Raw genomic sequence first — 143,473 nt, 5'->3', positions numbered from 1 at the left:
TGCATCAGTGTCCCTACTGGCAGGGTAGAGCCAAAGATGGAAAAGGGTGGATCCTCGTGTAGGTCTAGGCACCTCTTAGAGCAGTCAGCCAGAGGAATTGTAAAGGAACAAGATTTCAGGGGGCAGTCATGAGCAGGCTAGGGGAGGGGAAAGAGATCCAGTTCCCAGGGAATGGGTACTGATGCCCTGGAAAGGAGGAAGAAGCATGAGTGCTTCTCAACAGAGGTTGCAAGGTGACAGAATAGATCCAGCCCAACGCTAGCATGATATTGGAATCCAAACTGAACAGCCTTTGCTTCCTCAAGACCAAAAGGCCCATGGTCAAGACTCTTGCCAGCCTATAGGAAAGAGAAAGCAATATTAATTTATTTTTTTAATGGCGATAAGGTCTCACTGTGTAGCCCAGAATAGCCTTGAGCCTTGTATTCATGAGTCTCCTGCCTCAGCCTCTGGAATGCTGGAATCACAGGCAGAAATCTGAGTGAGATGATGTTTTCAATGGAAACAGAAACAGAGACTTGATGTATTAGTCTGTTTCTAGCTGGACTCTTAAAACATCAGACGAATAACTACTTATATCCTGAAAACTGGTGTCCTAGAGCTTACAAGGTGAATACTGTGGCTAATGGTGTGTATGAACCACTGTTGACTTGAGGTCGGGAGCAGTGGGAGAATATAGAAATGAGAGAAAAGGTCCTGGTTTGCAAGCCGGAATCCTTGAGGACATTTTCACCATGAAGCGAAGAATAACTGCAATGTGGCTAGTGTGGGGGTCCTAGAGTTCAAACTGAAAATAGTACCACAGAGCTACATAGGATGTAATCATTTTTCTTATGCTAAAATTTTGCCTTCATGCCTGGCAGTGGTGGCGCACGCCTTTAATCCCAGCACTTGGGAGGCAGAGGCAGGCGGATCTCTGTGAGTTCGAGGCCATCCTGGTCTACAAGAGCTAGTTCCAGGACAGGCTCCAAAGCTACAGAGAAACCCTGTCTCAAAAAAAAAAATTGCCTTTATGCCTTCATCCAAGCGGTACTCTATTAAGATGAGTAAAAAGTTGCCTCTGCCCTGGAGTACCATGATCCAAATCCAATGCCAAGCACAAGAGGATGAGGGACTTGGACAGATTCCTTCACCCCTCCGTGTTACAACTTCCCCACTGGTAAGGTCCCCCACGGCTGTGGCCTGGAGCTGCTGCAACGTCACATGACTTAGTCCTCTAGCAGAGAAAGGGTTTGTGTGCGCAGACAGGGCACAGGTGTTGTGACAGCATATGATCCCACAAGCCACAGAAAACCATGGTTTGGTATCACAGCTTTCTCCTTCCTGTGTTAGCCAGACTAACTCCTCTGTTCAGCCGCTCTGGCCTCAGAGGACTGCAAATGGAGGACCCTGATTTGGCTTGTGCAGCTCGTGACATGAAGGATGCTTTCTCACTGAATCTTCATTAGATGCTCACCCAAAGTCACTTTCCTGCATCGCAGTGCATGTTTTTATTTTATTACTACATCCAGATCAAATTTCAAAACCTTTTTATGTGCAAAAGCCTTGCTTAGCTTCAAAGGAAGACCTGGCACTTCCGTCTCTTTTCAGGAGACAAATGCCCCTACAACCGAGGAGGAGGACATTGGACATCTTTCCTGTGTAAGGAGCTCATTTGTGTCCCTCGTCACCGTTAGTCCTCCCATGGTTCTCTGCAAACCCAGGAAGCAATGTCTCTTCTTTGGGCTCTCTTAGTCATTAGAGATGAATTACCAAGGTCCTTTCAGCCTTTAGTTTCTCGTTTTGTGATCCTAGGATTCGCTGTACCTTCCTCTAACCTCCCTTCTGCTCAATGCTGGATTTCAAATTCCCTGAGGAAAAAAATCATGTGATCATTGCCCCTGGATCCTACCCACACCTGGCACTGTGCCTGTGCCCACATGGACACACCTGCACAGCAACCAGTGAAGGCTGGCTTCCCAGTGCCTGGACATTCTGGTGGAATTCAAGCCATGGACTACTTTGAGCTTCCTCAGGTGTCTACCATGACCGTAGTCTTCCCCTCCTTGGGCTGGGATTATGTCTGTGCACACCATCACACCCAGCTTTTTCACGTGGACTCTGAGGATTAGAGTCAGGTCCCCATGCTTCTCAGGCAAGTGGTTTACAAATTAAGCCATCCTCCCAGCCCCTAACATTTCTTTCTTTTTGATTATATCCAAAGACACAAACCTAAAACTCTTGACAACCTTCTACCATCTTTCTATTCCTGGCATGCAGAAGCTCTGCATATCCTCCTGGACTTTGTGTTTCTCACAATCACACACACACACACACACACACACACACACACACACACACTCCCTACTCATATGCCCGTCCCCAGTCCCTGGCATGCCCAGGAGTCTTATTCCTTCCATCATCTATACTCTGTTCCTCTCGCCTTGAGACCTCTTTCCCAAGGCTGTCTTGATGGTCTTTCTTCTTCTGTTTTTCTATTTGTGTTTCTCTTCTAACTTCTGTTGTAGTTTTCTACCTATGTGGCCTCCACTTACTTCTTAGTCTACCATTATGAAAGTTCACAAATTCCTTTCTCCACAGAACACACACACATGCACACACACATACACACATACATGCACACACATGCATACACACACACACACACACACCACTTTCTCCCCCTCCTTTCCATTTTTCTTAGACTCCAGTACCCAGCCTGCATTTGGCACGTAGCCTCAAACTCTCTCTTTTCCTTTTCTTCCACCTCCATCAGCAGCTGAGCTGTTCTTATTACTGATAGGCTAAAACTTTAATGCCATTGTGAGTTTTAAAAATAACTTTACTGAGGGGTTGGTATAATATGCCATACAAATGTAAGGACCTGAGTTCAGATCCCTAGCACCCATATAGATTCAAACCAGGCACAGCAAGCAGTGTGCTGATAATTCCAGTGCCAGAAGACAGAAACAGGAGCATCCCAGGAGGCACCCTGGTCCACGAGTCTAACCATATCAATGAGTTCCACATTCAATGAGAGGTCCTGACCACTGAAATAAAACAGAGAGGGATTTTTAAAAAGAAAACCAACCTCTGACTTCTACACACATGTGAGCATACATATGAATACATACCATACTCCTCTCAACCCAAAAAAAAACTTTATTAAGATATAAGTAAATGCTACATAACTTTTTCTGGGAAGATTTAAAAACAAAACAAAACAAACAAACAAACAAACAAAAACCCAACTATTCCCGCTGGCTAGAAGAGGCACCAACAGACCAAAGAAAAGTTTCTGTCTAAGTGCGGGTTCCTGAAGCAGTAAGTTTAATAGAGCTGCTTACCAGCGCCTGGGTGAACTGAAGGCCACTATACCTCTGGGAGGTCCTGTGGGTTGCTTACTTATGGACAGTTATAATAAGCCCTCAATGGGAACTTTCAGAAGACAGTTGAGATTTAAGCCATAATATGTTCCATTCAGTGTCTCTTGTATATATTCAGATTTGTGATTATCCACATAATTAACTTGAGAACATTTTCCTCTCCATCACAAAGGATATATCAATAATCCCCTAATCCTCCCATGCCCAGTTCCTAGTGACCATTAAGGTGATTTTTCTCTATAGATTTTTCTATTCTGGGCATGTTATGTAAAGAAAAACACACAGTATGTGATCATTGGTGGTTTCTTCACTCAGCATAATATTTACAAGGTTCACCTATGCTGTGACATATATCAGTATTGTTACTCTCTATAAATATTCCATTACACAAATAAACCACATTTTGTCATTCAGCAGAAGATAGATTAGAGTTGTTTCCAATTGGGGCATTGTGAATGAGGTTTATGTGAACATACACATAGAAGTTCTTAGGCAAACATGGTTTCAGTTATATATATAGGAGTCAATTATAATTCTGTCATGTCCTGCATCCAGGCAACATCTACCGGATCCTGCCTAGCTTATTCACCCATGCTTGTAGGCAAGCATGAGATTGAGAAAGAAATAGACAAGGGACAACTGTTAGAGTCAGAAGGGCATCTAGTAAATACTGAGGTTTGCCTCGAGTTTATTTCTCATAGGCTTTATGCAAAGAAGAGGGATACGGTGAGAGGCTTCTTTACCAAGATACAAGGAACAAACAAAGTTAGTTACCTTCACAAAAACCCAAAGCATCAATAACCACACCCTAGGTGAAAACATCCTGTTAGTAACCACGTGGGTCAAACCTCCTGTCATAGAAACTTGAAGGAGCAAGAATAGGTCGGAACTCTCTAACTTTTAGTCAAGGTGGCTTCTGTGGCTCCCACATAATTCCCTGTTTACTTTCTGAGGAACTGGCAAATTACCTTCCAAAGAGGCTGAACCATTTTTCACCGTCCCCATATTGAATAAGGGTCCCAGTTGCTGCACGTCATATACAATAGTCTTATTATCTTTGTTGCAGGCTAGTCAACTTAGTGTGAGAGGGTTTCTAACTGTGCGCTCCAGTGACGGCTAACGATTGCTAACAATGTCCTCATGGAAGCCATCAGATTTGCACAGCAGATGTCCCCACCAGATGAGCAAGCGATCTCATCAGCCCTATCTTTGAGTTGCAAACATTCTTCATACACTATAAATTCAAATTTCTTATTAGGTACAGACTTCACAAACAGTTCTATCCTGTTGTGTGAGCTGTCTCTTCCACTTTCTTCAGGAAATTTTTAGAATTCGTTTTTCTTTACATGTATGAGTGGTTAGCTTGCATGTATGTGTGTATGCCACACACACACACACACACACACACACACACACACATTAACACATATATAGTGCCTTCAGGATCTAGAAGATGATGTCAGATTCCCCAGAACCTGGATTTACAGATGGTTTCAAACCGCCATGTGGGTGCTGGGAACTGAACTTGGGTCCTCTGCAAAATCAACAAGTGCTTTTAACATCTGGTGAGCCGCCTCTCTAGCCTGTCTTCCACTTTCTTAATGCAAGCCTTTGAAACACAAAGGTTTGATATTTTGATGAAATTCAATCTCTTTTTTCACTTGTCCCTTTGGTATCATATCCATCTACGACATCTTTGCCTAATCTAGGTGAAGAAAATGTAGCTCTGTGCTTTTATGTAAGAATTTTAGAATTTAGCTTTAACACTTAAGTAGTACTAGGATCAATTTGGAGATTTTTTGCGTATGTCATAAAGAAAGATGACCTTTTGTAACTCATACACAATAGTTTATTCAAATTTTAATTGATATATGTATATATGGGTTACAGTGTACTATTTTAACATATAGTATATAATGGTTAAATATGTAGATAATTTGCATATGCATTGTCACAAATATTATTTATTTGCATTATGAATATCCAAAGTCCTCTCTTCCAACTACTTAGAGATGCATAATAAATTATTGTTGATTATAGTCACCCCTCTATGCCATAGAGCACCAGGACCGATTCCTTCTAACTATAATTTTATGCCCCCTAAGCCACCTCTATTCCCTGTTCCCAGTCCTTCCTAGACTCTAGTAACCACCTATCTGTACATGTCTGAGATCAACTTATAACTGCTACATAGGAGAACATGAAGTATTTGCCTAAGTTTTCTTTGTTTACTGCAATGTCCTTCTACATTTGAATGTCCAATTGTTTTAGCATCGTTGCTTCAAAATAGGAGTCTTCTTTTTCTCTGTTGTTGTTTTTTTTTTCTTATTCTAACCTATTACCAAATTTTGGAGTTTCTCTTAAAATGCTGAGTCATTCTTTCACCAGTTTGCCCATCAAACCTTCCTTCCCTAACTAACTGTCAAGCCACACAATGCCAATAACTAACTGCATCTGCACCTAATTCTTCCAGGCTCTCTACCAAGCCTGGCCTCCTAGAGAGGAAACCTTCAGACATGGAGCTGTATTGGAGCACAGAAGAAATTTCCAATATACAAAGCCAGGGAGAAGAACTTCTCTGACTTCTTTAATCAGTCCCCCTCCTCATCTACACCCCAGCTTCTTAAACTCAGACTTGCAACTCCATATGGCAGCAGTAGAAAGGTTTGGAAGTGCAGCGATCCAAAACTAATTCAAAATCAAATGTGTGATGTACTGAGGGGTTTCTGGAAGACTGCAGGCAGGGGCTCCTCCATGCTTGCAACTGCAGCCTTGCTTGGGAGCACACAACACGCACACTCTGAGTTGAGCATTTTGCCACACCACACAACGCCACTGAATGCTGCTTGAAATGTAGGTCAAATTTGAGACCGTTGTATGTGATGAACTACCATGTTTTCACTGCACAGTTTCCTAATCTCATAGAAACATAATGGCATAATTAGGAAAAGCAGAGACCTTCTTAATATTGTCATTCCATGGCATTTGTACCAGATTTGTATCTCTATGCTTATCTATTGTATTAAAAACTCTGATCTTTAAAATTGTTGAATTATAAGCTTGAATTTCATTATATATATATATATATATGAATTTTGCCTTAGGATTAGGATGGAATTTCCAACAACTTTTGAAATAGCCCCAACACATTTCTTTAATTTTGCATTATATATTTATTTGAAGTAGTAATCTCAGTGTTGACAGTTATAGTATCAAAATATTATTCAACTCTGAAAAATATTGAGGATGCTCTCTGCCCTGCGGTATCAAATAGACAGCAAAAAATTTATTCCTTATGTAAACATAAAAACAAAGCCAAGCACGGTGGTGTACAATTTAATCGCAGTACTTGGAAGACAGAAGCAGGGGAACCTCGGTAAGTTTGAGGCCAGCCTGGTCTAGTTTGAGGTCAGCCTGGTCTATAGTATGCATTCTAGGCCAGCCAGGGCTGCAAGGTAAACACCAGTCTGTGAAACAAACCCCCAAAACCACAGTTCTTCTATTTCATTAGAATGCAAGTCAGACTTCATCTTTAATAAATGGCAAAATAAATGGGAACTGTCTTAAAATAACTTTATGGTTAGTATCAGTGTTTTGTTTGTATGCCTGTTTTTATAGACATATATACCTGGGACCACGTGGCAGTTTCTTGGGAGTTGGGAGTGGAAGGTCTAATTCCCTGGTCTCCCTCGAGCACATCCAAAGTTCCCCTTACTCTCTCCTCTGGGCTCCTTTTGCACGTGTGTATTCTGAAGCAGGAGGCAATCACTCACTCTATAGATGGCATCTGCCTCAGGGTTCCAGCCTGCCTCCCTACAACGCACAGCAGTTAATAAACATCTCTGGAATTCCCAGCACTTTGAATGAAGGACATGGTCACACAAATGCTAACAGACTTGGGTGAGATTTTTCAAACATCTCTCCTGTTTTTCTGCCTGTTAACATCTTGACTCTATTTAGAAGCTTCAAATCCAGGTTAATGTGAAGTCCTCAGCAGAGGAAGGGGAAATCTCAAGGGAAAGGTTTGGTTCCCAAGTCAAGTTTCCAGCATGTCAGCCGCTTGCGACTGACCCCACCAACTGAGGAGGAAGAGCCTTTCAGTCCAGGACAGGCTTTAGGGCATCTGGGATTTGGTTTGCACCTTAAACAGTACCACCGCTTGCTCCAAACTCTGAAGGTTAATTTGTAGAGTATCCGACTGCAACCCCTCCCCACCACAAACACTTTTTTTTTTTTTTTTTTTTTTTTATGTTCCAATTGAAGACGCAAAGTTTGCTCTCTTCCATGTTGAGATCTGAGAACAATAGCAGCTTTCTGAGGCCTCGAGACTTCAAAAGGCCGCTGAGGGACCGCTCAGAAAATGCTTGGTCCTAATGACTGGAGCAATGCGCGGGCATCCTCCTGAGGCTCGGTACCCATTAGCACAGGAAAATCCATCATCCCCTTTCCTTCCTGGGTCCTTTGCTATCCAGGCAAGATGAAGCAACCGGAAGGTGAAGCCTTGAAGAGACAAGGCCAGACCCAGTTGGGAAACATAGAAGACTATTTTAAAAAGCCAATGAGATAAGAAAGTATTGAGATGAACCAAATAGTATATGGATTTTTCTTTTTAATTCGTAAGAGAGGAAGAAAAAGAAAAGGAAGAACTACAGAGGGGAGACTGGTGCGTTTATGCTGTAGGAAGAGCTCTGGGAAAGTATCAGGTCGGACCTGAAACAGCCACACCCCACAGTTGATGAGGGAAAACCAGAGCAGACCCGTCCCTCTGTGCCAGTGCGGGTGTGGGTTCAGCTCCCCTTTGCGGGCCCCGCAGTTTGCACCCGGATGACTCCTGCTGCCCGCCCGCCCGCCAGCCTGCGAAGAAACCGGGCGGCAAACTTCCCAGTCTCGGAACCCTGCTGTTCCAGGAGCAGTTTGGATTACCGCTCAGCCCGGCCAGCCGCCCGCCTGGAGAGAATAGTATTCAAACTCCCCCGCCCCCTGCTGCGGTGAAAGTTTGCTCCCACTTCGCTGCTCCCCCACCTCCACCCCGAGGCGTTAGGAACGAGTAGGAGTTCCCGGGTCCGCGCCGCACAAATACACTCATCAACAAAGGAAAGCCCATTAAACCTTCCCTCCTGTGAACTCACCCCCGCGGATACCTCTTTGAACTGACCCCCGCCCGGCAGCCCCAGAGTCGTTTGGGGGCGCGCTGGCCCTCCCGGGTTCTCTCCTTCCCTCCCGGAGGCTCACTTTTGCTGCGCGCCTTGTCTTTGAAGTCTCTTTACATTACGCTACGGCAGCCACGCGCTCTTGGCCCGCGCGGGGGCTTTGTGTAGCGGAACTGACATTCGGCCTTGATACCTGTATCTCTTGGTGATTGCAACAAATTTCCAAAATAAATATTGTGCTTTGATCTCCCTGCACTGCATTTTTAATGGACGCTCCCAACATTACTCCATTAGGAAGATTTTTTTCTTTCTTTTCGAATCTCCATGCGAAGGGAGGAGAGTTAAAGCGCAGTTATTCGAAGTCTCTCTCCAAACTCTTGCTTGGCCCTGGGAGGGCTAGAACTGTTAACAAAAAGCGGCTATGGCGCTCCAGAGTGTCCGGTGCACCTAGAGCAAGCAGTTCTACAGGCTTTGCACTGAAACTTTTGAGCCCACAAGCACTGTTACCGAGGCAGCACATTTTACAGATGGGCAAACAGAGGCATACTTACCAGGATTCTCAGTAACAAGGCAGGGAAACCTGGCTTCAAAGTTTGAGCACTTAACCGCTCTGCTTGGCGCCCATGGAAGCTTAATAGCATAAAAAGTTAGCGGGAAAAGTTAACTCTTATAACTATTGAAGGGTATGTAAATTGACTCGTTTTGCCTTTTGGGTAAAATAGCTAACACTTTTGGCCAAAAAGGATGCTTCCAGCTTGCTTTACCGCCTTCCGGGAGAGGCAGGATGGGAAGGCTCAGAAAGGGAGAGGAACCAGAGGGACAGCCTTCTAGGTTGTCCTGGCCAAACTCCCTGGCTTCAGATGCGTACGTGAGAAATGTCTCCTTTTGGTCCCAGGTTTCTCCAGGGCTGGGTCCTTGCAATTGGACCAAGAGGCAGCAGGTCGGCCAGGTCCCAGGGCAAACCTCTGAGTCATCTCCCCTTCCCGCTTGCACAGCACCTTAAACTCGTGTTCAGGGAGGAGTGAGGTCGCGTGGGTTGAGTTGTGAGGTGGCTGTTCACTGGTCCACGAGTGATAACTCGTTGGGGAGAAGGACCGGATGCTAGTATGGGGTGTGTGAAGCATGTTAGTCATTTCCATTTCGAAGGCGCGTCCGGAGCGTGGGAGAATATGGGCCTTCTTAATGGCATGGTGTCAGGACTCTTCTTGATGAACCTGTGAAGGGCACCGATCTTCAGTACAGAGTCTGGGTTCCGCTAACCTCTGGGTGCTAATTTGGGAGTTAGGTCAGTCCTGATCGTCTGGTGGTCCCTGGACGGCGCATAAACACCCTACGCGAGCTGAACTGGTACCGGGCTTCAGAGACCGAAGATCCCAGGGGCGGAGAGGCCGGAGAAGAATCAGGCTAAGTCCACCTCAGGCGAACCACTTCTCTGTGCAGTCACCCAAGTTGCCGCTGCTGGGTCTCTGATGGGACTCCAGGCCGCCAAAGCGACGAAGGCCCCGTCTCACCCTGCCAGCCTCTAGTCTATCCCTTTCAGCTCCCGGAACTAGTAGGGACGGGTCCTGGACCAAAGGCAGGCAGGAGGCCTACTGACCCTGCAGGACGGGTTGACGAAGTTTTGAAGGGGAGGAAACACCCTGGAGAAGACTCCAGTGTCCGAGACAAAGCACTCCTGTGGATGAACTTCCAACGATGACAGGAACAAGTGTTTGCTTTGATTTTTATCCCCCCCCCCCCAGGAACCTCTTCCCAGTGATCTGTGGGTTCTTAAAGCACCGGGATGGGGTGAGATGGGGTCGCGGGGTAAGGGGACTGCGGAGGAGTTCCCAAGCCTTGCTGTCCAGCTTGTGACATCGCTGTGCTTGATGGGTACTGAGAGGTTACTAGCATCTCTGGCAAGTCTCGATGGAGCCTAACAAGTGGGAGGCTTGCCCGGTCCTGCTTAACACACGGAACTGCTTGTCTGGAAAGTACAATCCAACTTCCCTCCCCCGAAATCCCCGGCGCCCACCGCCCCAAGTGACTGTTCTGGGTTGTTCTGGTGTCCTGCCAAGTTCGGCTGTGGGAGGAAGCAGTATGCGCCGGGCGGGTTTTTTCCTAGATTCACTCTGCAAAAGTTGTAGCCCCAGGAAAACTTCCAGGTCACCAGTGGGAGCCTCAAGAGGACTCTGCAGCTTGTCAAGCGGGAGGGCCTGGAGTGTGTGCGCCACCCACTGCCGCCCTGGGAGGCCGCCCAGCCCTGCCCAGGGTCACAGAGCTGCCTGTGCCTCCGCGGGCGGCCAAGGGGTGGGACACGCGGCCGACAGGGTTTGGTCAGTCCCACGCCCCGCCCCGCCCCAGGAGCTCGCTCTGGTCCGCGACGTGAGGGTGCGGAGTAAGTACGATGAAGTTACCCTCATCCCAGTCTCAAAAGTACCGCTCCCGAAAGCTAAAGGCAGATTTTTTTTTTTAGAGATAACAAAGACACTTTGTCACTTTGCGCGCTGCCTTGGTGCAAATCTTTAATTGCAAGTGGGGGTGGGGGATCGAGTGTCCCGAGCAACCCAAGCGCGAGTCTCCAGGCGGCAAGGCCCCCTTTGATCAGGAAAATCCAATTATTTGTGTATATACATTTCCCACATAGTGATTACTTCATTAATTGTCCCGCCTTTATCTCCTCCCTTCCCATCCCCCCTAATAATCAGTTCTTTTATCCAGACCAACAAACACACCATAGGAGCTTTGTGGATTCAAAGGATTTGCTTTCGCTTCTGAAAGAGCCGCTATTCTTTGATGATTGGGTAGCGGCAAACTTCAAAGCCATAAATCTTTCCTCTGACTGGCTGGCGGCCCAGCAAAGCCCTTATCAAATTCTTGGAGGTGATCCTGAAGCGCTCAGAACGCGCGCGGGGCGAGCGAGCGGGGCGCGGGCGGGCGGGGAGGACTCGGAGGCACGCTGGGCGGCCGATCGTCCTCGCCTTCGGGTGTCCATGCCTCGGCGGCCGCGTCCCACTCCACAACGAGCGGCCTTCAAGCAGTAGCTATGGCCGCTGTGGCCGTCCTCCGGAACGACTCTCTGCAGGCCTTCCTCCAGGTCAGGGCCGGGCCCGGAGAGGGCGGGAGCAGGTGGGAATCTGTAATCTGGATCTGTGCGGGTACTCTGAGCACCTTGAATCTCAAAAGGACCTCCCCCTTAAAGGTGCGACTGGAGTCAGACCTAGGCGCGCCCATGCCAACGTGACAACTAAGCTGGTGTGTGCATATGTGGCCTATGGGGAGAGATGCATGGATTTGGGGAGGAGGGTATGTGGATGTCAAAGTGGCAGAAAAACTGGGCCTGAGTTCACCTTGCCGGGCACTTCTGCTGACTTCAGCCTAGAACAGGCCAAAGAGGAACATAGTGGCTACAAGGAAAAGAGCTCATAAAATGCTAGAACAGATGGCCCCACAGCCCGGCTGTGGGTGTTTCCAGGCTCTTCCTGACCGGTCCGGTCCCTCTGCCTCTTTATTTGCACCTACCTTAAAGGCTGATTGGCGTGTCTTTGAGCCCAGTAGTTTAGCAAAAAGCTACCGCGCATCGGGGGTTCAGGTAGCACAGGCGCTGAAAGTTTCCCGGGACAGCTGGGTGCGCGCGTGCGGTGCGGTGAGGTCTGGGGGAGGGATGGCCCGGCGGAGGAGGGGCAGGGGTATAATAGTGGGGGTGGCGGGCCTGCCCAGAGTTGGAGTTTGAAACGCTAACCTTTTGTCTCTTCCGCCTCCCTTGCCGCCGCCTATGCAGGACCGCACCCCCAGCGCCTCTCCGGACCTAGGCAAGCACTCGCCCCTGGCTCTGCTGGCCGCCACCTGTAGCCGGATCGGCCAGCCTGGCACGGCTGCAGCCCCCGACTTCCTGCAGGTGCCCTACGACCCAGCTCTGGGCTCACCCTCCAGGCTTTTCCACCCTTGGACCGCCGCCGATATGCCCGCTCACTCGCCAGGCGCCCTGCCTCCCCCGCACCCCAGCCTGGGGCTGACGCCACAAAAAACACACCTGCAGCCGTCCTTCGGGGCAGCTCACGAGCTCCCGCTCACGCCCCCCGCGGATCCCTCGTACCCTTACGAGTTCTCGCCGGTCAAGATGCTGCCCTCGAGCATGGCGGCACTGCCTGCCAGCTGCGCGCCCGCCTACGTGTCCTACGCCACCCAGGCCGCTCTGCCTCCGGGCTACTCCAACCTGCTGCCCCCGCCACCACCTCCGCCTCCACCGCCCACTTGCCGCCAGCTATCCCCTGCCCCAGCCCCGGACGACCTCCCCTGGTGGAGCATCCCGCAATCGGGTGCGGGGCCGGGAGGCTCCGGGGTTCCTGGGACTAGCCTCTCCAGCGCCTGTGCCGGGACCCCCCACGCTCCCCGCTTCCCTGCCTCAGCTGCGGCTGCTGCAGCGGCTGCAGCTGCCCTGCAACGGGGCCTAGTGTTGGGTCCGTCGGACTTCGCGCAGTATCAGAGCCAGATCGCCGCGCTACTGCAGACCAAGGCCCCCCTGGCGGCCACGGCCAGGAGGTGCCGCCGCTGCCGCTGCCCCAACTGCCAGGCGGCGGGCGGCGCCCCCGAGGCGGAGCCGGGCAAAAAGAAGCAACACGTGTGCCACGTGCCAGGCTGCGGCAAGGTGTATGGCAAGACGTCGCACCTGAAGGCGCACCTGCGCTGGCACACGGGCGAGCGACCCTTCGTGTGCAACTGGCTCTTCTGCGGCAAGAGCTTCACGCGCTCAGACGAGCTGCAGCGGCATCTGCGGACTCACACGGGCGAGAAACGCTTCGCCTGTCCCGAATGCGGCAAACGCTTCATGCGCAGCGACCACCTCGCTAAGCACGTGAAGACGCACCAAAATAAGAAGCTCAAAGTTGCTGAGGCTGGGGTGAAGCGGGAGAACCCGCGGGACCTATAAGCTCACTTGGGCACCTCGGAAGCCACTCCTGCTCAGGACATCCTACCCCGCACCTTTGCCGGCATGCCCGGAGCAGACCATCAAGGCAGCTGGCAGAGTGGAAACTTTAAAAAGGAACTTTTTATTGTCCTCCTCCCAAAGCGTAGCCCTGCTGCTGTCCGGTCCTGCGCGGACAGGACAGGCAAAAATGGGAACTAGATCATGGTTGAGAACCCTAAGTTACCCCCGGACAATTCCAAAGTCCGAGCCATCGCCTGCCTAGAAGACCTACAGGCAGGGATTCCACCCCGGCCTGGCCTTGCTTGTAGGATTCTCTGCTGATGGAAAAAGGAAGGGCCTTAGGAGGTTCAAAACAGGGCTTGAGTTTTCACTAGGCCCGATTCGGGCTTTGTACAGGTTATTTAATAATAGCTTTGTTAAAGAGTAATTATAATTATAACATTAATAAATGTTTCTGTTGTTCTCAGCTCCACCCAGAGCTACAGCATGGTGTTTCTGTAAAGCGCTCAGCAGTTGCAGCGTGAAAATAAATACGTTCATTCCAGGGTCTCCTCAGGAAGACCCCCGCAGAGCTGGTCTCCTCTGATCTTTTCTTCTTCCTGGAGTCCTCACTGAGCGGTCAGGTTTCACCAGGGATTTGATGGTTCCTGTGTGCTGCTTGTGTCTAGGGAAGTCTTTGGTTTCTAAAGTTTGGGGAAAGTATGTACTGGGTGCATGGGCAGGCGTAGGGCAGTCGATTTTCAGGTAAAGAGCCTAGGGCAAGATTTGCCCCTCCCAGCTTAGGTTTCTGTGCAACTCCAGGACTTGATGTGGGGTTAGCTTTATAAGTTTGATAACCGCTGCACATAGAACGAGGCGATTTCCCTGCTGAATTGTTGCTACTTTGGGGACCGGTGGAAGGAGCTAAGCGTTCTCAGGGCCTTCTCCCAGGTGAGAGTTTTAGAGTTAAATTGGCAGTTCTTACTTGGATTGGGCAGTGTCAAGATAACACCGAAAATGTAACTGTCACTCTTGCAACAAGTCAGCCTGACCGCACAACTTGTTTGCTAACTCACAAGGAACAGCTAGACAGACAGCTAGGTAGGCCAGGAAGTTTAATTCTTCTTGCAGCTCGGACTTTTCCTTTTAATCACCTGACCAGACAGATTTTCTCAGGGAAGAGCCAGAAATTCTCGCTCATAGCCTAAAATGTAGGAACAAGGCTCCCCCCGCCCCCCCGCAAGATCTACGTTCCTCACCTTTCTCTAACTTTAAAGCTTGAAGTCTTTTTCCCAAGTGTCTCAACTCATCTGTATTGCACTATTTGGGGTTTCAACCCCAAAACTTAACAAGCAATCAAACTCATTCAGAATCAGCAAACCTCAAATCAAGCTTTAAATCCCCTTGATGTTTTAAGGCGATGTCAGTGTGGTGACTGATCTTTGATAGTCATGATAGATGGGTGTCCGTGTATTTATAATTCACAGCCTATAAACTTGCCATGAATTTTTGGCTGAAGTCAAACTAAAGCGCAAATTTTCAAAAGCTCTTATGGGTAGTTCTTGAAATTTATGTAAATAAAACACAGGCATCAACATCATTGAGAGGGGAATAACTTTTATAATCATAAGAAAATGCTTTATTGTGTAATGTGAGACAAGACAGCAAGGGTATGTTAGATTCCTTGGCAAGGCACGCCTCAGAGCTACTTGTCCTCTTAAGAGACCTTGAACTATTTAATAAACTTGAATGCCAGCCGTCCTGGTCCCTCGCTTCAGCAGAGTGAGCTAAGTGTGTAAGGGTGCGGCTGGTAGACAGTGCGATCAGTGCACACCTAAATGTGCGTTCTTAATCTAAATCTACTGTAATTAGTCAGGAACATCCTGATTAGACCTGTTCATGTTACATGGATTAGACCTAGTACATGTGACACCGATTAGACCTGTACATGTTACATGAATAAGTAGAAAAGCTGCATGAAGTTTTCAGTCATTTCCTCTTGAGCCACTGCCTCAGATGTACTTCAGACTCAAAGGTTTCTAGGCAGGTGATGGAGACTAGGACTCAGGATATTTGAAGTGATTTTGTCATGTGTGGGTAAGAAGAGTAGCTTTGATTTTTTAAAAACAGGAAAGTGGCGGTTTTGAAACACACTTGTGATTACAGACAGGCACAATCCTTTAGGATTTAAAGAGAATGAGAGGGAAACAAACCTTTCTCATGGGGAAGAAAAAGCAGACGAAATTTATGAGATTGAAAATTAAACTTGAGAAATAGAGAAGGCTGTTTTCTTAGTACTTTGTAATTAAGGGAAGAACTAGGTCAGCTCCGTGGAATTTGCCAAAATGAGGTATATATAACTTTAAAAACCAAACTAAGCGTTGTGATGACAAAACTAACCTTTTTAGGATTGTGTTTAATTGAACCTGCCAAATTCAAAAGCAGCCTTTAGCTTAATTTGATACACAGTATTTATTGATCATTCATTGTATCACTGAAGCTCTGTCATTTACTGTAGAAAAAGAATGCCATTATTGAAGAAGTCAGGAAGCCACAGTGATAATAATATCCAAGTATAAGAAGACATTCCATGGGTATACTGAAAAAAATATGCTAATGTAATGTAGAAATGCATTCAAGTTTACAAGCTGTGGAAATTTGATTTTTGCATATTATTTATAAGTTACAACCAGAGTACCAATTTAAGGACATTGAAACTTATTCTGGAACACATGCCAAAACAATATGTATGGCTTAGGCACAAATTGAATATATTACTTTCAGTAGAAAACTTAATGGAATTAAAATTAAAATTTTAGAAACAAATTATTGTTAAGTGTAAACTACATGTTATTTTAAATTGGAGTTTGCCAGCCCCAAAAAGTGAGTTTAGTCTGCTAACTTTTATCAAGGTTTTTAAAAAGACTTTGGTACACAATTATTTAAAAGCTGAAATGGGTATGTTAATGATTTTCTCAAATAATACTACGCTCGAGTTTTCAGAAGCTGGTTTGGGCAGAATAGAAACAGAGTGTATATGAAATTCCAAACTGGAGACATTTTAAAGTATACTCTCAGTGAATAAATCAACCATCAGGGTCAAGAGTTAGAAACAAAAAAATTGAATAATATATAAATTGGCTAATTTGGAATTTTGCGTTTCTGAATTTAACAATATGATTTTCTGCTTTTCTCAAGATAACATTGGGAAGAAATTTCCATAGTTGGTCACTTGTTTTTAATGGGTCTGGTAAACATGCCAAAGGAAATACAAGTGTTGCTAACCTCAATTCTAGTCGCTTCTACATGCATGAGAATTAAACTCTTATCCCGTGAGATATATATATATATATATATATATATATATATATATTTGCCTTAATCCAGTCAAATAAGACTTGCCACTAAAAAAGTAATCTTGCTGAGGGTGCTTCCAGGAAAAACTTGTTTTGATGACATCATAAAAAGGCAGGTTTTTAGCCCAACGTTTGCTATGTTTTATTCTAGTACCGTAGGCTTTGAAGCAATCAGTTTAAAGTGGTGTCTTTGCATTGTTCCTTGGGTCTGCTGGGAGAATGTGACAAAGGCTGTTACAGAAGTAGCTACTAGTTCCTATCTTTCACAGTGTGGCTGACACCTTTTATATAGGACTGTAGAATTGCAAGACATTTTTACTTACTTTAACTTATTGCATTACACAACAGAGTCAATTAGAAGGTTTTTTTTGGGGGGGGTTCTTTTTGGTTTTTGGTAGGGAATGAGCTATGTTGAAGAATCAGACTTAGATTTTGGTGTCTGGTAAACAACTGCAATTCACTACTGTCCCCAATTTACTGCCCCTACTTTCCTCCTGTTTGCACGACAGAGGGAGGACTTTTAAAAGAATTTGAGACCTGGGACACCTATAAAATGCTAGTGGCACACACCTTGAATCCAGTACGAAGGAGGATAAAGCAGGATTGCCCAGTGTTCAAGGCCAATACAGCTTACAAAGTTAGTTTGAGGCCAGCCTGAACTACCAAGCAAGACCATTTCAGTTGCAAAACCCCCTCCAAAACCAGAGAAAAGTATGCTAGCATAGTTTGATAGAGTAGGGAAAACATAAGGGAAATATCTAGGTAGACCGGTGTTTACAATGAGATATGTTTAGGTTAATATGCCAAAATGACATGCACTATAGTCATAACCTGATTTGTGTAACAATCTATATAGGTAACTTAGCTTTTTCTCTGGTATTAGTAAGATTCCACATTTTTGCATAAATATCTTTATGTCAATTGTTTTTAAAGAACGTGTTGATACTAGATTCAGCAGTAGTTCAATTTAATTTATAGACACTATACAATAGCCTTCATAATGTCCCTGACTGCTACATGTAAGTGATTCTAGTTTAACAATGCTGTAGCCCAATAGCTTCAGACCATTACTACTTTCCTGAACGCTTCCCTGGATGTTTCAGTGCTACAGTTTCTTATGTGAAGATGAGCATGTGTATGACATTGAACCATTTCAGCTGACATTGTAATGTCTTTCCGGACTATACGCTTGCTCTCCTTCCTCGTCCTTAGCAATTCTCTAAAGCAGTTCACAATGGGAAGGTCGCTATCTAGTCCATAATTTAGTCCACACTCCTGGACTTCAGCAGTTTTTATACAACATATAATAACTAAAGTGCGGGTTAGTTTTCTGTGTAATACAAAAGTCATTCAGGGAAATCATAGCGAGTTCTTAGTTTGATAGAACATGGTAAGTCTACAGCTTTCACCTTCCAAAAGGTCGATTCGGCCCCGAGAAGACAGAGGCTGCAAACTATGAAATGTAAGTTTGAGATACAATAAAATATTTACTAGTCACACTTCTGACATCAAAAATACAGGAAAATAGTGTAATACCCAGCAAGGTGTCTCTATGCCTTCTGAGTTCTTTAAATGTGAAGGTAAACCCTTCTGGAATGCAGGCACGAGTCATTTCTTAGTCAATACTGTCTAAAACTCAGTGGAAAACATCTAGCCCTCAGCTCTGTTTTATACCATCCCCCGGGTAAGCACTGGGCCCACCTCATCGTTTATGCTTAAGACCTGGAACTGTGTCCTCATTTTGAACATATTTGGAGACATCATCCTATAAATCTATACAAAGCTTATTCATATGGATTTTATTCTTATGTTTTGTGTACTTTTTATTCTGTGTCTAGAAGAAAGCAAATGTCTATCCATCCATGTTCATCTCTGTGATAAAGCTTTATGTAAGGTGTCTCCTCCTTAAAAGTACACCCCACTGGGTGGTGGTGGTGCACACCTTTAATCCTGGCACTCAGGAGGCAGAACTAGGAATCTCTGAGTTTGTGGCCAGCCTGGTCTACAGAGTGAGTTCCAGGACAGCCAGAGTTTCACAGGGAAACCCTGTCTTGAAAACAAAACAAAACAAAACAAAAAAGTGTACCCACTATTTGACTTAACTTCCTATAGCACAGACTCAACTGGTTTCTAAACTATAATGATTTCAAATTGTATTTTGTTTGTGTTTTCAGTAATGGAAATTGAACCTAGTACCCATTCAACTAAGGAAGACTCTACCACTGATCTTCATTCCCCAGTCCTGGGCGGGAACCTTCAACCCTCTGCCTGAGTTGCTAGTTTTACAATCCTGGACCACCATGTCTTGTTAAATCTGTTCACTATATTTTTAATAGATATTTGTATCCCTTGGGGTCAGGTTTGCAGACAGGAGACAAATCACTTTACTTCAAGTCATATTTTATTTACATAGAGTCTGCTGATGTTTTTAAGTTTATGGTGTCAATGAGAATACACACATAGCAAACTGTAAGATAGGATAGAGGATGCTGGCTTGACATAATCTCAGTCTGGATGGATTTTTCACTGCTTAGAAAACATACGAAAAAGCAGAGGCTGTAGGTTAAGTCAATAGAGTGCTTGCCTTGCCTATCTTGGGCTTGGGGTTCAACTCTAGGACCACAAGAAGCTGGGAGTTGTGGTTCACATTCCAGCAGTCAGAAAACAGGCCAGAGGCTTAGGCTATCAAACTCATCCTCAGCTACAGAGCGAGCTGGCTAGAGGCCAGCCTGGACTACACAAGATCCTGTCCAAAAAAAAAAATCTTATTCAGGTTGTATCTGGAGACTTTCTCACTTCCATCCTTGACAGAGTCCATGCCATCTCTTAACTCGACATGGGTGAAAAGAAAGCCACTGTGAAAACAGTCTGGCCTTGAGGTACAAAGTCACCAGTCTGTTTCCCGTGGAGGGAACACCTCTTCAGAGGGAGCACCTCTTCAGTCATGACTCAGATTTACCAAGAGTGAGCCTGTGTGTGTCCTGAACCCCCCTTAACTAGAACCCCCTTGCTAGGGCACGCACCTTTACCTGCCGAGCCATCTTGATGTCCAAACTGGGTTTGGTTTTGTCAGAAAAATGTTCATAAGTTTGCTCAAAATGTATTGGCAACCAAACAAAACTGATAGCTGAGACATAGGGACCGTGCTTACGTTGAGATGAAAGTTCAGTCTAGACTACCTCTGGTGAAAGAAATTGGTTACTTTCCTTTTTGTTTGTTTGTTTGGTTTGGTTTGCTTTTTGGTTTTTTGAGACAGGATTTCTCTGTGTAACAGCCCTGGCTGTCCTTGGAACTAGCTCTATAGACTAGGCTGGCCTCAAACTCACAGAGATCCACCTGCCTCTGCCTCCTGAGTGCTGGGATTAAAGGTGTGCACCTGTAAGGGTCATGGGAAGAGATCGTCCAGAGATTAAGAGCACTTGTTGATCTTCCAGAAGACCCTGGTTTGTTTTCCAGCACCTACATGGTGGCTAACAGCCATCTGTAAGTCCAGTTCCAGGAGATCCAGTAGGTGCTGGGAACTGGACTTGGGTCCTGGGAAAGACAGTCTGTACTCTTATCTGCTGAGTCAGCTCTTTAAACAATTGTCCAACCTAAAGAAGTAATAAAGCAAACTATAACATCACCTTCCCAGACGGGTGACCTCACACTGTCAGAAAAAGACAGCGGGTAGAAAACAGGACAGGCCCGCAGCGACCGGCAGCTTCAGTGCCACAGCTTCAAGCCCAAACCCTCCCGTTGCTTGCATCACAAGAGCTGGAGAAGGTACCGTCCCACTCACAGTATCGGTTCTTGGGGCTACCATCCCAGCATGACAGCTTCGCCCACACCTGTCCACTGGGAGCTGGGAATATGGAATATGGCTAATGACCCCAGCACCATCTCTACTTCCCTGGTGACAAATAAAGGTTTCCTTCTTAGCCTGTAAGTGGGGGGGCGGGGGTAGCTACCCGCTGCAGCTACAAAGTGCCGGCATCACCTGTCCTGTGCCCTGGGAACCGGAAAAGGTCCGATTAGGGTCATACCTCTCCAAGGATGCAGCTACCAGCAGCTCTAGCCTCAGCACCACCAGCACTAACATGGCAGAATTAGGCACAGTCTCCTTCCCAACCATGGTCTTCTGATCACACCTGCTAACATCACACAGGCTTGCCCTGGGGAACCAGCGCAAGGTCCATAAATGTTTTCAGCTCCAATACTGTAGCTATCTATGCCACAATGCTCCTCTCAGTGAGAACCACCCTCCTGTGACCGGGGAACAATCCCACCCATGCCCAGCAACACCCAGAACCACAAACACCAAACACACGACCCAGAGCTAAAACGTCCAAGGGAACGATGACAGTCTATAAATACTATATGCGCAAGAAAGCGACACTACCTTGTTCTCTACACACACACACACATGTGCGCATGCCAGCTCAAATAAATCAAGGACATAAATGTGACGCTCTAAATTATGCAATTACCACAAGACAACATGGGGACAAGTACTCCAAGGGGTTGGTGTCAGACAATGTTTTTTTTAAACCAGGACCCCCAAATACACAAACTTTGTACAAAACTAAAAACAGACAAATGGGATTATATCAAACTAAGAAGTATATACACAGCAAAAGAAATAACAGAATTAAGAGGTAAGGTACAGTGGGCTGGAGAGATGGCTCTGTGTGGTTACAACACTGGATACTCTTCCAGAGAAGATTCTGGCTTGCTTCCTAGCACACACACCATAGAGCGGCTTACACACATCTGTAACTGCAGTCCCAGGGAATGCTCTTTGGGCCTCCCCCAGCATCAGGTACACAAGTGGCCCACAGACATACATGCAAGCAAAACATACAACATAAAGTCAATAAATATTTTTTTAAAAAAGAGATAAGCCACAGATTGAGAATAAATATTTGCAAACTCATCATTTGAAAGAGGATTAATGCCCAGCCTGCACGAAGAACTCAAAAAGCTGAGCACCCACAGAAACAAACAAAAAGAAATGGACTAAAGAAGTAGACACTTTCACAAGAAGACACAAATGGCCAGCAGGCACATGTAGGAGGGGGAATCAATGTCACTGACGTTGAATAATGCAATCAAAACCACAATGGGATGTCACCTTCACTTCCCAATCTCCACCCCTGCCCTGGTCAGAATGGTTATTATCAAAAAGACAAAAGGCAGAAACACTGGCAAAGATGTGGAGGAACAAGAACTCACTGTTGGTAGGGATATGAATCAGTACAGAGACTATGGAAAACAGGGTGGATATTATATTTTAAAAATATATTTATTTTTATTTCATTTGCATTTGGTGTTTTGCCTGCATGTATGTCGGTGTGAGGGTGTTGGATCTCCTGGAACTGGAGTTACAGACAGTTGTAAGCGGCCATGTGGGTGCTAGGAATTGAACCTGAGTCCTTTGGAAGAGCAGTCAGTGTTCTTAACTGCTGAGCCATCTTTCCCAGCACATAGTATGTATATTTCTAAAAGAAAGGAAGGAAGGGAGGGAGGGAGGGAAAGAAGGAGGGAAGGAGGGAGGGAGGGAGGGAGGGAGGGAGGGAGGAAGGGTGGGATGGAGGGAGGCCACCCAACTCATCAGGTGTTTCATCACTAAGAACCTATCCAACAGAGGTAAAATTACAACAAGCAGACACCTTCACTCCCTACTTTACTGGAGCATCATTCAGAGAAGCTGTGATCAACCCAGACACCCAGCAGTGAACTGAGGGACAGAGAAAAGATGACAGGACACACAATGAACTGTTGTTATTCAGTCATAAACAGAAGGAAATCCTGTCTTTTGCAGCAATGTGGACGGAAATGGAGGTCACTGTGCTAAGCGAAATAAGCCAAGCATGACAAGTATCACAGCTCTCATTGGTTCCTAGAAACTAGTAAGTCTCATAGAAAGAAGAAATGGTACTCCCTAGACCCTTGGAAGAGCAAGGGGTAAGGAGCTAGAAAGAAATCCTTTAGGACAGGGGTTCTCAACCTTGCTAAGTAGGTGCAACCCTTTAATACAGCTCCTCATGTCATGGTGACCCCCAACCATAAAATTATTTTTGTTGCTACTTTATAGCTGTAATTTTGCTACTGTTATGAATCACAATGTAAATACCTGTGTTTTCTGATGGTCTTAGGCGACCCCCATGAAAGGGTCACCAACCCCAAAGGGATCATGACTCATGGGTCGAGATCCCCTGTAAAGTGTGCCAACACAGAGAAGGAATTTGTTCAGTTTTGTTGTTGTTGTTTTGTTATTGTTTTTTTTTCATAGCATGTAGCACTAGTATTGGTTTAAAGAATTTATGGTATGTTACAAAATGACAAAATTTGAGCACATAAAAATGATTAATGTTTAAGGAAATGCTCATTGCTCTGATGTGATTATTGCCCATAAAGACATACAGAAACCTGTCTCAATAAATGTCTCAATAAAATGTAAGTGGGTATAATTAGATTTGAAAGTTCTGGCCCTCGTTTAAGGAAACTATCCTTTCCCAAACCCTCAAAGTTAGGCAAGTTGGTGTGTTCAATTACAATATGTGAACTGTATGCTTAATTTAATTCTGTATTTGTAGCCTTCAATTTTTAGACTTAGAAAACTGGGCCTAAAACAAACTCAAAGCTTATAAACATAGCTAAATTCAATTTATCAAATAATAATATAATGTCTGCAACTTTGCAAATAATGAGATCATGTCTGCAATGGGATGGATGTAAGATACAGTGAGGGTTCAAAGGTGAAGCAAATCCTTCAAACAACACCGTGTCCCAAAAGAGAGAAATCGCAAGCACAGATAGACAGAACCCAAGGCTAAAGCCTGCTAAAAGCTGCCACCAGATATAAACAAAATTCCTCAGCCAGAACAAAAGGAAGTGAAATGGCTTCAGGCACTAACAATGCACTGCTCTAGTTGACATGTGGGTATCCTGCTTGGAAGAACTGTCCACAAACCACACCCTGAGAATTCAGAATATAATTCAGCTATTACCCAAAGACGACAGTTCAAGACAGACTGGTTCCCAAACCGCAACAAGGACACCGATGGGATCCCCTGTTAGACATGCAAATCCAGGGACTGAGAGCAGGGTACATGTCCAGCACGGACAAGACTCTGAGCTCTACTCCCTTCCCAGGGCCACAGAAAGCCAGGTGCCATGGAACATGCCTAAATCCTAGCACTTTGGGGTGGAAGCAGGAGATTCAGAAGTTCAAATCATCCTCTGCTACGTGGTGAGTTTGAGGACAGCTGGAGATTTTGAAGCTACAGGAGATCTTATCTCAAAGGAGAGAAAGGCAGGGAAAGGCAAATCCATAGGTCCAACCCTCAAGACCCCCTAAATCAGAAATCCAAGAGACTAACAGCCTGTCTCTTAATAAATCTCCCAAGCATGCTAATGCACTTAAGCTTTGGAAATTGCTTATTTCGACCAGTGTAATGGTTGGTCCATGAAGAGTAAGCCCAACACATTTCTCACAAGTTACTTTGGGAATGGAAAATGGAGAACCCACTTGGCTGAAATGTCCTCCTAAGTAAGAAAATAGGGATGGCTGCCACTAAGAAGACATTAATAATAATCTTAATCAAATAATGATTTCTACGAGCACATATGCAGTCACAGACAGTCCTTTTATAGTCTTTAATGCCAATCAAGGCTAGATTTTTGAATCCTAAATCACGTATTTCATTTCTTGCTATTTCTCCTTTCCCTTCGCTCTAAACATATAAAGTCACGTATTTGACATGTTAGTGGTCCTTTCTTCGTAAACTTTGGAACGATGGCTTTGTAGCAACATCTGTTTTCTTTGAAGGAGTTCTCAGCCAATTCATCTAACTCAGTGACACTGGATAATTAATAGCTCAGACTCACGGGGCACACATGAACTCCACCACTAAGAGTGGAAACCAGACGCGTGGTCCGTGCTGCAGAACTGTGGTGGCATGTGACAAGACCAGCACCCCTGGGGGCCTCCAGTTTGCTCAATGGCTTTCAAAAGCCACCCAAGGGAGCTCAGAAGCCAGGGCTTCGCTTCATCTGGTGTCACCCGGGCCCACATTAGTCTCCCTTTTCAGTGAACTCCTTCTTGTCCATAAGCTCTGTTTTCTAGATCAATGCACAGTTGGGTAGATCTGCTTTGAGACATAGCTTATTTCTGAGCTTGGGAATAGCAGAAAGCCTCGGGGAATTACCAGAATCAGGTTTTGGGGGGTTATTTGTTTTTCTTCTCCCTTGAATGGCCCCTTTCTCTACCCTTAGGCTAAACTACTCAATCAGCACTGACTAGAAGTTCTTAAGAAGAACCCCAGGAAATGACAAAAGGGTGTTGAGGCTGTCTAGGCCATAACACACAGCCCCTCCACAAGGTCCCAGAATCCTGGGAGACCAACAGAACTGTCTGTGACTTAGATAAGCCATAGCCACCGATTCTGGTTGGTAAATTTAACATGTCAGGATTAGAGATCTCAAGAACCATTAGTCATGGAGCTGAAACCAACATGCTAGACCAAAGAAGAGCAAGCATCCTAACAGAAACCCAGCAGCCAAGAAAAGAAGCTGAGGTCAACAGAGACGAAGAGCAGGAAAGACTCAAGAAGTCACATCAGAGGTCTGGCCTGACATTACCAAGGAACTGCAAGCAGTGACTCTCAGCTTCTTGTGTGAAGGAAAATTGCCAACCGTACTTATTCGAGTTATCATTACAGCTGCTCACTGAGTTCAGGGATGAGGCCAGGGCTAGCTTCATCATAACCATACACTTTAACAGATACAGAGGGGAAGTCTACCCAGTGGGGAAATCTCTGGGCTGCTAATGGCAGGTGCTCAGGAAATCATCGACAATAGAATTTTCCTCTCTTTAAAGTCCACAGTCCGGGGCTGGAGAAATGGCTCAGCAGTTAATAGTGCTTGCTGCTCTTGCAGAGGACCTGGATCCCATTCCTGCTACCTTCTTCTGACCTCCGTAGGGACCAGGCACGCATGTGGGGCACATATACATATACTCATACACTTGAAGTTAAAAAATAAAAGTCCACAGCTGATGTGCTGAGACACAAGATTAAAACATCCCATGCTACTGAAGGGGGGCAAATGCCAGAGGCTCTCGCTCATCAGCAGTACCCCAGTGCCAAGCGCTGTGGAGTCAGGATCCTTTCTCTACTAGAATGGAAGAATAAAGACACCAAGTGGCCACTTCTGTGGCTAAGCGCTCAACCCAAACCCAATAAATTCTCAACAGAAGTCAGAAAAGTTGATTAAATACATGTGCTCTGGCCATAAATCTTTCTGACTAGTCAAATCAAGAAGTTATTAAGATTTATGACTCAAGTGATGTCAGAGTTCACCAAACTGAAACCCTTTATTGTACAGACAAAGCAACTAGAGCTGGTCAGGGAAGCAGGAGTACTGTCAGCCTTAGGTTATGAAAGCCAGTGCTCCCAAAGGTACTTCTGCCTCTGTGTCCCATTGGTCACATAGCTCGTGATGCTTTACAACCAAGTTGCCTTATGTCCACATCGAGAACAGTTTTTGTTATCACTTATATAGGAGATTAACTAGCAAAGCAAATGTTTCCAAAGGTTATCAAACAGCATATATATATATATATATATATATATATATATATATATATATTGAAGGGATCTGCAACATGAGCATTTAAAATTATCTCTAGAAACCTCAACTCCATTTAAAAGTTATTTACTTTCTTCAATAAGCACATTTGGATGGTCTGGGAAGGTGGATCAGGGGTTAAGAGCGCTCATGCAAATCTGAGAACATGAGTTCCAAGTTCAGAAACCAGGTGAAAGGGTGTGGATGCCCATGCCTGTAACCCAAGCTGTGGGGAAGTTAAACCAACATTTAGAACTCACAGGTTTGGTGCAGCTGAAGTCCAGTTTGGCCTCAGCTCATGAGGTACTCCTAAGTTAGTCTAAAATCAGTATGCTAGTTGTATAAACTGGCAATGTGACTGCTCCATGGTGTGGTTAAGGGGAAGGTTTTCATTGTAGAGATGAGGGAGAGAAGAGCCAGAGGCACCTGGAAGAGTTGGGGGCAGGGAGAGGAGGTAGCAGACTGACCAGGACAAGCAGACTGGACTTGGCCATGAGAAAAGCAGGCTCAAAGCAGAGAGGCAGAGAGATGGACATAGAGAGAGAGGGGAGACCTGGAGGATATGGTAAAAGGGGAAGCATAGTCGAAATAGTATAATAAGGAGAATGTAGAGCTGATGGGGAGAGGAGGAAGCCCATGAGCTAGAGAAGTTCAGGGTAGGGGAGGCAGTGAGAAGAGCTAGGTATTTGTGATACTGATGGAGCCTAGGGGCCAACATGCACTGCACATAGCCAACTGTCCCTTCTGCCACTGATAGGGAAATGGTTCCTTTTGGTAGAGGAGAACCTGCTTCACAAGTTCAGGGGCTTACTTTTGCTACAAAGAAAGTAAACTTCATATGGAGTTTCTTTGATGCCCATCATCTTCTCTGAAGTAGATTGGTGCTGCCAGGAGCAGATGTCTCATTGTCATAAGAAAGGACCTATGATATTAAAACATCTTACATGCCATATTTTGTAGATCTCTGAAGTGTTTGAAGATGACCTGTCTATCTAAAATATATCTGGCCTTTGTTGGGCTTGACCTTGGCCAAGGGAGCTGGAGAGACGGTCCAGTGGTTTCTCTTGCAGAAGACCCATGTTTTATTCCCAGTACTCAGATGGTAGATCAAAACTACCTGTGATTTCAGTTCCAGAGGCTTCAACCCCTTTCTCTGGCCTCTTGGCACTGAGCACACGTGCTCATATATACATGAATGTAAGGAAACACTCATACACATAAAACAATAAACAAAAATAAACCTTGAAAGAAAAAAAGATGTTGGCCCGAGCAGAGCTCTGGTCCAAAGGCTTGACTGTTTCCAAACTCGTGTGGTTGTTGGACTGAGGATCTCAGTTCTCTGCTGCTGTTGCATGGAGACTGACCAGTTCCTTGCCATATAGGCCTCTCCACCAGGACTACTTCACCGCAGTATACAAGCTGGGAAGACAGTAGCGTCCGCGAACAAGACAGAAGAACATTATGAATAATCGAATTACAAGGTGATAGCCTATAACATTTAATTCAGTTACTATTTGGAGAAAAGAGAATTGTACAGGGCTTGAATACCAGAAGGCAGGAATAACTGAAGGTTTTTATAATAACTCACTGGGTAAAGCACCTGCCATGCAAGCCCAGCAGCCTCAGAATCCACACAAGGTGGGAGGAGAGACCGATTCCACAAAGTTGGCCTCTGACCCACTGTCCTAGTGACTTGCTTCTTTGTCTGTCTGATCTTTCAGCCTTTACCCCAATATCTGGTTCCAGGTTTTTTTTTTTTTTTTTTTTTTTTTGTTGTTGTTTTGGTTTTTTTTTTGTTTTTCGAGACAGGGTTTCTCTGTGGTTTTGGAGCCTGTCCTGGAACTAGCTCTTGTAGACCAGGCTGGTCTCGAACTCACAGAGATCCACCTGCCTCTGCCTCCCGAGTGCTGGGATTAAAGGCGTGCGCCACCACCGCCTGGCTGGTTCCAGGTTTTTATTATTAGGACCAATTAGAACTCATGCAGCAATTGGTGCTCAAATTTACAGGATGAATTCACACAAAAAAGCAACTTGCCATAGAAACCGGGTGGTGCATGTCTTTAACCCCAGTGATGTTTGCCTTTAATTCCAGAACTAGAGACCATTCCACCAGGACTAAGATAACACCATTAAGCTGACAAACACCACCTAAAAGTCATCTTTGGACTACAAACTGCTCAGGACAATTTTGAGGTGGGTAGCTGCGATGGTCCAGCCTCTCAGACTACTGTAGCAGGACTGAGACAAGCCGTGCACTTTCCCATTACACAGAGACCGGACAACAGATGACACAGCTGCCTCTCCCAGGACTTGACAGTTAACACAAATTTTTCTCTTCAGGATCTCCTAAAGATAACATCGCCCCTAGACAGCAGGAAGTAATTTTAAGAAAATGATGCCCACATTCCCAAGAGGTGGAGGGTTTTAAGTTGTTCAGTGGGTTATGGATGTTTGTCATTGTTTAGGGTTGTTATTGGTAATGGTCAGGAAAAAAGTTGAGCAAAGATTAAGTTCAGAGTTCTTGTTTTGAAAAGAAAGAAGAGGGATATAGATATGATAGGAGATAAGGGTAGATTATTGAATCTACTCTAAAAAGAAAAGGGGGGATATAGAAATAGGATTTTAAAAGGTAGATTATTGAATCTACTTTTAAACCAAAAAAAAACAATTCTTAGTTTTTAATATTTTACATTGATATACATCTTTGTATATTGACACAAATTTGAGATTAATTGTAATGTTCTAGTCCTTGAAAGTTATTATTACCAACAATTTAGGATAATAAGGAAATGCATGTTAGTAATTAGGAACCTATTACAACTGAACTTGTACTCATGTTTTCATGACTTCATTAAGTATGTTTTCTTTTTTTTTAAATATTTATTTATTATGTGTACAGTATTCTGCTTGCAGCACCAGAAGAGGGCCCCAGATCTCACTACAAATGGTTGGGGGTCCCCATGTGGTTGCTGGGAATTGAACTCAGGACCTTTAGAAGAGCAGTCAGTGCTCTTAACCTCTGAGCCATCTCTCCAGCCCATTAGGTATGTTTTCAAGGTCAAACGGAGATATATTTTAGATAGACAGGTCATTTTCAAACACTTCAGAGATCTACAAAATATGGCATGTAAGATGTTTTAATATCATAGGTCCTTTTTTATGACAATGAGACAAGTCTGCTCCTGGCAGCACCAATCTACTTCAGAGAAGATGATGGGCATCAAAGAAACTCCATATGAAGTTTACTTTCTTTGTAGCAAAAGTAAGCCCCTGAGCAAGAAAGTACACTTGCCTCAACTACTGACAGTATGCTTCCAAATTGGACAAGCAGGACACACAGAAAAAGGACTGCCAAATTTTGTCAAAACAAGGAGAGACAGCCCTTCAGAATATCCTGCGTCACAGAAAAGTCTGTCAGATATACTAGGCCTGTAGGCTGAAGATGGATGCCCCAACATTGCAGAGGAACTGAGTTACTGTCCAGGCAGCCAGCTCTTTCTGTCATTTCTCACATTTTTTGGAAGTTGCTTGCTTGCACTTCCTGTTTACTCAGACAATATTATTTCCTTCTCAAGTCTCACAAAGAGGTTGGGGAGGAAAGGGTTTATTTAGTTTACACTTCCATATCACTGTTCATCATCCAAGGAAGTGAAGACAGGAATTCAACAGGGAAAGAACTTGGAGGCAGGAGCTGATGCAGAGGCCATGGAGGGCTATTACTTACGGTATTGCTTCCCATAGTTTTCTCAGCCTGCTTGCTTCCTTCCTTTCTTCCTCTTTCTTTTCTCTTTCTTTCTTTCTTTCTTTCTTTCTTTCTTTCTTTCTTTCTTTCTTTCTTTCTTTCTTTCTTTCTTTGTTTTTTCAAGACAGGGTTTCTCTGTGTAGCTTTCTTATAAAACCCAGGACCACCAGTCCAGGGATGGCACATGCCTTTAATCCCAATACTTGGGAGGCAGAGCAGGCAGATCTGAGTTCGAGGCAAGCCTGATCTACTGCATGAGTTCCAGGACAGCCAGGCCTACACAAAGAAACCTTGTCTCAAAAAAACAAAAAGCAGGAGGCTGGAGAGGTGCTCAGAGGTTAAGAGCATTGCCTGCTCTTCCAAAGGTCCTGAGTTCAATTCCCAGCAACCCAGGGTCTGGTGCCCTCTTCTGGCCTGCAGGCATACACACAGACAGAATATTGTATACAAAATAAATAAATAAATAAATAAATATTTTTTTTAAAAAAACAGAACAAAGATAGTCATTCTATAACACACTTTCTAAATACATTGGAGGATACATCAGGTAGGTAATTGCAGCAAAATGAGGGGAATTCTGATGTAAGTCTTAGATGCTGACAGCCTTCTATGATTGGTGGAGACTAGAGGTCTGTTCACACATTCCCAAGGACTTACCTAGTGGTTACAAAAGATGTTAGGTCATGCACAGAGGATGGCAACAGATTATTCCTAAGGGGGAGGGCGTGAAGATGCTGGAAGATACTTTGACTCTGGGCTTGCAACATTCCGACCTATTCATATCCGAGTTCTACTCTGTCAATCAGACCTATTAGACCTAGCTTCTTTCTGGGACTTTTTTTTTCATTTGCCATAGACCAGCTCTCTAGAACATCCCTAGCCTTAGCTAGGCTTTTAAAAATGAGAGCTGTACCCTCTTGCTGAGCCATTGTTAAGTGGTGTCACTTACAGTAACTAACCGAACACTGGTGGATCCCACAGCATTGCTAGGGCAGCTATTAGCAGGGTTCCTGCTGAGTCTCCTGGGGAAGCTGTAAATTACATCCTTTTAGCAAGCTGGTTTGATAGCACATCCTACCTCCGGTTAACTAGGCTTGCTGTGTCCTCAACATGAGTTCTCCCTTCCCCAGGCGTGTCCTTTTAGGATATGGTTGTACAAAACTCAGCATGCCTTTAAGCTTTGCTTGTGCCCGTGTGTCCAAGTGACCTCATTCAATTCTTCATTCACACCACATATTAGGGCTCTTCTCATGAGTTAGTTGCTATGGGCGTCACTAGGGAAAGAAACAACAGGGAAGGAGAGATAGCAGGAACAAACAATGAAACAAGACACTTTCTAGGCACTGGAACTACAAAAGGACAGCCTGGAATTCCTATTTTTGTGCCCAGCAAGATCAGACAGGCAGACCTGGGTGTCGTTTATATTCCTAAGTATCTGAGGGACTCACTGGTAGTGAGCCACAGAAATGGCTTCCCAAACACCTGGTTTTATGCATAACTACCTTTAAATGAGAGAGATACGTCATTTCTGCTGACATGCCTTTGGTGGAAACCCATCCCAGGGATGCTCCTGCAAGCTCAGAAGATGGGAAGTACAGAGGTGGCTATGTCTTAAGACTGACAGTGGTCTCTGAGCATGGCTGTCCTAAAATCCAAATGAACACACAGCCTCAGGAAAAACAGCTACTTTAGGCTCACCCCTCATAAAGAACTCTGTGAACATTTAGTACATTCGTACAAAAAACTGGGGCATTTTTTCACTCCCCATAGTGTGCCGAGGCCTGCCCCGGAAGCTAGATAAGCTTAGGATGTACTAAGGTTGGTTTCAATGTGCCACTCCCCAAACCTCAAGGTCAGAAACCCAGTCTCCAAAGCTGCAGTGTAAGTGATAGAACTCTGAAGAAGTCACCTGGCAAGCAGGATGTGGTGCCTGCTCTAATCCCAGCACTTGCAAAGCTGAGACAAGAGAACTGTGTTTGAAGCTAACCAGAGCTACGTAGTGGGTTGTAAATTCGCCTGTCTGAATTAATAGGACCCCATCTTAAAGAGAAAGAGAGAAAGGTTATTAGATAATGAGAGATCTTGTCTAACAAGGATTAATGCCATATCAGAAACAAGCTTGTTCTTGTCAAAGATTTGTTATAAAAGTGAGTTTGCTCTGGTTTTCTCTCTCTCTCTCTCTCTCTCTCTCTCTCTCTCTCTCTCTCTCTCTCTCTCTCTCTCTCTCTCGTGTTCTAGCCCTTCTGCCTTCTGCTATGGGATGGGGCAGCAAGAATTTTTCTTGACGGATGCCAGCTCCCTGATCTTGGATGTTCCAACCACTAGAACTATAAGAAATAAATACCTTTTCATTATAAATTGCCCAGGCTGCGGTCCTCTGATATCTCACTAGGTGACTTCAGGTACCTTACCTCTAGAGACTTAGTCTCCTTAGTTTCAAAATGGGTATAATAATAGTATCCAACTTATAAGGGGGGTTGTTGTAGGAATTAAAGAAAATAATTAAACCAAAATTAGAAAGGTGACATATAGTAAGTACTCAGTAAGAATTGAGTACTGGTAGTAACCATTTTTTTCTTTTCTTTTCCTTTTTTAAAAAAAATTCATTTTGCATACCAGCCACAGTTCCCCCTCCCCTCCTTCTTCTTCCTTCACCTCTCCCCCAACCTACCCCATCCACTTCTCAGAGAGGGTAAGGTCTCCCATGGGGAGTCAACTAAGCCTGGCATATGAAGTTGATGCAGGATCAAGTCCCTCCTCACTGCATCAAGGCTAAGCAAGGTATCCCACCACAGGAAATGGGCTCCAAAAAGCCAGTTCATGCACCAGGGATAAATCCTGGTCCCACTGCCAAGGATCCCACAAACAAACCAAGTCACACAATTGTTACCCACATACACGATAAGTAAGACAAAATGGCAGCCTACAGAATGGAAAAAGATCTTTACCAACCCCACATCTGAAAGAGGGCTGATCTCCAAAATATATAAAGAACTCAAGAAACTAGACATTGAAATATCAAATAAGCCAATTAAAAATAGGGTACAGATCTAAATAGAGAATTGTCAACAGAAGAATCTCAAATGGCTGAGACACTTAAAAGAAACGCTCAACATCTTAAATCATCAGGGAAAAGCAACTCAAAACAACTCCAAGATACCATCTTACACATGTCAAATGGCTAAGACCAAAAGCACCAATGACAGCTTATGTTGGAGAGGATGTGGAGTAAGGGGAACACTCCTCCACTGCTGGTGGGAGTGCAAACTTGTATAACCATTTTGGAAATCAGTATAACAGTTTCTCAGACACTGGGAATCAATCTACCTCAATACCCAGCAATAACACTCTTAGGCATATACCAAAGAATGCTTAGTCATACCACAAGGACACTTGCTCAACTATGTTCATAGCATCATTATTCATAATATCCATAACCTGGAAATAATCTAGATGCCCCTCAATCAAAGAATAGATGAAGAAAATGTGGTACCTTTCCACTATGTAGTATTACTCAACTCGGCCTACAGGATCTGAGCTGGGCAAGCGAGGTATCTGCACACTGGATTGGCTGAGAGTCTGGCAGCTCCTCAACCCACAAGGCTGATACCTCAGCCGGCTCAATCGAGTGCAAAGACCTGGCAGATTCCTGAGGAGCCACTGATCCTTAGTGTTGTCCTTTTTTTAACTGTTGCTGCCTTTTAAGCTATGGCAATCCTCCTTAGCAACTGCAACTCTGCCGCTATCGTCAGTGGCTCAGGCAGCAAGGGCCACAGCCTGAGAAAATTCTTTCAAAGCTACTAAGGAAATGTGTCTAAATCTCTGCCCCTCTAAAGAACTCAAAACTGAAAAGTTGAGGTAGAAGCCTACTCCCCAGAGAGGCTGAATAGCAAGCAGCTCGCCTATCTTACCACCTCATTTCCTAAGAAGTCCTTGTGCTGATCCTCGGCCCCTCCTTATAAACCCTCCTCCACCTGGCTCCTCCCTACAACTTCCATCAGCTAGTTGCTGACGCAGCCTCCTGACCTCAGGTGAATTTTATTTACTCAAACATCTATTTGCACTATTAACCAAATGTTCTAGAGCATAAACCAAAGTAACACACCTTAAAATAATATTCTACAACACTTCAGCCCACTTGGAAGGCTAAAGAGGCTTCGTTCTGGTGTCCATAAAGTGCTATAGTGGGTGGGGCCACACAGTAGCAACAGGGTGAATGTAGTCCCCAGCAAGACACAAAAGCCAGGAGGCAAAAGAAAAGCTTTTTGCTTGGATCTCCTTTCATTCTGGGCTGCCACCCCACCTACCTCCAGAACTGTAGGGACATTTCCGTCTATAGCAGTTTGGAATGGCTAGCACATGTGCAAACTTTTTCATTATTATAATGTGAACTTTTTAAAGAGGGTAAACTAATTGAATCCTAAGAATCAACAATCCCAAAGTGGTTAAGAACTCTGATTGAAACAAACCTTCCCCCTGACCTTAGGTAATTTAAAAGCGTTTTCCATCTGTATGTTAAATCATTTCTATGCCTTAAATATGAAAAAAAAATGCAGTCAAAAAACAGAAACAGCCAGGTGGTGGTGCCTTTAATCCCAGCATTGGGGAGGCAGAGGCAGGAGGATCTCTGTGAGTTCGAAGCCAACCTGGTCTATGAGAGCTAGTTTCAGGACAGGCTCTGAAAACTACAGAGAAACCTTGTCTTGGGGGTGGGGAGAACAGAAACAGAGCCCAAACCCTAGTCCTGGTTTGAAATGCCAACAAAGACTCAGGTGTCAAGTGTCGGGTTAAAAAAACTGATAGATCAGAGAAGCTGAGAAGCAACCAGCTGACCTTCGTTTTTGACCAGAGATTCATCTATCAAGAGAAGCATCTCTCTTACCATCTCAAACCAAAAAAATCCCAAGAATCTCTAAGTCCCTCCCTATTCCTTCCTGTGCAGCTCTCTATTCACATTCCTGGCTCCTCCACACCCTCTGTGGCTAATTCCTTTCAACTAGTCTTTGGCTCTGCCCAGATCCAAGGTTAATTTTATTAACACAGTCTCAGAGTTTAGCAGTGCAATCAAATATCCCACAACAATCCTGATTTCTTTGAAAACCCACCAGCCCACTGGATGATCCTTTTCACTTCTGTTAGAACCCTGTTCACAGTAACACACATAGCTAGTCATGACGCCCATGCTTTTAATCCCCAGCACTTGAGAGGCAGAGGCAGGCTGATATCTGTGTGTTTGAGATCAACCTGGTCTACATGGGTAGTTCCAAGACAGCTGGAGCTATGCAGAGAGACCTTCTCTCAAAAAACAAAAACAAAGACACAGATAATTTCTGTTACGCAGCTGGGTCCTAACAAGGCAGTCTGAAGACTAAAAGTCCAGCATAGGTAGAGCTTTGCTGCCTTTTCACACCCAACCATTGTTTGACATGCAATATTTTGATACACAATGTTGAGAAGGGAAAACAGAAAGAGACAGCAGAGAGGGGACAGCCACAGGGAAGTAAAATTTATAGCCAGCAAAAATGAAAACAAAAAACATTAATTTGAAGCTGGAAGCCACTTTTTAATAGGAGGTAGACAATATTTAACTCTGTTTTATTCTGAGACAGATTCTCTCTGTGTAGCCCTGGAGAATTTAACATTTTCTAAAATGAGAGTTGACTTATTGAAATACATATCTCATGAATGTAGGCAATGTTTTCCCATCTCATGAGCCTCTTCCAAATTAACACACAGAGATTTATATTAATTGTAAATGCTCAGGCCAATAACTCAGGCTTATTACTAACTGGCTAAGTTAGTTAGTTAAGTTAACCCATGTTTCCTATTTACACTCTGCCACATGGCGGTAACTTTACTAGCATGGCACGTTCATCTCCTGCTCCTTATGTGTCTGGCTGGCAACTCTGACTCTGTCCCTCCTCATCCCATTATTCTGATTGGTTTTCCAACTTAACTTTATCCCGTTCAGCTATTGGCCAGTCAGCATGTTTACCAGCCCAATTGTAGCGACATATATTCACACAGTGTACAGAAGGATTATTTCATAGCACATGATATTAATAAAATGGGTACTGATTACATTAGCTAATAATGTATATCTAGCCTGCAAGATGTCACTGGGAGGCTTGTTTGGTAACACAAAGACAAGCAGTCCCAGAAATCCCAAGTACATTAAAGAATCAATGTCACAGCCCAGCAGTGGTGGCACGTGCCTTGAATTCCAGCACTCAGGAGGCAGAAGCAGGCAGATCTCTGAGTTCAAGGCCAGCCTGATCTACAAAGCGACTTCCAGGACAGTCAAGGCTACACAGAGAAACCCTGTCTTGAAAAAAACAAAACCAACCAAACAAATAAACAACAACAACAACAAAAATAGTGTCACAAACTGGAGAGACGGCTCAGAGGTTAAGAACACTGGCAGGCCGGGCGGTGGTGGCGCACGCCTTTAATCCCAGCACTTGGGAGGCAGAGGCAGGCGGATCTCTGTGAGTTCAAGACCAGCCTGGTCTACAAGAGCTAGTTCCAGGACAGGCTCCAAAACCACAGAGAAACCCTGTCTCAAAAAAAAAAAAAAACAAAAAACAAAAGACAAAACAAAACAAAAAAAACACTGGCAGTTCTTCCAGAGGACCTGGGTTTGATTCCCAGTACCCACACGGTGTAACCACTCGTAGCTCCAGTTCTAGAGGACCCAGCACCTTCTTTTGACCTCTGTGGGCACCAGGCACACCCACAGCGCACAGACACTCTACCAGGAGTTCTGGTAACCCTTCCCCACGAGGAGAGCCAGGTGCTAAAGCCTGTGTGAAAAGCAACACACTCAGACACAAAACAAAATAGATGTAAAATTTTTCAGTAAGTGATATTAAGCTGAATTGCTGCCCAGATAGGTTTCATTCTAGCTACTGACATAGCTTTAAGAATAAGTTCTGAGAAAAACAACAACAAAACCCTGCTGTGTAAGTACATCCCAAAAGCTAGTTTTGTTACCAATATTCCCTATCTTGCTCACCAATACGCTCACTCAGATTTCTCACTGATCTTCCATTTCTTCTCCTGGATCCTCCAAGGAGAATGCTAAGTTCCTGACAGAGAGAGAGAGAGAGAGAGAGAGAGAGAGAGAGAGAGAGCGAGAGAGAGCGCATATCTTTCAACACGAATTATCATTTCTCCTTTCATCCCATGCTGCCATGTCTGAGGACTGAAACCATCTCAGTGTGACCGACATATCCAGTCCTTGGTGTCCCTTTAAGGGAAGTGTACTTAGACAGAAGGGGACAGTGAATGTTCATGCTGTTTTGATGAATCCCGAAAAGGAAGTGTGTTTTGGCCAGCCCTGGAAGTGCTTAAACCTAATACCACTTGTGCAATTAGAGATGGTCACCCCTCCTCTGCACAGTGAATACCAGAACAGTGTCAGGTAGGGAAAAAGAATTTAAAATCCATACAGACGCGGAAGGTAGGTAGCCGGTTCCATGAACTGATTTCCTTCAGAGAGAAACACTAGGGTGGGGTGGTTATAGCGGAGCAGCTGAACGTGAGCAGCGCGAAGCAGGGCCTTGGACAAAACCCAAAATTTTTTTTTTGGTTTTTCGAGACAGGGTTTCTCTGTGGTTTTGGAGCAAAATGTTTTGTTTATAGAAGACTGCTAGAGTCTCCTATAATCTCGTCTTGCACAGACTTTAGATCCCGCCTCTCACTCTTGGGGAAGGGGTTTTCATAACCCCTGATGGATTCCTTACCTGTGCAGAGAGGTAAGGGAGCCGAAGGGCTAAGGCACAGAGTACATGGAAGGAAGGAGATGGACCCTGGGGGGCCTGGGAGAGGTTGGGGCCCTCAAAGGAAAGGTGACTGCATGGATGGGTTAGAAATCTGATAGGGCTGGAAATTTGTGAGACGTGAATCCCCTCAGGGAGTGAGCTGAGAGCATGCTGCTCAGATGACAACATGATGGAAATGGTGATCACTGGACACTGGCTGCTCCTATCACGCTCAATTGTGACCATCTCCAGGGCACTGTTAGAGAGAAGCACAAACTAAGTCGCCAGAAAGATGGCTCAGTGGGTTAAGGGCTTGCAGCTAAGCTGAAGAACCTGAGTTCAGTCCCTGGAAACAGCATGATGGAAACAAATGACCAATGACATAACTTCTACATTTCGATCATAGCAAGCTCACTTCCACACATGTAGACATACACATAGTAAGTAAATATAATTTTCTTAAAAAAACAATTATTTGGTAGCACAAAGGACTGTCTTCTAGAAGGATGCAGACATGTCACGTGTGAGGAGCAGCCACTGCCTTGGGCTGAGGAAGGTCCTGAGTGAGGAACCAATGTATATAGGTACTCTCCATTGAGCTGTAACGTGGCCTAGGGGCATCTTTAACATTAAAGAAAATCCCTAGTCTATGAATGCTGTGGGAATGTGCTAGGGGTCTTCCTAGAAGGCTGTGAGATTTCTGTAGGGTGAGAGAGCTTCCCTTTGTGTCCGGGGGAGACAACTGACCACGCTGCTGTGACTACATCAAGACAGAATTAGAAGTGACATATTCTAAAGTTCTAACAAAGCGAAGAGTCTTGACAGTGTGTCCACAGAAATGTAAGGGTAACCTACACTGTGCTCTGAAAAAGGAGGAAGCATTGCATACAACTGACCTCAGCAGCGTGTTAGCACTGGAATTACTTGCTGAAAAGTCAAGAATATCAGAATTCTGTTTAGCCCCACTGAGAACACTTAAGACACCCAACTTGCACTGGCAGCCAGTCTCTTTCTGGTCTTTTGAAAAGAGATTAAACAAATCAACTTTAAAAATCATTGCTGTTTTACATACATACCAGTGTTTAAATTCATCCACATATCAAGAACTGGAAGACAATCATGATTTGCATGCCCTCAATAGTAATCTTTTGGCTCCAGGCTCCCTCTACTGACTCCACAAAATAATAAATAACCATTTTATGGGCAACCTCCTGACCAGCTTCAACCATAGATGAAAGCCAAGGCAAACCCTCTTGTGCAATCACAAAGGGCATCCTTACTAAGAGGAGAAGAAAGTTGAACATTTGGGGAAAGGTGAAAATTATAAACTAATTTACAAACTATTTGTAAAAATAGAACGACATGCAGTGGCCACCAGTTTGTATCCACAAATGACAAAGTCTTGTGGCTTGACCCAATATTTTAATTTTTAATGGTCGGAGAGAGCAAGGTGTCACGAAGACACAAGGATATACAAATGTGCTGGCAGCAGTGGTTGCTGTATTTAGTTTAAAACTCTCTATAAGGAAACTCCCTACATACAATAATCAATTTACATATCTTCTGACTAAAGCTAACCACAGGATATGTTAAGTCGAGTGCCTTACAGGAATGTGTATATGATAATTTTTGTTTAGAAGAACTATGCCTTGAGGTCAGTGTAAAGATACCAAGTGCTTCCCATGAGGAGATAAACGGAGGAAATGCACGACAGCCCTGTGTTTACAAGAGGGGAGCTGGAAACTAAACACCATCCTTAACAATTTAACTGTGAGAGGAGGAAGTGGGGTAATTTGCATAGACTTCAAACAATCTCACACTATTGAGCAAACCAGCAAATCCTGGAAAGAATTAGAGGCGAAAGCCCAAGTCAATATACTTCAAACACCCTTGGTGTTTCCCAGCAACTGGCGAGAAAGCATCTTCTGGGGAAGTTCACACTTTGCACAAAGTAAATATTAAGTCTGCTGTTGGTACTTTTCCAAAAAGTTAATATTTTACAGTTCAGAATTTTAGTTTAAGCCGGCCTCTGAAGCTCCAAGAATGCCTTTTGAAGTTACGTTTTCATAGAGGGAGGAATTTGGTCTGGGAATGAAAGATGTCATCAAAGATTTATTTACAAAGATGGTCATCAAAACCTTATTGCTCATAGTTCTTCTTTGGTGCTCACGTCTCACGCCAGGCATACAGCCTCTAGACAGCTCCCAACAAAGGTTTTCCGAAACAATGAGTTAGCAGGAGAAAAGTTAGAATTTTTCCAATTAGGGACTCTCTGAAAAAAATTACAAATGAGTTGTAATACATATCATATATATGCTACTAAAACATTTCGAAGACTAAAGACATTGGGAAAATATTCAAGAGAAAATGTTAAATAAAAAAGAATGCCAAGGGCTGGAGAGATGGCTCAGAGGTTAAGAGCATTGCCTGTTCTTCCAAAGGTCCTGAGTTCAATTCCCGGCAACCACATGGTGGCTCACAACCATCTGTAATGAGGTCTGGTGCCCTCTTCTGGCCAGCAGGCATACACACAGACAGAATATTGTATACATAATAAATAAATAAATAAATATTAAAAAAAAAAGAATGCCAATAACAGACCTTCAAATACAAATGTTAGTAAGTAATTATCTATCTGCCCAGAAGAGGGCTCGAAGTAAAAATTACAGTTAGTGACTGGGATTACTACTGGGCAGTAGCATTCTGGGTAGTTTATTTTAGTTGTGCTTTTTAATATGTTGTGCATTGTCCTTCATGAGTGTGTATTGATAACCCAGGCCTTATGTTTGGGAGGGCGCGTGTTTGTTTTTGTGTGGTGTGTTTTCAGTGCTCAGCATTAAGCCTAGGACTACCATGTGCTGGGCAAGTACTTTCCAACTAACCTACACCCCTAATCCCTGCGTTTGTTTTATGAGTAGAAAGCAATGCACGTTATTAAAACAGTTTTTTATATCATGCTCTGCTAACATTCAGATCTGTGATGAAAATGTAGCCATTAAAAATCAAGGAGATGGTCCTGGCATGTAGCTTAGTAGCAGACTGCTCTCCTAGGGTATACAAAGTCCAGGACCACTAAAACCACAACACCATGGAGTTTAATAGTAGATGCTATGAAGTGATTTGGTATTTGTATGAACATCTGGCTTTCCCTCTCACTTCTTTAGACCAACCACTCACTAGGCAGAAACTTTAGATAAACATCCAGTGTCCAAATGCACAGGCCAGAGCTAAACTTTCTTTTTTTTTTTTTTTCTGGTTTTTCGAGACAGGGTTTCTCTGTGGTTTTGGAGCCTGTCCTGGAACTAGCTCTTGTAGACCAGGCTGGTCTCGAACTTACAGAGATCCGCCTGCCTCTGCCTCCCGAGTGCTGGGATTAAAGGCGTGTGCCACCACCGCCCGGCCAGAGCTAAACTTTCTATGTGAGCATCATGACAATAACAACGCCTACATAAAGGTTATAAAGGTGGGCAAATTATTCCCAACGTTATGCAAAGAAACGCTTGAACTGTAACGCTTTTTCATCAAAGAGAAGTAAGATAACCATTGCGGGGTTGAATAGGCCTTGGGTCAGGTGCTCTGCTGGAATGAGCTTATCCTTAGTTACTCCATAAGTAGGTTCTTAGACTTAGATGCAAATTACAGCAGAAGAGCTACTGTTACCTAGGAGTTACCGCTCAGAGGTCATATGTCAGACTGAACATCTTTTCTCTTTCCATGTTCTGTGATGTAGGAACAATAGACACACCTTGAAAGCCCTGCGCTGTATAAACTTGCGTGAATTCGTCTTTTGGGGTGCAGGTGGTAGGAAGAGACAGCGTAATCAGGTCAGCTTGACTTCTTACACTTACAATAGGGCAGTGTAAGCAGCAAAAGCCACCATTATCTATTTATCAATGCCAAGCAAATTTAACAAAACTAACATTTTTAAACGCGATCAAGAAATACACTTTCTCTTTGCCTTTACTAAGCAAGATCTTGGGTAAAATTTAGACATCTGATGTGTAGCGTCCCCGTTCTTGCAATTGTGGAAGTTGCGGCTGGCTAGGCCCTCATCAAACAAGTCATGTATTTGTTAATTATTTCACTGAGTTCCTTAAATTTCCATTCTAACCTTTTTTTTCTTGATGCTTTCCTATCAAAGAGATTTAGAGAGCGACTGGATGGTCGAATGAGAGAATTTAAAAAAATAACTGAAACTCTGTCTATTCTTGGTTCTGATGCTTTGGCTGGTTCTATTTTCATAATAATGTTAAAATTAAAGCATCTTTTATACATTAAAACTTACATGTTTTCATGTAAAGTGTAAAGGTAAAGTGCGTGTCCCCAGAGGGCCCTTAATATAGTGCTTATATCTTTTCTGTGTGAAATTCGAATCCAGATTTGATTCCAACAAACGGGTCTCTCTTTAAAACTGGTTGCCTAGCGACAAATTCTCCGTGTTCAAGGAGAGAGGTTACCCATTTTTTTCCCCCTAGAAGATAAGCTTGAGAAACAATTGAGATTTTCTAACAGAGTCCTCCCACCCTCTTTTGTGACCGAAGCGGTGAAGCATAAGACCTCCAACTGGCTGAGTGGCTGCTTCAGTAGCAGCCCGGGCGCGAAAGGGAACTCAGACTTGGCCCGGGCTGGTGGGAAAGGCGAGTCTGGTTCTAAACACCTGAACCGGATCCCTAGGAGAATTGATGTCGAGACCCCCAGAACACCCATAATCATCTCGGGGAGATCTCAGGTGCAGGGGATTTTTGTTCATCTACATCCACACGCACCCATCCCTCCCAACTCAAGGCATCTTTTCTTCCACAAGTTGTAACCCCCAAATGAGGCCATCTCGCCCCTTTCCCTCTGCCACCTAGAGTCAGGATCAGGTATGGAAACCGACCTTCCACTCCCCCTGTCTCCGGCCTTTCTTAAAGTAACCAGGGTACGTGCTCAAGTCTGCCCCAGGGTGTGCGCCCCCAACTTGCCCCGCAGCGTGACCCCCAGGCCCGCGGGGCGCTGGGCATCCCGCGCCACACGCTCCACCCTCCGCGCGGTTCCATCAGCTAGCCCAACCCCCGGCCCGCCTCCAGCTCGCTCCCTGCGCCCCACCCCGGGCCCACCGCGCTCCGCCCCGCTCGCCCCTCCGCTGCGTCCGACCGCCCGGTCGCTGGGCAGCTCCCGCGGCTCCCGGGGCTCCAGCGGCAGCCCCTCCTGTCTCCATGGCGACGCGACGTCCCAGGCTCGCAGCTCGGAACCCAGCGCGGGCGGCGAGCGGGTCTGGCCCTCCTGGTCAACCCTTCGAGGGATCTCCTTGGCAGGGTCGCCAGCGGGTAAGCAGCGCCGCGGTGACTGCGAGTAACTTCCTGGTGTCCCCGTTAGTGGCGGGACCCAGCCCGCACCTCCGACCGCGCCTAACCCCGAAAACTTCTCTAACACTGCAGGTTGGGGCTCTGGAGCCCCACGGCTGCCGAGGCACCGCCCGAGAAGGTAAGGATGTTTAGCTGAGAGGAGGGGAGGTCTGCCTGGTTGTGCGTATCTCACCCTACAGCCCAAAGGAAAACTGTCACCTTCCATCGCGGGGCCTCCAGCTCCGCCCCAGTTCTCCCCAATTCTCCCAGTTGCCTGGAAACAATTTAATGATTTATAAGGATGAGCATTCCCTGACTTGCTCTTCCTGATCGCACAAGAGAAGGGTCAAAATCCAGTCAGGATGGCTTGGTCTGTCCAAAAAATCAAGAGTTTGACTTTTGACTCATTGAACATCGCACACCAATAGGATTTCAACAGTATCTAGCTCAGTAACACTGGTAGCGTAGGTGAAGGTGTTCGTTCTTGCCCCCAAGAAAACTGCTTTTAAAAAAGGAGATCTGAAAAAGATACTTTAAATACTTTAATTATCCTAAAACTCAACGTCAGTGACTCGCGAATACACACACGCGCGTTTTTATTTTTGTTTTAATCTCCAGAAAACAACCTCAACAGAAATGATCTTTAACTGCCGAGTTTCCAGAACTAAATCCCAACACTTTCCTAGGAATTCCCACTGCACCCGCTCCAGAATTCCAGTCTCTCATCCGTCTTCGTTTGAAAGCTACATGCCTTAACTGTGCTCTCTGCTTACACGTCCAAACAGTCTGGGGTTTCAAGTAGAACTGGTTTTCATTTCCCAGGTTTCAGGACTGTGTGTACAGAGCCAGGCCATTCATAAAGCACTAGGACTTATTGAGGCAGTTGACTTGTAGTGGCAGTTAAGTTCTGTTATGTGTGTTTACCTGTACAGGAGCCCACGGGGTGAGCGAGCGATTACCTTGTATAATCATTTTATACTTCAATGAGCTGAATTACACAGAGGTTAAGGAATTGACTCAAAATTACAAGATCTGTTGAGATTTGAATATAGGTTGCCTCCAGCAAGCCACTGTCCTGCCAAGAAGGAAATACACAATTCATAAGTGCTTCTGGGGTTAAGGGGTGGATGATCATCTTATATGGATTTGACGCTGTACAGTGAAGTGTGCCTTGGTTGTGCCATGCTTCCCTGCCACTAGCCAACCCTTCTTCACCACAGTCTACACCACAATTTACACCACAATCTACACCACGGTCTACACCACGGTCTACACCACGGTCTACACCACAGTCTACACCACAGTCTACTCCACGGTCTACACCACGGTCTACACCACAGTCTACTCCACGGTCTACACCACAGTCTACACCACGGTCTACACCACGGTCTACACCAGTCTACTCATCCATTCGTTGTCAATCAGAACACAAGGATGTTTATGAAAACAAATAGAAAAAAAAGAGTAAGATTTGCATAAATACAATAGAGGAATTGTATTACAAGAGAAACCTAAAACAATATTTGGGAATTTGACCCTTCAGTGTTAGCAGCTCATTTGATAAACAGCTGTTTGGACTTTGCAATCCACGTGGAACCTGTGTGCCCCCACTGGCTGCTATTTAGTGGCATGGGCCTAGATGTGTCTGTTGTGAGCTACCTTACATCCATTTGGGGGGCACTAATCTTTTGGATACCATCAGTTTGAGGTAACCACATTCCACAGGCTCAGTACCTGTACATGGCTTCATGGCTACCATGGTGAACAGCTGAACTCTAGTTGACATGCTGTGTTCTCTGTTTCTTTCCAGTCCTACCCATTCAGCAAATGCTTGCTGAGCAGCAGCTTACATGATACGGAGCTCACTAGGCCCTAGAAATGGGCAAATCCCCGAAGTCCTTTCTCTCACAGAACTCCCAGCGAGTGAGACCACGAGTGTATATAAGTGAATGAAACTGTCATGAGCTCATATTTGGCCTCATGGAAGACCTCTTCTTTTATCTTTAATATTTTTCATTTTTCTTTTTTGTTTTGTTTTGTACTCATAGGTAGCCCAGGTTAGCCTGGCACTGACAGTCAAGATACTCCCGCCTTGGCCTACTGGGGTTGTTGGCATATACCACCATACCCAGTCACGCTCATTTGTTTGGTGGTGCTGCGCTCCAGTACAATCAGTATCTGATGTCTTTAAACGGATGTAGGATACACACTTGTGAGCTAGAAATGGTTTCTTTGTCACTCTCTCTGTTCCTCTCTCACACTAAAGACTGAACACACGGTCTTACGTATGCTAGGCAAATGACCAACCACGGAGCATTTTTGTTTGAGACAGATGCGAAGTTGTCCAGGCTCTAACTGGGAGTCTCGTGCTCTGCCCGTCTTACCAGCGTGTCCACAGGACAGTAGCCATCTGTGAGCCCATTTAGGAAAATCGTTTATCATACTTTGATTTTTCACAACTGGCTTCCCTCAAAAGATGTCTTGCTTTCTGGTACACTATAGCTCTCTATCAACTCTGCAACAGAGAATTAAGTTAGTAACATATTTAATATCTGTCTTGGTCAGGGTTCCCAGAATGCAAAGCCGGGGTGAAAGGGTAAACATTTCTGCTTTGCTCAAGAATGAGAGTCTGTGTGAGAGAGACAATTGGAGAGCAAGCAATCCCAACTAATGACCTTTGCTTTGCTGTCTACAGTCTTGGCCCTGAATTTTGTATTCCAGAAATCCCCAGGTATGTAATAATAACTATTCTAAAAGTCTCATTTGAGTGCTGGGCATGGTATCACACAGCTGTAATCCCAGCACTTGGGAGGCAGGTGGATCTCTGTGAATTCAAAACCAGCTTGGTCCATGTTGGGAGTTCTGGGTCAGTCAGAGCTACTAAAGTGAGGCCCTGCCTGCCCTGGGATATGGAGCCAAGTGGAGAAATGAGTGAATTGTTAACGTATTCTATAATTAAGTGTGACCTTTTCCATAAGTGAAAAATACGATTAAATGAAATATATCTAGACATTTAAAGGGCTCCATTATGGGGAAAACCAATTATATAACTAAGTAACTTAGAAAGCACCAAAACCTCAGAGAAAACATTCAACTTCTAAGTATTAGTAAATGCATGCCATGTGAAGATTTATGAGGAAAATTTACAATGTATCACTAGATAAAATAAAAGGTCAATTGTACTTTTATATATTTAAATGATACATGTTTTTAAATAGTTGAATAATACCTAATATTTAAATATTCAAATAATCAGTGAAATTCCATATCCTTCCACCTTCCTCTGGCTCCCTGCCCTCAAAGGTGTCCTTCCTGGCACCAGCAAACTGGACTGTGGCAGCGACTGACTTATGTACCCTGTTCTAGTTTGTTGAAGCTGGGGAGAGAAATATAAATGCGAGCTGAATGAAGTTACAATTTCCAGGGTCAGCTCAGTGGAAAGGATGTTCTAGGCCTACTGCTGAATGTATTTTTATCTAGACCCAGAATCCAAGATAATGAACCGAAAAGGTAGCAGCCCTAGAGGACTGTCCGGCACATTGCCACTGCCCCGTGCAGAATCCTTTCTACAGCTCTGTCTATATGCTCGCCAAGGAGAGATAAGAAAGTTGGTTTCTCTAGATCATTGGTGCTCAACCTTCCTAATGCTGCAACCCATTAGTACAGTTCCTCAAGTTGTGGGGACCCCAACCATGTAAATTATTTTCATTGCTACTTCATAACTGTAATCTTGCTACCATTGGAGATCATAATGCGTTTTCCAATGGTCTGAGGGGACCCCTGTGAAAGGGTCGTTCAGTCTCCCTAAGGGGTCGCGACCCACAGGTTGAGAACTGCTGCTTTAGCCTTTCTAACCTCATTCCTTAGCCTGGGCGGGTCCCTGATCCACGGCCTGCTGACAGTTCTGTGTTTTGTTTCATTTGTGTTTACATTCATACAAGTATTCAGAAATTTGCAAAGTGAATATCTTGTTCCTTTGTTTTGCAGAAACTACCTAGAAAAGAAAGATGTTGTAAAGGTAAAGGGTCCAGGGCTGGGATGCAGCTCAGCTGGTACAGTGCTTGCCTAGCATGGCAAACGGGAAACCCCCTTCCATCCCCAACCTCCATGAACTGGGCAAGGTAGCACAAGCCCGGCTTACTTGCACTGTGCATTTTTGGTTGTGTGCCTACTCTTTTGATGGCTAAGCCATTTCTCCACCTCAGTCCTAACACTTGGGAGGTGAAAGTAAAAAGACCAGCAGTTCAAGGTCATCTATGGCTACATGATAAGTTCAAGGCCAGCCCTGGTTGCTTAAATATGCTTTGTCTCAAAAAAAATTAGGTAAAATGTATACTTCTGAAGGTTTTGTTCTTGTTTTTGGTTTTGTTTTTAGAATGCTTTGGGTCATCTTTACCATCAATTTATAAAGTTTAAAAATAATTGGCTTTAGTATATATTACACAATAGAAATATTTACACAAAGGCTCTTTTTTTTTAAAAATATTTATTTATTTATTTATTTAGTATACAATATTCTGTCTGTATGACTGAAGGCCAGAAGAGGGCACCAGACCTCTTTACAGATGGTTGTGAGCCACCATGTGGTTGCTGGGAATTGAACTCAGGACCTTTGGAAGAGCAGGCAAGGCTCTTAACCACTGAGCCATCTCTCCAGCCCTACACAAAGGCTCTTGATATATTTTTTCCAAATACTTCAAACTGAAATAACAGTGATAATTCTAGTTTTTCTTCTCACTTCTATTTTAGGCATCAAAAAGCAGACCAAATGGCACATTGCTAGTGTTTGACCCAAAGGGTAAGTGATTTATTTCTTAGAATGTGTTTGACCATGATCTCACTCTGAATATTAGTTAAGAAGAATATTGGAGTGGCTGAATGTGGTTTATGACTAAATATTAATCCTGTGTTATCTATCTTTCAAAAAAACCTTAACTATTTTTCAATTAAAAATTTATGTTAGAAATAGCACTGTTGAAAAAATAATAAATATTTTTTTCTTCTCTTTCAGAAAAAGTGATGATTGACCCAAATAAAACAGTGCCACAGTAAGAAAATGTCTTTGGCCTTGCCATTTAAGTAATTAGACATAGATAATGCAAACCGTTTGTCACCTAATTAAACTTGTGAAGGCAGGTATACGTGAATGGGCTTCAGTTGTCACTTGAGTAGAGAAATATTTAAAATGAAAACTGAACCGAGACAGAAGTGAAATAGGCAGTACTCACTTCTGCCCGATGCTTAAATGAGTGTTTTCTGGCTACACTTGCCACTGTTCTTCTGTTCTTTTTGTTTTGTTTTGTTTGTTTTTTGAGACGGAGCTTTGGATCCTGTCCTGGAACTCACCCTGTAGACCAGGCTGGCCTCAAACCCAGAGATCCATCTGCCTCTGGCTCCCGGGAGTGTAAGGTTTAAAGGCTTGAGCCACCAACTCCCAGAAATACTGCCTCCTTCTTTAAAATATCCCTGTGAGTAGTTACTTTAAAATTAGTATTCTCAGCTGGGCTGTGGTGGCGCACGCCTTTATTCCCAGCACTCTTACTGGCTAATTCTCACATCTTGATTAACCCATTTCTAATAATCTGTGTAGCACCACGAGGTGGTGGCTTACCGGGAAGGATCTTAACCTGCGTACATCTTGGAGAGGAGAGCTATAGCGTCTGCCTCACTGCCCTTCTTCCCAGAATTCTGTTCTGTCTACTCCGCCTACCTAATTCTGTCCTATCAGGCCAAGCAGTTTTCTTTATTAATTAACCAATGAAACTACAGATAGACAGATGACCCTCCTACATCAACAATATTTGTTCTGTGAATAAATATTGTAATCAAATAAATAAATAAAGTTTGAATGTTGACCTTAAAACAAATTCCTAGGGCTGGAGAGATGGCTCAGCAGTTAAGAACCTCTTCCATGGTGGCTCACAAACATCTGTAACTCTAGTCTCAGGGATTCCAACAGCCTCTTCTGGCCTTTTGGGGCACTGCGTACATATGGTACAGACACTTGCAGGCAAAGCACCCATATACGTAAACTAAAATGAAAAGCAAAAGGTGCCTGTGCCAACCCTGACCCCTCAGTTGAGTTCTCAAGACTCACATGGTCGAAGGAGAGAAATCTCTCCCAAGAATTCATATGAATCAGTGGGTTCTCCACCTTCCTGAGGGTACAGCCCTTCTATACAGTTCCTCATGCTGTGGTGACTCCAACCATAAAATTATTTTCGCTGCTACTTCATAACTATAATTTTGCTGCTGCTGTGAATGGTAATGCAAATATCTGATATGCACATATAGATATCTGATATACATATGCAAATATATGATATATGCAAATATATGATATACATATACAAATAACCGATATGCATTTGGCCCACTAAGACCCCTGTGATAGAGTTGTTCAACCTCCTAGGGGTCTTGGGCCGCAGCTTGAGAATCATTGATACACACACACACTCACACACACATATGAACATAGCTCTTGGGAGCTGCAGATAGATTGTCTATCATGCCCAAAGTCCTGCTTCATTTTGAATCCTATTGGCCAAGAAGAATTCTACTCCATGCAGCATATATTTTATTTCCATACTGTAATAGCTAAAATATCCATCTTCAGTTTTGTTGCAAACTTTATACATCCTATAAATATACCAAAAAAAAAAAAAAAACATGAGCTGGGCATGGTGGCACACACCTTTAATCCCAACCCTCAGGAAGCAAAGCCAGGCAGACCTCTGAGTTTGAAGCCAGCCTGATCTACAGAGTGAGTTCTAGGACAGCCAAGGCTAGTCAGAGAAATTCTTGTCTCTACAAAAATAGTAACAACAATAAAAAACAAACAAAAAGCCAAACTTGTATTCATGTAGTGAGTGACACAAGCCACGTGTGTGAAGGCAGGAGACCATTCAACTAGGAGTTGAGTGTCTCCTTCTGTCGTGTAGGTCCTGGGACTTAATATCAGATCATCAGGCTTGGCAGCACAGGGCTTCCCCCACTGTGCCACCGCAGAACCCTGTATATTTTGTATCAAAGAGAAAGTAATATGTAACAGAACAATATTAGAGGACTTACATTTGTTTCTAATTAAGGTTACAGTCCACCCAGAAAAAAAGCCTATAGAAAGTATTTCCGTCTCCAGGCACATAATTCTAGCCTGTTGTTACATAGTTGAAAGCATTCTCAAAAAGCGTGAGATGTGATGTGCAGTCGTAATGGAGGTTAGTGGGTCATCCATTGGTAGAACTAAGTGAGGGCTGTGTCCGGGAGCCCTGGTGCATCGGTTGCTTTTCTTGGTACTGTGACAAAATAAATACCTGACAAAGCAACTCGAGTAAAAGGGGTTTATTCTGTATCACAGTTAGAATACACACATCATGGCCGGGAAGGGGACCCCACAGGGGCATGAGGTAGCTAGGCACACTTCGGACAATCAGGTGGTGAACGCCACGCTAGCTTGCTTTCTCCTTTTCATTAAGCCCTGAGATCCAGCCCATGTAATTGTGCTGCTCATATTTAATAGCTCTTTCTACCTCAGGAAACTCAAATCTATAAACTCCCTCCTAAGTGAGCTCCAAGCACTGTCTCCCAGGTGATCTAGAGTTTGTCCAATTGACAGTCTGGAGATTGGGTGCCTTGGGGCCGGTGTGACTGTAGATGGCACTCAGTAGTAACCATTACAGTCAATGTTCATAGACATGCTGAGCAGGGGTGAGACTCAGGTGTGATCCACATCCCGAGGGAGACACAGCTCAAGAGGTCATTGCAGCCTGGACCCAGACAGAAAAGCAGAGGGGCAAGGCACTCCAGCCCCATTCTACCTTTTGCAAGAGCAACATGGTCAGGTCCTCCTGTGCCCATTCAGGGACAAGAGCAAGGCTGGTCAATTCAGCCAGTGTGCTTCACAGATATATGGTGTGACCACCCCAGGCCCTTACCCAAGGTGAGGATAAAAGGGGTTAGTGTTCGAAGACAAGTCATAGTAAAATGGAAAACTGCAGGAACCATAGCTCAGAGGATTAACTCATGCAAAGTCAGTGACCTTCTCAGTGGAGCTTCTCATTCCCTTCCATTCCATGTTGACTCCACCCACTGACTGACGGGTCTGATTTGGTTAAGTAAAGACCCTACTGGTAGGGTCTTCTGTACCCGCTAAGGGAAACAGGCTGCAGCCAACTCAAAGGGTCTTCTGTACCCGCTAAGGGAAACAGGCTGCAGCCAACTCACAGTTCTTTGATCAAAGTTGAAGAAACTGTATCCTTGGGGGGTTGTTCCAGAATGGCGGTAGGCTGTACAGCCTTTTCTAAAATGAATGCTAAGCTGTGCTTTTTCCTTTCTGCTTCACTTTTAAGTTGCCTTGGACGAAGACCAAGATTGGCAAGCAAGCTTTATAGTTCCCCAACACAGATCTCCCTGGGAATAGCTAATACATTCTCAGCAAAGTAAGATTTAAATAACTTTTGGGTTTGACCCATGGTTGATTCAAATAAATTATTTAAGACAAAATTTAAATTGTAAGTTTTCTGATAGTACTACTAATAACAACTTAGGCAGATATTAATTGTTATTAATTATTAATATTATTTATTATATAAATAAGCTAAGAAAAATGCTAAAACTTAGGATATCTACCCTCAGTCATAACCACATTCTGCCTAATTGTCTAACCTGAGTAACTTTATAGCATTCAGAATTATTTAATTACATACCTTCTATATACGAAGGATGTTAGTATGTTAGTAAATCTTTCCTAACACAACACAATTGGAAGACTAAAGGGTCAGATGCAGAACAAACATAAGTCATCTTCCCTTGCCTTCTTCATGTCCAGAGAAGGGTGTGTGTTGGTTTGTTCCTGCTGCCATTTTTTTATCTCTTTTTGAAGACACTTTTAAGTTAGTGTACAAAGCATGAGGTTCCGCCATGACGTCTTCACCCATGTGTCATACTCTGTTCTCAGCTATTCCCCTTCCCCACGGCCACCTCTCAGCCCTTGCAGCTTATGCCCTTTCTTTCCCCCAGTCCACCTGCCTCCCTTTCTACTTTTCTTTCCTGAGTATCTTAATCCCCTATTTCCTACTACTCTTGAGATTGCTTTCTTCCCTTCTAGTTTCACAGTCTCTGAAGATGTGAATAAACACACACACGTGTGTGTACACACACATGTAATTTTAAACTCGAGTTCTGCATCTGAAAGAAAACATGCAAAATCTGTCTTTCTGACTCTATTTCCCTTAACACAGTGATTTCCATTTTTCTACAAATGTTTTGGTTTCCTTTTTCTTGAATGATATAACCTATCTATCTAATCTATCTTATTTATTTATTTAGGGGTCTTTTTGAGACACAGTTTCTTTGTGTAGCCCTGGCTGTCCTGGAACTTGCTTTGTAGTTTGAGGCTGGCCTCAAATTCACAGAGATCCACCTGCCTCTGCCTCCTGAGAGCTAGGATTAAAGGTATGCACCACCCCACCTCCTTGCTAGTGCATAACTTTTTTGTTTGATTTGTTTTTTGAGACAAAGTCTCTCTGTGTAGTCCTGCCTGTCTTGAAACTTACTCTGTAGACCAGCTTGGCCTCTGCCTCCCAAATGCTGGAATTAAAGGCATATGTGCCACCATGCCTGGCTTGATGGCACATAACATTTCATTGTGTATATGCACCATGTATTTTCTTTACCTAGTTATCCTGTCTTAGTTAGGTTTACTACTGCTGTGATGAAACACCACGACCAAAGCAAGCAAGAGTTTAGTTAGAGGCTTGCTCACAGTTTCGGAGGGTGAGCCCATGACCATTATGGGAGTAGGATAGCAGCAGGCAGGCCAGGATGGCACTGGACCTGTAGCTGGGAGCTCATATCTGGTCCGCAGGTTGCAGGCAGAGAGAGAGCAAGGCTGGACTTAGCATGGGCTTACAAATCTCAAAGTCCATCTTCAGTAGCACACCTCCTCTAACAAGGCCACACCTCCTAATCCTTCTCAAACAATTCCATTAACTGGGAGCCAGACATTCAAACATACGAGTCTATGGGAGCCATTCTTATTCGAACCACCACATATCCATTGATGACTATTAGACTGGTCCCACTCCCTGACTGTGGTGAATAGTGCAGTAACAAACATTCATGTTGAGTATCTCTAGGGTTTGATGGTTTAGAATCATCAGAATAAACGAACAGGGTAGCTTAGTCCTAGGAAATAAAGGCTCCGCTCTTACCTTTTCTAAGGAATATAGCAAGCTGGTCAACCCAGTTGTAAAGTCGTAACCCCAGGGTTAGCAAGAGGAACAGAAAGTCAAAAGGAGCTTAGCACACAGTCTGATTTCTTGAGTTTGATCCCCAGGGCCCTTCTGGTGAAGGGAAAGAACCAGGTCTTACAAACTGTCCTCTGACCTCCACATACAAGCAATGATATATGCCGACATACATAGTACATGCAAAGAAAGAAAGAAAGAAAGAAAGAAAGAAAGAAAGAAAGAAAGAAAGAAAGAAAGAGAAGAAATGAAGGAAGAGAGAGAAAAGAAGAAAAACAGAACCCAAGATAGCTGACTGTTCTGAGTTCAGTGTTTGAAGGAGCAAAGCCACTACAATTTGAGGGAAAAATAACACTTTATCTTTTTGTGTCTTTCCATGCAATTTTTTTTTTCTTTTGAACTTTGAGAACAAGACACACTGGAAGATTCTTAATCCCTCTGAAAAGGGACTTGGATTATTTTTCCACAAGCGTAGGTGTGCTTCTCTGGAAATGAATGCCGTATCCAGAAAGGCTTTGTGTCCGTGTGCTGTTTATTGGCTTGCAGTTTCAGATGTAAAAGCTGAAAGAGGCTGTTTTAGGCTGTGGGGTGAATATTAGTGTTGGAACCTCACTAAAAGTACAGCACTTGGCAAGAGCATACATCTATTTATACTTTCTTTTTAGAAAGCCATTCAAGGCCGGCTTCCTTAAATGGCTTTATGTCGCCACGTCACGATGACTTCCTAAATGATGCTCTCACGTGCTCTGGGTTGGAACTCCACAAAGATTCTAGGAATTGTCGCACAATAATGAGTGCCAAGCAGAAATAGTTTTTTATCAGCAATGAAAATTATACTTTTCTAAAGAGCCAGCATTCTGTTTAAATCCATATTTGGTATATTATGATTTTCTTTGAAGCATAGTTGGCACGTGTGTGTGTGTGTGTGTGTGTGTGTGTTATGAACACTGACGAGCTGTCGCACTATCTTCTTTGACGGTTAGGAAAGAACCCTGTGCAAAGAAAACTGAAGATAAAGTCTCTTCAAAAAGTCCTGAAAGCAGACCGTCCTCAAGGAGTGTTGAAAATAAGGATGTCTTAACAAATCGGCAGTCTGACCTGTGGTTATCTTCCTTCCTTAAAGAAAGTGCAGGTAACAAATAGCATGTCTTGGGCTGGAGAGATGGCTCAGTGAGTAAGAGCACTGGCTGCTCTTCCAGAGGACCCGGGTTCAATTCCCAGCACCCACCGGGCAGCTCACAAGTCCAATTTCAGGGGACTGACACCTTCACACCAATAAAGTTAAGTAAATTATAAAAAAAATATTAAAAAATCAAAATAAATAGCATGTCTTACTGTGCTGAATAATTGTGGCTTCTGTTTTAGCCAACTGTCCATGATCTTTTGGACATGAGTTGACAACACTGTCACTCTAAAGTGGGTCAAAGGAAGCAGTAATTGTTCAAACTCATATACCAGGTTATTTGATATACATTCAGATAGACATCTGTGGATGTATATGATGATCACTACAGGGTATTAGACCCTAGAATAGATTAAAACAGCTTACCAAGCCAGAGTGCTAGGTACCAGCTTAAAAATCTGGATACAGTTGTCAAGGCAGACACTGATATTTTTCTTAAGAAGTTCACATTCTACAGGAAGATAGTTCTTAAAAAGTAAGTGTTCATTGGTTGAAGAATAGATACGGAAGATGTGGATTACTTATAGAAAGGAATAGCTTGGACATTAAAAATAAATGAAATTGTGTCATTTACAATGTGGATGGAACTGGAGATCTCTATATTAGCTGAAACAAACCAGGCAGAGAGACAGTGCCACACGCTCTCATTATGGGACGAGTAGTTAAGACTGGAGGAGGGGTTACCACACGCTGGGAAGAGGAAGGAGAAAGGAGGTCTGAGGAGAAACTCAGCACAGCTTAGAGATAGGAGTCTGATGTGTTGTTAAACAGTCGGATGGCTGGAAACAAGGAAAATGACCTCAAAAATCTTAGACTGATGGGGTTCATGTAGCCGTAAAGAAATGATGTGTTTCATGCATTGAAACATTATGGTACTTATGAATACGTACTGTGTGTGTGTGTGTGTGTGTGTGTGTGAGAGAGAGAGAGAGAGAGAGAGAGAGAGAGAGAGAGAGAGAGTCAGAGAGAGAGAGAGAGTCAAGGTTTCTCTGGGTAGCCCTGACTGTCCTGGGACTTGTTCTGTAAACCAGGCTGGCTTCAAACTCAGAGATCTGCCTCTGAATGCAGAGATTAAAGGCATGCACCACCATGCTCAGCTGAATGCTATCTTTATCAATCACTATAAAAGTTTTGAACAGCAGTGTGAAACACCAACTCAAAAGATAATTTGAGGCTGTAGGAGGGGCCACCCAGGAGAGAATCATTTGGACTCGGAGATTTGGGAACCTGTGCACTACGCTGTGTGTGCAGTGAATGAGCCCGTCCCTGTGATGTCGCAGGATGTTCTTGGTCACCCATTATGACCTTCCTCTGATGACATCAGTATGGTGAGGTGGTGCAGAGACCAGGCGTGCTCTAGAGGGTCAGGAGGTTACAATTCCATGGAGACTGTGGATGAGAAAAAAACAGGTAGATGGGTATCTTCAAAAGAGCTGGTGTCATGTTTCAGGCTGACATGTTTGGCTTGGAGTTGGTTTTACTTTATCTTTTTGTTTTTTCCTGGTCTGTACTTTTCCAGCCTGTCTTCTTTGGTGCTCTTCCCTGAAAACCATCTTTTTCTTTCCTATAAAGTGTTTTTATGTCGTTTAGAGTACCTCATGGCCATGATCTCATCAATGAAGAGACCCCACAGACATTTGGAGAAGGGACTGGGTCTAACTAGTTCATTCTGAAAGTATGAAAGACTACACAAAGCCAAAGGGACACCCCACAGTGCTCCCCATGGGATGGGGGGCACATTAGAAGAAACAAAGTTAAATATTCTTTACAATTGTCATAATACTACATTTTAATGCATTCCAGGAAAGATTTATATAGAATGTAGTTAAGAGAATTAGTTCTCGCTGATACTCTTGACTGACTCCCAGACCAAGTGGGGTTGCTACATGAACTTGAAGAGAGGTAGTTTCACCTTTTTGCCCTATTTGTTCATCAGTAAATAGGAAGAGAAACACTACCCAGACAGAGAGGTGGCTCAGTGGGTAAGAGCATTGGCTGCTTTTGCAGAGGACCCAGGTTCAATTCCCAGCACCCACATGGTAGCTCACAACTGTCTGTAACTACAGTTCTAGGGGACCCAACACCCTCTCACAGATATGAATGTAGATGAAACACCCGTGCACATAAAATAAAATAAAAGGAACCATCTTAAAGAACAACAAAATTATAAAGCAAGAAGGAAAACACTGCCTGTCTCCCTGGGATGTTGAGAGGGATAAGTGAGCTGATACGTGTACAGAGGGGAGCGGAGATGGTGGGTTTGTGTGCTGATTGTCTTTTATTAATATATTGGTTTCACAGATGCTAATAGGATCTGGTTCAATTTAAGACTTTGGTTATGTGTGCTCTGTTTAAGATGGAGCGGGCTTTCTACTGTTCATTTGTCGTGTGTGCTCTGTTTAAGATGAAGTGGACAAGGATACAGTCCTTGCAAAGCAAGAAAAAATCAGTGAGTATTGCCTTGAGGACATCGAGGAGAAGTTGTCGGATTCGACAGATGGCGATGGTGACGATGACACCAACGATGAAGATGACGAAGGCACCCCTAAAAAGGAGACTCGTGCCCCGCTGGAGTTGATGGCAGAAGTAAGTTTTTTGGTTTTGGTTTTTGTAGGGTTTCTTTCTATAGCTCTGGAGCAAGTCCTGGAACTCACGCTATAGACCAGGCTGGCCTTGAACTCACAGAGATCCGCCTGTCTCTGCCTCCTGAGTGCTGAGATTAAAGGCATGCACCACCACCGCCCAGCCAGTAGAAGTAAGTTTTTGCGTGTGTATTATAACTGAAAACATACAAATATCAGAATAATTAAACAGGATACTATGTTATTAGATAGAGTAAATGAATTAGTATATATTAATTATTTAAAAATTTGACTATTTCTTTGAAGACCATTTCTCCCTAAACCTGGCTCTAGGTGTGTGTGTGGGGGGGAGTGGAGTGGCGGGAGATAGAGACAGGATGTACTCTATCCTGCATGTCAGCTCCGTGGTGAAGCATGCTCAGTCTGCACAAGGCCTGGCATGTCAGCTCCGTGGTGGAGCATGTGCTCAGTCTGCATAAGGCCCTGAACTGACCTCTGCTCCCAACTCCCAGCAAATAAAGACTATTTAGTGCCAAAGGGGGAAAGGAATCACAAATTGTGGGGTTTTTTTTTCTTAGTTTCTGGATAATCTCAATACATATGTGTAGTGATATTTCATTTGTATTTTAATAAATAAAGCTTGCCTGAAGACTAGACAGTAAAACAGCATCACTGGTCAGCCTTGCAGACCAGGCAGTGGTGACCCCTTTCATCCCAGTAGCCACACTAGTTTCCATAGAAACGGGGAAGCAGTAGTGCACACCTTTAATCCCAGCACTAGAGGGGAATATAAAATGGAAGATGACAGCTCTCAGTGTCTCATTCTGAGATTCCTGGAGGCAGGATAGCCATTTCTGACTGAGGTAGAGATAAGTGTCAGTGGCTGGCTGTTTTTCTTTTCTTTCTTTTTTTTTTTAGGTTTTCTGAGACAGGCTTTCTCTGTAGTTTTGGAGCCTGTCTTAGAACTAGCTCCAGTAGACCATGCTGGCCTCAAACTCACAGAGATCCATCTGTTTCTGTCTCTGGGTTTTTGTTAATCAGGCTATGTACATGCACATAAATGCTCATTTCTATTTTAAATACCTGAAAAGAATTTCTGGCTGATTGGACAGAAGCATAAGCCTCTTGTAGAGGATCTGGGTCTGGTTTCCAGCACCCACATGGCTGCTCACATCCACCCATAACTCCAGTTCTAGAGTGATGCCCTCTTCTGACCTCCATGGGCATGCGTGTGGTACATATATACCTGCGGGCAAAACGCTTGTGCACATGAAATATTTTTTTAAAAATACATAAAAATGTTAAAAAATAATTACATCTCTAGGTAGTGGAAGTGTTTTCAATGAGGTACAAAGTATAAGTTATAAAATTATAAAACAGTAGAAGGAAAACGAAGCTGCCTTGACAGTGCCGGTAAATGCCGAGCTACATAGTGTTCGTCACAGTTCTTCTGCCTGTCTTTAAAGATTTACATGTGTGTGTGTGTGTGTGTGTGTGCGCGCGCGCACGTGCTTTCATGTGTTAATGTGAACCACACATGAATGTCGTCAGGTCAGAAGAGGAACTGGAGTTACAGATGGTCATGAACCGTGACACAGGTAGTAGTAGCAACAGAACCTGGGTCTTCTTAAGAGCAGAAAGTGCTGTTAACTGCCCAGCCATCTCTCTGGCCCCCATGGTTTGTTTTAAACTTGTAATATGACATCATGGTCTGCACTGGCAGAGGGAAGCTGACCCTGAGCCAGAGAAATATGTAAACAGCGAGACCAATGTGATGTCAGTTGAATCAACCTCTCCATTCTCAGGCTCCTAAGTAATGCACAGACCTTGTAGCTAGGCAACAGGACTGGGCTCTCTCACCAAGCTCCATCACATGGCTTCAGATACACACCTGGGTGGAGAGATGGCTCAGTGGTTAAGAACATTTCCTGCTCTTCCAGAGGATGGGTAATTTGGTTCCTAGCCCGCACACCAGGTAGCTCACAACTGCCTGTAACTCCAGCTCCACAGAATCCAATGCCCTCTCTGACCTCTGCAGGCATCTGCACACACAGCTGGCATGTATTCGCACAGACACATACACACATATATGTGAATAAAAATAAAGATATTTAAGTATAAAAATAACTAAGTGTGGTTAGTTGACTGGCTGCAGACTCACTCATGGAGAAATGTATAAATGTTAAAAACAGAATAACTGCCAGGAGGTGGTAGCGCACACACACCTTTAACCCCAGCACTCAGAAGAAGAGGCAGGAGGATTTCTCTGAGCCCTGCCCCCCCAGTCAGAATAACTAATCATTAATTGGTATTTTTAGGGTGTTTATTATAATTGACGTGCAAATTCTGTCTTGAAACCACTTTCTGACAAATTTGTTTTTTAGTTCCTGAGAGCAGAAATGGGCCGAGACTACCAGCTCGCCAAAAAGTTATGTCAGATGAGTAAGTACAAAACGCTCACCTTCTCCGGCATCCCTTTGTTTCTAGAAACAGATCCCATGGTACGAAGATGGCTTGACCATCCCAGTCTAGTGAACTCTCTGCCAACGTCTCAGGGATCCCTTAGGATAAATGAGTTCAGTTATCTATGGACTCACTGGGACTTCTAGGGTACTACTTAGTGTATTAAATCAAAATAGATTAATAGACCGGTTGCTAACCTGGAAAAGAGACTCACCATGACTGAGGAGGCAGTAAATCACTTTATGCCGCTGGTTTCAGAGACGCACCAGGTGGGACAGGAGTCAACATTAGCTGAACATGTGTTTATTCCACCAATGTCCAGCCCTGCTTGTGTGCCAGGCACTGTGTGAGACCCTGGAAAGTCAGCAGGCAACTGAAACCAACCCCACAGTCAGTCTGGTGCTGGACAAAAAAGAAACTAATAGGTAAACGGTGTGCCAGGAATGATGGGTGCCCTAGTTGCTGGCTCCTCTTTTCCTGAGTCTCCAGTTACAAGCAAAAAAATAAAAATAAAAATAAATGGTGCCCAATGTGTATCTTACACTCAGCTCTGAGTTTTAAATTTTAGTTCTGTGTCTTGTTTTGGGCATTTTCTATTGACCTGTTTTTTTGTTTTTTTTTTTTTTTTAATTTACTTACCCTCCTTCCCTGTGTCCAGTCTTCTGTTATAACTATCCAGGGAGTGAGCCAAGTGGTGATGTCACATTCCTTTAATCCCAGAATTTGGGAGACAGAGACAGACAAGCGGGTTTCTGCGAGTTTGAGGCTAGCCTGGTCTACAAAACAAGTTCCAGAACAGCCAGGGCTGTTACAAGATAAACCGGTCTTGAAAACTACAAAATAAATAAATAAATAAATAAATAAACTATTCAGGCATTTCAGAGATTCTGTTTTCCAACATTAGAATGTTTCTTTAATGATTTGCAAAGATCCCAGCCAGCTCTTAACTGGTACTTAATGTATTCCCAACCATTCTGACCACCTTCCCTTCTCTTTTCTCTTCCTCTCCTCTCCTCTCCTCTGCTCTCCTCTCCCCTCCCCTCCCCTCCCCTCCCCTCCTCTCCTCTCCTCTTCTCCTTTCTCCTCTGACACAGTCTCTCTACACAGCCCTCTGTCCTGTACTCACTACATAGACCAAGCTGGCCATGCAGATAAGGCTGGCCCCACCTTTTCTTCTAATATGGCAGCCATGGTTATTTTAAAAGCTAAAAATAGCAACCCTATTCCTCACTGATACTGAGACCCAAAATGGTGACTGTGATGGACTTCAGTGAATACCTAGCCCAGGGATGGGAGTGTCCTCTCCCTGACACAACAATTCGCTGCTGGCTAAAGTGGCTTCATGACCTTGTTAGCACTGCATGGTTTGCATTAGAGGTGGTGCGCCTTATTAATTCTTGCAAACACTTTTGACCTTTTGTGTCTTTCAAGTAAAATGTTGGGTGCCCCACACAGAATATCCCATCAGGAGTCCAGTGTGTTCAGTTTTAAGGGGCACACCGGGAGCCAAACACAGACCTATGCACATGCTAGCACATCCTCTGCGCTGAGCATGCCTGGCCCCCAGCCCTCTCATTCTGTAAAGGAGCTGAAGCAGGAGGTAGCTGGCTTGTCACGACTCACAGTGACGGTGGCACTCATAATGTAGCCAGTATGGTAAGCATCACAAGGAGCCTGAAGTGCAAGCTTGAAATACTGAAACAGGACCCCAAAGCATTCCTTTAGGGGGCTCTTGCTTTCCAGGGTGCTCAGATGGGTCCAGGTTAGTAAACAATCTCTAACACAAAATGCTAGAAATTTCTGTCAGCTTGTCACAGACCCTCTCAGTCACTCTGGGAGTAAGGATCGCTAGAGCATGGACTAGGTACTGCTGGGCAAGTCTTAAAGATGTTCCCATTCCTTCGCTCTCTGGAAACCAACAGCTGGAGCAGCCTGGCTGAACCCCGGGGATAGCTCCCCTCATATCTGATCCCGTGAGATAATCCCAATTCCAGGAAACTTCCTAAATTGTTCTAAGAATTGTTAACCTGTTCTGCCAAAACGAGTCCACTGTCAAAGACATTTGGGAACCCACAGTCTGGATCTGTGAATCGTTCTCTGTGTCCTGCGGTTCCTCCTCCATGTAAACGGAACCTCCTTAACTGTACTTGACCTAGTCTGTCAAATGGGTGTGTCCAGGGCAAATCAGACACTGCTCTGCAAAGAGGCTTTGCCTCACAGAAGTAATTTAGGCTAATGATAAGCACATCTAGTCTAACTTAAAATACAGAAATAAGCACTTTGACAAGAAAGCATTGGTTCTGAAGACCCCTGAAGTCCTTGAAAGGAGCTTCTGAGCAGGCACATAGTCCGACTCAGACTGATGAAAACTGTTAATCACCTTTAGTGGAGTCAGAAATAGTCACTGGCATGGTGAATTGAGGCAAAGGCCTGGGGATCATTTCCTGTGAGTCAGTAGAGTCTCAAACCATCCACCGTTACTTCTCAGACAGGCAAATGAATAATAGCACACTTGGTGTTTCAGTGCCCCTTGGGGGCCGCCAAGATAACTGCAAGAGATGGAAGTGGGTGTGTGGAAAGAAACCAGAATACTCCTCAAGCAAGGCAGGTGGAAAAAAGGAGGGCGGTCTGCAGGGTTTTGAAAAAACAGGGTGACCCCGAAATGAAACTCTGGCCTCTAGGATACTGGTAACATATCAACAGGCCCCCAAAAAGTAGTTCAAAGGAAGTAACACAGTTACAGCAAGGATCAGCAAAAGGGAAGATCATAAATAAATAAATAAATAAATAAATAAATAAATAAATAAAAGCTGTTGAGAGGGGAGAGCATTGAAAAGGGCAGGGTTGGGGTAGAGAGTTGTCAGAAGAGAAAGAAAGTATAGTTTCCCTGTTTGGAACAGTGGCGCATCTGTCGTGGAAGAGTTTGTACAAAGAAGAAAACTCACCTCTTTTGGGATAGATGTGAACTTTATGTAGACTCTGTCGTGCAGACCCTGGGCGGATGAGATTGGGAGGGGGAAGCAGACCTCTAAGGACATTGTCTTTGCATCACCCAAGTCTCCGAATTTGGAGACTGTTGCCCTTTGGAGAATTTGATTCTCCAAGTCCTTCCATCGCCGGCCTGGGAAAGAGGCAGGGCTGAGGAGGTTGAGCTCTTTGGCTGGAAGGTGGACAACACCAGGAGTGTCATTTCTCCTACAAAGCACCAAGTGTAAGTGGGGTTTTCTTTGTGCTCAGATGTGCCAGCAATAGGATTGTGGAAGTTCTTGGGGTTTGGGGGTTTTGTTGTTGTTGTTGTTGTGTTTTGTTTTGCTTTGTCTGTTCTGATTGACAGCTTCAGTCTGTCTCTAAGGGCTGCTTGCTCAAACACTAGATATTAGTGACATATATTCTGTTCTCTATTTCCAGTCCTAATCTATGAACCAGAAAATCCTGTGGCCAAGGAATTTTTCTCACTTATTGAAGAAATATTGCTAAAGGGTAATTTTAAAATTTGAACTTTATTTTTTTCCTCACAAAACTGTAAACGGTGTTTTAAAAACATTGTTATGAGAGATTGTGAAAATATTTCTTAAGGAAATGTTAAGGAATTTCTAAATCAGTGGTTTTCAGCCTTCCTAATGCTGCGACCCTTTAATACAGTTCCTCATGCTGTGGTGACCCCCAACCGTGAAATCATATTCATTGCTATTTCATAACTGTAATTTTGTTATAAATTATAATGTAAATATCTGCTATGCAGGACATCTGATGTGTGACCCCGTGAAAGGGCCGTTCAGCCCTCTGATAGGTTGCGACCCACAATTGAGAACCACTGGTCTAAATGGCCGTTTTGAATGGTGTAATAAAATCAGACAGGAAAGATTCCTGCCCCATTCTCTCCATGGGGTGGAACTGTCTGTACAAAGCCAGTTCCCTTGAACATGGAGAAGCAGAACGTGTAACCAAGCCCATGTGTTACAGTGATGTCGGTCTCTACCCCAAGTCAATTTCCCTTATTCTATTTCAGAATTTCTTTAACTTTTTACAAAGTTTGGTTGGCTTGTTTTTGAGACAGAGTCTCAAGGGTCACCCTAAAATCATGATCCTTCTGCCTCAGCTTCTTGAATTCCAGGATTACACAGGTACCATCGTGCCTGGCTTTTTAAGGATCTCATTGCTGATAGTAGAAGTTATTTAGACAGATCTGTGTTTTAAGTTAATTTTGAACCCACAAACATCTACCTGCTAATCAACATAAATATGTTGATGGTCTTGTTCTATTTTGATCTGACCCCAAATTAAGCTCAATTTTTATATTCCTCAAAATGCGTATTTCGTGGTAGAGGGAGTTGAGATGTAAGGGTTTTTGGAGGGTGGGCGCACCGGGAAGCATCATGAGTGTCTCTCCTTTGTGCGGCAGAGAAAGCTCAGAAACAGAAGGACGAGGAAGAGGACAGTGAAGAGGGTACCAGCAGTGAGAGCGAGGCGGAGAGCAGTGAGGAAGGGAGCGAGGACAGCTCCGACGAGTGTGAAGACGGATCCTGAGGTCGCTGCTGTAGAGAATTATTTTCACGAGTGTATGCCATGCGAATGAAAATATAAAGGAGAGAGCTACTGTGCAGCCTAACTGTGGTTTCTTTGGTACGGAGTTCAAGTGATCTGCACTCTTAGTTTGAGCTTCTTGCTCTGTGTTCAGGCTTAGACAAAGACACGTCACTTAGAGAGGGAGGAGGGAGGGAAATATGACATGCTGGGAGCACAGCATGCGCCCCACACTACTTAATCTTACAACCCCAAGTAATATGTTACCATCCCCATTTTACAGGTGGGAAGAGTGAGGCATGGGGAGAGTAAATAGTTTCTCTAATGAGAGTCACCTGTTTGTAGGGTCTGGATTTGCCTCTGTGACCTCATGGCTCAACAGCTGGGCTTTCAGTCCCCTTTCAATGACTGCCCCATCAAACTTTAACAAAGAAGTCATCTGTCCATGTCACATATCTGGAGAGCTCGTTTCCTCTCTGGCAGAGAAACAACAGAGTGTGTGTATGTGTGTGTGTGTGTGTGTGTGTGTGTGTGTGTGTGTGTGTGTAACAAAAGAGGCCATGATTTTAAGAGGGAACAAGGCCGGTGTGGTAGCTTGAATGTTACCAGACCTCATGATCTCATAGGGAGTGGCACTATTAGGAGGTGTGGCTTTGTTGGAGTGGGTGTGGCCTTGTTGGAAGAAGTGTGTCACTGTGGGGGTGGGCTTTGAGGTTTCCTATGCTCAGGATACCACTCAATGTCTCGGTTGACTTCCTGTTGCCTGCAAGATGTAGGACTCTCAGCTGTTCCCCCTGCACCACCTCTGCCTGCATGCCACCATGCTCCCTGCCACGGTGATAATGGACTGAACCTCTGAGATGTAATCAAACCACCCCAATTAGATTTGTTTTTCCTTCTTAAGAGTTGCCATGGGTCATGGTGTCTTTCCACAGCAATAACAACCCTAACGAAGGCAGCAGGGCACATGGGAGGGATTGTAGGGAGGAATGGGAAGAGGGAAAGTGAATTGGTGATTATACTTTAATTTTTAAATTGTTCTAAATTTAAAATATATTTTATATTTTTTAATGGAGGTTGGAGAGAGGGCTTAGCAACTAAGAGCCAGGAATGCTCTTCCAGAGGAACCAGGCTTAGTGCCCAGCACCCACACCGGAGCTTACAATTAGAGCTTCGGCTTCCTGTGATCTGTGCTGGCTACTCTGATGTCAACTTGACACAAGCTATAGTCATCTAAAGGAATGAAACCTCAATTCGAAAATTGCCTACTTAAGACTAAGCTGTAGGCTGACTTTTAGGACTTTTTTTTTTAGTAATGTGGGAAGGCCTAGCCCATTGTGTGGGGAGACATCCCTGGGCTTGTGGTCCGGGTACTATAGGCTGAGCAAGCCACCGCAAGCCAAATAGCTGCATTTCTTGGTGGCCTTTGCATCAGCTCCTACCTCCAGCCAACTGTCTTCGATTTTGGACTGTGATATGGACATCTAAAAAAACAAACAAACAAAAAAAAAACCAAAAAAAAAAAAACCTCACAGGGTATTAGCTGACATTGTGGTTCATACTCATAATCCCAGTTCTCAGGAGGTAAAGGCAGGAGGATGAGGAGATTGAGGGCATGAGACCCTGTCAAAAAAATAAGACACTTTGAAATTAACATAGCTAAGGAAGTAAAAGACCTCTGCAATGAAAACTGAATATACACACAGGCACGTATGTATACACACATATGCATACATACATCACACACTGACACCACACAAACATAAAAGTTAACTATGTGTGAATGTGCCTGCGTGCCAAAGTTTCAGTCTGTAGCCCAGGCTGATCTTGAACTTACATTAATCCTCCTCCTCCTCCTGAGAACTGGACTTAAAGGCATGAGCCACCACACCCAGCTGAAGTAGATATTTTAATTGCTAGCTCTCCTGGGCTCCTTTAACATTTCAGCTACTCTGTAACAAGGTTTTGGGCCTCAGGTCCCTCGGTGTTTCTTTGTAATAATTATTCTAAGCCAGTCAGGACTGCAAAGCCATAAACCACACAGGATCACAAATGGGGCTGGAGAGAGGGCTCAACTGGCTGCTCTTCCAGAAGCCCAGGTTCAGTTCCCAACACCCGCATGATGGCTTATGACTGCCTGTAACTCCAGTTCCGTGAGATCAAATGCCTTCTTCTGACCCCTGCGGGCACCAGGCATACGTGTGGCACACATACATACATGTAGTCAAAACATTCATACAGATTAAAATAAATCTTTTTAAAACTAAAATAAACACAACTCTATAAGATCTATCACTTGGAATATAAGAGCTGCTAGTTCTCTCAGTCATGCTGATAGAAAGAGAAAGACAGACAGAGAGACAGAAACATCTCTAAACGCCCTCCTCTAAACACTCACCCCTATTAGACTAACGCTAAGCGGTCCTGGGACTCGATTACCAATCAGCCGAGGGATCTTTTGCTCTGTTCCGATGAAAGCTACAAAGAGCAACTCTCCTTCCATGTCAGGTCTCTAAGCTGCTGGTGTTGGGATCTAGAATTCTTTGGCTCTGAGCTTTAAATGCCCAAGGCTCAGCGCCACCCAGCGGCTGGTGTGACATCTCTGTATTGGGCCCCACTGTTCACAGTGCTGTGTAGCGAGCGCCTTACAGCTAGTCCGGAACCCGGTCACGTACACTTGGCTCCTCCCAGCCTTTCGTCATCCGCAGCTGCCACTCTCGCATCTTTTCAACAGTGTGCGATCCTTTTGTCATCTGCCGTCCTGACTTTTCCTGGTATCAGCACTCCGCAGTCTCTGCTGTGGACCACTCTCTGGTGCTTTAGCTCCCACCTGCTTCATTGTACCTGGAGCTCTGCTGGGGGAGGGGGTGTCCGAGAGCTGTCTGTTCAGTCCTCCAGTTACCAGCGCCAACCTGGTAGTTTGAGGGTAATTAGCCCCCATAAGTTCAGAGGAAATGGTACTATTAGGGGGTGTGGCCTTGTTGGAGGACATGTGCTGCAATGGAGGCAGGTGTTGAGATCTCCTAGGCTTGAGCTACATCCAGTGACACAGATCACTTCCTGTTGCCTGCATAGACCAAGATGTAGGACCCTCGGCTCCTTCTCCAGCACCATGTCTACAAGCACGCCACCATGTCACACCAGGATGATGATGGACTAAACCTCTGGAAAATTATGCCAACCTAAATGTTTCCCCTTATAAGAGTTGCCGTGGTCACCGTGTCTCTTCACAGCAATAGAAACCCTAGACTCTGACCCTCCTAAGATAAAGACTATAGACAGTAAAGAATACCAAGAGGGGCATGTAGTGTTTTGGGATCTAGGCTACACAAGGTGAATAATGAACCGGAATGAGGGCCTCACACTCTCCACCCACCCAGAGAAGGATGAGAAGAGAGCTACTTATACCATCCAGTCTGGAGCAGAGATTCACAACCCACCCCCACCAGGTGTCGCAGGTGAATGAGGTGTCCCTCCCTGACTAGACTGACGACCTCACAGGGATGCCCCATTGTAACTGTGGGCAGCATGGCCTGAGAGTCATCAGAAGTTGCTGTGCAAATGGAGGCTGCTGGAGCGGTTTCGGGGTACCTGAAACTGCTGCAGTCGTAGAGACCCCCAAAGTTTAGCAGGATCCATGAAGTCTTTGGTCTCTCAGATTGTTTGCTGCTGCTTTGACAGCATCCCTCAGTCATTCAGAATCATCTATGGGGCTGGGGGATGGGCATCTGTTTCTTTGCTCAGGCTTGTGAAGTGTGAGCAGCGGAGGGGGTGTCACCACGATAATTTGGAGACTCTCCCTAGTGGCTCCTCCTCCTATGTAAAAACTGGCTGAGGCTGGGATTGCTGTTCCCTGTCCTCCAAGGGCAGTGGCAACAAAATCCTTCACAGCCCTGCTGGACTTGGGAACTATGGAGTCAACAGGAGGTTCCATCCAACCCCCTCAGACATGGCTTCTGCTCTAGCTGTCCTCTGATGGAGGGGCACGGGACCAACAGATCTTGATAGGCAGGCTCACTTCTCCTGCCTGGCAGCTTCAGCCACTGTGATTAGTTTTAAAATTACATACATGAATAGACTGCACTTTGATGAAATCAGCCTGCCCATTCTCTTCCCTCCAACTCCCCCAACACCCTCAAGAATCCATTTTTCTTCCTGTCCTCCTGGACCCTTTTAAATCAACTGAACTCATTTAATGCACCCATAGGTGCCTGGGTGTAGGGCCATCCTCTGGAACATGGATTTAGTCATTTTAAAATGCAAAAATGTTAAGATGTTTTGACAAAGATCTGTCATGAAATTAGCATTTTCTTCCAGAAACTTCAATAACGAGCTCTAGCCTACACTCTCAGGGTTGCTGGAGTCCCTTTCTGTCTCAACCAATGCCCAAAGTTCCTGACTTCCACCTTGGCTTCCCTTATCCTTCTTGGTGTAATAGACTACAGCAATCTGCAATAGCCATAACACTGATGCATAGCACGTCACCCCAAAACTCACGAGTTTGAAGAGCAGTTTCATACCAACGTTCAAACCAAATCACACGGCCAAACTCAGCACGGAGGGGAGGGCAGAGAGGTGAGCAACTCTGAAGTATCCTCCCACTCTGGGATTTGTCTATGGCTTGGTCCCTGGCTTTAGAGTTGAAATAAGTCTATAACTCCAGTAAAAAGATAACGATTCCCATTTAATCCTTACATTTGTGAGCTGTTAAAAATCAGTTCAGCCAAGTGGCACATGCTCTTAATTCCAGCACTCAGGAGGCAGAGGTAGGTGGATCTCTGTAGCCAGCCTGGTCTACAGAGTGAGTTCCAGGACAGCCAGGACTACACAGAGAAGTCTGTCTTAAGAAAACAAATGTTTAAATGGATCTAAATTGATCACCTAGTCAAATAAAACAGGACCTTGGCCTCCCAACTGGAGCAATGATGGCTCTACCCTTACTACGTCAGGAAAACCTACAGTATGATTGCTGTTAAATATAATCCCTTCACATAAAATGGACTGACAACTTTGGTAGTTGGAATGAAGCCTCCCTCATTAAGATTTCAGCTTTCTTCCCTGAGTACTGGTCAATGCCTGGGAAGGGGCCAGACCTGACCCCACAAGTTTAAACAACCAGAGTCTCCCTGACCAAGTCAGAACATTCCAGGACCTTCTTACAAACTGTAGCAGCCACATGGAAATAGGGATTAAATGCCTGGTATTTTAAACCAAAACACAAATAAATAAAATATTAGTTAGCATCCTGACTCTTTCACTAATAAAGTTTTGCAATATAATTTTCTGTCACACATCTGGATTCAGGTCGCTGCTTTCTGTGCTGTCTACAGCGAAGTTGTCTCTCGCTTACAATCAAGGGATGCCATGCTGCCTGTCCTCTTTCGTCAACGGAACACACGACCCTGGGTGTTTGAGGTCACATCTGGGGCATTTCTCAGCCTTTTAAAGGTCCTGCTGTGTTAGAAAAAAAAATGGCAGAGACCTATATGACATGGAAACAGCCCGTCAAGCTTCCTTGAAGACCAGCTAGCTGTGTTTCGGGCTGTTCTCCTCAGGAACTGTAATCTATCGCCCCCTGCTGGTCACTGTGTTCGCACTAGGGGTGGCCAGAACTGGGCGTTTCTAGATTCACACAAATACAAATCACCCCGTGCTGCTTGCTTGCTCGCTCGATTTTTGCCGGAGGGAACAGCCGGATGACAATTATCTGAAGACTCCATCTCCCCACGAGAAATCATTGCGACTTCTAGAATCGCCCAGCTCGAGCTCTGCCTCCCCACTCCCCCCTCCCCCCGCAGCTACCCTTTCAACCCTTTCACGGTCTGCCAGGAACCAGTGCAGTTTTCTGTTAGGATGGGGTGTGCGTCGGGGTCCTCCAAAGAAAGTCCAAAAAGATTCAGGGATGTACCTTTAAAGTATGGACACACAGCGAAGGGACCTGCGGTCTGACTTAAAACCGCGTTCCTAGCTCTCCTGGGAGACACGTTTAAACGCGAGCACTGCCATTTTTCCTTTTTCATTCTTATTCCTTTTTTTTAACCATAATTTAAATACTTTAAATAGACCTTTATGACCCAGCTAAAATGAACCAAAAATCACGACTCTAAATAACCGTTCCTGGAAGCTAATCACGCGAAGTGCGTCAAAACCGGTTGACGTTTCGCATCTACTCACCTTGACAGAAAATATTTTAAGAAAAAAGGGATAAAATCTCCCCGGAAGCGGGTTGGGGAACCTCTTTCCTACCTAACGTTCCTCCCACCTGATTCCCCCTCCCCTTTGAAAAAAAAAAAACCAGGGCTCCAAACGCTTTCTGAGTGTCTTTAAATGTCCCGGGGAAAGGGCACTGTGGGAGGAGGATGCCAGTGTCTGTCACTGTTGACCTAGGGAGGAATGTTGTCCTTGGAAGACAGAAAAGGTGAGCAGTCGGCCGGCCACCCCCACAGCTCAGTGGAGGGAGAAGAAAGAACGCAGCGGAAGGCATTCCCAGCCCTTTTGTGCCTTAGAGTGTTGCTTTCCCATTTCTTCAAAGCGCTAATTCTTAGATTAAAAATATGTACGAGACAGCTGGCCGGACACCACACCCTTCCTGGCCACCCCTCACCACCGGTTCAAGTCCCTGGAGAGGAAGTCTTTTTTTTTTCTCCACCCCCCATTCTTCTAAGCATCACCCCCTGGGAGTTTGAAGATAAAAAGAGTGAAAACCACAAACAAAAATAGTCCAAATACTGTTTCTGAAAAGCCAAATGACAAGGACAGTTGTCACCCGTCCGAATTCTTGGGCGAAATGCTCCACGGCACAATCCCCCGACAGGCAAAATAAACAACAGTAACTGAGTGACAAGGAAGAAGGTGGGGCCCCGCCTGGGGCAGAGGCTGGGGGTTGGCTCAGCACTTGCAATGAATACCCAGGAAAGCCCTTAACGACGGACGCTGTCCTCGGTGCTGAAGCCTGTTTCTTGACTCAAAACTCGACGGACCAGTACTGAGTGGATTTCCAGGCCTTCTGTTTTTAATATCCCGCTGAGCCCAAGAGTCTTGAGTTGGAGTAGGAGAAAATCGGAGGTTAATTCAATCGGGAGCCCCTCAGTCTACCTTTCTCTTTGGCTCACCGGAATACCATCCTCAGGAGTGCAAAGATAATGAATCAAAAGGTCACTAACACTACCATTCAGAAAGACAAGCAGGAGCCTTCATTTTCCTCCCCACCACAAGGGAGAGAGTGGAGAAAGGGGAAGACACCTTAAGGATCGACCCAGCCTGGGTTAACTTGTGATATCTACTGTTGTAAAAAGAAAATAAAATCTTTTCTTTCCTACTTTTTGCTAAAGTACTAGTAATGAGCCCTCTGAAGTCTGTGGTCAAAGACATTCGTGGTTGAACATTTCTCCGTCTAGTGCGCAGGTGAAGCCAAGGCACGTTCACAGGCAGTCTTGGAAGAAGGCTAAGGAGACAGAGGAAGGCAGCAGAATTGTAGGTATTTAGGATCGGGAAGATTTGTTGCTTCCTCCCTTAGGGCCAGTGGGTCTTGAGTGTTTAAGCAGTGGCACCCAGCTTCGTTTGAGGGGACATTTCCTTCATGAAACACACACACACACACACCTACCCAGGAACTGTGGCGCGATAGGACTTCGGGTGCTTTTTGTCTTTAAAAAGTGCGGGGGCTTTTTTGCGAGGCGGAGAGAAATCAGCAGCGTCTTCTTTGGTAGCAGGAGCAGCGCTATTATTTCAACCTCTTTTGTTGAACACAGGGTATCTTCCAGCCCTGACTCTTGGAGCTCCCTCACGGAAATTTCGGTGATTAGTGCAAATTTTTGATGTTTCCGTTGCGTGGTGATGAAAATCGATAAGATAGTCACAGAAAAGGGACAGGCCTGGGGTAAACCATCTAGGACCCAGGCGTGCACATCAATAAGCCCCGTCTGCTGCACCGCAATATGAGGGGAATCACCATGAAAACGAGTAAAACGATCACGGAGTACTCCCCGTCACCCAGACAGACCCAAAGATCAAGTTTGCTTTGCCCCCAAAGAATAAGACACGGAGGGCGAGAAAAGTGGAGTCAGGAGGTAGCTGCGGGAAGGCTTGAAAAGACCAGCAAGTTACCGAGCTTGGCGGACTTCTGCAGGTGTTGTCTGGGGCGCACCAGGAAAAAACGCTGTCAGCACAGGGTCTCTGGGTGTTTGGCGCCCTCTGGTGGAAAATTTTCAGCTACCGACTTTTATGCTGGGGTACTTCACCCCGCTCAGTAAGGTGCTTGAATGTTGCTAAGAGAGAATCTTTAAACGCCGTGAAATTGAAAAGAAGCAAGGAGAGTGGACCAAGACAAAGAGTGGCTGTCCTGTCTTCCCGGAGCCACCTCCACGCTCGAGTTCCCCAGGCGTGTGGAGAGGCACTCGTGCGTGTTATTAACCTTCAGACATGATCAATCACGAAGATTTCTTTTCCCATCCTCAAGGGAGGGGGCTCAGAGAAAGAGGGATGGGACCCCTTTTCTCTGATGGTACCAGGTAGCTGTGCTCGAACGAGGTGGTTTGGGGGTGCCTCTAACTGATGAAGAAGCTGAGTGAAGAAACTCCACCGTCTGGGTGGTTCCTTCGTCTCTGTTTTGCCTTTACAGCAACCCTGACTCAGTAGAGCGCCCCCCCCCCCAAGAATACCACCCAAAGAAAACCCTGCGGGGAGTCACGGAGCCTGGACAATCACGAGAAAGGGGTTAGGGTAATGCTGGTCTCTTAATCATCGCTAATTTCTTAGCTCCAGCAGGCCAGCATCAGCACAGATGATTCTCGTCTTCTCCGAGAAACGGGAAGGGGGCACAGAAGAGAAGAAGCGCCCAGTGAGACAGACTCCTACGTAGGAATTATCTTTCCCTGCCCTCACCCAATGTTGCTTATCTCAAAAAACCAGAGCGTGCTGAGTACGTTCTGGATTACTCATAGGACTTTGTTTTCCCCCTTCTGATCGAAAACGCGTGAGCTGGATTTATGATCGCCCTATAAAGCTCCAGAGGCGGTCAGACACCTGCAAAGGAGCCCCACAGCTCCGCGGACGAGCTGCCCCCGCGAGCAGCGGCCTCGTGATTCCCCCCGCCGAGCAGGTCCCCGCCTCCCCACTCCGCCCCCGCCTCCCCCAAGCCCAGAGGCCGCCTCTCCGGATCTCTGTCTTCTCCAGGCTCTCGCGTGCCGGACCAGGGATCGAGCGAGCTAGAAACCAGCCTGGGGTGATACCTGGCACGTACGCCTGTGGCTGAGCAGAGACAAGTCGGGGGCGCTTCGCAGAGGAGCGGCTGGAGGGTCCAGCTCGCGATCGCTGAACCAAGGTGGGTAAATACGGGATTGTCGGGACTTGCCAGTGCCCAGCCTTGGTTGTTCAATCCAGTCCTCTTAGCCTGCCGCTTCTTGTCAAGCCCTACCGCACCCCATCCCACCCCGCGCGCGCTCCTGTCGCCCACCTTCCACAGCCTAGTGCTTCCCGCCAGTCCAGTCGCAGCTGTCTTTTGGCGCCCTCCGCCCCCGCCCCTCCTCACTCTTGCGATCCTTATCCATGGTTTCTTCCCGGGGGCACATAGGAGCTGAAGTGACACCAGAGCCATTTTCCCTTGCGCTTTGGGGATCGGAGCTCGGGGCTCTCGGATACGCGCCTGGGTAGCAGAGGCAGAAGGTGCGAGGAGCGATAACCTGTTACTTCCCCAGCACCCGCGTTCCACCGCCGCCCGCCGAGCTTCGAGAGCGCGCGCGCGGGGACAGATGCCCAGCCCGAGGGACGACGCGCAAGAGGCGGCTGGTGGGCTGCGCTCTGCGGGGTCTTAGATTTACCCAGATTAGCGCTCTCTCTCTCTCTCTCTCTCTCTCTCTCTCTCTCTCTCTCTCTCTCTCTCTCTCTCTGTGTGTGTGTGTGTGTGTGTGTGTGTGTCTCTCTCTCTCCCTTTCTTCCTCTCGCCTCTCTTTCCCTCTCTCTGTCAGCGAACAAGCACCAAGTAGGGCTACGGAGCACTCAGCCTCTAACGCGGTGGGCGCAAGTTCGCCTCCCAGGTGACGATCTCCTTTCTACCCTCCACTGCCTTCTCTGGCTCAGTGAGACGAACTCTGGGGAGTAGGTAGAGTAGAAACAGCGAATCTGGGACGCAGCCTTGCCCTAGGCTTCGGATAGCTAGAAACGAGGTGGGACAAGAAGCCGACCAACAAGCAAGGTTCCGACTCGCTGCCTTTTGGCTGTCTGGAGTGCAAGGTGACTGGTTCTTAGCGGGTCAAGTCCTGGGGAAAAAAATAAAACATATATATATATATATATATATATATATATATATATATATATCCCTTTTCCCTCTCACCTTGTCTCACCAAAGTCCCTGTCCCCAGCGCTGTGAGCCTTCTTCATTCCAAGGAATTAGCCAGACACAACAACGGGAACCAGACACCGAACCAGACGTACCCGCCCCGCGCGCCCTCCCCTTGTCTGCGGGTCTGCCAGGCTGCTGGGAGCCCAATGGGGCTTGTCTCGGCTTGGCTGGAATTCACTCGAAGAGTGCTCCTAACCCTGTCCCCACCCCATCCCCCGCGTCCTGAACCCGCCTCGGAAGCCCCTTAGCTCTGAGCCTCACTCGGGGTCACCCGGTTGAGCCTCCAGACTTGAGAGTCGCTCTGGGCTACTGTGCCTGTGCCCCAGTCTCGGAGCTAGCGAGCGCCTCCCCACCCCCTCCCACCCACAGCGCACCGGGACCCAGCCAGCTCGCTGCCCTTGGTCTCTCTTCTGTCTCCGAGACTTCTGTGACCCGGGCCGCAGGACCCAGAAGCTCTCCCCAGCGCAGCTCTCCCTTCTGTTTGCAGCCTGTTCCTGCGCCCAACCCGCAGGGGACCCTTGAACAGTAGAGACCCCGGGACCACCGAGCTGATGGCATCTTCCACTCCTCCGTCTGCAACCTCCTCGAACGCGGGAGCAGATCCTAATACTACCAACCTGCGCCCTACAAGTAGGTCCTGCCCCAGTTTCCTATTAAATGGACTGCAGCGAGGGTGGGGGCTCTGGGACCGCGGGAGGCTGCGCTGTCGGAACGCTAAAGGAGAGAGTGGAAATGATGGAGGCTGGGAAACAAATGGGGCCCTATCCCAGGTTCCAGCTTAGAGGTCATTTGGCTGCCAGGGACACGAGGTGACTCCCAGGGCACCGAAGAGCGACGACTTCACAGGGGCCCGCGGCATAGATCCCTAGGGTCTTAGCGACGGGATGAGGCGCGCAAGGCAGGCGTTACGTTGTTGGGGTTTTTTTTTGTCTGATGGGACAACAGGGGTCAGAACAGGGAAGGCGGTGTGAGGAACCCGGAGTCCCAGCGAGAATAGTTATTTTGCTCTAGCTTTGAGCTCAGACCTGACCTCCTCCTCTCCTCTCCCTTCCTCTACCCCCAGCGCTGTACTCATAGTCCATAATCAGGGGAAATTTCGACGTTAATTGCAGCTTTTAGAAAACTCAGGGTCCCTAATTGCTCCAAATTTGTGTCTAGCTATTGACGAGTGAGGGCGAAGCCAGGGGCGTGAAAGGTGCACAGAACTGCTTGAGATTCAATTAATTACATCTTAGAGACAAAAAGGGCGGGGTGGGGGGGATATTAGGCATCATTCGGAGTGGCACGGTATGTGTGGGGGGGTAACTAGGAGAAGAAATGGCTTGCCAATTTCTTCAAATGGGGAGGCAAAAGCACCCCATGTTTTTTCCTGGTCCAGAGACCTGTCAGCAGGTGACAAGTCTCGGAGAAAACAGGGAAACCAGATAAAGGGAGCATTTATGCTTCCCCACCCGATGTGTCTCTAATTCCGACTGACTTTCTGACTCCTTGAAGAGGAGCGGAGACACAGGATTTGTTTGTCTTTTTTCCTTTTGGGAGTGATGTCTTTCCCCACCCCTCTCCCACAAATCTATCAGCTCCAGACAGTTCTGGCCCCAGAATCTGTCCAGGGGAGGAGCTGAGGTAGATCGGTGTGGTCGAGAGTGCTTCTTGCTGCTGCGTTTTTTACGGCACTTATCACAAGCTTGTGAAAACAATTGTGCTCTTCTTCGCAAGCGGCAAGAAGAAGGCAGGAAAGCCCCTTTCAGTCTCTGGGGCAGACTCGGAGCAGGAGGCCCTGATTCCTCAGGCCACTTTGCAGTTCCCTTAGCAGCCCCCTCTTTCTGTATGTAGGCAGGCTGCAATTATACACACAACAAAGCGGGGCTCGGTGGATCGCCAGTGCTGGCAGCACGTGAGCCAGGCGCTGGCGGAGGCGGCGGCGGTGGGAGCTGGCTTTGCAGAACTCGAGGCCTGCGCCCCTTTTGTCTGTTGATTGGGCCTGCATAGATTTCTTTTTCAGTCCTCCCCCAAATCTTACTCCAGTCTTCATCCCCACAACGCACACTTTTCTCCCTCTCCTGCAGGGTTGGGGGCAACCCTTCACACTAGGCACCCCAGCATCCTACATCCTGATCTCCCCAGTCCTCAAATGTTCGGCCTCAGCAAAGGCAAGGCGATGGTCTGAGTTCACGTGTGGCCTGGTGCCCCTGGAAACCACCAAAATGGAGGCCAGAGTTCTAAGTACCCCTGCTGGGGAGAATAGCCTTTTCCTAGGAACACCTACCCTTAACTGAAGAGCCCTGGAGCTCGGGGCCCCAGGCTTGGTTCACTTTCCGCCCTCCCCAAAAGACACACCCCCACCTGCCCAGCTTGCTCTGGAAGGCCGTTGGTTCTGCTTATTCCAGCAACCCCCTAGCAGGCAGGCGCTCTCCCGCATATAGGAAAAGGTGTTCTCAACTCCGGCCACAACAAAGGGGCTCTCGCCCATCTTTCTTTCTTCCTGTCTTCCTGTTTTTATCAACGCCTAACTTGAAGGAAGAAAATAAACAAACTGGACTGCTTCTGAACGCCAACCTCAGGCTAAGTGACCTTGGGAAACTCTTAACCTCCCTGAGCTGAAATGTTTTTGTCACCTGAGTCTTAGAGCCATACTCCTGAGTTGTTTCGTTTACTGTTTTGTTGATTGGGTGAAAGCACAGATATTTAAAGAGAAAGCACAGATATTGGGAGGAAGTAGAGCTCTATGCTCCAGGTACTATTATTAGGGTTTTGTTGTTACAACGATTTCCTTTCTGTCAGTGGAATTTCATCTGTGACATACTGTCTCCCGACGTCAGGCCGTTTCTTCTCCTCTCTGGGGCTCTGTTGTGCCTGGGGTTTAATGGATGTCACTCTGCTTATCGCTGCCAACACTGGAGGAGCGGGCCCGGGTGGGGTGGGGGGATGGGAGGCGCCTTGCTGGGAAGGATGGGGAGGGGATTTCTCTTTGGACCCACCCTACACGAAGGAAGCGGCACCCTTCTCGGGAGTGGTAGGCTGCCTCTTCGCATTCTTTGCTGGGAGTTAACACCTGAGTGCCTCGAAAATGGTCTGGTTAAAAAAGGAAAGTCCTGCAGCCGGCGGTTCAGACCCGGAAGAGGGGTGCCCGCATCCGCCTGCTCCAGACCTTAGGAGTCCGACGGAAGGGTTAATGAGGGGCAGGTTGCGAAGGGGGTTAGGGGTGGGCTGAGGACAGGGAGACTGGCGCACCATTGTCTTCTCTGCTTCCCAGTCTGACTGGAGCAGTCATGCGAGTCCGATCATCTAGTCAAATACTATTTTTCACCCAATTAATTCCTGAACTCTTCCGCGACCCCATTTCATGCCAGTTTATTTTAAGCTGCCACTCGGCTGGAGACCCGCCAAGAAATTATGAGACGTTTGGGTCCCAGATGCCTCTGTGTTCCCTATATGAGCTGTTGTGTTGTCCTCTTCAAGCCCGAAGACTGAAACCTGCGGCTGGGCCCAGCGGGTAGAGTAGCTGAGCCACGCAAGCGCCAAGGCCATCTTTGTGCGTGTGGTTAGCTTTTGCCCTGGTGGAGACGCTTGTGGGTGGGGTCCATAGCTGTGAGCATCCCTTCTTCAAAACACGGTTCAGTACCTGAAGTCAGCAGCAGACAGGAAGCTTTATGAGAGCTGGGAGCTCTGTCTGTGAACCAAAGGTGTAGGTAGTTCCTTGTTCCTTCCAGAGCAGAGCTTTTCGGGAAGTGCGCTGGGGAGGACCTCTACAGCCCTCTCCAAAACCTTTGTGCCCTACACAGTTTCTCACCGGCCTGAACCTTGCTAATTTCTTTTTCCTGTCTTTGCCCCTAGCATACGATACTTGGTGTGGCGTCGCCCATGGATGCACCAGAAAACTGGGCCTGAAGATCTGTGGTAAGTGAACAGGCCCTCAGGGGTGGGTCTCTTCAGAGGGAAGCCACGATTGTGCCGTTGGGTTTGTAGGCGTGTCCGGCATCTGGAGGAGGACCCTGGCCCTTGGACCTGCTGTTTAATTTCTTTACAGTTCCTGCATCCAGTGGAAGCGGTCCCTAGCTCTCCTCGTTCAGGAGGAGAGGTCTTTTCCTTTGGAGACTCAGTAACCAGAAAACGCTTAGATCCGGGGGACTCATTTCGCCCAATAATGCTTCGGAAGTGGGGATACAGCACCCCCAAGCGGCAGCCAGGCTGTTCTCGCCGGCGCCGGGCTGCTTGGCTAACTAGTGCTTTCTGCCCTCGAGTCTGTAAAAATTTCATAAAAATTGCGAACTGGTCTGATTTTCGGGGCAAGCAGGCCTAAGGCGCAATATTTATCAAGGCTGCTACTGACCCTTTGTGGTTACTCACCCCATCTTCCATCCCCGATTGAAAGTGGCTTCCCCAACTTAAGGGTTTTGCACCGAATTGTCACCCTGATTCAAATTTCGTTCTTGGGGCTTCAGGGACCCAAGAAAGGAAAAGGGTTGCCCGCGCCCTAGGTGGTCTTTCTCTAGGGGAAGTGTGGGCAGCATGGACCGGATGGTTTGCCCTGCGGGTCTTCGACGGCAGCAGAAAAGAAGGGGGGGGCAGGTGCGGGAGGGGAGCTGCAGGGAAGGAGAGAATGTTCGGGGTGGGAGGCGGTTGTCTGGCACGATTTGCCAGCGGGGAAGGAAAACAGATCAGGGAGGGGGAGGAAAAGGAACGAAGGGTCTGAAGTGAAAACGCCCCAGGGTTGTAATATTTTTTTAAGAAGAAAAAAAAAAAAGACTTGTTCGAAGGGACACAGCTGAATGGCTCCGGCTGAACAATGAGGAGCTGCTTTCCCGACTACATTTCTAAAATTCTCTAGCCTTATCGGGCCAGAAAATACGGGTTTCCCTGGGCAGGGGGTGGAGAGGCGGGGGAAGATTAACGAGGGACTTATTAAAGACCCATCCGTCAGCTGCTGGGCACGAGATAGCAGCGGAACCGGTGCTGGCGCTTGAGCTCCGCCCTCCCAGCCTAGGGAGCGCTGGGACCGGGAGGGGAGTGGGTGCTGAGGAGGCTTGACCTGCCCGCCTCTTCAACTCCCCCCTCCCTCCGGTGCCCAGGTTGTAGCCGTTGAGAATCGGTGGGAAGAGTGGTTCTTTAGGGCCTTTGGAAATCGGCGTCCTTTCATGTTTGGCCGCGCACGATCCTCTTTGCATCTCTGGGGCCCTGGATCCCGGAATCCACTATTAACCGTGAGCGAGACCTAGCGCGTATTCAGGAAAGCCCAGCCCTGCGGCCGGCCGTAGAACCCAGGGGTTTAGAGAGTCCCCAGCACGCAAAACTGGTGGGCCACACCAGAAGCGATCTCTACGCAGGGGCAGTCAAGAGCCCAGAGCTTTGTTCTATTAATAGCCCCTTCCCACTCCCACCCAGCCATTCCTGGCTTAATGGCCCGTTTCCCGCCTGGTCCCTCTTGGCGCTGTGGCTCCCGCCTTCTGCTGTTGTCATTGTCGTGCAACCCGGCGGCAAACAGAATAGAAAGAGCCCTAGAGTCTGCCTGGGCGACGCAGCGGGTAGGGACAGGTTCCAGGTGAAGGCCACTTTTCTTCCGCCACCTGTCTGTAGGAGCTAGGATTTGAAGGCACAGCCTCTATCCTGCCTCCTCCTGCTCTTGCAACTGGGCCTTGGAAGATGAGATCCAAATACTCCTGTTGCATGGGAGCGGGGATTGTCATCCGTAAAGAGATTCCTCTCTGTACACACACACACACACACACACACACACACACTTTGGGAGAAGTTGCAACCTGAGTGAGATGAGAGGAACAGAGGATAGTACTATGGGAAAATTACACTAACCAAAATGCTGTGCCTTTGGAGGCTTGGTGCTGGAAGAAGGCAAAAGCAGAGTAAGGGTTTATTTCTCATACTTCGAGTCAATTTTCCGTTTTAAGCGACTGGAAGTAGCGTGCACTAGTCAGCTACTGTTGCCCCTGAATCCACAGCCCACTCCAGACCATTCCCAGACTCCTCTCATCCCAGACCTTTTTGCACCTGGCAGTTTGCACTGCCTGGACCTAACACCAACAAGACTGACTTGAATCTAATAGTCTCTTTCTTCAAATCCATCACCTTGGATGGTCCCCTAAACATCTTTATGCTTTGCTGAGATTCAGCTCTCACCCATTCCCTACCCCTTCCTCCTTACTCCAGGGAATGAAGCTGCATGGGTGGTCACAGAGTCCCTAGTCATACCCTGGGCTCTAGAGGCAGAACCCCCTGGGAGAGTAATCAGATGGAAGAAACCCGAGGTTCTGCCAAGAGCTGGAGAGTGGCTGCAGGCATGGTGGTATGACCCAGATAGAGTGAGTGGCAAGCATGCCTAAGCGTCTGGCTCTGCCAGCTCTCCAGCGTGTCCTTGGTCTTCCATCACTTACCTCTGCAGAGGTCCAAAACTTGCTGCCCAGACAGACCCTCCACACATGTGTTCTAAGTTTGTAATCAATTGCCTATTCTAAAGATGGAGATACCTCAAATGCCACTCCGTATCGCTGATGTCTTGTGAAGAGTGCAGATCTGTTAATATGTCCTGTGCCCACAAAAACTAAAAAGGAGCTCATGTCCCAAAGCTGCGTGGTGCTGGGTTTCAGCATCCCCTGTGTCCGGTGACCGTGTGTCTTTATGCCACACCTTGCTTGGAGTTTCATTTGGAAACAACTGTGCGGAGCATGGTGCTCTGTTTCTACACAGCTCCTAGGACCCTGGCCTTTGCTCTGGGGGATGAGAATGGAGAACACCCACCGACCCAGAGGGGGAAGTCCCCTCAGGCTGCCGCTCATCTTCATTTGAGGCTGGGTGGATGGCCGTCTGTGACTTGAATCAACACAAGCTGCAGACTCTCTCCCCTGTGCTAGCACTAGATCCTGGTGGCTGGGGTACAGAGCAAGAGAGAATACAGGGTGCTTCTGGGAAGTTTGAGGGACCCCCTAGTCAAATCATTGTTAAAGCATTCACCTCAAGAGTATCCTCCACTTAATTTCATCCTTCATCCCATAGCATCCTCCACCTCCCCTTTCCAGGAGAAGCAAGTAGCTCCTTGCAGGGCCTCTCTGAGCCAAGAGGAGCTTTGATCAGATGATAGAGACTGCAGGGTAGGTCTCAGATGGACAGGACCACCCTTTATTGAGCCACATGGATTTGATTTCTCCAGTCAGATCCACTCTATAGCCGTTGTTCTTGACAAAGGGGCCAGGACCCTACAACCCTCTCATGAATGAGCGCTGCCTCCTGGCTGTGAACTCTTGATTATGTCTTAGAGATCTTGGTTTCTACATTGTCAGGTTTGAGAGTGGGGTACAGTGCTTGATGGGGGTGGGGAACATGCTCCAAGTTGGCTGGCCCTCCAGCCTGTTGGGTTCAACCCTGCTTCCTGCAGTGCTGCTGAGGGTATTTGCACTGCATGCCATGAGCAAGCGAGATTTCTTCTCCTTCTTAGGGGAAGTGATGGGGTGCTGTGAATCCCAGCCTGAACTGAGAGTTCATTTCGTATGCTTCTTGCATAGCTTCCTGTCATTACTGTGACAGAGGTGGCCAGCTGCCAGACTGAAGCTTCTGGAGTGGGAGAGATTGGTCTCACTGCCTCTGTCTCATTCTAACTATATGACAAGCTGCTCTTCTGCAAGTGCTCCATGAGTACCTATAGCGGACTAAGCCTATGTCGGGTGCTCCATAAGTACCTATAGCGAGCTAAACCTATGTCAGGTGCTCCATAAGTACCTATAGCTAGCTAAACCTATGTCGGGTGCTCCATAAGTACCTATAGCGGGCTAAGCCTATGTCGGGTGCTCCATAAGTACCTATAATTGGCTAAGCCTACATCAAGGCTGGAAGATGTTGAAGCTTTCTTGCCTTTTCTCTAACGCTGTATCAGTGGAGACAGGTGACTCAGGAAAAGCTGCACTGTATTTTTGAGTTAAAAGTATTACACCTGTGATATTTACCTGGTGCCAGAAAAAGACATCTTCCTTAACTTCCAGTACCTTATCTTTCCTCCCTCTGCTGCCCTCACCCTCCTCCCTCTGCTGTCTTCACCTCCTCCCTCTGCTGTCCTCACCCTCCTCCCTCTGCTGTCCTCACCCTCCTCCCTCTGCTGTCCTCACCCTCCTCCCTCTGCTGTCTTCACCTCCTCCCTCTGCTGTCCTCACCCTCCTCCCTCTGCTGTCCTCACCCTTCTCCCTCTGCTGCCCTCACCCTCCTCCCTCTGCTGTCCTCAACTTTCTCCCTCTGCTGTCCTCACCTTCTCCCTCTGCTGTCCTCACCCTCTTTTCTCTGCTGCCCTCACCCTCCTCCCTCTGCTATCCTCACCCTCCTCTCTCTGCTGTCCTGCCCTCCACGCTACTGTCCTCTCCCTTCCTCCTTTCGTTGGTCTTCACCCTCCTCCCTCTGCTGTCCTCATCCCACTGGTTCCACAGCCCCATCCTCTCTGGGTCCCCTCCTTCCAGACCCCATCCTGGGGCGGGTTACTGGAGTGGAAGCTGTCCAGTCAACTTAATTCAGTTTGTTGTCACATCTAGAGAAGATGGGGCTCACTTGCTGCTTTTCTCTCTTGCATGACTGGGTCTGTGCCACTGATGACACCAGACACAGCCCCTCCCCGCCTGAAGGCAAGCAGTGCAGAGTCACTGTAGATAACCCGTGACACCGGGCTTCTCTTCTCAGCAAAAGGAGAGCCCTGCCTGGAGGGTCAGCCTGTGGGTTGTGCAGCTAGCCTTCGGTAGCTCGGCAGTTCCCCATCTCTCTGACCTACCTTCTTGTGGCTTTAGGCTTCTTGCAAAGGACCAATAGCCTGGAAGAGAAGAGTCGCCTTGTGAGCGCCTTCAGGGAGAGGCAGTCCTCCAAGAACCTGCTTTCCTGTGAAAACAGTGGTGACGCGGGTGCCCGCTTCCGGCGCACAGAGACCGACTTCTCCAACCTCTTTGCTCAAGGTGGTCCCTCCCCAGACTCCACCATGCCTAGTCAGTTGGTTCCTCATTTGAGGGTCTTGATTTCCCCCTGAAATTTTACTTCTTTCACTAAGAAATATCATTAGTCTGTGAATCCTCATGAAACTGCTTTTCTGACCTTGGTATGGACCAGTCTCCCTTCTTCCCTACTGCCCAGGTCCTTGCTGTTTTGAAAGGTAGATAAAGGAAGTCTCTAAGTCATTCAGTTCTAAAGACACTCCTAGAGACAAACAGGGACACTTACCTTCCAAGATTACCAACCTCCAACCCACTTTGTGGGAAGCTGTGTACCTGGGCCTCATGACCAAAGATGGTAGACTCACTTTCCTTTTGAAGATCCTTTGCTAGCTCCTGTGGGCTCTGCAATGCAGGCCTTGGGAGGTGCCTTCCCAGGCCCTCCTCAACAGCTCAGGGGACTCCCCACTCCCTTACCTCTGGCAGAACCACAGAAGCCACAGCTTCATTAAACCTCTGAGACAGACATGCCCTGGATGACCTCACAACCCGCACTTGGGCTATCCTGGAAACATCACTCAGGGCCCCAACAACTCTTTTCCTGCTTATCGCTCTTTCTAAGTCTGCTCTACAGAGCTGAGAGCCCAAGTCACCTCCAGATATCTAAAAATAAGTCTAGGCCCCAAAGGATGAAGTCAACAGAAAAATGGTGGTCCCCTCTGTTACCTTCTGGAGCCCATACCCACAGCAGACCCACCTTCTGCTACCCACAGATCAAACAGATCATTAACACCAAACCAGATGCGCAGGGACACCTGGTCTCCGGGAGGCCAACAGAAGTACTTCACAGCATGTCCATTCAGCAAATGGACAGCTGCCAGGGTCAGCTGCTCAAGGTTCCTCTAAGCGGTCACTCCTCCCCCATAGCCTGACTCTCTGGAAGTGTGGAAAGCCCTAGGAATGCATCCAATGTCTTTGTGTGGGCAGAAGTGCATCCTTCTGGGGATGGGGATATCCAAATAGCAGTATAGATTCGTATCCTGGAAAGCAACGGGGCTCCTCTGAAGGCTGACCCAGGGAAACGAGGCAGGTGCTAATCACTCTTTGGCTTCCCTTCTCTGGTTAGATCTCCTTCCGGCTAAGAACGGGGAGGAGCAAACCGTGCAGTTCCTGCTGGAGGTGGTAGACATACTCCTCAACTATGTCCGCAAGACGTTTGATCGCTCCACCAAGGTGCTGGACTTCCACCACCCACACCAGTTGCTGGAGGGCATGGAGGGCTTTAATTTGGAGCTGTCTGACCACCCCGAGTCTCTGGAGCAGATCCTGGTTGACTGCAGAGACACCCTAAAGTATGGGGTTCGTACAGGTGAGCGTGAGGAGGGGTTGACCATTCGTCTCCCCTAGCTGATCAGGAGCATGGCCAAATCGTGATGAAGTGGCCCTGTCCTGGTGAGGGAGGACACGGGTCCTCAGTGACCACAAGGTCATGTCTGGGCCATACTGACTAGAGTGACAACCCTGGCAAAAGCTCATCATTTCTCTTAAAACTAAAAAAGGTACAGATATGGGTCAATATAAGTCATTTTATTGCTCGCTTGTTTTTGTTTTAGGCTATTCATAACCTAAAGAGCAGAGAGGCCATCCCTTGGGTCTTTTCTCTGACCCACCTCACTCTCCCTCATCTGTTGTTTGCCTGGGGAACTGGCCCGTTTCCCCCTCTTTTGGGGTCCATTTCTAAGGCTTGTCATTACAAACTCTCACAAACAATGGGGATTCATTCTTTCACAGTTTTGGAAGCTGAGCCTTCAAAATCGAGGTGTCAGCAGGGCCAGGCTTTCTTTGAAGGCGTTCAGAAAAGATTCAACCTTGACTTTGTGGTTTCTGGTCCTCCTGGGCATTCTCCTTGGCATTCCTCAGTTTGTAGATGCTGCATGATGGCCTCGGCCTTCCCTCCACATGGCCTCTTCCCTGTGAATGTTTGCCATAGCTTCTCTTCACATAAGGACACCCCCTTCTTCGGATTAACGGCCTTGTCTAGATTGTTTGCACCTCAAAAACCCTATTGCCAAGTGGAGTTACAGTCACAGGAACAAGGGATTGGGCCTTGAATTCATCTTTTGGGGGAATACAATTCAATCCAGAACACCCAAGAGAGTCTCCTTTCTGTCCCTCCCTTCTCTCTCTTCCTCCCTCCCTCCCCTTTTCTCCCCCCACTTACATCGTATTCCAAATGAGTCACCAAGTTCTATTTCCTACTCAAAGATTGTCCTTTCGCCCCCTCTTCACCTTTCCCAAGTCCTCTCTAATCAGTAATCCTGGCTCAAGTGGTTACTTTAAAATCACCCCAAGTTCAAAGACATTTTAAACCTCTGTAGGAGCTGTTTCTTAGCACTGAAATAAAGAACAGTTTCTCTGCCTGGCAACTCCCCTCAGGCAGACAGATCTTCGGGAATTGGGGGTCCTGGTCACAGTTGCCCTCACAGGGGGAAGCCTTGAGGTGAGGAATGGCATGGTGTTGCTTCTTTCCCTCTCTGCCTTTAAGTCCTCTCATCTAAACCCCTAGAAGAGGGGGCTGGAGAGATGGCTCAGAGGTTAAGAGCATTGCCTGCTCTTCCAAAGGTCCTGAGTTCAATTCCCAGCAACCACATGGTGGCTCACAACCATCTGTAATGGGGTCTGGTGCCTTCTCTGGCCTGCAGGCATACACACAGACAGAATATTGTATACATAATAAATAAATAAATATTTAAAAAAAAAAAAACCCTAGAAGATAGACTGGCGATTAGGATCGGGGAAGCTAGTGGCAGGAAAGCTCAGTAAGACGGCTTGGGTGTCAGAAACAAACTGTCCTAATGAATTAACGAGGCTGACCAAAGACGCTGTTTAAATAGGAAATTCCGAGTAGCTTTTGAGGTCAGCCAACACCACTGGTCTGAGAATAGTCTCATTTTATAGTTACTGAATAGATCAAATTCGTTCACATGCATGAAGTCTGCGCTGTTTAAGGAAAGTACTCATCAATTCAGCTCCACTACCATCCCCTTGGTTTGATGGCTAACCTGTTCCTGGGGAGGAGAAGTGCTGTCTTGCTGGCTTAGAAGAGAATCAGGATTCCCTGTGTCAGCTTGACTTGCTTTGACATTCTTTTTGCTTTACATACTTTCTCCATGGTAGGGTAAGACTATTTATCTGTCTGTCTGTCTGTCTGTCTGCCTATTTATCTATCTATCTGTCCATCCATCCATTCATTCATTTACAAAATCCCAAAGAAAACACAGAATCATGCCATGACAGCATCTCACGCCTGTGGTCAGAGAAAGCCTATCATTGGTCACTGCATATCATCTCATGTATGAATCCACTGAGATGTTTAAGTCTGTGCACTTCTGATGGGCACAGCAGCTTCCGGAGGCAGACGTTCGCATTTAAAGAGTACGTAATCTTCCACACCACGTGGAGCTTTCTGCTGCCCTTCACAGTATTGGCACTGGTTAAAGGACACCATTGCTGCTGTATCAAAAGCCAGTTCCTGATTGCTGGTCTATAATTTTGAGTATGCATTCAAACCATAGGCTAAACCCCTGGAACATCAGAAACATTATGAAGGATATTAGTTCCAAAATAATAAATTGATTTCTAATAATGGAGCATACTCCTCTAGGTACAGTCTAGAAGGGGATATGGTGGTATTTGACATTGTTCTATGAATTAACAAAGGCCAGCACATGATTTTCCGTGAACTGGCACAGGGATGAGGCAGCCTTCAATCAGAGCAGCCACTTAGGGGATTGCTGGCTTGTTCTTTTTTTAACTTCTCATTACGGGAAATTTTGAATTTATACCAAAGTAGAATTGTATAATGAACCCATGCACCCAACGCCTGGCTTTAATTATCAACAACTCCTGCCCACGTCACTTCACCCTGACTCCTTCTCTGCACTGTGTGGAAGCAAGTCCCCAACAGAATATTATTGCATCGACACCTACCTGCACGTTCAAGAATTTCTTTTAAAAAAATCACATAAATTTTCCAACTGTAAAATACTTAAGTTTCTTAATACTATGAAATATTCAGTTGCCTCATAGATATGTAAGAGCTTTTGCTGAATGTAGTCTCAGTTCTCTCGAATCGGGATCCAGTTACGTTCATGCACACTGCAGTTGGCTTATACACATCCTATTCAATTGATTTCTTCCTTCGTCTCTTTCTTCTTTGCAGTTTGTTTGTTGGGAAACCCTACTTTATAATACTTTCTCCCCTTACTTGACATTAAACCATGCATTATTCAGTGCTCTGTCATAATTGAAGTCAAAATCTGGGGTTGGACTTGGAGGTGTGTGGCTATAAAGCCAATTCTGAGAAGGTGACGATAAGAAGACCCCAGTTTGAGAACAGTCTGGGCTACATGAGGAGACCTATCTACAAAATCACAGAAAAAAGAGCAAAAGATGATATGGGAGGAGGTGAGGGAGAAGGAATGGAATCTAAACTAGGCTGCTGCTCAGTAGAAGCTGTTAGAGGATTCTGGAGGCAGACGCTGTAGCCATCTGATAACGGGTGGTGGGAAACCTTTGCACCTTATCTCAATGGACAGACTGTTTCACTTCATATCAGTCTTTGTAGTGTGTTTTTCTGCCATTCTGTGTGGCCTTGGTGCCGTATCAAATAAAGTGTGATTGAGCTTATTTATAATCCAGTACTAGTTTAGGATGATGGAACTGTTTAAAAAAAAGTCTTCAAATGGGTGCTGTACATGCTTTAATGTATATCAACAGAAGTGTTTCTTTAGAATATTTTTATTACTTGACAATTTCATACATGTATACAATGTGTCTTGATTACAGCCATCCCAACTCCCCCTCCCAGTCTTCCTGGCTCCCCTAAAAGTCCCACTCCTACCTTCATGTTGCCTTTTGATTTATTTTGTTTTATTTATTTATTTATTTATTTATTTATTTATTTATTTATTTATTTTTTTCCAAGACAGGGTTTCTCTGTGTAGTCTTGACTGGCCTGGAACTCGCTCTATAGACCAGGCTGGTCTCAAACTCATAGAAATCTGCCTGCCTCTGCCTCCCAGAGTGCTAGGATTAAAGGCATGCGCCACCACTGTCCAGCATCTTTTTGTTTTGTTTTGTTTTGTTTTGTTTTTGTTAATCTGCTGAGTCCAGTTAATGTGCCTGAGGTGGGTTTTCCACCCGACTGCAGACACCTACCAGCAGCCATGTTCCTGAAGAAAGATGACCCCTCCTCTCCCAGGACATTGAAGGGAGAGCGGGTTCTCAGGGAGGAGACTTAGACCCGGAAACACTCAACCACTAGCTCTCTGGCAGTTACTCGCAGACAAAGGCAGTTTCTGCTGGGAACACAGTAGCCAGCAAATCTCCCCAGCACTGTCCTCTGTCACTAGCTAATCTATTGCAGTGACTCTTTCATGGCAGCCGAGCCAAGCCCGGTAGTGTGGATTTGAGTTTTTGATAAACACCAACTTAGCAAAACCTTCACACTGAGCGCGGAGCCAGTTGAGGCACACTGTGGGCTGCATGGGACTTTTGAGCCGCAGAACCTAAGTGTTTCTGTGTTCAGCAACTGAGCGAGGACTGATCTGCCTACTTGTAGAGGAGATGCTGAATCAGCTCGGCTCTTAATCTGGTTAGCTCCATTACTTTATGGGCACCTAACTCTCGATGGACAAAAAACACTGTTGCTTGACATCACATTTATCCCAGAGACCCAGAGAGTGGTGGGTGGTCTCTGCATCAGGTCTGCCTTGAAACTGCCCAGGCTTGGTTTGATCTACAGCACTCTGAAGCCTACAGCCTCCTCTCCATTAGCCAATCTCAACCTGGCACTTCAAATCCTTGGGATAGTGAAGCAAAGGTTGCAATCGATATGAAGAGAATAAGGACTACTGCCTGCTTTAGTAAGTAGTTAAGAAAGGATCTTAGTTTGCAATCCAAGCTGGCCTTGAACTCACTATCCTCGTGCCCCTGGCCCCTAAAGATCACAGGTGTGCACCACCACTCAGGACATTATCACTTCCTTTCTCGTATTTGAAGAAATAAGTGCTACAAAAGGGCTCAGCTGAAAGTCAACAAATAAGATAATGGAGGATATAGTTCATTTCATGAGTCTCAGTTTTGGGGTATATGCTTCTTCTCTTACTAATTTGTGTGTGTGTGTATTCTGCTCCATATGGTACACTGTGTGGATACCTGTGTACCAAGTGCATGCAGTGGTCACAGAGGCCAGAAGAGGGCATCAGATCACCTGGGATTGGAGTTACAGATGGCTATAAACCACCATGTGGGTGCAAGGGATTGAACCTGGGTCCTGTGGAAGAGCAGCCAATGTTCTTAACCACTGAGGCATCATCCCAAACCCAATTTTCATTTTTTTGAGTTAAAAGTATGCTGCCTTAGAAACAGACATCTGAGGGTATCATTGGTGCCAATTCCTCCTTCTCCCGTACCCTTGGGGAACTCTTTCAGACCACAGGTTGGAGATACAACTGTATGGTCCAGCCCTTTTGCTCTGAAGATAGACTGAGAAACCTGGCTTTGCCTTAATACTTGCCTGTTGCCATTCTAGGTCATCCTCGATTTTTCAACCAGCTCTCTACGGGTTTGGATATCATTGGCTTAGCTGGCGAATGGCTGACATCAACCGCCAATACCAATATGTAAGTCTCGTGTATTCTTTTCCTATAAGTATACATGATGCATATGGCTTGTTGTTAAGACGTCCAACTCTGATGGTTCTGTTCTCTTAGAGTTCTTTTTTTTTCTCATAAAAACTTTTAGATTTTCACAAAGTGAAAAGCTATTATTGAATAATGTAATAAGAGTGTGCTTGTGGAAAATGATAGCTAGCGTTGAAATTTCTACGTGAACTTGCATAACAGGCTGTTTCTCTGTATGCACTTCTTCAAAGGTCATGCTTCAGGCTATGATTTTTGGTTTCCTTTCCCACCGAAGCACATTGGTGTTTACCACTTAGGCGGTATTTTCTCCATAATTAAGCTTTTATCCCCACAAATCAGTTTGATCAACCTATTAACTAAACATTCTACAGCAGCATTCATCTACTGCAGATATAGCATGTATTCATTTCAAAATAACTGGTAGGTTTTGCTGCGGGTAACGCTTTGGAAACCTCAACTTGCTCGTGCAGACGGCATTATCATTTAGTTCTGCAATCTTTTAAAGGCATATGAAATAATAAATAAATGTATATGAAACTGCTTTCAAGATTTTAAAGGTGCAAGTACAACCTGGATAGCCTCGGCAATCACCCCAAAATTTCCTGTATACATGTGTCCTCTTTGGGGTTCGGAATTCAGTACAAGATATGGGGGTTACCGCAGCTTAAGGGTGACTACCTTTGCCCTCAACACGAGTGTTGAGTGTTTACCCACTCTCAATGCATCCAGGCGGCGGCATAGATTCAATTGAAGTATACAAAGGGAATTAATGAAGCAAGTTTATTGCAATAACTTAATGATAACCGCATAAGAACCTCAGGGGTGTCTGTCACTCAGGATAGAGAGGCTGTTTGTTTGTTATTTGTTAGTTATTCTATGCCACTGGGACTCAGACCCCCGCCCGTGGCACGCTAAGCCTGCGTTCTGCCGTCCTGCTCCACTGCAGCCCCCAACTCACATCTTAAGTTGGTTGCAAAGTAGATTCTAAAAAATGTGAAGTTAGGTGAATGAGTGGGGTCGCCAGCAGTGCCTCTGGACAGCGGGCAGAAGTAATCTGTTTTCCTTAAGCCATGGCCGGGCCCCAGAGCCAGCTGGGCTTCTTTAAACTAACAATTGCGCATGCGCATCCCAGGGCTACCTAGTGCTGTGACTCAAAATACTAAAAGGGCATTCGGAAATTCAGACAAAATTTTAAAAGTAAATAAGGCAAATGGAGTCATTGATGCTAAAAGGCATAAAAATTCAGCTGATTAGACAAATGAAAACAGCTTCACACTTCCTGCCCACGAGTCAGGACATCTTCACGGTGTGAACTCGGGTCAGAGATGCAATTGCCTCCCTGTCCTCCCCAGACAGAAAAAAAGCCTCCCTTCGCCATCTTTGCTCTGCTATGGTTTGTAGAATAAAATATTTATCATCAAGCACAAACATCATAACATACTAATTACAACTTGAAGCAAATACACTAATGCTTAATTGTAGCATCTAACGGGAGGGAACAACTTAGATTGGAGAATGCAGTCTGTTTGTTTGAACCCAGCAATTTAGGAAACAAGTGAGAAACACAGAGGAAAGGGCAGGTGTGCGTCTGGGCGGGGGTGTGGCTCAGTGGGAGATCACTTCCTAAGCATCTTCAAGGTCATAGATTTGATCTCCCTGACCCCCACCCTCAAAAAGTATGTGTTCAGCAAGACCCAAATATCCACAGTGATAGACAGTGCATTGCTCAGGCTTACATATGTGTTCTGTAGGCCTCTGGCTGCAGCTTCTAATACGTAAAGCCGATATCAAGGTAAATAAAAAGAGCTCACCCCTTCGAGCCATTTATAATTAAACCTTCTCTTAAAAGCTTTTCTTGAACCAGAAAACTCTCATGGATTCTTTCTTTCCCCCCTTTTGGTCTATGTTCATAAAATCAAAACCCTTGACTCCTTCCTTAGCACAGCTCAGCCATGAAACACTAAAAATACATCTCAGCCATCTGAGGTCAAGGCCAAGCCAGCTAAATGACACATAGTAATTGCTTCTCCTCTGAACAGGAGGTATTTGTAAAATATGATTCGAATCCAACCGATCGATAGAGAAGCTTATTTAAAATAGTGACAGGGTTCCTGTCAGCTCCAGGGACAGGCATTGTGTGAGGAAGTGATAACTGTTCTCTAGACAGTCTCCTCAGCCGGGTGTCCTGGAAGATCATGACATGTGGCAGCATCACAGGGACATGCGCGGGGACATTTGCTCCCTTGTGACAATTCCTTCCACAGCTAGGAATGCTGTTCCAAATAAGCCTGGGAGAGACGGGCAGGAGAGCTTTATTCTGGCCAATTGTGATTTGATTACTGCTATGCTCACACCTCCCCTCCCACCCCACATCCGTTGAGTGTGCATAGCCCTGGTGAAAGAGTATAATTGCTATCTTCTGGAAAGTCCTTTCAAAGAATGCTCCAATACCCTCATTGAGAATGAAGCGTAGGGCATCTGACTGGTTAGCAAAGAAAGAACGCGTGTGTCCATGCTGTTCTATCAGCTCGTATGCGCAGCCCTGGGACCTGCTCCCCCAGGCAAAGATCGATGAGCATAAACACTCTGCAGGTGTGTAGCTGTTCTTGGCATGCACTACTCTTCTCTGCCAAAGCAAGTCCACCGAGAACAGCTGGGCAAGTTGCACACGCCACAGCATCCGGTGTGATGATGTAAGTGCGACATTTGCCGTGAGCTTGAGGGTCTCGCTCATCTGTTGCTTTATTCTCATGGGAGTTGACACTGGAGAAACATCTCGGGGAGTTTTCAGTTATCATACTCTGAGGGGCGAGCTGTCAGAGCAGAGCCTGCAACAAGCAGGTCTCATTTGTCATAAAGAAACCGCTACAGCCTAAAGGACTGGGATTTCAGACCCTGAAGCAGATAGCTGAGATCTCACACAAATCCAAGTGTTCCTCTGAGTTTCTGGCTTTTCATCACGGAAAGCAGGGCAATGATGTCTTCCCTACATAGTGGTTCTGAAGACTTAACACTGGCTCCACCCTAAGTGCCTACGGTATATAAGACATCCATACCCCCCACGATACACGCACAGCCTCCTGTCTCTTGTTCCTAACTCTTGCCATCTCTGAACGAAGAAGACTCTCCCTAAGATCCCCTTACGTAGCTTACTTATGGCACCTGTCACTTCTATAGAGATAGGAGGGCTAAGAGGATTGCAACAACAGCCACTATGGAAGGGTCTTCCAGGAAAGTCCTCAGCCTGGAAGTCACCAAAAGTCCAGGGTCCTTTTTACCTTTCTGGGTCGTAGTATACCGGAAAGCTCTCAATTACAAAGTTACTTGGTGCTGCATGCTGATTACCTGAGTTCCAGCTCTTACTGTCTGTTTCGGAACTCAGGGAAGCAGGAGGGTGTTGATGGCCTGCGGGACTGAGAAAGAAAGGAAGGGAAGGAAGCAGGGCTAGGAGGCATAGCAGAGGCAGGCAAAGCAGGATGCAAAAAAAAATCTCAGAAGTCACACAAAACACTCCACATAGCCATTGTCCGGCCATGCTGATACTGCACGAGGAAGCTAGTAAAGACAGCACAGCTCTTAACAGACTGTAGCAGAGGAAGGGCAGTTGGTGTGGCCAGTGACTGGCCAACTGCAGCATCTTGACCATCAGTTTACTTTAAGTTACTTTAATTTAATTCTGAGTGCATCTCACCGGCAAAGTGAGGTGGGTGGTCCAGGGGCCGACCCACCTCCTTACTCAGAATCATCTTGCTGTTTTAAATCCTTGCTTCCAATCCACGCACTCTTAGGCTGTAGCTCGAGCCCTTTGCGGAGCTACCGAACTGATCTTGGATCCTGAAATGTAACCATGTCCTGTGACTTCAGCATCCCACCAGCTTCTTCTGGATCTGCACTGACCTTTGATCTCTTGACATCATCTTTCTCCTGTTACTTAGGGAAGGGCTTTTTAAGCTGGGGTCCAAGTTGTCAGGGGAAGAATTTCTTACAATTGTGCATAAAATAATGGCATATTCACATCTTTTACCTGGAGATAGCGCTATCGTTTTCCTACAATTCCTAAAGGTGTCGCTAATCCAATTACAATGAGCAAGATCTACTGATCTAGGGTAAACTTCAAAGCCTTTCATAAGATACAGATGCAGGAAGACCCCTCTCAGTATAACTACAAATATGACCCACAGGGCTGGAGAGATGGCTCAGAGGTTAAGAGCACTGGCTGTTCTTCCAGAGGTCCTGAGTTCAATTCCCAGCAACCACATGGTGGCTCACAACCATCTATAATGAGATCTGGCGCCCTCCTCTGGCATGCGGACATATATGGAGGCAGAATGTTGTATACATAATAAATAAATAAATCTTAAAAAAAAAAAATATGACCCACAATAGCAGGCAGGGTCAGAGGTGTCTGGAACAAGACATTTCATTGGTCCATTTCTCAAATCAACATCCATGACCAATAAGGATCCAGAGAAAACTTTGCAAATGTATAGTCATCTTAGGCACACAAAACTCTTGTCCTTCAAAAGGTCCGCCCCACCCAGTTTCCAGGAAAGGAAAGACATAAGCACTAAGTTCCAGAGTCAGTATAGTAATAGTTGTAGATAACTGATCCGCCAGGCCAAGATAGAGACCCTCAAACAAGATGCAGCTCAGGACAAGAACCAAATGCTTGATTCACCATAGTAAGTGTCCATCTCGGACTTGGAAACGGTTTCTCGTAACATCTTTGTCTCCTCCAAACATAGGGACTGTGACGCACAGAACAGCCACTCTGTATCTGGTCAAGAGAACTGAATGAAGGCTTAGGAACCACGTACCCAACATAGATAAGGACTCTGAAATCCATGAGACCAGATGGCCTCCCGGTGGAGCTCTAGACTCTTCTTGCCTGTCCTGAAAGGAATGGCCATGGTCGGCTTCCTTAGGAAGGCGGATTTCTATGAATGGGAGGGCTAAGTTGCTTCTATCCTGAAACACACATCAAATCAAACTCCTCGGTTTTCAGTCCCACACATTCTCTCTCCCCAACATGGTCCCTGCCTGACCATCTAATACTGATTCGCCTCTACCTCAACTCTCATCCAGTCCTTGAGATGGTTTTTGATACTGTAGTGTGTGACTCCACCATTCCTTTCCATGACCTTGGGAGATTTCTTGTTGGTATGCAATATTATGAGATCCGAGCACTCAAACTACCACCAGTACCTCTTCACCATGCAAACATTTTGGCCATTCCAACCTTTCCAAAAGTCACTGGAACCTCAGATAATACATTTGTTCAACAATGTGGAGGGAGATACAACCCGTGAGTTTGCCTCTTGCTACCCTTGGCATTCCAGGCTAAACCAGGAACCCTTCTCTTCTTCTTCCTTCATCAGGCCATCAGACATGAGGGAGTGTTGGTTGCTACGGTGATGGGGCTCAGAGCAGAACCAAAGCATGAGTGTGACCTCCAGAGGTGATGGTAACTGAACACATGTTTTCCAAGAGTCTTCCTCCCAGATTTTTAGGGGACCCCCCCTCAAGGAAAATGGACATACTCCTTTTAAAACAAAGTCCCTCTGGTCCTCCCACCAGCCATGTCCCCTGGGGATCCTCTTGGATCTTTTGTGTCCCCTTGTATTGCCACATGATTAATGTGACTGCTTTTCTCGCTCCTCATTAAAGCTTAGTGGCTTCACCTGTGTTTTACGTAGAGCAATAGTTATCTCATTCTTGCAAATTAGCTTTTCTAAATCATTAAGCAAGATTCCCATTAGTCTTCGGCATTGGCATTCAGCCGCAAGCCTCTAAGTGATGACAGTGCCTCCTGTATCACTTGGCTGTGTTGGTCCAGGCATCTCTTTTCAGCTAGGACAGTCTTGGCTCAGCCATCAGACACCAGAGCTTAAGAAGTTCTAGCTAAAACAAGAAAAGGAGCCTCAGAGTCTAGTAACTATATTCTGTCTTCGGGCTCAATTTTCTGTGGATGGTCTTCCTTGATGTCTCTTGGACCCTGTTTAGTATCTTGATCTTGCTGCGATGACTGTCCTACCAGACAGAGCCACTGCTTTAAACTTCTTTTAAAAAGAACATGACTTGCTTCATTTACATTTGTCTGTTGGGAGACAAATGCAACCTGTCAGGCGACCTGACGCTCACAGTCAGATACGTATGCAAGTTGACCGTCTTCTTGTTATTTGTTATTTGTAATTAGAAAATCATCACTTCTAATTATTTTTGACAGATATTGACTCCAGGGAGTTATAGATACATAGTTGTCCTTAGGGATTATTAGAAGAAAGAACATGTAGATAATTACATTGAGATCTTTAAAACACGGGTCAATATTCCCAATTATCTTCACAGTCAGCTTTCAGAGGTTTACATTGTTTCTGAAACATAGACGTTAGCCCTGCCTATGAGCGTGAAACGGGCAGGTCCTTTAATAGAAATAAAATGCTCTACCAATTGTAAGTAGACGTTAAAATGCATTTTCTCAAATTAATGTTTGCCCTACAAACAGTAACGACAAGTCCTCTCCTCTGGGTGAACCACACCTGAGACAGGTGAGACTCTTCTTTGGCTGGTGAAATATCTCACAGCAGACTGCCCACCACCTCTCTTGGTAAGCCAGGCTGGGTTTTGACCCTTCTGGACTAGCAACATGTGATTTCAGGAAACATCATTTTAGCAGTTTTGAGCATCCATTTTCAGTGCCCACTACAACTGCTGTAGCAACGGTCTGTGTTCATCAAATCAGTAGGTTTATGTCCCCTTTCTCCTTCCTTTCATCGCCACTCCAGGTTTACATATGAGATTGCACCTGTGTTCGTTCTCATGGAACAGATAACACTTAAGAAGATGAGAGAGATCATCGGCTGGTCAAGTAAAGACGGTGATGGGATATTTTCTCCCGGTAGGTTTCTTCTCTGTAACTGATTGCCCTGCCAATATGGATCCTTTCATTCTTTTTTATTTATTAAAATTGCTAACATAGACACTATGGGTTTTGTTGTAATGTTTGCACATATGCATGTATTACAGTCGATGATCATAACTCTCTGCCTTCTTGTCTTTGTCAGAATGAAGGCTAGCAAGCATGCTCTCACCCCTGTGAACCAGCTGACCAAGGCTGTGTCTGGGGCATGCTAAATGGTGCCCGTTGACAATAGCAAATTTAGGGATCAGTGAATCAGATGATCAGTTAACTGACTTCAGCCCAAATAGTGGATCTACTGTAGTCTCCAACTCAATATAGATACAATTTAAAAAAAAAAAAAAACCTTTAAAGACAGCTGTTCTTGGTGGTAAGAAACAGGTACAGTTGGTGGTAGAGGCAATGTAACTGCATACAGGGGAGAAAATAAGAATACAATTGTGTATTAGTTAGTTATAATTAGTTAATAGTTTGTGTTGGTTAGACTTGGGCAGTTACCTCCTTTCTGCTTAGATCTTTATTTGGAGGGACATGAGTGAAGTTTTGTCTGTGTAAGTAGGCTTAGAATTCTCCTGGATTCACTAACTCAGCTGGTAACCAAGAGATGCTCTATTTCTGTCTGCAAGCGCCATTCCTCTCTTTCTCTGTCTTCTGAGGTCAGGGAGCAGATCCAGCTTTGTTCAGTAAACAGCTTACACAGAAGATGGAAGCTGGGAGGCTGTAACTTACTGTGTCTTTGCTGCTGCCACTGCTGTCTCTTATATTCAATATAGGCTTTGAATAAGCACTGAAATACATGAATCATCTCCAGCAAAACTGCCTATATAGCTTTGGAGATGAGTGTAGCCCCTTCAAGTTCAGAGCAAAGGGTCCAGAGGGAAGTCCTTAAGAGTAAGGAAGCCAGTAAGACTTTCTGGATACTGTCCTTCCCTTTCTTCATGTCTTGAAGCACCAGCTCAATCTTTTTTCACGTTAAAAACGCAACAGAGCCCTGCAACCTCCTGCTATGTCTGCTTGTTGATAGGGGGAGCCATATCCAACATGTACAGCATCATGGCTGCTCGCTACAAGTACTTCCCGGAAGTCAAGACAAAGGGCATGGCGGCTGTGCCCAAGCTTGTCCTCTTCACCTCAGAGCACGTGAGTTGGAGACTCTGCCTTGTTGGACTGCGGTGTGTGTTAAGGGACTGTCTAACTTTTAACCTCAAGCCTCCGTCTGTTGCAGAGTCACTATTCCATAAAGAAAGCCGGGGCTGCGCTTGGCTTTGGAACCGACAATGTGACTTTGATAAAGTGCAATGAAAGGTAGGCGGGGGAAGCGAGCATTAGTCCCTGATGTATTAAATGTGTTCATCTGTTAAATTTGTTTTATTGTGCTTAAGGACTGACGCGGTACAGTGTGCCAAGCTGCTAATGGTCTGTTGAAAATATCCAATTAAATTACTTTTTCCTGCTGGTGATAAAGGGTTTTTTTTTTCTTGTATAATCTTGTTGGTTCTTTATTTTAATTTCTTTCTTTTTATAACAATTACAGAGGGAAGATAATCCCAGCTGATTTAGAGGCAAAAATTCTTGAAGCCAAGCAGAAGGTATGTGTGATTTGGCTCATCTGAAACTTCACTGAGTACGTTCTTTTAAAATGACTGATCTCTGACCTACACAGTCAAAATTTTTGATAATAGGATAATTCCATTTCTAAGGTTCCTGTCTAGATATTCACTGATTTCCAACTTATTTCCAGCTTTTAGCCTCAAAGCTGAGTCTACAAGACATAGATAGATAGATAGATAGATAGATAGATAGATAGATAGATAGATAGATAGAGTGTGTAAGAGAGAGAGAGAGAGAAGGAAGGAAGAATTCAGTCATTAAATCACCGCATGTCAAGTAATTAGCTTGATATTCTTTAATAAATCAACTATCTGGGATTCAGGAAAATTCAAGCCAGTTGAAAGTTTTGCCTATTTCTTGTCAGTTATAATTTCATTTCAATAAGTACAATTTCATCTTGGGACCCTGTTTAACAAAGTGTGTCCATACCCCAGCAGATGGCTCACGGCACTTGGCAAGTCCAGCTCAAAAAACTCTACTAAACAAAAACAGTTTCCTAGAACAGATGAGCCCCAGGGCCCTGCCATGAAGCTCCCAGGCCGTTCACCCCCACTCTGTTGTCCAGTTACCTTCTTGTGCCTTCTTTCTTGGTTGTAGCCATTTGCTGGGGTCTCAACAAGGATATGGATGGAGTCTACTGATCAAGAGCTGAGCTCCTGTCCGTCTCCTCCACCTGTCCTAGCTCTTTTCATTCGTTTTTTGCTTTCCTCTTTTCCCTGTTGGCATCTTACCATGAACCAGAGTGTCAGCTTTCACAGCGGCAGACCTGCTACTGTTACTATGTGGGAGCATGTGCATGATCATGTGTCAGCAGTTCTGTGCACATGTGTGTGGAAGGCGGAGGACATACATCTTCAGGTGTCTTTCTTAGGCACACATCTATCAGAGACAAGGTCTCTCCCCAGCCCGAAACTCACAAGGTAGGCTAGGTGGGCGGAGCAGCGAGCCTCAGGAGCCACCTGCCTCCACTTAACCAATTCTCCCATTGCAAGCATGCACCAATACGGCATGCACCAACACGCTGACTTTTTCAGTGGGGATTCTGAGGCTTGAACTCATGTCCTCATGCTCTGGAGGCAGGCTCTTTACCAGCTGAGCTAATTCTCCAGTCCTTGCATCCACCTCTTTTTAAAAGCACCAATGTTTGAGTTTAATTGTGTTGTCAAACCACTTAGAACAGAGAGGCTCCCACAGAGAACAGTATCCAGAGAATGTTCAGAAGTGAAATTCTTAGATAAAAGCCTGCCCATCACTCCAAATACTAACTTTTCCTTTTGTTTTTTTTTGTCATATAATTTTTTACTGTGATATATTTTCTATATTTTGCTTGTTTAATTCAAGTCCATCTTGTTAGAATTCTTTATCTACTTGCTCTCTGTTTTGTTCCCAGCATCAAAAGGCCTGGCACATAAAAGTCACACAAAAGAAGCAAAACAAAATCACCCCGTTGAATGAACAGATAAACAAGAACACTTCTAGCTGTGGTCTCTGATCCAAACCAGTTTGGCTCACAGTTCGAAATGAATATTGTTGCCTTCCACTTTTCTTAGAAAGGAGCAGACAAGGGAGGTTAAAAAAAAAAGCCCATATAAGAGGACTAGGAAGATGGCTCCACAGTTAGAAAGACATACCATACCATACCATACCACACCACACCACACCCCACCCCACCCCACCACACCACACCACACCCCACCCCACCACACCGTACCGTACCGTACCGTACCATACCATACCATACCATACCACACCCCACCCCACCCCACCCCACCACACCACACCACACCCCACCCCACCGCACCGTACCGTACCGTACCGTACCGTACCGTACCATACCATACCATACCACACCACACCCCACCCCACCCCACCCCACCACACCACACCACACCACACCATACCATACCATTCCTCCTCTGAATCAGAGTTTCCTTCCCAGCATCCACACTAGGGTTACAGCCACCTGTAACTCCAGCTCTAAGAATCTCTGAAATCCTTTTCCATGCTCAGGGCAGTGGCGTGTGCGCGCACACTCGCACGCACACATACACATGTGTGCACACACACACACACAAATAAAAACATTTCTGAAGAAAACCACTCATTGGCTATCTCTTTCGCCTCACAGGGATACGTTCCCCTCTATGTCAACGCAACTGCGGGCACAACTGTTTATGGAGCTTTCGACCCAATACAGGAGATCGCGGATATATGTGAGAAATACAACCTGTGGCTCCATGTCGACGTAAGTGCCCTTGTTCACACAGCCCGGTCCTGGCAAGGGGCAGAAATAACATTGCTTTCTGCTTTGCCTCCAGCTTCCCCAAACACCCTTCCCGCCTCTCTCTACACACTTCAGCTCCCACTCTTCCCCACTCCTCAGCCCGCCATTCACGACCAGTCCGTGCCACAGACCCTGGCCACCCTCTGGGATTCATTCCCTGTCCTGACTGCCAGTAGTTGTCTGGTGTGGCTCCTTCTCGAGTCTACTGTAATGAACAGTGCCTTCCCTGGTTGCTTTATTTGGGTGAATGGGTGCACAGTAAAATATAGCTGATTTCAGAGAGAGAAAAATAAGAAGACATAACATACAGGAAACGGCCATGAGTGTGAACACTCCGTTGCCTGCCTACAGCCCCGCTCTGTAACACTTCTAAGAGTGCCTATCTGCTGCATGCAGGAAAATCAAGAAGCACGCAGAAGACATGAGCAGCTCAGAGAGTTAGTCCCAGAATTTTCCAGCAATAGCAAATATGCACTCCTACATATGTGATCAGAGCCTTTGGTTTTCTTTCTTTCTTTCTTTCTTTCTTTCTTTCTTTCTTTCTTTCTTTCTTTCTTTCTTCTTTCTCCCTGTCCATTCTCTTACTGGATGTAATTTCTTGGAAATACACAATAGGACAATCTGTCCCATTGTTGAGAATTAATGACTACCAAAGGCATGGGCTGCGTCCCATGCTATGCTAGGCTATCCAGACACCATGGTACCCACAAAAGTGTCTTGCTATGACTGGAGCTCTTGGGGGGGGGGTTCTCCAAACCCAGCAGACATTGGTGCTTTCTGAGTTTCTCAGGATTAGTTTAGAAGAAGCAGGTAGCTGTGCCTGCCTTTTAAATAGTCTGCAATGCCCGCATGGCAGTACTGGGCTAAGAGAATCCCTGGCTGCCCACAGCTCTTTGAGCCCTTGGCCTTGGTCCACAGCCACCACAAGCTCCACCCACTTTTCCTAGCTCGCTAAGACATTCTCTGGAGGAAGTTTATATAAAGAAATGGGAAGGCCGGGCGGTGGTGGCACATGCCTTTAATCCCAGCACTCGGAGGCAGAGGCAGTTGGATCTCTGGGAGTTCGAGGCCAGCCTGGTCTACAAGAGCTAGTTCGGGGACAGGCTCCAAAGCTACAGAGAAACCCTGTCTTGAAAAACCAAAAAAAAAAAAAAAAAAGAAAAAAAAAAGAAATGGGAAGTGATGAAGAGCCTGGTGTCTGTGCAGCTTGAACTCAGTGTGGACTTACTCCATAGGTTATCCTTTGTGTAATTTGCCTGGCCTGGAACTTGCTGTATAGACAAGGATGACCTCAAACTCAGAGATCTGCCTGTTTCCGCTTCCTTAGAGCCATGCCCAGCTTGGTTTTCGATTCTTCAGCATCACGGCTTCCTCTTGTCTCTTTTCTGTCCATGCAGGCTGCCTGGGGTGGTGGTCTGCTCATGTCCCGGAAGCACCGCCACAAACTCAGCGGCATAGAAAGGTACAGTGGAGCTTGGTAGCTTTTCCTCATCTCCTGCGTTCGATACATTAGACACCTCGGTCCAGCCCGTCCTCCTCCAACCTTGACGTCAACCTTAATTCCCCAAGCCTTGATGTTTTTCAGCGGTGAAACTCAATCTGATGGGGCAAACTTTAGCTTGCCTGGTGGTTTTTGAGTGTGTGTTGCATGGTTTATTTCCTAGTCAAATTAGTTTTCAGTTCACCAATGGCAGGTGCCTAAGGAGAGAAAAGTAACGGTGGAGAGATAGGCAGGTCTCTAACCCCTTCAGATCTTCTTCCTCAGTCAGGTAGCTGATGACTGATACACCTAGCTTCCCGACTTACCACAGTAGCTGTGGCAAAAGCGATATGGGAAGCAAAGGTGTAGAAAAGACTATCCCAGGCAGTGGGCACGGTCAATCCCAGGGTCCTGAGACATGATCTTGACAATCTTGAGGATGGTGGGCATGGAGCAAACTGGGAGAGTGGAAGAACAGGCCAGTAGGAAAGCTGGGCCAGGCAAGCTCATCAGAGCACTCTCCTAGCAACAGCTCCGGCTTCATAGCCGCTACTGTACCTGCTCCCTTCTGTCTCTGTTGCACCGCCATTGTCAACACCAGACTGCCTTGAGAAAGATGAAATATAGGACCCTATAATTTGGAGGAGAATACACTAAGTGTAGATGAGCCGGCCCAGCTGCGCTTTAGACTTCTCAGAGGGTTCTCATCGTCCGTCCTTAGATTCGGGAACAGGTGAAAGGATTGACGCTAGACTTGTTCTTTGTTTACACTGAAGCACGCATGTCTTCTGAAGGGAGCCAAACCCCATTATGTCCTGTTTCCTTCCACTTGGAGCAGCAGGGAATCATTTACTTCCCACCTTTGGAACCTTTATTTTTAAAGACATTTTATGAGATCTAAGTATACTGTTTAATGACTTGATATGTGTCAGCGATGATGAAATTGTTTAATGTGGCTTGACAGGGATTCTTCTCCATGATATCAGCGCTTGGTTAACCTTCCTCGGGATTCCTTCCGGGTCTCTTTCATGAGGTTGAAGGGAAAAGTTCTTCAACCTCTGCCCCTTCTTGAAACTCAGTACACATATACACTGACACACAGACACAGGCACACACAGACACACACACACCACGAAGGACCCAAGGAAGAGGCTAGAAACCCACAGCAACAGCTTAGTATTGTGAGAGCATCAATGGTTTAATTCCAAGGCAATTGATATATCAAAGGAAACACCCTTCTCGGGCATTAAAAGGCAGAGTCCAACTGCGGCCCAGGCCATCAGAAATGGTTCTGTAGCCTACTGAAGCAAATTTCTCAAGTTTGAATCATTCTACATTACACTCCACTTGTTTCTATAATGTCCTAGCGAGTGTGCTCCTTAGTCATCTAATTGCATCTGACAGAGTGATGCAGTTGCTAGGAGACCATGCTTGTTAAGTGAGCATTGCAGCCCAGACTGACAAAAAAAAAAAGAAAAAAAGCTCATTTCTCACTTAACCACGGCTGCTAGCTAGCCAGAGTGTCTGGCAGTGCGGCTGATCATTGCACTTAGGTGTGCCTTCCATCAGCAGGTAGCGCCTCGTCACCAGCCTTTCTTTAAACAAAAACAGTAAAGGCAAGATAGATGTCCACGGCTGTTGGCAACAAGGAGGCCGACTAGTGTATGGGTTGTGAGTGCTGATTCTGTAAAAAGAATCCTGGGCTTGACTTAGATCAACACCTCCCAGCGGTGTGACTTTTGGTAATATGGTTAACCCATCTGTGCATCAGCTTCTCCACCTAAACTAGAATAGGAATGTCTACATCATAGTATTGCCATGAGAGTTACATATGCCTGGCCCTGTGATAAGCATTGCATATTTTATGAATGTGTTTTATCTTTTATTCCACTCTGATGAGATAGGTATGAACTCTTGAAGCACAGATGAGTTGTGTCACACAAGCTAGGACGTGTCGGGACTAGATCCCGATTTGCACAGTACACCTGCAAAGCCTGAGTCCTTAGCCACTTTCCAGTCGATACGCCTCGAGTTCTGAGGACAGTCGGACACATAAGTAAGCGGCAGCAGCTGTTGTCGGTCACAGGTCTATGGGATTTAGCGGTGCAATACCTTGAGAGACTGCTTGCAGCTTGCATTTCTCCTTGAGGGTCAATTTAGGGCAAGGAAAGCACCTGTGACCTCAGTGGGGCTGGGTGGGGTTTTTCTCAAGACAACAAGCTCTTCTCTCCCTTGCTGTAATCTTCTCAGAGGTTCCTATGTGTCTTCCAGGGCCAATTCAGTCACCTGGAACCCTCACAAGATGATGGGTGTGTTGCTACAGTGCTCCGCCATTTTGGTCAAGGAAAAGGTTTGTAGTCCCTGCAGAGATGCGTCAGGTAGCAAGCACATCCCAGTGCTTGAGAGAGAAATGGTTGGTAGTCCCATTGTGAGGCTGCAGACTCTCCTTGCCCGCCCTCCCAGCAATCTATATTCTCCTTTCTATTATTGCTGTTGGCTGACCTTTGTCTTTGTTCAGTGCTTGGGACCCTGTTGGTGACAGACCCTTCAGTGAAATTCTTTTGAGTATTTCTTCATGTCTGCACAGACCTGAGAGTGATTGCTGAGTCACCCAATCAATGAGAACAAACTGTGCTACTGAAACATACTTTGATCTCTTAGTGAATTTTTGTAGTCTCATTAGCTTAAAAAGTAAACACAAATACTGACTTAGGGCAGCAGGGACTGTTAGCCAGAACACTTCTGGAAGGTCAACCAGATGCCTCAGTCAGTAAAGGTACTTGCTGACAAGCACGAGGCTCTGAGTTCTATCCCTGAGATCTACATGGTAGAAGGAGAGAACCAACTCCCTCAAGTGTCTTCTGATCTCCACATATATGCCATGGTGCACACGTGTGTGCACAAACACTCATACACGTGTGTGTGTGCACACGCAAAATAAATAAATGTAATTTTTAAAGAAAGCTTCTGTAAATGAGTTGGAGACAGATTTCCCTCCTCCCCCACACCCAGCATACTGATGCTTCATAAGCCCTGCTGCAGGAGAGGTGCCCACTCCAGCCGGCCTCAGAACCCACACAGGCTCCCTCTTCTGCTTACCTTAACTTCCTAAGAGATCTTCAATAAATTGGAAGAGTTGGGAGGGGTAGCATTTGGGGGGATGGAAGTTCCTTATACTCCAAGCCCGGCCCAAAGAAGAACAAAGCAATTCCTCCTTGAAAATGACAAACCTCAGAGCATCTACTCACATTTCCAGATGTCCCTTAGAGGAACAGTGGGGCCCTTGTAGGCATCCAACACAAGAGAACATTTTCTAACTGGAGCGACAGATAGGCAAGGGGATTCTCCAGGAGTGACTTTAAAGGAATCTATGAAAGACCTCAGAAGAAAGGAGGTGTGGTCCCCAAATCCGTCCTTGCAGCCGAATCTCTGGCCGGTGAATGCAGTTGCTCGTGTCTTGATTTCCATGACAGGGTATACTCCAAGGATGCAACCAGATGTGTGCAGGCTACCTCTTCCAGCCAGACAAGCAGTATGATGTCTCCTATGATACTGGAGACAAGGCGATTCAGTGCGGCCGCCATGTGGACATCTTCAAGTTCTGGCTGATGTGGAAAGCCAAGGTATGAGCGGGGAAATGCGGGAAGCAGAGAGCTGTGGCTAGCACAGACTGGGTGAGGGGGCAGCAGTGTTATCTCAGCTAATCTACTGCACATGTGACTGTATCTAGATAACCGAGTTAACTATGTTTTCTTTGTGAGTGGAGTAACCATGGCAACAGCGACTATATCAGCCCTCTCTCCTTCAGGTCATTCTCCCTTGAATCCATATGGGAGTTTCTTATTCTTACAATCCTCTTCTTACTAAAAAGTTTGCCAAGATAATGACTTCCACAATAATTCTCTTTAAATTAAAAAAAAATATTTTGTTTTCTATTTTGGGTATGTGTGTTTATGAGTGTAAGTGTGCATGTGCCGTGGTGTGCAGGTGGGGGTTAGAGGGAAACTTGCAGAAGCTGGCTCCCTCTCTCATGGATTCCCAGACCAGACTCCGACAGCAAGGCCTGGCAGCAAGCGCCATTTCCCAGAGCCATCTTGCTTGTCCTCCACAATAATTCTTGAGAATTCTAAAATTATTCAGTGTGGATGTAGGAAAAGATATAAAACTACCATGTTGGTCTGAAAATAATTCAGAATTCCTTTATGAAGGACCTCATCAAGAAATATATATATATATATATATTTCGAATATATGTGTGCATATATATACAGATATTGAAGTTTAAGTTTCTACTTAAAAAATGACTATCACATTGCTTACACTTTATACTCTACTCTGCGTGGTGTGTGCATTGGGTGTGGTGCCTGTGTGGGTGTGTCTGGTGCTTTGTGTGCGTGGTGTTATAGACGGGTACGTGTGGATGATGCTGTGTGTACGTGGTATTGTATTTGTGGAACTCTGTGAGTGCAGGGCTGCTGGGATTAGAACTTGAGACTTGATTCTGGGGACTCGTGCCGCTGCACTGAAGTACACTGCGTGTGCAGCCATCACCCTCTTGACTTGCATTTCTGTATCTGCGATAAAGCTACAAGAAGGGAGAGAGATCACCACACGACTGTTTCTAAAGTATTGCTATGCAGCCAGCTTAAGGTCAGTTTGGATTTCACAACCTTGCTCCACATCTGTTGTTTCTATTTGTTGGCTTTAATAATTTCCATAGTACAGATTTGGGCTACCTTTCCCTCCAAACAATAAGGCTTTCCAGCAATATCTAGTCAGATATTTATCTCTTCTATAGGAAAAACTGGCGGGTGATTAGTGTTCTTCCTTGTTCAGCCATCTTGCCTTAATGTCGAGTCTGGATTTGATTTCTCCTACAAAGTAATTGTAGGCATTTTGAGCATGTAACTGCCTTCACCGCCATAAGAGAAGGAGCCCTATCATTTTGCACTGCTATAATGACCACATGGTCTCTCTCCATAATTGCAGCTTCATTTTGGCTAACAGTGACCACTTGAACTATCACTAGGAGGTTCAGCCCCTGGGTTGCGGAGGGAAGATCCCGGGGTGGAATTCCTTTGCGAGGAAGAGCCCTCCCTTAGAGAGCTTCCTGCCTTGCCAGCTCTAAATTCTGCCCAGGCTCACCAGCATCTCCAGGCCAGCCTCATGCATCTGGTCTCATCAGCACCAGCCCACTCAGCAGCCTGCGTGCTGCTCTGCCAATCAGCCATGCTGGCTTTTGAAACTCAAGCTCAGCCAGCTTATCAATAGTTGGAGCTATTGCAGTCTTGAGGCGGGTGCTGAGAGCCATGGCTTCCAAACCTGTCTGCTGGCCTGTTGCTGGAAGGGAACAGTCACTGTTCTAGGAAAGGTGGATTGCCTCTAAGGACTGGGGACTGGTTTGGCCAGAATATGGGGCTGGGGAAGATGCCTTCTATGAGAGTGTCTTTCAAAATGTCTGTGATGAAGAACCAGTTGGTGGTTCCTTTGACCTAACACGGACCTATAGGAAACTGTTAGAAAGATTAAAAGTAAAACACAAACCCAAAGTCATTGCTTGTGACTGCTATATAATTGTTTTTGTTTTTAAAGTTTCTTAATGGAACCAGGGGGTGACTCAGCAGGTAGAGGTGTTTGCCACCATGTGCTTGAACCCCAGGAGTTACATGCAAAAAGAAAACTGTCCTCTAACCTTCACACACAGGCACACACCAAGACATTTCTGTGTGCGGGTGCGCACACATGTGCGCGCACACACATGGGGAGAGTGGAGCAGACAGACAGACAGACAGAATAAATAAATGTTTTTTTAAAAAGTTCTTAATTTCAGCTTCTCTACTCATTCCGTCCCAGACATGCTGCAGTTTGTGTTCTGGCCTCAGTCCAGATGTGACACTCAGGCAGCACTACCCGAAAGCAGCTGGCTTGTGACTAACTTAGAGGGAGCTAAAACCCCACTGAGAACAACTTCCAAGAGGACCAAACAAAAGTCTTCGAGAAAAAAAGAAAGCATTTTCTTGCATGCAGGGCTTTGAAGAAGCTGTGCGCATTTGATTAGCTAGATGGTCCTTCTTAATCAGCACCTTTGATTAGATGGTCCTGCCTATCCATCGTCGAGACTACACTTCTTTATATGGCCCATAGCCAAGGACAGCATAGCCTTCCCAAATGACCCTCATAGGGAAATGCAACTTGATATCAACACAGTTTTCTTCTTTGAAACAGGGTACTGTGGGATTTGAAAATCAGATCAACAAATGCCTGGAGTTGGCTGAATATCTCTATGCCAAGATTAAAAACAGAGAAGAATTTGAGATGGTTTTTGATGGTGAGGTAGGTTGTCATCATGGACCACACATGTGCTCCCAGACAACCCGGGGGGGGGGGGGGTCCAGAAGCTCAGATGATAGACGTCTGTTATCTCACCCAAAACACAACTTAAACTTCTCCCATGCGTGGCCCCTTTTACCCAAGATGTCTTTACTCAATCCAGGTGTATGGATACTAAAAAACAGACAAAGCGAGGATGAATAGTAAAGGTAATTATTTGAAAGCAATTCTCTGGTAGACTATCTTGCTATTTATTAAAGACTAAAGTAAATTTTCATACTAATGAGATGGGTGCACTTACTTATTTTGACACAAAGAATTAAATTTTGGTTGAATATATGATATTGCAAGATGTAGAGGATCCTTAACATTTTTTAGAGTTGAATGAGATTTCGATTTTATAATCTTCAATGCAGAGAATTCTGCTTTGCATTCATATATAGCACGTATAGAACAAAATACCAGAATGTGTCAATAGGAAAATATTAAAAGTCTTTGCTTTCTGCAATTGGGCCATTTTCTATGGGCACAGAACACTTTTTTATATACGGTGAAAACTCTGCTGTTCATAGCTTGAAGCAGTGTGGATTCTGAAGGGAGCTGTTCCAGGCAGCCCCTCCTTGACATTGTGGGGCACTGTACGGCATGTGCAGTACAGGTGTGACTATTATGTACTCAAAACCAAGTCTGGGGCTGCAGAGATGGCTCAGTGGTTAAGAGCATTGCCTGCTCTTTCTAAGGTCCTGAGTTCAATTCCCAGCAACCACATGGTGGCTCACAACCATCTTTAATGAGGTCTGGTGCCCTCTTCTGGCCTGCAGACATACACACAGACAGAATATTGTATACATAATAAATAAATAAATATTTAAAAAAAAAAAAACAAGTCTGTAGCGAGGTGACACGGTGCAGCACAGGCAAGCGCTGCCAGCAAGCCCCATATTTGTTACATTTTTAATTTAGAGGTAAGTTTTGGTCATTCTATAGTCAGAAGTCTTTTTCTATTCCCCCACACCCAGTCATTCAGCCCCATTTGAAGCGACAGTGCACAGTTAAAGTTGCTGAGTCCTGATGCACATAGCTGTCAGCCAGCCCTGCACGCCTAGAGTGCTTCCTGTGGTCCTAACCCTTCCTTGTTCTCAGGTTTGTCTTGAGTTGAACTCTATCCATAAGTATCTCCCGGGCCTAAGGAGCTTGGAGGTCAGGCATATCTTCATCGTCCAAGATTGGCTCTAAATGAGGGTTTGCTGTCCCTGGATTCACTGTGAAGAGAGCCAGCTAAGCTGCCTCTGCCCAGGTTCACACACTCCCCTGGTTATACACAGTAAAGTACCTATTAGCCCAATGTTTCCTGAATGCCAGCTGTGCACCGGACACAGGGTTATATATTAGCCAGAATAAATACTGTGTCTGCCTTGGTCAAGTTCACAGTTGAATAAAGAGGTATGGGATCACTGCCAGTCCCGGTAAAAGAAAACCCGTTCATAACTGGCTGTAACCGAGCACCACCACAGTGAGCAGGTGTCTATTTACCCTTCTCAAGACATCATCCGAGACTCACCAAAGTCTGCCAGAGTCCCAAGCACACACAGTCAGCATGCTCCTGCTGATCCGCCAGGCACGAGTTTACTCTTTCTAGTAGAGGATGGAATTGAGTCCGGAAGTTTGATTTCCAGCGACCACATGGAGGCGCACAGTCATCTGGCGAGATCTGGTGCCCTCTTCTGGCCTGCAGGGTAACATGCATACAGAACACTATGTATAAACACTGTATGTATAATAGATAAATAAGTCTATTAAAAAAAAACATTGCACTCGGGAGGCAGAGTCGGGCGGATCTTGGTGAGTTCGAGGCCAGCCTGGTCTACAAGAGCTAGTTCCAGGACAGGCTCCAAAGCTACAGAGAAACCCAGTCTTGAAAAACAAAAACAAAACAAAACAAAAAAAAGATTGAAATGAGAACTGTGGCGTCTCCAGCCTCCAGCCACCTAGAAGCAGGCACAGTCCTGGAGATACTGAAGGAGAAAACTGCAAGCCTCTCGCCAGCACCGCATCCATAAAGTAGGCTGAGCGGCTTCCCTCTGCACCAACATCAAAGGAACACCCTTTTCTGAATCGCTCAAATGCCATTGCTTTTGTCATTTTAAGGTACAACGGCAGTAGGTTGGGGATCTAGAAAGTGGGGGGGCGGGGGGTTGGGGAGCCAGCACTCTTGACAGGCGAGACCGGATAAGCTCTGCTTCCTGCCTGGTGTATTTATGCTCCCATTCAGACCACTTTCTTTTGGACCATGGGGAAAGGAAAAAAAAAAAAAAAAAAAAACACCTTTCTCCAGAACTGCTTCTGGCTTTTGGTCAAGTTCTAATCATCTTATTTTGTTTGCTTGATTGTCTCTTGAAATTTCCGCAGCCCGAGCACACAAATGTCTGCTTCTGGTACATTCCACAAAGTCTCCGAGGGGTTCCAGATAGCCCTGAACGACGAGAAAAGCTGCACAGGGTAAGGACAGGCAACTGCCCCGCCCCCTGCTCTTTGTCTCAATGGTCAGGCCATCCTCCTGCCTCTGTGCTGTTCTCAAAGGGGAGGGGTAAACAAACAAAGCCTCATGGTGGCCTTCTGGGTAGTGGGGTGGTACATTTGATTTGTACTTCTGGGGTCTGCATTGCCCCCTTGCCACAGTTCAGATAAGGTTGGAGCCTCTGAAAGATGGAGGTCCACCTTGGAAGGGTGCTTCATTACAGAGGCTCTGTGCACAGCAGGTGAACGATAAACATCTTATTTGGGACATTCCACATTCTGCTGTGTCTGCTGTTTGACTAAGTCCAAGCCTACTTGAGTGCTGGCTCATCTTCTCTGTTGAGTCATACGTCAAATTTTATCCATTCAGAACTGTTGGAATATATGTATAACACGTTAGGCATGCAACCACTGAAGCTCAGTCTGCGTGCCAGGCAGTGTCCTCGACTCTAGGCCATACACAACATAACTTGTAGTGTTGTCTGCCTTTATTTCTTTATACATTCTGTTATCTTTGTTCCAAGATTGACATTCCAGATTCAACTGCCCAGTGCTTTCTAAGTGAACTCATAGTTGGGTGGGTTTAGATATTGGCCGTGAAAAATATGTAGTTCTAAAAGTGCTTCTGTTGTTTTAGACAAATACCACAAAGTCAACCAAGTTGATCTGTTAAAATAATAATAATAAAAGAGGGTCGTCACCCTCATCGGTGCTGAGTTTGACTTTCTGTTCTCCATCACAAGGTGGCTCCCAAGATCAAAGCCCTGATGATGGAGTCAGGGACAACCATGGTCGGCTACCAGCCGCAGGGGGACAAAGCCAACTTCTTCCGGATGGTCATCTCCAACCCAGCAGCCACTCAGTCTGACATCGACTTCCTCATTGAGGAAATAGAAAGGCTGGGCCAGGACCTGTAAGTCCCCTCTGCTGAGCCAGAGTCCCCGGCCACGCTTTTTCCCTCTGGCACCCTTCAGTAGCTAACTCACCCTGGGCCATTCACTGAAGGGAATTATAATCTCTCGGAAAATATCTGTCACAACCTCATGTAAGCTTGTTTGTTAGCGTTAGTGGGAAATAATGTTCTTATAAAAAAATTAACTGCACAATAGGAACACAGTATATATGTACAGTTATATATACCTCTCTCTATGTACATGTGTGAATAGTGAGTGTGGCTTAGTCCTAGACCAAGCATGTCTCCCGTCCCCCAGAGAACTAGCCTCACCTCCCCAAGTTGTTAAGAGTCTAAGTGCAGGGCAGATGGCGCCCCCACTGCTGTGTCCTAGGGACCCGGGGGAAATGCTGCTGGTGAGAGCCTGCCTCCCTGTCAGAGCTGTTCCCACCTGAAGGGGTGATGGATGACAGACAGCACCAGGAGATGACAAGCGTCACACCCTCCCTGTTCGTACCCAGCTAGGGGAAATAGTAGCAGAGTCTGTCACAGTCATGCTGTTGCTGTGTTCTTAGAGGTTAGTTTGTGTAGACTGTGTATATTACCGTTGTCTGTCTATGGGCGGGGGGGGAGCACATATGATTTAATTGTATGTCAGCGAAATATTATTTATATTCAGATATATACCATGTTAAAGAGGCATCTTGTATTTTCTTCCCATTTGTAATGTATTTTATTTATATATTAATGAAGTAAGTTCTGAATACTGTTTATGGTATTTTCGTGCATTTGTGAGCCAAAGAGAAAAAAAATGAAAATTAGTGAGACTTGCATTTATATTAGAGTGCCCTTATAATGATTTCAGCATATGTGTACTGTCTGGAAAAGAATTCTGATACTGTACATAGAGTCATATGTATGGAAATCCTGCTTCAGTAGCCTCTGCTTTTCTCTTTCCCCATCTGGCTGTATGTCAGGTATTCTCAGAGCTTTTCTAGTCACTGTTGAATAATAATAACTAGATCTGCTGTAATTTTGTAGTGTACATGACCAATCTCTGTGACTCGCTTAGCTGAAACCTAAGGCAATGTTTCTGAAGATCTCTGATACACTGACCAGTCCCACAAGTGTTTTTAAAAAAATGAAACCCACACTGTGCGTTTTAGAGTATGCAAGAAATAAATAAAGAAATAAATAATAAAGAAATAAATATTCTCCATGAATAAAAGAACTTGAACCATTTCTTTTTCTTCCCATTTGTGTTTCATATATAAGAAGGGCCCAGGAACCTTTACTTGGGATCATCCACGGCCTGTTCATTTCCCATTAGCTGGCTTTGGGAGATGCTCCTGGTTAAGCTGAGCCTTAACCAACTGTTGCAGGTTCCTGTGCCCTTCATCAAGAAAGTCACTGAGTCTGTCGATAAATTTTTTTTGCTCCTGGTGCCCGGAGAAGGAAAAGCAAGCCCTGTCTCTCACCCTGCTGTCTGTGTCTTGGAGTTGCATGCTTCATCAGTAAACGAATATTTCCATCCTCTACCTCAGGGAGGGTTACGGGCCCCAAGGTCACGGCCGTGAGTGTGGCGGAAAATACCCCTTCTAGTCTGGACCTTAGATCATCCGGCATCTTTGCCTGTCAGTCACAGAATCACAGCTGCTTGCGATCTCTGCTTGTGCAGTGGCTCCAGCTTACTTCCTTAAAAGATACAGCCAGCTGCTGGATCGTAAGGGAAAAGGGCTCAATTCCTCCACTATTCTGTTAAGCTATAAACAGCACCTTATTCGTGAGAATACAAGGCTTTGTCTTCAGCACGTGTGGGAAATAGAGAGGAGACTCTTGCACACAGCACTGAGGTTGATTTAACAAACTGGGTCATAGGGAGAGATCAGAAAAGCATTTGATTCCTTTTCTCTGTTCCTCTTTCTCATCCTTCCCGTGGGTTTCCTCCCTTCCTGTTCTTCTCTGAATTCAGGCCAGTCCCATAGCGTTTCCTGACTTAGCGGTGCAAGAAGAGCCTTGTTTTGGCAGTCGCAGTCCAGTTCTATGAAATAAGAGTGTCTTCATGGGGCTGGAGAGATGGCCCAGCAGTTAGGAGCACTGACTGCTCTTCCAGAGGAACTGGGTTCAGTTCCCAGCACCCACAAGATCTGACATGCTCACAAAGACATACATGCAGGCAAAACACCAATGCACATAAAAGAAAAAGAAAAAGGTCTGTGTGCTACCGTACCCGGAGATGTTATTTATTTAAAAAAAAAAAAAGTGCCTTCAAAGTTTTAATCAGGATATTCAGAGAATTCCTCTCCACGCCCTCATTCTGCTGTTGTTTCAGGCTGCAAACTCCTGGCAGAAATTTGATGGGGGCTGCTGGTGTGTTCTCTTTAAAACCCCTTCAGCTAATTTTCCTAGCAACTGTATTTTCTCATATGGGTTAGGCCTGTAGGAAGAAAGAGCTAAAGCAACAAAGAAATAATTTTTTAAAAAAACTTTTATAGTCACGCACGCACACATGACTGCGAGTGCCCCCAGGAAGTCAAAGGTGTAGAATCCTCTAGAACGGGTGTTGCAGATAACTGTGAGCTCCCCATCCCCACCCCCACCATGTGAATGCTGGGGATCCAAGCTAATATAAAAAGCAGTGGTCACTCTTAACCAAAAAGCCATCTTCCAGCTACCAAAATCATAATTTTACCAAGCTGTTAAAGTGACATCTGGCATTAAGTCTCCTGGACCACAAAGGATGTTTCTATTTGTTTGTTTCTTAGCGGAGCTATTAGGAGGTAGAATTAAGGAGGCATTTCAAAGTGAAGGTCAACTCGTTCTTTACAGTGTTCCGTGGGATTTTTCTGTGACTTCTGACAAACCCGTTTTGACGTGTCACTGATGGCATAATCCAAGTCCACCGCAGAGAGTCCCCCTTGCCTTTGACCTGACCCCACCTTTCTCCCAGCCTCTGGAGCCCAGCGTGCTGGCCCTTGAGCTGTCTGTCTTTCCATCTCATATTCATGGCACGCTATGTAGCCTGCACCTTCCCTGGAGCACTCGGGGACCGTCCGTGTTGTCTGTGTCACGCTTTTCCAATTAGATGGGTGGCCACAAAGTATTTGAAATATAAGTAGTTTCCAGTTTGGGGCAGTTAAATAAAATTATTATAAGCATTAGCATATAAATGTAGGAACACAGATCTCATTTAATTTGAGCAAATGGCTATGTAAGTGTAGGATTCCCAGATCATATGCCGAGAGCCTACTTCACTCTAAAAGTAATGGTTGAAGAAATTCAATGAAATCTGTGGGGAACAGCTCTGGGCTCCTGCTTAGCCCATGGATGGTAGACACAGCTTTCAATGGACACCTCACATGTTTTGGGTTTACCTCTGATAAGTCTTCTAAGACTTACTTTACTATTTTTATTGACATGCACATGTATCTGTATGTGGTACAGGTTCCCTGATGAGACAAAGCGTGTCAGTTCCCCTGAGCTGGAGTCCCCGGTGGTTGTGGGGCACATTGGTGCTGGGAACTGAACTCAGGTCTTCTGTCAGAGTCCTGTGTACTCTCAAACACTGAGCCATCTCTCCAGCTCCTGATAATTTTTTGAAGATTTATTTATTTATGATGTATACAGTGTTCTGCTTGCATGTATGCCTGAAAGCCAGAAGAGGGCACCAGATCTCATTACAGATGGTTGTGAACCGCCATGTGGTTGCTGGGAATTAAACTCAGGACCTCTGGAAGAGCAGCCAAGTGCTCTTAACTGCTGAGCCATCTCTCCAGTCCAATAACTAACTTTTTAAAGATGTATTTATTTTAGTTTTATGTTTATGGGTGGTCTGCCTGCATGGATGTCTATAAACCATGTGCAGCCTACCCACTGCACTCAGGAACCAGATTCCCTGGGACTGGAGTTGCAGGTGTTTAGGAGTGTCCGTATGGGTACCATAAATCCAACTGGGTCCTCTGGAAGAGCAGCAAAGACTTTGAACTACTGAACCATCTCTCTGGCCCTGATAGCTCATTCTCCCAGTTCCACTGCTATCTGCATTATAGCATGTACTTCAGGTGACTTGAGCATGCTTTCAGGAGTAAATACCAGGAGAGTCCCCAGGGTTTTGTCTGTTTGTTTTGGTTTTAGCCTTTATGCAGATGCTGTTCTGGGTTTCTGTATTTCCTAGTGCATATGTATGAAGGTTTTCTAAGATTAAACTAGAAAGGAACTGGCTGGATCACGGTGCACTTGAACTCCACTGGTAAAGCAGTAGTCACGCTGGAGTGTCAAGTCCAGCCCCTGTGTGCCTCACTGCCTAGCCTTACCATCACTTGGCCTGAAATTTTGCACTCTGGAGTCAGAGTATACATTAGATTGATCAGCTGTGTACTGTTTGGGATTCTTGAAAGTGGACTCAGGGAGCCTTGTCCCAGACTCAGGCATGTTAATCGCATGTGCCCCCCAATCCCCTGCCCTGGGGCAGTCTGGACCCCCAAGTCTAAGACAGAGGGGAAGGACAGCAGCACACAGCTGAGGGTATGAAAAACATGGCATCCTTGAGAACACACCATTTCCAACAGAGGTGACCGCTGTTTATCCCGTAGTATGAAAAGGCTGCCATTGGGAGCAAGGAGCTGGACACTCATCCAGAAGAGAAAGCTCTCTAACCGAGACTCAGTAACTCCAGTTGACTGCTTCAAGGGGGTGGGTCTTCCCAATGCTGTGGGATGTTGCAAGTGCCCTTGATGTCAACAGCTGCTGCTTTCTTCCTGTCTTTCACTTTTACCTACTAGTCTTAGTTGGGAGTTGTGGTCTGCAGAGATGGCTCCACGGTTAAGAGCACTGCCTGCTCTTCCAAAGGTCCTGAGTTCAATTCCCAGCAACCACATGGTGACTCACAACCATCTGTCATGAGATCTGGCGCCCTCTTGAGGAAGAGACCTGATCAGTCATCCTCATCAATTAGACCATGAAACCCAATATGGACAAGTTCAATAGAACCACCATATACGGGGCTGCCCATGCGTGCTTCAGCATTGCCAGGACAGACATTTCATTTCATTTCATTCTTAGTTGGGGGTCACTGTTGCTGTGATGCAACACCAAGACCAGAGCAGCGGGGCGTGGAAAGGCTTATAATCCACGGCAGGAAGTCAGGATAGGATCTTAAACAGGGCAGGAACCTAGAGGCAGGAGCTGATGCAGAGGTCATGGAGGGGCGCTGCTTACTGGCTTGTTCCTCCTGGCTTACTCAGACTGCTTTCTTATGGCTCCCAGGACAACAAGCCCAGGGATGGCATCACCCACAGTAGGCCGGGGCCCTCCCCATCGATCACTAATTTAGAAAGTGCCCTACAGTCGGATCTCACGGAGGCAGTTTCTGAACTGAGGCTTCCTCCTTCTAACTTGTGTCACGTGTGTATCAACCACACTGCTCTCTGCCCGCTCCACATGTTTCTGCTGGATGTGGTAGGCGCCCGATTTGGTGGCGCTTTGAGATATATCTACGGTTGCTCTTCGCCCTTACTTGTGCCTGCCACACACTTAATAAACCCACTCCTCTGAAACCAAAATGTTTGCTGTTGTAGATAGATAATCCTCTGGACCATACAGCTGAGCCTGAGAGTGTTTCATTATGGATGTAAAGTCTCCCCTGGCTGCAGGTACAGGTGGGCATCTTTCTCCATTATTATTATGAACCACCTGTGATCTAAAAGACTCCTTTGCCCAGTTTTCGGTTGAGATGGCTCCTGCCTTTCATTTTAGGTGGTCTTTACATCTTCCCAATGCTTGTTTGGTTTCTCTTTTTGTTTTGAGACAAGATCTTGCTATGTAGCTCAGGCCGACCTCGATCTTGTGCTTTCTGCCTCTGCATCCCAAGGCATGCCTTGCTTCTAATCTTTCTAAATTATATGTTTGGCAGCTGTCTTCTCCTGATCTGGGCTTTGCTTTTCACTCAGTTAATACTCTCTTGAAAAACATGCTTTCTTCCATTTAATGTAATAAAGCTCTCTATGCTTTTATTTGTGGTTTCTGGTTTTGCATATCATCTCTAAGTGTCTTCCTGTCCCAAAGTGAAAACATCCCCAGGTATTGACATCTAGGCTTTGAGAACTGATGCCTCTTGGTGTTTAAATCTTTAGTCTACCTTGATACCTTGAATTGGTCTTTGTACTCGATTCTTCTATGAGAGTGAAAGGGTTATGATTATCCCTTCAGTCTTTCATATAAATTTTAGGACCAATTCATCACTTGCACAAAATGATTCCTGCTGGAATTTTTTACTAGACTCTCAATTCTGTGAAATAACTTAAAGAATACGAACACCTTTTTCAATATGGCATAAAGCAACAATTGTATTAGGTCCTCTAAAGGGACAGAACACACACACACAAACACACACACACACACTCTGATTGGTCAGTAGCCAGGCAGGAAGTATAAGTAGGGGTGACCAGGCAGGAAGTAGAGGTGGGGCAATGAGAATTCTGGGAAGAGGGAAGTTTCAGTCTGCAGTCGTTACTCAGACACAGAGCAAGAAAGATGTGACTGCCTGGCCAAAAAAGGTACCAAGCCACGAGGCTAACACAGACAAGAATTATGGGCTAATATAAGTTATAAGAGTTGATAAGAAGCCTGATATACTAGGCCAATCAGTTTGTAATTAATGCGGACCTCTTTGTGATTTCTTTGGGACTTAACTGTGGGAACCAGGTGGGACAGAAACCTTGGTCAACACCCCTGCTTTAGGATGGGCCTCTGAATCTGCTTCCCAGCTTACAAGTGAGGCTTGAAACTGTCATCTCGGTGACTGGCCACCTGGCAAATGACAAAGATAACTACTGCTAGCTAAGGTAGACTGTTTTCAGCAGGGAACATTCTAGCCTTACCGAAAGGCTCTGCCTCTGGGCACTGAGGGATTCTGTTATCTTTCACACAGTAAAGAAACCACACACACACACACACATACACACACACGCATCACACTTACATGCAGATTTTACACCTTTCTTCATAGTAAAGGGTGCTTCATACAACAAGGGAATGCAGGGACCTCACTGTTGTGAAGCAGATGAATGGGGCTTTATATGATCAGTTTAGCACACGAGACTCTTCCCTGTTCTAATAAAAACACTTCAAACCATTCATGCCAGCATTCTCTAACAAGGACCGCATTTATCTGGAAGGCTCTTGCCGAAACTAATTGCCACAGATTTGCCAGCTTAAAACAATACAAAAGTCTTTTCCTATGATTCTGTAAGGAAACCTAAAACCCGCCCCCCATGGACTAAAATCACCGCATTGAAAGATTTGTGTGCCTGCTAGAGGTGTGGGCAGCATCTGTCGCCTCAGTCTCTGCAGCTTACAGGGGCAGCCTGCATCCCTTAGCTCCGGTGCCATCCCTGCGACCCCTTCCCTGTTCTTTTCATTAGAGGACCCAGGCAGTCACGTTAGGATCACCTAGAAAATCAGGAATAATCTCCTGCCTCTAAATCCTTAACCGCATCCACACAGTGGTATTTTCTGGAAGTCACAGCTTCCAAGGACAGTGGTCACCACTCAAGTCTCCTGACATACTGACAGCATCCAACAGGAGCCACTCTGCAGAGAGTCAAGGCACTGTCTGACAGGAAACTCGTCTGGGAACAATGCAGTTACTCAGTTACTTGATGGTTCGGAGACCATGAGTCAGCACAAACAGGAGTCTCTTTTAATCAACTGCAAACGACCCTCCGAGATTTTTTTTTTAAGAAAAAGACAGATTGTTCCTAAGAATTACTGCCAGAAATCCGTGAAAGAGTGGATAGAGAGGAGAGGCATCATTTCCTATGACCTGAGAAACGTGGGATACAGGCTTTTAGAGCCACAGGGGGAGTAGAGTCCATACTGAGGGGTCTGAGAGGGCAGAGTCCAATGGTTCTGTGGAAAGGAGCAGTTTTCTTGCTTAGAACATGCCCTATTGGGCCTTTCCCTGCCTGAATCAAGCAACTCTTGGAGACTTTAAACCCCAGAAGTGTGTTCTACCATGTAAGGCTGGGAGCACCAACCAAAACTTAGTCTGTCGCAGCCTGGGTCAGAGGACCCACCCTGGCTGGAGGAACGTCTGAATCCTCTGCCTAAGGCTTTCTGAACTAACTAGAAAGAATCTAAATGGGCCTGGAGTTCCCTGGGTGACAGACGCAGCCCCAGAGAAACAGGACTGAGCTAACTGTTCTGCTCCCAGGCGGATTTTGGCTCTGGAGATAATTTGACTCCCTTCAGGAACTCAAAGGCAGAATTCCAGGCACCTGGCCCCCGCCCTCAACATTTAAAACCTTATTTAAAGTATAAATGTCTTTGAACTCCCTAGAAATGAATGGCTGCATCTTTACTGACACAGATTCTGTTTCCATCCTGTAGGAGCAATGCAGCAAACTTCCCACTAGGGCCAGAGGGCCCCTTTGCCAGCACGGCCACTCATGCGCTATGCTGTCCCTGCAGGGAAATGCTGCCTAAGGGACAGAAGACATTTTCTTCTCCCATTGTTCCTCCTTCCAAAGCAAAGTGAGAATGGGGAGATCTGAAAGAAGGAAGAGAAAGGGGATCTGTCCCTAAACTTCTTAATCTCCTGGCCTTAGAGGCTGGAAGGAGGAGGTGAAAGGGAGGTGTCCTTGAGTTTCAATTACAGCCCTAGAGCAAATGAAACTGGTTTTAGGCTGAGACACAACCCCAGCCTCTCGCTTTACTGTAGGCATGGGCATCCCCTGGGAAGGAGAATAGAAAGGTGCGTTGTTTCCATGCTACTTTTAGGACTGGGGGTGGGGATGGCGGTGATGTTGGACGGTGGAATAAATAGGGAAGCGCAAAGTAAAAGAACCCATCTTTTGTGTCTTAATAGAAAAGCCCCACCTCCTACCCCACACCCCCATCCCCGTTCTCTTCCTCGGGCTCCAAGGGCGCCACCTAGTGGGTAAACGAGCCACCCACAGGGAGTCTGAACAAGCTTCCTGGAGTTGACGGGCACACGCAGGAGTGGAGACACAGTTTAGCTCATTGAAGGCTGTCTATTACATTGGGGAAGATGTGTTGGCTGCTCAGTCCTTTCTAAAAATTTGGTTCTGTCTAAAACAACTAGGTGAAGGTTTGGCATGGGGGAAACACAATCCTTCCTCAGGAAGGAGAACCAGATACCACAGGTCAATCTACAGGCAAGGAAGAGGGCCCTGAGGTACACATTTGTACTCTATTAGGAAATGCTGGCTGCATTCAGGATCCCAGTCTCCTCCCATGTGATCTTTCCATCACCTCCTATGGCCTTGCAGCCGGCTAACAGGGCAATGAAAGGCAGAAACACGAGAATAAAGCCTTCTTAAGGCGTTTAGTTTGTAAACACACAGGCATTTTTGCCTCTTTGTGAGGTAGATTAGGAAATACAATTCCAGGCTAGGCAGATACCTTCTGAGTCTGATGGAGTTACAAAGAAACATCTTCCTCTTGAGAACTTCAGCCAGAAACCACTAAAGGAATTTGCGGTCAAGCTATGCCTCAAAGGACATGTCCATTAGCATTGGGTTGAGGTGCGGGAGTGGAGAGCAATGGTGTGAGAACCAGCAGATGCAAAAAGGAGTGTGTTTCTTACGTGTGTGAAAGGTTCAGAAATGAGCAGCCCAGTGTTGCTCTGTGCAGAGGAAAGGGAGTGACAAATTAGGAGGTGTGGCCCTGGTTGGAGTAGCTATGATCTTGTTGGAGGAAGTGTGTCACCACAGAAGCGGGCTTTGAGGCCTCGCATATGCTCAGAATACAGCCCAGTATCTCAGTTCACTTCCTGCTGCCTGCAAGAAGTAGGACTCTCAGCTACTTCTCCAGCACCATGTCTGTCTGTATGCTACCATGCTTCACCATGATGATAATGAACTAGACCTTTGAAAATGTAAGCCACCCCAATTAAACGTTTTTCCTTTATAAGAGTTGTCACGTGCATGGTGTCTCTTCACAGCCATAGAAACCATAACTAAGACACTCTGCTGTGCAGTATCCCCAGAGACAGGCTTCTATTTTGTTACTAAAGGCATAACCTCCATTCTCTGGAATGGTGTCCTTTTGGCCTGCCATAAGTAGTCCATGGACAGGCACCTGTCCATATCTAACCAGCAAATTATTAGGTCTACCTTAAAATAGGGAGGCTAGGGGCTGGAAGATGGTCCTGGGATAAAATGCTGGCTGTGCATGCATGAGGTCCTAGTTCAGATCCCCCAGCATCCACATAAAAAGCTAGAGATGGTAGCACATATCAGAGTCCCTGGCATTGATCAGGCTGAGAAAGATAGATTGCCTGGAGCTTGCTAGCCAACCAGTCTGGACAATCTGTGAGCTTCGGATTCATCGAGAAACCCTGTCTCAAAAAATACTGTGGAAGCCGGGCGATGGTGGCGCACGCCTTTAATCCTAGCACTTGGGAGGCAGAGGCAGGCGGATCTCTGTGAGTTCGAGACCAGCCTGGTCTACAGAGCTACTTCCAGGACAGGTTCCAAAGCCACAGAGAAACCCTGTCTCGAAAAACCAAAAAAAAAAAAAAAAAAATACTGTGGAGAGCAAAAGAAGACACCTGGTGTCAACCTCTGTTCCCATTGCATGCACACATGCATGTGAGCATGCACACACACACACACACACACACACACACTAAATAGCAAATACACAAAAACAAGGAGACTAGTTTGATTATCCAGATGAACCTGCCCTAGTCCTCTGAGTCCTCAAAAGCATAAGAATTTGGAGAGATTCAGGAGAAAGAGAATCGGGGCATAGTGGCTGTTCTGTCCATTGACAGGACTAGCTAGAAGGTTGCTCATTGGCTCAGTAGCCCAAGACATCCCTAGACTGACAGCAGCAAGGAAGCAGAGGTCTTAGACTTAAGGCAGCAAGGGGCTGGAGTCTATCAACAGCCTGAAGAAGTGGAAAGTGAATCTCTGAAGCTAAGAGCATCTGATGGGAAGCTAGTCCAGATGTCACTTCAAGTGTGAGACTGAACCTGAGCCCACCCCAACTTCTGGCCTGCAGAACTATCAGAGGGTGAAGGGGTTGGCTATAAGTGGTTATGAGAGTCTATTATGCTGCAATAGGAAGCTAAAATCAGCACCAACTGAGGTGACTGTCACAGAGAGTGCCCTAAAAGTCACATGGTATAACCATTTTCTGAAGAAGGTCCAGTCAATTCATAGAACCCTGGAATGGTTCCTGTTTCCTCCAGCTGTTAAGGTTTATCTCATTGCCCACGGGGTAATGGGTGTCCTAACAATGTTGTGGGTAGCTTCTTCAGCCTTGTGGTCACATCTATTTGCTAAATCTGATAAAGTCTAATAAAGTTCCAGCATCATGTTGTGTTGAAAGCATCACCCATCACCTAGCAGCTATGAACCCAGCAGACTGGAGTAAAAGGCTGCTCCTTTGCCGCTTTCAACTCTCCTGTCATGGGGGGAGGCTGGGACACGGCCTACCCTCAGGTACATTCTCCCACTTTCCTTGTACTTAAGAAGGTGTTGTGGTGGTTTTCCCTCTGGTGACTGTAGAGCCTGACTCTCTGATGGACTACGTGGTTCAAGGCAAGGACCACCTCCCACCATTCACAGCTGCTCAGGTGACTAAGCTTCCCCCGTTCCTTTAGACTCCTACCAGACTCCTCTAGTTCAGCCGTATTTTACCCTCATCAGCATGGATTTGACCCGTTAGATCCTGGTCACATTATCTAGAGTGAGTGACTCCTCAGCAGTCACCCTCGTCTCCTGACCCTGCTGTCACCACCATGCCACCCTCATCTCTCCTGCTTAGAAAGGCAGAGGACAAATCTGCATGCCTCGGCCCATGCAGACAGCTCCCCTTGTTAAGCTTCCCCAGTGTCTATGAGTGGACCTCCTGGATGTCTTCTCCATCATTTAGCTTAGAAGGAGGAGAATCCCCTCCACTCCCTGAGGCTAAATTTCATTCATTAGGAAATCTGAACGATGGCTTGAATGGAGGATAAAGCACGGCAAGAGCCAGGCAACCACAGCCTCACTTCATACATGAAGCTCTAGCCCCGTGGCTGACGTGAGGTAATGCATCTTCGTCACCTGGACACCACAAGTTCCCTCAGCCAACATCCCATGTCAATAGTTTTTTTAAAAGAAAAAAAAAGTTGGGGTGATGGCCCCTGCCTTTAACTCCAACACTTAGGAGGCAGAGACATGTCTACATGGAAGGTCTGTTCTTGCCAGGGCTACAGAGTGAGAGTACAACAAAATTATCAATACACATAGATTCATTCATTCATTCCCTAATGAGATGAATGCTAATAGAATTGATGCTAGCAAGGCGTGTTGGAGTATATCGACTGGATTAACAAAGAAGGAGGAGGAGACTTAAAGAAGTTCGAGCAAACTGGAAACTAAGTCACAGAGGACACAGTGACTGAACTTGACATTGTGGCTTGGCTGGCACCACACTCAGTGAGATCTCTGGCCCGATACATCAGAGTGCATTGTCCAGCACGGAATGATACTAGCCTCATTGTCCTCCTTCCTGTGGGAACCACATCCCACATCGAGAGAAGCATGTGTGGGCCTGGAAGCCACCTGGAGAGGACAGAATGGCCAGGCAATTGAAAGAGTTTGGCAATGAGCCCAGGTGGGAGGTAGCTTGCATAAGCCACCACGTGGCTGCAGCGTTTGAAGGGACCAGGGATGTTTTATTTGGATGCGGCTTGAGGAAGGGAAGAAAACAATGACTGCCCTTTGATGGTGTTGGTGGTTTCAGGGAGCCGGATAGAAGCTGTGAAAACAAGTACAGGAAGGAAGTGAGAAACTCCATACAAGAAAAAGCTTGATGTTATGGCTGACCACTTACTGGGGGCCTGGAGTTTGACTCATGTGAGCTCATCCACTCTACAACCATGGTTTTATAGACGAGGAGCCTTTGTTTAATTTCTGCTTTGTCCGCTCCCAGCCAAGCCCAGAAAGGGAGCACCCTAGCGGACGTCCAGCTGACGCTGGATGGAACACAGGCGGGTGGCTATTTAGGACTCCTCACTTCTGCTGGGGCTAACTGTCCAGTTTCTCACAGGCTGCAGATTCCCAGCAGCCTCAAGCTTCAGTCACCTGCCAGTAGCCACACGTTTTAGTCACGCCCTCACCTCCTGGCCTCACGTCCTCATTCTTTGTCTTTCCTGATGCTCCCTCACCTATAAGATACTTGTAGCCAAACCTAGTCTTGAGTTTGCTACTGGGCAATCTTAAATTCGGACAATAACCAAACATCCGCAAATTCAAACTGAAATCTAAGCGCTAACATGGTAGCAGGTGGTGGAGTGTGTGGACTCTCGTATCAACCAACGCCTGTCACTGATGATAACCCTCTGCCCTAAAAACCATACAGCAGTGATGATTCCTACTCTGGGCGTTCAGTCTTGTGTCCCTTTCCTGGCCTCTGTGAAGAAAGGAGAACTTTAAAAGGATTGTTGCTGATTTTGCTCACTATTTCAAAGGGCTGAGTCCATCTTGGCGGGGAGGACAGAGCAGTTCCTGTCAGCGCACTTGGGAAGCAGGGAATAGGGGACACAAGAAGAAAGCGAGGTAAGAGTTAGCTGCCCGACCCCCGCCCCGCCCCGCAGGACAGCCCCTCACCAGTGACTTGCATCCCCAACTAAGTCCCTACTTTTCATTGCCTCTTGAAAACACTGTCCTGTCATGAACCTATCAAGGGGTTAATCTATCCACTAGGTCAGGACCCTCAGGATGCACTCACTTCCCAGAAGCCCATCAGCTGGTATCCAAGACCTCGATGCTTGGAGTTATAGGGAACATTTCAGATCAAAGCTCAACAAGTTGTTTTAAAACAACAAAATATTGTATTTTTGAAGTTCTGTTTCACTATAGCCCCCATTAACACCCCAAATACAGATGGCATTCATTCTGCTGGAAAAAAAGGTGTCTAAAAGTAATATTTATTTAGATCAGCATTCAATATTGGGTTTGCCTTTCTGGGCATACCACTGTGGTGGATTGAGTAAGAATGACCCCTATTGGCTCATATATTTGATTGCTTAGTCATCAGGGAGTGGTGCTACTTGGAATATTCCTTTACACTGTATGAACATATGTCACTGTGATTGGTTTAATAAAGAGGTTGACTGGCCAAGAGCCAAACATGATAAAATTAAGTGGGAGAGCCAAACTGAGAATGCTGGGGAGCTGGGGGGAAGAAGGGCGGAGTCAGGAGTCGCAGGAGATGCAGAAAGAAGCAAGATGAATGCTGAAAGAAGGTGGTACCATGTGGCAGAGGGTAGATAAGAATTATGAGTTAATTTAAAATGTAAGAGTTAGCTAGTAATAAGCCTGAGCTATCGGCCCATCATTTATAATTAACATCAAGTCTCTATGTGGTTGCCTGGGCACAGCTTGTGGGACAGAAACTTCCGCCAACAGAGGTGTGGCCTTGTTGGAAGAGGTATGGCCTTTTTTAGAGGAAGTATGTCACTGAGGATGGACAAAGACCAAGCCAGACCCAGTGGCTCTCTCTTCCTGCTGCCAACACCATATCTACCTGCATGCTGCCATGCTCCCCACCGTGATGATAATAGACTAAACTTCTGAAACTGTAAGCAAGTCAATAAGCAGTAAACTTCTATTGCCTTAGCATCAGCTCCTGCCTCCAGGTTCCTGCCCTGTTGGTTCCTGTCCTGGTTTCCTTTAGTAATGAACTACAATTGGAAGTATAGGCCAAATGAACCCTTTCCTCCCCAACTTGCATTTTGGTCATGGTTTCATGACAGCAACAGAAACCCTAAGACACCCACACACAACTGTGTGAGTTTCCTGTAAATAGGTTGTGCGTGTGCCGCGATTCATAGTTATTCATGCTCTCCTAATTACATTGAAATTAAAACTGGAGTTACACAGACTCGTTGCTCTGTAATTTGCAGTTCTCTGGATTGGGAAACTCTTCAGCTGCTTTGGGTAACTAGCCAGTTGTTCCCAGAGAGGACAGTAATGACTGTCATTGCTGAGGAGCTGAATGAAGTTCCTTTTTATGCCCTGAAGATTGCTTGATAATTACACTTGATGGTGTTATTAAAAGAAAAAGTAACCAACAGATAAATAGACAGCAAACTAAGTATATAACCATCCGATAATGTGGGCCAATAGTGTTGGCTGTGAAAATTAACACACTCTTCCATTGATTTTTATTTCTCTAATGGGAACACCTGCCTGTACAAGTACACTTAATTAGATGGGCTGTCTTGGCTCCCGGGTGCTGTTAGAACAACAAGTGAAATTAAAAGGAAGATTTCTGAGATTCAGTTTATTCTGCAAAAAAACACAACAGTCTGCAAGGATGACTCTAAGTCAATGCCCATCAGCTCCCTCGGAACAAACCCAGCTCTGCCTGCCATCAAAGCCTCCTGAGTCTTCCCCACCTTCCTCTCAGCAGCCTGGTCCTGGAGCACAAGTTGTTACTATAACCCAATTCCAAGAAAATCTTTATTTTTTGTAGATGAAGCCCACGAAAAGATTTCTTACATTAAGCAAAAGAAAGCAGGGAGTATGGTATGGAACAATAACTTTCAGGGATAGTTTAGCTAATGCCCTCTGAATCCAAAGCAGCTGTGATTACCTGATTGGACCCATCAATAGCCTATCTTGGAAAGGCAGAGGATCAAGGGGTCCCATCCCCGCTTTAATATTTATATGCAGTTAACAGTTGATAGAGGGAGGAGAGACATTCTCTTCCGTGGTATAATCACTGGTAAGTTGCCACACTCCTGCAAGCAAATCCCTGCCCGTAAGCAACCTAAATGAAACTCACTGGGTTCCCCCACACTGAAGAAGTGGTGGAGGAAGAAGAAAGGAGGGGAGGGGGGAGAAGGAAGGGGAGAGAAAGAGAGACAGAGACAGAAAGAAAGAAGGAAAAGAAGGAAGGAAGGAAGGAAGGAAGGAAGGAAGGAAGGAAGAAAGGAAGAAAGAAAGAAGAAAGAAAGAAAGAAAGAAAGAAAGAAAGAAAGAAAGAAAGAAAGAAAGAAAGAAAGTGAGGGGAGGGAGGAAGGAAGGAAAGAAAAAGGAAGAAAGACAAACTTAGGAAGAGAAAAGGGAATTAGTAAATGGGGAGGAGGGAAAGGAACAAGTAAGGGGTTATATGAACTAAATATATTATTGTATACACATATGAAACTGTCATAATTATCATAAAGGATTAGCATGTGTTTGTGTATAGCATAAGGTAGACAGCTTAGCAAGGAACAGCCCTTGTCACCAAGACTGGCAACCTGAGTGTGCTCCCTGGGACCCACATAATGGAAAGAAAGAACAAACACCAGAAGTTGACCTCTGACCTCCATGCCCTATGACATGTACCCCCACAAGTACATAATCAAACAGACACACAAATAAACGTCAGCAACTTTACATTTTTCTAACATTTGAAAACTTGAAGGCGCTGTACGGAGGCGGTGCACGCCTTTAATCCACACACTCGGGAGGCAGAGGCATCTCTGTGAGTTTGAGGCCAGTCTGGTCCACAGAGTGAGTTCCAGGACAGCCAGGGATACACTGAGAAACCTTGTCTTGAAAAGTCAAAATGAACAACAAAAAATTGAAGGCAATGTTGTCCTTCTGTTGTGTTTCTTTCCCAAGCTGGACCACAGTAGACTTTCTTCAGACATGTTTTGGGCTGAAGATATGCATATATCCTTGTTCAAAAACAGGTGTTCACAGATCACTTTGGTCCTGGGATCCTCCCTGCTTCTTCCTCCACTCAGCTTTAGACTGCACACAAGTGAGAAAAGCCTGCTTTTTTTCTCAAGGTATGAGACCCTTCCCGATGATATCTGCTTCTTGATCACCCCCACAGGAAGGGGGTGACTACGGAGGACCAAGTGGCTTCACAGGGCTGTCACAGCCATTCCCTTCTCAAGTTACCTCTCTGCAGCTGTGGGGGTACTCAAATAAACTACTCAGGGTCCTAGCTTCCCTGCCAGAAAAAACACAAGTCCCTTTCTGAAGGCAAACCCAGCCACAGCACCAGGATGTGGTCTTCCATGCCCTTGTTTTCTGTAACAGCTCCTCCAGAATAAAAGCCCCTACCTTTCAGTGGCAGGTCGCCCTGAGAAACCAGTACACTGTGTTCATTGAGCTCTTAGTCCGTGCTCTGTCTCACTGCTAGGATTGGGCTCCTATTTCCCATTTGAATAGGACTTACGCTCGCTGCCTCGCCTAAACAGCCCTCATATTTTTATTCTACTGATTAACTCCAACAGTTTTATGGCTAAACCATTTTATTTAACAGTCTCCAAAAGCACCCCAATAAAATGCATCATGAGTCCTTTCTTGGGGCTATTTTAATAAGCAAGACCTACTTCCCTCTCAAAATCCCCATGAGCAAAATCTCATTCATTCCAGTTGACAGAAAAGCCATCTACAGAAACACACTACCTGTGAGGGACAGAATGACAAACGGCAGATACCAATAGAAGAGAGTGAAACACACTAATTCTGCTCAGCACTTCCCTGTTCCAGTAACTTCCTTCCTTCCTCACCCACTCCCACTCAGCAGGCCTTTGGTGGCCATGTTTACATACCAGCTCAATGTCCCCTCCAGGGTGTTCCTAGCTCTTCAGAGGGGTCAGAAAGATGCTCAGCTAATAAAGACAGCCTCTGAGCCCTGGCAGTTTTATTGTCATGAGCCACTTAGTTAAATAAAAAACCATGGACAGGCCATGGGGCTGGTGACTGAGGATGCCAGGGACCAGTTCTCCAGGGCAGTCTGGCTTACTTGGTGAAGCTCCAGGCAGGGAGAAATACTGTCATAAACAAACGGTAGAAGGCACCTGAGAAATGACACCCAAGACTGATTAATCTAACAATAGGAGAAAACTTACATACCCTCCCAGCACCCAGGCTTTCGGATCCATTGGCATCGTGTGGTCACCCCTAATTGACTAGGCAGGATCAGGACCTCTAACAGCTCCGGGCAGACTCCTGCAGGTTGGCTCCTCTTGGCCTGGTAAGTCATAACTTCCTACATAAGGCTGTTCCCCTAACCTCCAGATTCATCCACATACTCGCACACTCACCTGTAGACATATACCCACACATATCACAGAGAGAGAGAGAGAGAGAGAGAGAGAGAGAGAGAGAGAGAGAGAGAGAGAGAGAGAGAGAGAGAGAGAGAGAAAAGAGGAGATGGGGAAATAGCGTCCTTCTACAGGTTAAAATGCATTCTGGATTAAAGTAGAAAGAGGTAAAGCTACCTAAAGAAGATAAGTGCCTCTTAGGCCAAAGGTCTCCACTTTAGCCTGTTCCCATGTTGTTTCCTGCATCATCTGGGTAAGTCCTCCAGACTTCTAATGACCAAGCCTGCTAGCCCAAGCCTCCCTTGAAAAGCAAGAAGAGAAAAATCTGAGTAACAAACCCCCAGTGTAAAGAAGCACATGCCAGATCGGCTCAAAAATGGAGGATGCCTCTCTAAACTGAAAATATGCCTTCACACAGCCCCAAAATGGCAAGGTGGTCCTTTGCCAGGTTAAATCTTCCTAGATTGGGGTCCAAGACCCTGGAAGAAGCAGAGAGACTAGAACGGAAGTGAGAGCGGGTGGGGAAGTTGGGCAGCAGGCTCCCTAAAGGGTTTTACACAGCCTAACTACCTCCTATAAAGATGTTAAGATGCGGAAATCATTGCCAAATGTCACCCAGATCCCAAAGCTGAACCGGCAGGGCCTCTCCAAGGGCAGCACATAGCAGCAAGACTCTCTAGTAGTTTCCCTTTCTATCGATCCCAGCTGATCTATTAATTTAATTCAACGCGCACAGTAAGAAGACTGGTCCTGTGAGTCTCCTCAGACCTCTGAGGTCTGTTTAATTGCACATGGTGCCAAGTTGATCGCCTTTCTCATGAAATATGTCATCGACACCCTGCCACAGGGAGTTCTTTATAACAGCATTCTCTAGAGCGGACTTCACCTGGCAAATAGGGAAAGCGCAGCTCACCAGGCGGCTTGGGGCGGGGCCAGGGCGGGGCCGGGGCGCAGGGTTGGGGGGATTTCTCACTCTCTGAGAGTTCTCTCTGCTGCTGAGCAGGCAGTGATCTGGGCGTTTTTGAGATCTCCTGGCATCATTAAACGACTGTGTCCCCACGCCAGGTTACACAAGTGCCCTGGTGCTTTAGGAAACACCTCTTTGTTTGGTCCCTCACCAGGAATTTAAAACCTGAACTTCTGCACTCAGGCCAAAATCTGTCTCCTTCTCACTGCTATGGTGCTTTTTTTAAAAAAATAAAAATAATAAGAGGTTTAGGTGTTCTTTTTAAAATAAAATTATTATTGATTTAATTTTATGGGTTTGAGTATTTTGCCAGCATGCACGTCTGCTTGGTACCCATAGAGGCCAGAAGATGCCATCAGATCCTCTGGAACTGAGCTTAAAGATCATTGTTCGCTGCCATGTGGGTTCTGGGAATCAAATTTAGGTCCTCCGGAAGAAGAGTCAGTGCTTTTAACCAATGACCCATCTCTCCAGGCCCAGGTATTCTTTAAGAAAGCTTTCAGCCTGAAAATATTATAAATAACCTTCTCATTTGAAATAGAAATTCTGTGTTTTCATGTTCTGTACAATTATTTTCCATCTTTTTAGTTGTCTTAATGCAGTGCTTTTCTTCTTTATTATTGATTTTTATTGAGCTATAAATTTTTCTCTGCTCCCCTTCCTGCTTCTCCCCTCCCCTTCAACCCTCCCCCAAGGTCCCCATGCTCCCAATTTACTCAGGAGATCTTGTCTTTTTCTACTTCCCATGTAGATTAGATTCATGTATGACTCTCTTAGTGTCCTCATTGTTGTCTAAGTTCTCTGGGATTGTGATTTGTAGGCTGGTTTTCTTTGCTTTATGTTTAAAAACCAATTATGAGTGAGTTCATGTGATAATTGTCTTTCTGTGTCTGGGTTACCTCACTCAAAATGATGATAGGGTACAATTACCTTGATACCCAAGCCACAGAAAGACATTACTAAGAAAGAGAATTACAGAACAGTCTCACTCATGAACACTGATGCAAAAATACTAAATAAAATACTGACAAATCAAATCCAAGAACACATCAGAACCATCATCCACCATGACCAAGTCGGCTTCATCCCAGAGATGCAGGGATGGTTCAATATATGAAAATATGCCAACGTAATCCACCATATAAACAAACTGAAAAATAAAAACCACATGATCATCTCATTAGATGTTGAAAAAGCTTTTGACAAAATACAATATCCCTTCATGATAAAGGTCTTGGAGAAGCAGGGATACAAGGACCATAGCTAAACATAATAAAGGCAATATACAGCAAGCCAACAGCCAACATCAAACTAAATGGAGAGCAACTCCCAGCGATTCCACTGAAATCAGGAACAAGACAAGGTGGTCCACTCTCTCCATATCTATTCAATATTTTTCCATCTTTTGAAGCACATTGGCAAATAACATTGTATATATGGAGAGTATCTAGAAGCAGAGTTTCTCTGCCCCCCCCCCAGTCTTACAGACACTTCCAAATAATCTCTCAGGCTTATATTAATTACAAATGTTTGGCTGATGACACAGGTTTATTATGAGATCGCTCCTGCATTTAAATTAATCCATTTTTTTTTCAACGCTTTGCCACATGGTTCATGGCTTACTACTGCGTATCTTCGTCTTGCTTCCTCGGTGGCAGGCTGGTGTCTCCCAGACTCCGCCCTTCTTCTCCTGTAGCTCTGCTTGGTTTTCTCACCTGGCTATATCCTGCCTTGCCATAGGCCAAAGCTGCTTTATTTATCAGTCAATGAGAGTGGTACATATTCACAGCATACAGAAAGACCATCCCACAGCAGGTATCCACATGGTGCTGTGGAATGTGTTTCTCATGAAATGTTTGCCACACTCAAGTCAGCTGGTGAATCTATGAGCGTGTTTGTGAGAACAGTTAAGATATACTGTTTTTACTGGGCAGTAGTGGTGCACACCTTTAATCTCAGTGTTCAGAAGGTAAAGGCAGATGGATTTCTATGAGTTTGAGGCCAGCCTAGTTTACAGAATGAGTTCCAGAACAGCCAGGGCTATACAGAGAAACACGGTCCCAAAAAAGAAAAGAAAAGAAAAAGAAAAAAATATATATATACTTTTCTGACCAAATTTTATTTATCCACTATAGTATTAAAAATACAGCAATTATTTTATTAATCAAATAATCCATGTACTTCATTCAAAAACTACAAATGTATATAACCCAGGTTCTCTCCCTCCCTCCCTCCCTCTCTCTCTCTCTCTCTCTCTCTCTCTCTCTCTCTCTCACACACACACACACACACACATACACACACAGGGTCTCTCTATGTAGTCTTGGTTTGGTTGTTCCGGAACTCCCTATGTAGACCAGGCTGGCTTCCAGTTCACAGACACCTGTCTGCCTCTGCCTCCCAAATGCTGGGATTAAAGGCGTCCTCCACCACCCCCAGCTTGCAGCCTTCTCTCCAGCACCTTGTTTGTATTTTGCATGCATGGTATTTCTAGGCATCGTTATTGTCATTACTATTACTATCGGAGTGTCTTTTTGTTGTGTGTGCACACATGCTGTGTTGCTGTCTGGTGACCACTCTGAGGAACCACTTCTCTCTTCCCACCTTCTTTTGGTCCTGGGGATTGAACTCAGGTGTGTGCTGCAAGCACCTTTAACCACTATCTCTCATCTCAGTGGCCCAGGTTTTCATCTGAGCATCATTATATTAGAAATCCTCTTAGGAAACTAACTTACTCATGTGAATTATTCCACAGTACTTTTTCACTAAGCACAATACTCAAACCAAAAAAAAAGGTAAAAGAAAATTCCCCAATATTCAGAACTCTTTTCTTTGCTAAAGATATCTGCACATAGTCATTTCAAGCATAGTATTCTAAGAAAATACCAAGATTTATTTTGCCAAAGTCTTGGCTTTTGCATTATAAATATTTCTCTGTTGATCACCCTATAAACTTGATTTCCGCAAAGAAGATTATTACTAAAATGTACAACCCGTGAATACGAGGCCAGCCTGAGCTATGTGGCTCATAAAAGTGACAGTGAGTTATGGGGGACTGGGCTGTCTGCAAAATATGTGACCTCAATACTGATATTATTCATCCACTCTTAGGATTTTAAGTTGTTTTTGTTTGTTTAGTTGGTTGGTTAGCTGTCTTTTTTTTTTTTTTTTTTTTTTGTACATTAGTACACTGAGTCATGTAAATCCCCCTAGTAAACTGTATCTTTACAGCATTTGGGTTTGTTCATTCAAGACGCTAGAATAGTGGTTCTCAACCTGTGGGTCCAACAGCCCTTTTATGAGAATGCCTTGAGACCACCAGAAAACAGATCTCTACGTTATGATTCATAACAGTAGCAAAATTACACTTATGAAGTCCCCACAACATGAGGAACTGTGTTAAACGGCCGCAGCACTAGGAAGGTTGAGAACCACTGGGTTGGAGCATACAGAAGACTTTGGGGTATTTCATCTGGAATAGTTAGGACACACACAGTACTCAGACGAATGGGAGCTGACGGAGTGGAAGATTTCCTCAAACCATAAGTCAGTCCATGACACCGGAAGTGGGGATGGGACCCACGGTTGCAATACGCTCGGGCTTCTTTGGAGCTGGGAGAATTGAGAGAAGCCAGTTTCCAGTCCGTTCACCCTGGTTTTCCCTACAGACTAAGGCAGCAAGGCTCCGTACTGCACTGACAATGGCCGTGGGACATGAGGCCGTTTGCACAGTGATCTGTGTATTACAACGGCACGCAAAAGCTCAGACTCTGGACGGGAGGGAAACGGAAACCAGAATGTGAGCCCGCAGCTGCTGTTTGGTCACTCATTGCTGCTCACTGAGAGAAGGTGTCAGAATCACTCCGACCAGCCCCCTCCCTTGTCTGCCCCGAACACCACTGCTGCAGAGTGCTAAATTCAGTCATGTGCACCATCCTCGAGACGGAAGGAGGACAGTAAATAAGGCCCGTTTTATGACTCGCTTACTTCGAGGCCTGTATTAGTAGGCACTTTTCATATTTCTTGTCCCTCACCCCGCCACTTTCTCCCTTCAGTGAGCTTTGTTCCGTTAGACCTGAGGCTAAGTACCATGGCTCCCAGCTCCCAGACCCAGGGAAGACAGTAGGGGATATTTTGCAGCGTCTCCAGCAAATAAATAATAGCCACCCGGGACACAGACCTTTGTTTCAGCACTTCAGGAGAATTCATTCTCGGTAGAGAAAACTCATTTGCTGGTGGCAGCAGTTCAAACTGCTGGCTTCCCAGAGAAGATTGCCGGAGCCAAATCCTTGCTCAGCGACAGAGGTCAGAGGTGAAGCAACTGTGCTTACAGGGCAGAGCGGTTTTATAGATTCCCCTGGCTTTCTGCTCCCTTCTTTACAGCTGATTAACACTCAATGGCTACTTCTCTTAAAAAGAAAAATTCAATTCCTAGTTTTAATTAACTTCCCTATCACAACTGGCTGGAAACCAGACCGTGACTTGAGACTTTAGACTCCTTGATTTCCGTCAAGGTAATTCACTAACGTGGTTCGAAGACTTCCAAATATGACGTCAGGGCTAAGTGGCTGTCATAAGGCCTAGATTTAACATTTGGGTAGCTCTATGGGGACCCCGAACGCTGAGTTAGTTAGTGTAGCCATCTCAGGTGACTGACTTCCTTCCTGTTTTAGATTGACACTTTTCCCACCACCCCATAGCCAAGCTGAAATTAGTCTTCCCTTCCTCTCCCGACCCCAGGTTCACTGACAGCGGGACTTCCGTTGTTAGTTTGAACAAACTGTGAGACATTTCTGTCCACCTCATCCTTTGAACAACCAGCAGAAAGTGTTTATGGGAGACTCACAGCGTAGCCTCCTCTCTGTTAAGTAGCTGTAAACTAAGACAATCGTATGCGTGTTTAGCCTCTATTCCAGCTCTCCAGTTCCAGTACACAGCAATGCAGTGTAGTTGCCGAAAGCATAAAGACTGAACCAAACTGCCTGTGTTCGTGTGAGCTATGACATTAAACAGGGTAAGCTCTGTGCCTCGGTGGCTTCGTATGTCGAGTAAGGGTATAATAATAGATAACCTTATCTACCTTGGGGTTATGCCCTTGATTAGTGGAAAATATAAAACAATTATGACAATGATTGGGTCCACAGTGGCCTTCATGATGCATTTGTGGGAGGTCAATCTCACAGAAAGGTCATTTCACCGAGTATGAGGCTATAAATTATTGCTGTCACACCATGCCTCCTTCAGCAGTTACCTGGGAAGCACGAAGGCAAGGCCTCACAGCCCACCCGTGAGTCAAATGAGAACTGGGCACATTCGTCAGAGTCCCATAACAGGCTGCTGCCTGAGAAAATGACCCCACTGCCCGGGCCTGGCTGTCATGAGTGAGGCCTCGTGCATCACAGGGTAACATAAAGTGGCCGAGTTCTGATTTCTGACACAATCCTCTCTTTGAGGTTTGTTGAAAGCATGCATCTCACCTTTGTGATCTCTCCTGGAAAACCCCAGGACACGAGGAAGGAAGAAATTCTCTGGGGTCAGTCTGGGTGTGCACTGCAGTGAGCGTAAGGCCTTTCATTCCTTTGAAATTGAATACAGCAAGAAAGCATCCGTCGTCATGTGAACCAGCTTGGTTACGAAGCCGTCAATCCCTCAACTGAGTAATAGCGTTGTCCATAGCACAGGACTTGTAATTTATTGTTGATAGAATGCCCTGGGGGGAAAAAACATCGTGCTATGATTCAGAGCGAAAGGAAAAGTTACTGTGGTGGAGAAGGGCTCCGAGGAGCAGCGTGACACACAGGGAGAGGAACTCTGCCAGGCAGTTTGGCACAGTGCTTTTCCTAAACATAAAACCAACTCTAGATGCCAAAGAAGCTTCGGGTCATAGCTTGGTGGGCAGAGCTCTCTTGTTTTCTTGTGTATGTATGCACAATATTGATGACTTTTATAAATTAACTCTTCAGAAGCCAGGTGCAGGAGCTCATACCTGAAATCCTAACACTTGGGAGACTGAAGCAGGAGGATTGCCTCAAGTTTAAGGTCAGCCTAGGATACAGAGTTGGGGGGAGTGAGTGTACTCATATGAGCGAGCATTCATAAACTAAGAATGGTCCTGTCAAGGACACAGATGCCTCAGACTAATTGGGACATGGGAACCCACAGTGACTCCATTTCATCTTGACCTAAGGTCAGAGAGTTCAAGCTTGCTCTTGCTCCTCAAGGCCAAATAGCAGGATATTTGACCAATGGTTACTAGATGTTTGAGAGTTAAGAAGGTGATTGTGCTTGTTTATTCCTTGAATCATGGTAAGGAAGTCTTGTCTTTTGCACCCTCCCTCATTTGCTTTGGGTCTAAAAGGGCTATGAGAAATAAGTCTGGGGCTGCTGCAGTCACTGAGAGCCCTCCCTAGTCTATCCTTCTGTCTACTGTCTCTTTCCTTAATCCTCTCTCCCCTTTTCAGGTGCTGTTCCACAGGTCGGCTGGTCAAGAACCAAAAGAAAGATAACTAGTTGAATAAGCAAAATAAAAATTAACCTCACTTTGATGGAGTCTGTTATATTCTAAAGAACTATTGACAGCTGGATTCCAAAATAACAACCTTAAAGTTTTCTTCAGTATTTCAATTTTCAATTAATGCAAAGTCAAGTTCTATCTGCATTAAGATAGTTTACCTTTACATTCATTTTATTTTAAGCCTATATATGTTAATTTTGAAAAACAGTATTTTGGTTATAAATGTGAACTGAGGTTTTGATGTGTATAATTGAATTATTTGAGTATAAATTAAAATAAATTCATTTCTGTTAAGATGCAGAAAAGAAGGCCCGACTACCCCTATGTCTAATCATCTCCCAATAAAACCTAGAACACAGATGAGGCTCTGCCCAGACCTATGGCTTCCTCCCAGCCAAGGCAGATCCCAAACCCACATTGTCAGACTCTGTGCAGTGGCTTTCAAGAAACTTCTCCTGAAACCATGCAGGCGAACTGAGCTCCCAGACAGCCATTGTCCGTATAAGATGCAGCTTCTCCATCACCTTAATTCCAAAACTTCTTTTTCTCATGTAGAGGTAGAGAGTTAGGCAGACTGCTTTGGGGTTCATAGAGCTCAGAAGTGACTGTCGCAATTTCTTACCAACATTCTGACACAATGGTCTGGGGGGAGGAGATAAGGACATAGATCTCCTATTTCAGCCGAGGGGAGACGTTTTCCAGCCGAGGGGAGACGTTTTCCAGATTAGTACTTGGCCTTCATTCACTCTCCGCTTGTAAACCCAGCAACGCTCTTCTGAGTCAGTGGAGCAAGGCGCTCCCATATGGGCAGGGTTCTCTGTCGAAATGCCTGGAAGAAGTCCTGTTTATCAGCAAGTGACACCTCCTCACTTCGCACGTCTAACTAATTATGGTTGTTGAGTTTTCCAGACCCTATCAGAAGAGCAGCTCATTGACTTTAATTATTTTTCAAATTCATTGGCTCCATCTTAGTCTGAAGCTGGCAGGTGCTGGTGGGATTTTATTGCAGAAATTAATTAACAAGTGAGTGGAAGGCTTTGGGAGTTGATACTTACCCTTCGTCTCCCCACTTAGGCAGTTGAGAGTGGACCTAAGAACCCACACACTAGAAGGGAGGACAGGTACAAGGTGAGTAGCCAAGACACAAGAAAATCACATCTCAAGGTCAGCCAGAGATGTGACACTTGTTTCTACCCCATTAGCTTTCCAACTAAGTCACCACGAGACCTCCATTCAGAAAACCCACGGTCTGGGTACCGGATCATTTCCAGCTGGTGTCTGCATCTAGTTGACTCTAGACAGAAACGACACTTAAGAAGTTGAATGAGATTCTCCCTGCATGCAGTCTGTTGAAGTTTGTTTTCATCGGCCTGTGCAAGTCCTGCTCTGTAGCATGTCCCTGATATACCTCACTCATCAAAGTGGCTAGTCCCCTGTTGCAGATCCATGTCTGCTGCAGTTCCTCTATTGAAAAGTAATTTGGGGGAATATAGAATTCCTCACCATAGCTAGATTACTTCACCATGGCTAGGGACGCCTCACCATGGTACCCAAAGAATTCTCTTTCTCTGTATGTATTATATGTCATAAAACATACATAATATTTAACTAAAATTTCCACAAATATTTCTTTGCCCAAAGAAATCATACAAGAATATATATCAGAACAAAGATGCCCACTATAGCATTAATCGTAGCAATTAAACATTAGAGAAACAAACCAAATATCCCACAGTCAATATAATAAATAAATAAGTCAACCCTCGTCTAGCTGCTAGAATATTAACACAGCCAGAAGTGATGTCATTATGTGATTTATATACGTTTATAAATTATGTCAAAATCACAGCAATATTTTAATTTTCATCCCTGTATATTCTCATATTTTTAAGAACTTTCTGCATCAAGCATTCGCCACTCTTGTATGCAGAGAAGGAACTTGGTGTGAGATTTCAAATAGAAAAGAATGCAGCCCCCTTGAATCGTGACCCAGCATACAGGGCAGTTTATAGGAACACACCCTATTGTTCCTGAAATTCACAAGGAAGGCTCTGTGATCCCTTGAGGGCTTGTTGGGTCCTAAGCAGTAGGCTGGGACATTTTGCATATGTTACCCCTGTTAATCATGACAGCAGTTTTATAAGGTGGACACTGTTGGCCTTATCCTTATGGATGAGGACACAGAGATTACAAGAAATTCAATGCCTTAATTTATCTTTCCCTTCCACCCAGAGCAAACATTCACTCCAATATGAGATTTCTTGTTCTCATGTAAAATTTTCTTTCTTGGCGCCAGACGCTGTACCCATAAACTAGACTGAATTCATCACTTCTTAACTTCAAACCGGCTGTAGAGCCAGAAACCACACCCTCAGGCTTGGTGAAAGTTAATCTCAATTGACATCTTGATGACATCTAGGATTAACTGTGAGAGGTGCCCCTGAGCTTGCCTGCAGGGTAGGGGTGTCTTAATTAGGTTAGCTGAAGTGGGGAGACTTGCCCACTGTGGGTGGCACCATTCCCTAAGGTCCTGGCCTGTATAAGGAGAAAGTAAGCTAAGCAGCTGCGTTCTTCTCTCTGCTTCCTGACTGTGGACACCATGCAAGCAGCTCAAGCCCCGCCACCATGATGGACTATAACTTGAACTGTGATCCAGAATAAACTCTTGCCCCTCAAGTCGCCTTTGTCAGGATATTTCATCACAGTCGAAGAATATTAACTAAAGTTGGTTTTATTCGTTCATACCCACAGGATTTGGATAATGATTAAATTATGAATTAATGATTAAATGATTGAATTAATGATTAAATTGTTCTAACAAATGAAAACATAGACTGATAAACATAGAACTAAATTAATAAACATAGAAACTAAAAAAAAATACATTTACCTGCTAGTTTTGAAAATTAAATGTTTTAGATACATATGATGTATGACTTGTCCCCCTTCCATTCTGTTCCCTTCCACCCACCCAGAGCAAACAAACTCAGTGTATTTCATATAAAGGGATTTGGCACTGACATTGGTTCCAAAGGTTTGGAAAGTTAGAGAAGCAGGTGGAAAAGTGGGGCTCGTATCATTTCCTCCGTTTGACCTCCAAGTTAATTCCTTCAGTGCCTGGAAACTGGGTGATACAAACTACCTCACCAGACAGCCCTGGCTTCTGGCTTCCGGTTGGTTTGGGACAATGGGCAGCACTGGCAAGAGGGTAAAGGGCAGACGAAGTGGAGGTCAGAGCCCCTACTGTAACATTAGGTCCTGCTTGTTGACTTTCTGTCCTGCCCAGTTCCCACAGCCGGCAAGCCCCCAAAAAATTCACACAGAGGTCTCCATAAGATATAAACTGATAGACCCATTAGCTCAGGCTTCATATTAGCTCTTATAACTTATATTTACCCATTATTCTTATCTATGTTAGCCACATGGCTCAGTACCTTTTTCAACAGGGCAGATCACATCCTGCTTCTTCCGTGGTCTAGGCAGGACTGGGGAGCTTCCTTCTTCCCAGAATACTCCTGTTCTCCTTGTCCCACCTCTACTTCTATCTGGTTGACCCACCTATACTTCCTGCCTGGCTATTGGTCAATCAGTGTTTATTTAAAACATGATTGACAGAGTACAGACAATTCTCCCTTACCACCCTACCAACTTAATAGACTACTTCCCTGTTGAAGGTCAGCATGGTATTGTTGAATTAACCATGGAGTCTCTTCTGCCCTCTCTTCCTGTTGCTGAGGTTGTCATACTTGCAGTACTGCCAGGAATGGAAAAAGAAAAATGCTATCTCACTCTGCTGCTTTTCAGTCCCCTGCCAGTGCTTCGAATTGGCAAAACCAAATCAGAAGCCTGCCACATGGGTGCCATTCACATAGATTTGAGCCCCTTGATGTAGAACAATTCACCAGAAGGACACAGAGAATCAGTGGAGTTTAGAGACGGCAGCACAAACAAACCTAATACAAGTGCCTAACATTGTTTGCCTTTTTTGTTTGTTTGTTTGTTTGTTTGGTCCAGCATCGCCTGGTCTCAAGCTTGCTATGTAGTGGAGGATACCTTCAGCTCCCCCTGCTTCCGCCTTCCAAGTGCTGGGATTACCAACGTGTATCACCACACCCGGGTTAGTGTTTGGATGTTTAGAGCTTCATGTCAGTCAACATCCTACTATTCTAACAGCATGCCTGAGAATCGAAGCTCAGAGAGAAGGTGGCTCACAGGCTCGTTCCATAATTGGTCCCATTGATTTTGGAGCTGCGATTTGGCAGCATATCATGGCAAAAACACCCAGTAGAACAGAAGTGCACACAGCATGGCCAGATATGAGAGAGAAGAGACTAACATCTCACACTACTGTTCAAGGGCACATTTCCAAGGACCTCAAAGCTTCATCAAACCCACCTCTTAAAGACTTCATTACTTTCTGGTAACATTGAGTATTTAAACAGAACTGGGGTACACCTACCCAAACTATGCCTATGCTCTTCTTATTTTTGTCATATTTAACATCTTTGAGATATAGCCATGTTGGTGCAGGGATCTCTAATTGACTCTTCTGGCTATAGTACTGAATTCAACAATGGTATTTCTGCACGGGAACTAGTAAAATGAACAACATGAAGTTACTGGGACTGGAACATGAGTTATGAAAACAATATATGGCAGATGTCAAGAGTGGGTCAAATTGGATTGTAGGAAAGTGTGTCCAGATGCTGTTCTTCACATCGTTCAACACAGATTCATCAAGCACCTACCATGTCCTTAAGCATTGTGCTCAATACAAAAGACAGAAAATCAAACATGACCTGGTCCCTGCTCTCCAGCTGCTGACACGCAAGCAGTTAAATATGTGGCTTCCATCACAGGAGGCAACGTAACAGACGAGGCACCACTATAGTCAATAAATTTAAAAAGGAATTACATAGCAATCTCAGTTATAGATTTAAGATGCTCTAAACAGATGAAATACTGTACTACAAATAGAATATATAAGTTTAGTAAAAACATATATTATAATATATTATATATAATAATAATTAATAATATCATGACCCAAGGGTTTATTTTCAGACTGCAAACTAGATTAACTATTTTTTTTTAAAAAAGAAGTATTATCACAAGTTAATGAAAAAAATCTAGGAATATGACAAAAACCCACTTGAAATACTCTGGTAGCTTTCTTAATAAAAATTTAAGCCAGATTAGTGGGAAATTATCATACCGTGATAGACTGGTGAACAAGCACTTCAAGCAAGCATCACATTAAGCGACACGTTCTCCTGCCATCTAGCCAAGAGGAAGGCTGCACTTACACGAACCGTCTTTTGGACACTTCAATACTTCAATAGTACAGCAAGTTAGAAAGAAATGAAAGGGGCTGGGGAGGTGACTCAGAAGGAGAGAACTTCCCTGAGAACATGAGGCCTGAGTTTGATCCCCGGCTCTAAGGGGAGAAAGTTACGTGTTTTAACAAATAGCAGATCAGGAGGCAGAGGCAGGCAGATCTCTGTGAGGCCAGCCTGGTCTACAAGAGCTAGTTCCAGGACAGGCTCCAAAACCACAGAGAAACCCTGTCTCAAAAAAGCAAAAAAAAAAAAAAAAAAAAGCAGAATATGTAGTATTTAAGATTACTCAGACATTTTAAAAGTTTATTTAACTTTGTTTTATGTGCATTGATGTGAAGGTATCAGATCCTCTGGAACTGGAGTTACAGAAAATTGTGAGCTGCCATGTGGGTG

The 143,473-nt window shown here is 45.5% G+C and overlaps 3 protein-coding genes across 9 annotated transcripts; all 3 read left to right on the top strand.

Moving 5' to 3' along the window:
- Nucleotides 1-11,057: 11,057 nt before the first annotated feature.
- On the top strand, nucleotides 11,058-13,941 carry Sp5 (Sp5 transcription factor). 5 transcript variants are annotated; one of them, XM_057755367.1, is made up of 3 exons: nucleotides 11,058-11,591; nucleotides 11,697-11,749; nucleotides 12,276-13,941. In XM_057755367.1, exon 3 carries the CDS (start codon nucleotides 12,456-12,458, stop codon nucleotides 13,422-13,424), a length of 969 nt encoding a protein of 322 aa, XP_057611350.1. In that variant the 5' UTR covers nucleotides 11,058-11,591; nucleotides 11,697-11,749; nucleotides 12,276-12,455; the 3' UTR covers nucleotides 13,425-13,941. The 5 variants fall into 5 exon arrangements, with proteins under 5 accessions (XP_057611350.1, XP_057611349.1, XP_057611348.1 ...); XM_057755366.1 differs by lacking the exon at nucleotides 11,697-11,749; XM_057755365.1 differs by lacking the exons at nucleotides 11,058-11,591; nucleotides 11,697-11,749 and adding an exon at nucleotides 11,829-12,086.
- A 28,802-nt stretch (nucleotides 13,942-42,743) lies between these two features.
- Nucleotides 42,744-64,279, top strand: Erich2 (glutamate rich 2). 2 transcript variants are annotated; one of them, XM_057755356.1, is made up of 12 exons: nucleotides 42,744-43,185; nucleotides 43,297-43,342; nucleotides 45,899-45,934; nucleotides 47,191-47,221; nucleotides 47,953-48,001; nucleotides 48,215-48,251; nucleotides 51,552-51,641; nucleotides 54,434-54,582; nucleotides 57,038-57,219; nucleotides 59,600-59,657; nucleotides 63,087-63,158; nucleotides 64,081-64,279. In XM_057755356.1, exons 1-12 carry the CDS (start codon nucleotides 42,744-42,746, stop codon nucleotides 64,203-64,205), a joined length of 1,317 nt encoding a protein of 438 aa, XP_057611339.1. In that variant the 3' UTR covers nucleotides 64,206-64,279. The 2 variants fall into 2 exon arrangements, with proteins under 2 accessions (XP_057611339.1, XP_057611340.1); XM_057755357.1 differs by lacking the exon at nucleotides 51,552-51,641.
- Nucleotides 64,280-73,130: 8,851 nt separating this feature from the next.
- On the top strand, nucleotides 73,131-113,422 carry Gad1 (glutamate decarboxylase 1). Of its 2 annotated transcripts, none has more exons than XM_057755299.1 (17): nucleotides 73,131-73,524; nucleotides 75,032-75,174; nucleotides 78,379-78,441; nucleotides 83,316-83,477; nucleotides 84,577-84,819; nucleotides 90,046-90,136; nucleotides 96,943-97,055; nucleotides 98,101-98,216; nucleotides 98,302-98,381; nucleotides 98,611-98,665; nucleotides 100,816-100,932; nucleotides 102,369-102,433; nucleotides 104,723-104,801; nucleotides 105,925-106,074; nucleotides 108,677-108,784; nucleotides 111,191-111,280; nucleotides 112,042-113,422. In XM_057755299.1, exons 2-17 carry the CDS (start codon nucleotides 75,096-75,098, stop codon nucleotides 112,213-112,215), a joined length of 1,785 nt encoding a protein of 594 aa, XP_057611282.1. In that variant the 5' UTR covers nucleotides 73,131-73,524; nucleotides 75,032-75,095; the 3' UTR covers nucleotides 112,216-113,422. The 2 variants fall into 2 exon arrangements, with proteins under 2 accessions (XP_057611282.1, XP_057611283.1); XM_057755300.1 differs by lacking the exon at nucleotides 73,131-73,524 and adding an exon at nucleotides 73,983-74,432.
- Nucleotides 113,423-143,473: the final 30,051 nt, after the last annotated feature.

Source organism: Chionomys nivalis, chromosome 22 (assembly GCF_950005125.1).
Source record: "Chionomys nivalis chromosome 22, mChiNiv1.1, whole genome shotgun sequence".
Classification (NCBI taxonomy): domain Eukaryota; kingdom Metazoa; phylum Chordata; class Mammalia; order Rodentia; family Cricetidae; genus Chionomys; species Chionomys nivalis.
This window is presented reverse-complemented; position numbering and strand designations above follow the sequence as displayed.

What these genes read in the sequence shown, in the direction of transcription:
- Sp5 (XM_057755364.1), top strand. Translation starts at nt 11,925, where the DNA reads ATGCTAGAACAGATGGCCCCACAGCCCGGCTGTGGGTGTTTCCAGGCT. An exon ending in AAGTTTCCCGGGACAGCTGG is followed by an intron (nt 12,123 to 12,275) that starts GTGCGCGCGTGC and finishes CCGCCTATGCAG; the next exon opens with GACCGCACCCCCAGCGCCTC.
- Erich2 (XM_057755356.1), top strand. Translation starts at nt 42,744, where the DNA reads ATGGAAACCGACCTTCCACTCCCCCTGTCTCCGGCCTTTCTTAAAGTA. An exon ending in AAAAGAAAGATGTTGTAAAG is followed by an intron (nt 47,222 to 47,952) that starts GTAAAGGGTCCA and finishes CTTCTATTTTAG; the next exon opens with GCATCAAAAAGCAGACCAAA. An exon ending in CAAAAAGTTATGTCAGATGA is followed by an intron (nt 59,658 to 63,086) that starts GTAAGTACAAAA and finishes CTCTATTTCCAG; the next exon opens with TCCTAATCTATGAACCAGAA.
- Gad1 (XM_057755299.1), top strand. Translation starts at nt 75,096, where the DNA reads ATGGCATCTTCCACTCCTCCGTCTGCAACCTCCTCGAACGCGGGAGCA. An exon ending in TTCTTGAAGCCAAGCAGAAG is followed by an intron (nt 98,666 to 100,815) that starts GTATGTGTGATT and finishes TTCGCCTCACAG; the next exon opens with GGATACGTTCCCCTCTATGT. An exon ending in AAACTCAGCGGCATAGAAAG is followed by an intron (nt 102,434 to 104,722) that starts GTACAGTGGAGC and finishes TGTGTCTTCCAG; the next exon opens with GGCCAATTCAGTCACCTGGA.